General features: G+C 53.0%; 1 protein-coding gene and 1 long non-coding RNA gene across 4 annotated transcripts; one reads left to right on the forward strand and one right to left on the reverse strand.

Annotated features, from left to right (window-relative positions):
- The first annotated feature begins 18,538 nt into the window (after positions 1-18,538).
- On the forward strand, positions 18,539-37,570 carry LOC140708665 (uncharacterized). The gene is made up of 3 exons (XR_012088834.1): positions 18,539-18,853; positions 23,535-23,785; positions 37,486-37,570. It is a non-coding gene; the product is annotated as an uncharacterized lncRNA (long non-coding RNA).
- A 95-nt stretch (positions 37,571-37,665) lies between these two features.
- MGAT5B (alpha-1,6-mannosylglycoprotein 6-beta-N-acetylglucosaminyltransferase B) lies at positions 37,666-118,398 on the reverse strand. 3 transcript variants are annotated; one of them, XM_008011610.3, is made up of 17 exons: positions 117,713-118,398; positions 113,791-113,903; positions 104,107-104,254; positions 83,092-83,207; positions 82,386-82,459; positions 81,347-81,517; positions 80,436-80,600; positions 79,591-79,760; positions 62,721-62,852; positions 60,814-60,947; positions 55,012-55,142; positions 49,797-49,952; positions 47,411-47,557; positions 47,111-47,227; positions 41,537-41,611; positions 39,935-40,191; positions 37,666-39,388 (listed from the first exon to the last, which is right to left on the reverse strand). In XM_008011610.3, the coding sequence occupies exons 1-17, from the start codon at positions 117,778-117,780 to the stop codon at positions 39,190-39,192; spliced, it is 2,373 nt and encodes a 790-aa protein (XP_008009801.3). In that variant the 5' UTR covers positions 117,781-118,398; the 3' UTR covers positions 37,666-39,189. The 3 variants fall into 3 exon arrangements, with proteins under 3 accessions (XP_008009801.3, XP_008009799.3, XP_072861092.1); XM_008011608.3 differs by lacking the exon at positions 117,713-118,398 and having other exon boundaries at positions 113,791-114,359; XM_073004991.1 differs by lacking the exons at positions 81,347-81,517; positions 117,713-118,398 and having other exon boundaries at positions 113,791-114,378.
- Between the last annotated feature and the right edge of the window lie 3,498 nt (positions 118,399-121,896).

Consider the following 121,896-nt stretch of genomic DNA (forward strand, 5'->3'; position numbering starts at 1 on the left):
AGACCAACCAGCTGTGTACAGCCAGCCCTGCCTGCCTCCTCCCTGCCCACCTGCACTGACGCAGGGCTGTGGTTACAGAATGCGAAAAGCGCTTGTATTCATCTGTTCTCACATTGCTATTAAAAAACGCCTGGAGACGGTGTAATTCATAAAGAAAGGTTTAATTGGCTCATGGTTCTGCAGGCTGCACAGGAAGCATGGTGCTGGCCTCTGCTCGGCTTCCGGAGAGGCCTCAGGAGATAATCATGGCAGAAGGCAAAGGAGGAGTCGACACCTCACATAGGGAGAGCAGGAGCTGGGCAGGGAATGTGCTACACACTTTTATTATTATTTATTTATTTATTTTGAGATAGAGTCTCACTCTGTTGCCCAGGCTGGAGTGCAATGGCGTGATCCTGGCTTACTGCAACCTCCACCTCCTGAGTTCAAGAGATTCTCCTGCCTCAGCCTCCCAAGTAGCTGGGATTACAGGCGTGCACCACCACGCCTGGCTAATTTTTTGTATTTCTAGTAGAGATGGGGTTTCACCATGTTGGCCAGGCTGGTCTCGAACTCCTGACCTCAGGTGATCTACCTGCCTCGGCCTCCCAAAGTACTGGGATTACAGGTGTGAGCCACTGTGCCCAGCCTGCTACACAGTTTTAAAAAAGCAGATCTCAGGAGAACTCACTCTCACTGTCCTGAGGACAGCATCCAGGCGATGGTGCTAAACCATTCATGAGAAGCTGCCCTCATGATCCAGTCACCTCCCACCAGGCCCCACCTCCAACACTGGGGATTACAATTGAACATGAGATTTGGGTGGGGACACAGAGGCAAACCGTGTCAGCTCTCAACCTCCCACTTCGTGGTATGTAGTCCCACCCAGGCCAAGTCCTGGGGCTTGGGGCTCAGCCTTCCAGCGTGCCATATGCATGGCCATGCCCTCCACAGACCCCCAAAAACTGGAATCAAATTCCCTCCAAAGTCAGGAAAGTCCTGGGCGCCAGTCACAGGGTGTGGCTGCAGAATCATGGTCCCCAAAGGTGCTCATGTCTAGGCTCTGGAACCTGTGACCGTATTACTTAAATGGCAAAAGGGACTTGGCAGATGGGGCTAAGTTGCGACGCTGAGATGTGGAGAGTGTCCTGGACCATCCAGGTGGCCTCATCTCAGCATGTGGCAGCTCAAAGGGGAAGGGGGAGGAGAAATGATGGCGATGTTCGACGTCTTGTCACACATCCGTGTGGCGGGAGGTCACGGGTCCTGAGCACGATGGAAGCTTTGCAGGTGGGACCCTCCAAGACCCCGCCCCACGCGCTTCTCCTTGTGGCTGGTTGATTTGTATCCTTTGTTAAAATAAAACTGAAATCCTAAATTGAGTAGTTTCCTGAGTTCTGTGAGTCATTCTAGTGGGGTGAAACTTAGGGGGTAAGAGAAACCCCTGAGTGTACAGCCAGATGATCAGAAGTGAGGTGACTGGAGACCCTGACCTTGCAGCACAGTCTCCTGTTCTTCATCTGTGACATATGGCCCAAATCATGGTGACTCCCTGCCCTGGGGGAGGGGTGGCCCAGGGGTGGCCAGAGCATGGCCTTCTGCAGCCTGGGGCTCAGGGCAGGAGTCCCACCTGCTTGGGTGGAAGGGTGGTTCCCAGCTTGAAGGGACAGCTGTATTTTAGGGTAACAGGCTCCGGGACAGTGCAGGGGAGGAACTGGCAGGAGCAAGCTGGTCCAGGTGGCACATAAGGGTCTCAAGAACAGTGAGGATAGGAAGAGGGGAGTCCCTAGGCTCTGCTAAACCTCACACAGGTAACCTGGGGTCACACCACAAGCTTCTACCAAGTAGCCAGTGATTCCCCTGACCTGAGAGCTTAAGGGATAGCAAAGCCCCGCAGAAATGCAAATAGGGCCGAATGCTCCAAAGTCCCCTGCGGTACTGTCTGGAACTCTGGAGCATTCGGCTGGGCCATAGCTTACTGGAACTTCCCAGTGATTTTTCTCGTGCTTGGATTCCACTGTTCCCAGCCCCAAGCACAGAGAAATATTGAAAATCAAATTTACCAAGAAGGAATAGAAGAGAAAGCTGATTTGCATTATAATAATTTCTTTTTCTTTCTTTTTTATTTTTTATTTTTTGCCACAGCTAAAATTTTCTTTTTAAATAGCGAGCACTCCTGGGGCAGTGGAAATGGAATTCAGCTTACAAAATCAGGGTTCACGCTCCGATTTTAGGGACTCTCTACTGCACTGGGTAAAGCCAACCTGGCCTCTGGAGATCATATTTTGGAGGGTGGAGGAGGAAGCCGTTAGCGTGTTACCGATCAGAGACAGCGGCTCTGAGGCAGCGCCCACAGCAAAACAGACATCATTCTTCCCAGTTTCCTAAACCCTGGTGATTTCGGCTTTATATTAACAGATAAATATTTTTGCAGGAGATTCTATTTGAGCTCATGCGATTTTATTCTTTTTAATAAAGGAGAGCTGTTCAATGTGTAACAGAAAGTGACTTAATGTTTATGGCTGTTTCAGTGACGCTCCCGGGATGCGCTGTGGTTGCCTCAGTCATGGCAGCGGGAGGGGAATTCTTGTTATTAAGAGGAATCTTGTGCCTGCCGAGGAACCAGGAATAGCTGAAGACCCAGGCTGGGATGAGCTGCAATGAGGCAGGTCACGTGGTGCAGACCTGGCTCTTGTCATCTTTTCTTTTTCTTTTTTTTGAGATGGAGTCTTGCTCTGTTGCCTAGGCTGGAGTGCAATGGCGTGATCCTGGCTCACTGCTACCTCCACCTCCTGGGTTCAAGCGATTCTCCTGCCTCAGCCTCCCGAGTAGCTGAGATTATAGGCACGTGCCCCCAAGTCTGACTAATTTTTGTATTTTTAGTAGAGACGGGGGTTTGCCAGGTTGGCCAGGCTGGTCTCGAACTCCTGACCTCAAGTGATCCTCCCGCCTCAGCCTCCCAGAGTGCTCGGCCTCCCAGAGTACAGACGTGAGCGACCGCGTCCAGCCTCTTGTCATCTTTTTTACCTAAATGCATTCTCAAGTTGAAGGAGGGAATCCAGGGCCATCATTTTTGGATCAGAAAATATAGTTTTCCCCTTAGTTTTCTTTTCCCCTGCCTTCCCCAAGATGAACTTGACTTCTCTGTACAGCTGCTCCAGCAGGAATTAAATCATTCCTCTGCATCCGGGGATCCCAGCTGCTATTGCCCCTCAGGTACTTGGACACTGTTCTCCAGCTACCTGGTCACTGCAGAGGCCCTCTCTCCCCGTTACTACCTCCCCCACCGACTGTGGCCAGGTGGGCTGTAGTCCTCTTTCTTTGCCTCAGTGGGAAAGTCTTGGCTGTTTGCAAAAGCTTTGCCTGCGGCTTCTTTAACAAGAGGTGGGGGCAGATGCTTGAGCCCAGGAGTTCCAAGTTCGAGGCTACAGTGAACCCTGATGGCCGCACTGCCCTCCAGCCTGGGTGACGGAGTGAGACCCTATCTTAAAAAACAAAACAAAACAACAACAACAAAAAGACAAGAACTATTCAAGAATCACTTGAGCCTAGGAGGTTGAGGCTACCGTAAGCCAGGATGGTGCTACTGCACTCCAGCCTGGGTGACAGAGCAAAACTGTCTCAAAAAAAAAATAAAAAATAAAAATCCCAGGCTGGGTGTGGTGGCTCACATTTGTAATCTCAGCACTTTGGGAGGCTGAGGCGGGCAGATCACCTGAGGTCAGGAGTTCAAGACTAACCTGGCCAACGTGGCGAACCCTCCACTAAAAATACAAAAATTAGCTGGGCATGGTGACACGTGCTGTGATCCCAGCTGCCTGGGAGACTGAAGCAGGAGAATTGCTTGAACCTGGGAGGCAGAGGGAGGCTGTAGTGAGCTAAGATCATGCAGCTGCACTCTAGCCTGGGCAACAGAGTGAGACTCTGCCTCAAAAAAAAAAAAAAAAAAAAAATTCCTTCTTTTGTAAGGCTGAATAAGCAATTCTCCTGCCTCAGCCTCCTGAGTAGCTGGGATTACAGGCGTGCACTACCACACCTGGGTAATTTTTGTATTTTTTCAAGTAGAGATGGGGTTTTGCCATGTTGGTCAGGCTGGTCTCCAACTCCTGACCGCAAGTGATCTGCCTGCCTCGGCCTCCCAAAGTGCTGAGATTACAGACATGAGCCACTGCACCCATCCAGGAACTTTAATTTGGAAATATTTTCAAACTTATTTTAAAAAGTTGGAAGAACAATACCACAAAACTCCTGTGTATCATTTACCCAGACTCATCAGTTTTTAAAAAATAAATTTTTATTTTTGAGTAATTTTAGATTTTCTGAAAATGCAAAGTAATTACCATTCCCATCTCCATTTCACCCAGCCTCCCCTGATTTTAACATCCTACCTAACCAGGGTGCATACATCTGTCAAAACTAACAAACGGGCACTGGTATCAGACTAGTAACTAAACTACAGACTTTATTAGACTCTCACCAGTTTCTCCTCTAAAATCTTTTTTTCTGTCGCAGGATCTAATCCAGGGTTCCACGTTGCCTCTAGTCAGACACCAGTCAGAATTGGTAAGAGATGATACAAACCAGCTGAGACTGAAATATCATTAAATGTCAAGATCAAGACGAAATGTCTCCCAGGTTGCGAGGAGGTGTGAGCAGGGCTCTAAGGAGGATTAGAGATTGGAAAGGAAGCTGCTGTCTCTGCCTGTCTATGGAGAGGTGATGTGAGCACCTTGACCGCCTAAGGGGAAGACTTGGCTCAGGGCCTCTACAAACCCCACAGCCAGGGGCGGGAGGTGCATGCGTCAAGGGTCCAGGCGGGGGGCTACGCCTCAGCAGCCTCTTCCAGGCTGGAGGAGAAGGGAGGAAGGCAGCAGTGCAGGGCTGGGGCGACGCGCAGGAAGACAAGGGAAGCAAGCCTGGAAGCCTCTGCTCTTCCCCAGGAACCAGGGTCCTTGGGTCATCTGCTAAGTGGAAGGGGAGAGGAGTGGCGTTTGGGAGCCTTGCTGTGGCCAAGTAGAGCCAAGGATGCCCCAGAGTGTGGGCATGGGCTGCCTCCAAGGAGCTGCGCTCTAGGGGCTGTGCAGACCAAGGTGACACGAGGAGGCGGCCACAGGCTGAGGCAGGGCTGGGTGGACTGGCAGCTAGGACTGAGGGTACAAGGCGGGGCAGTTAGGTGAGCAGCTTTGTTGTCGAAAAAACAGAGTGCTGTTCCTGTTCCACCTCAGACACGCAAAAGCAGCCGTTGGCAAAGGCCTCCACCCCCTGGGTGGGGTTATGTGAGGAAGGCGATGCCCCTTCCCCGGTAAGCTGGACAGCTCCTTTCATAGCAATGGGTTTGTCTGACTCCCCAAGGTTTTACGTCTGTCCCCGGGGAGATGCTCATCTACCCGCAAGTATTCTCTGAGCAGAACCTCCCAGGATGCTTGGATGAGAACAGGCGGGGTTTAAACAAAGGAAGCCCCCAAAAGCCAAGCCTGGGCGCTCATGGTGGGATTCTGGCTGTGAGAGTCTGGGTGGGTGGGTAGGGGGACGGCTGCCTCCTCTCAGAGTCTGTGACTTTCCTGTGTCTTGCCTCTGCACAAGACAAGCATGCTTCTGGGTCCCATGTCAGCCTGGAAATGGGTGGATGGGGCTCTGTGGGTGCCTGTGACCTGCCTTTGAAGATGGTGCTGCATTGCAAACCCCTGCTTCTCTGATCACCAGTATCCGGGGCTGCTTGTTTCTTTTTCCATAGCATCTTTCACACTATTTATCATGCATGTACTATGTCTACTGTCTACTCTTTGCTTCCCCTGCCAGAATGTAAGCTCCTTGAGGGCAGGATCCTTCTCAGATGTGTCCACTTCTGCATCTCCAGAATAGCGCCTGGCAGAGGAGCAGCTGTTCATGGATGCTGATCCAAGGAGCCTGTGTACCTTGGCCTGGTGATCCCAGGGAGTCAGCCTCGGGCCTCTCCCTGCAGATGCGGGATCTCACAGGACAGGGGACAGATGCTGAAATGACACCAAGCTGCCCTTCTCCATCCTCTGTCCCACCCTTTGACTGCCTCTCTGTCAAGCATGAGCCACAGTTCCCCAAATTGGCTAGCAAATGGTGGATTATTCCCTCTAGTACCTCCCTACTGAGCCCAGGAGAGACTGTGAGGTCTCAAGCTGTTTCTATGGCAACAGGATCAGGGATCAGGGATTTGATGCTACAGTAACTGGTTAGGAGGTGGCTGCCTCCCTGCTCCTGGCGAGGGTCTTGTCTGAACTGGGTGTGGGTGGGGCAGTATTGTCATGGGACTGCGTCATGAGATGGAAAATATCCAGACATTGATGGACCTTTATCCCAAATTCATCACCTTCCTTACTTCTCTAAGCCTCAGTTTCCACATCCCTAAAATGGGGATTAAAAGGCTGTTTTAGGAGTCACTGAGAAAGCTGCTATAAGGTACCAAGCATGGCCTGGGCAGAGCAGGGCTCGTGGATGTGAAACTGCCTGGCACCGAGAAGAGCCTTGCCATGGTAGGGGCAGGGGTGGGCGACACGTGGGCAGGCAGTGGGCTGACACCACTCAGGGCTGGGGGAGCTCAGGACTGGTGGGAAAGCAGCCTCTGGTTGTAGGCAGTTTCCTCATTTCCCTTTCTGAATTCTCTCCCCAGTCTGCCAGCTGGCAAGCCCCGCTCTCGGCTCCAGGACACTTTCTTTTCCCAATCTCATCCCCGCAGCTAAATTTCAAGGAGACACTTCATGCTCTTTCAAATGATCCTCCCCACCCCCAGCCTCCCAAAGTGCTAGGATTACAGGCGTGAGTCACTGCACCTGGCCAGGGATCCATTCTTTTAGGAACCAGCTTTCAACTGGAGAAAATGTATGTGGGGCTGGTCAAGGCACCTCACTGCCTGCCAGAGTATTCCCTAAATGGCATTTTGCCTTTCCCAGGAGACATAACTTTAATCCATTCGAGGGGCATGTGTCCCCAGATGGCTCCAAAGAGTGACTCTTAGGGATGGGGTTCCAGGCTCCTGGACAGGCCCCAGCAGAGACCTCTACACAGCTGGAAGTCTAGACCATAGGCCCAGCTGACCAGATTTACAAATGTGAATAAGATGAGCCTAATAGGGCTGTCTTCCCATCCCTCTCAAGTGCTGTGATTATCCACAGAAAAGGTGAGTACTTGGTCGGGCACTTTGGGAGGCTGAGGTGGTTGGATCACCTGAGATCAGGAGTTCGAGACCAGCCTGGCCAAATGGTGAAACCCTGTCTCTACCAAAAATACAAAAATTAGCCAGGCATGGTGGTGGGCGCCTGTAATCCCAGCTACTCAGGAGACTGAGGCAGGAGAATTGCTTGAACCCAGGAGGCGGAGGTTGCAGTGCACCAAGATGGCACTACTGCACTCCAACTTGGATGATAGAACAAAAACTCCATCTCAAAAAACAAAAGAAAAGAAAAGAAAGAAAGAAAGAAAGAAAGAAAGAAAGAAAGAAAGAAAGGAAGGAAGGAAGGAGAAAGAAAAAGAAAGAAAGAAAGAAAGAAAGAAAGAAAGAAAGAAAGAAAGAAAGAAAGAAAGAAAGAAAGAGGAGAAAGAAAGAGAAAGAAAGAAAGAAAGAAAAGAAAGAAAAAAGAAAAGATGAATACTGGAAAGGCCTGGAGAACCCACTAAACCCTGGCTGACACACCCAGCTACAGGGCCATGTGGGTGATGGAAGTGGGTGGGGAGAACCACAGGGCATGGTGGGGCCTGTGGCAAACTGGAGAGCATGTGACCCTTCTCTAGGGGGCAGCCACTACCCAGCTCCTGTGGGCTGTTACCACGTGGGCATGTGACCCTTGTGGATGGATGATCTGCTCGAAATTTTTCTTCCCTCCCCACCCTGGCCATGGCTTCCCACAAGCATCATGAACTTCCCCATCCTAAAGATGTCGGCCAATGTGATATGCGTGTCTAGGGTGTGTGCAGAGGTATTCGATGCCCACATGGTAAGCCTCCTGCACATTTTTCATCACAATGAGACACACCTGTCCTAGGCAGCCACTGCCCCTCCGGCCTGCTGCCCCCTTACCCAGAAGTTCTGTCCACTTCTGTCCACCTGAAAGAGGGGGAAATTGGATGGTTCAGGGTGCCCAGATTTGGAGTCTGGCTGCAGCCCCCTGTCCTAGCTGGGCAATCCTGGGCAAGTTCCTTAACCTTTCTGAGCCCCAGTATCCTAATCTGTAAAATGGGGCGGGTGAGAGAACTTACTGTGTTTCAGGGGATCCAATGGAAAAATTGGTGCCAACTGACCATCAGGTATCAACAACGTAACTTCTCTGGGTGCCCTGTCCCGTCCTTACTCCTTCTTTGGTACCCTCCTGTGATCCACTCAGTTCTTTGACAAACATTTATTGAGCGTCTGTGTGCTGGGTGTCATAGCCACCCAAATTCCTGTTCAGGACTGAAGGGCTTAGAACTCCAGCTGCTGAAAGTGTCATTGACACTCGCCATCAGGTACCAGCCCCGTTGGAGACTGCTTCAGCTGAGACAGCTGCCTTCCTGGACAATGTCCCCTTCCCAGCGTGGCTCCTCGCCAAGCACCGCCCAAAGCAGGGATACGGAGTCCTGACCCTCTTCTCCCGGCTCGGGACGGCCCTGAAGGGCCATGTCTTCAGAACTCCCTGCACGGTCCACCAAGGCTTCTGTTGAGGCTGCATCACAGCTCAGCTTCTCCTTTGGCCCCATGTGCTCTTTTGCACCCCTCCCACAGGCAGGACCCCCAAGAATGCTCCCCAATCAACCTTGTGACACGAATCTCCCAATCAGTTGATGGGCATTTGAGTTGTTTCCAGCTTTGGGGTGATTATGAACAAAAGCCGCTATAAACATTCTCCTACAGGTCTCCGTGTGAACACAGGTTTTCATTGTTCATGGATAAATAATGAAGGGAGGTGTATTAGTCAGTTCTCGCGCTACTATAAGGAAATACTGGAGACTGGGTAACTTCTAAAGAAAAGATGTTTAATTGGCTCACAGTTTCACAGGCTGTACAGGAAGCATAGCGTCATCTGCTTCTGGGGAGGCCTCAGGGAGCTTTTATTCATGGCGACGGAGGGCAGGGGGGAGCAGGCGTCTTACATGGCAGGAGCAGGACCAAGAGAGAGAATGGGGAGGTGCCACACACTTTTAAACAACCAGATCTCATGGGAACGCACTATCACAAGAATGGCACCCAGGGGGATGGTGCTAACCCACTCATGAGAATCCACCCCCATGATCCAACCACCTCCAACACAGGGGATTACAATTTGACAGATTTGAGTGGGGACAGAGATCCAAACCATATCAGGTGGGACTGCTAGATTGGATGGTAAACGTAGGCTTAACTTCATAAGAAACTCAGCTGGGCACGATGGCTTATGCCTGTAATCCCAGCACTTTGGGAGGCCAAGGTGAGTGGATCAGGAAGTCAGGAGATCGAGACCATCCTGGCCAACATGGTGAAAACTCATCTTTACTGAAAATACAAAAATTAGCCAGGTGTGGTGGTGGGTACCTGTAATCCCAGCTACTCGGGAGGCTGAGGCAGGAGAATTACTTGAACCCGGGAGGTGGAGGTTGCAGTGAGCCAAGATCATGCCACTGCACTCCAGCCTGGCAACAGAGTGAGACTCTGTCTCAAAAAAAAAAAAAAAATTGAAGTCCAATTTTTTCTGTTATGGTTTATGCTTTTTATACCTTATCTAAGTAATCTTTGCCTAACCTAAGGCCACTAAAATTTTCTCCTGTTTTCTTCTAAAAGTTTCATAGTTTTAGGTTTTCCATGTAGGTCTATGATCCAGCTTCAGTTATTTTTGTATATGGCAGAAGATATGGCCCTAGGCTCATCCTTTGGCATATTAATGCACAATTAGTTGTCCAACCATTTGTTGATGTAATGACTTTTTTTTTTTTTTTTAAGAGACAGTGTCTTGCTCTGTTGCCCAGGCTGGAGTACAATGGTGCAATCATAGCTCACTCCATCCTTGACCTCTCAGGCTCAAGCAATCCTCCCATCCCAGCCTCCTAAATAGCTGGAACTACAGGCATGAGCCATTGTGCCCAACTGATACAATAACTTTTTATTTATTTTTATTTTTATATTATATTTATTTTTATTTTTATATTGACTTTTGTTTCTTTTTCTCCCCACATTACTCATGGGGTCTTCGCCTGTAGTCAGAAAGATCATTCAATTATTAATTCATTCGACACCTACTTATTGACACATTTTCCCAGACTAGGTGCTGCTGATGTCAGGCTCCTGCCTTGGAGGAAGTAATGGAGTAAAGGAGGGAATGAACCATGGCATGGGAAAGGCCCAGCCTGGGGAAGCTACATTGGCCATGCCTGCTGCTCTGCCAGCCCCCAGGGAGCAGGCTGGAGATGCAACTAGAGGCCACCCAGGCCACCTTGGCCAGCTGTGGCCGACTGCCACGGTTACTACTTGAGACCGTCATTAGAGCAGTTACTACTGTTATTGCTTGAGACCGTCATTATGAGACTGAACGAAGGGACGAATGTAGAAATGGTAACAACAACAACAAAAAAAGAAGCTGTTTTAAAGGAAGGGTCCAGGGGAAGAAGAGGAGAGCTCCCTGCTTCTCGTAAGCAAAGGCAGCCCCGAGCTTCCACAGTCCTTCGTATTTATTGGGTAGAAAGAGCAGAGGAGGAGGTAACCACTGAGCAGCTGCTTAATTGATCACAGGTTCATATTATGACTAACAGGCTTCAGATGTACCTAATCCCAAAAAACACTGCGCTCGCGGAATGACTGCCCGCAGCGTTCCTTCTGGGTGGCAGATGCAGTTTGTCAGTTTTGCCAACATTCTGCATTTGTGAGAAACAGTTTGCTATTTACTCATGTAGCCTCCAGGGGTATACTGAGTTGATCATGACCCTCACTCTTTCGGCCTCCCACGGCCAGCTCTTCATTTTTTCTACAACAGCGGTGTCCGATCTTTTGGCTTCCCTGAGCCACAGTGGAAGAAGAATTGTCTTGGGTCACACATAAAATACACTAACACTAATGATAGCTAATGAGCTAAAACAAAACAAAACAAAAAAAACAAAAAAAAAATTGAGGCCAGGTGCAGTGGCTCAGGCCTGTAATCCCAGCACTTTGAAGGGCGAGGTGGGTGGATCACCTGAAGTCAGGAGTTTGAGACCAGCCCGGCCAACATGGTGAAACCCTGTCTCTACTAAAAATACAAAAAATTAGCGGGCGTGGTGGCAGGCGCCTATAATCCCAGCTATTCAGGAGGCTGAGGCAGGAGGATTGCTTGAACCCGGGAGGCAGAGGTTGAGGTGAGCCAAGATTGTGCCACTGCACTCTAGCCTGGGTGACAGAGTGAGACTCCATCTCAAAAAAAAAAAAAAAAAATTGCAAAATAATCTCACAATATGTCAGGTGTGGTGGGTCATGCCTGTAATCCTAGCACTTTGAGAGGCTGAGGAGGGAAGATTGCTTGATCCCTGGAGTTCGAGACCAGCCTGGGCACCATAGTGAGACTCTGTTTCTATTTTAAAATTTCATTTATTAAAAAGTATGTTTTAAAAAAAAAATCTCATGTCTTAAGAAAGTTTATAGATTTGTGTTGGGCTGCATTCAAGGCCATCCTGGGCTATGTGTGTCCCATGGGCCACAGGTTGGACAAGCTTGTTCCACAGGTTGATTTTCACATTGCCCATCTTCCTTTGAGTGTAGGAGTCTGAGATGGAGGTTAGCATGTAAGAGGCTTGTAGGGAGTGCTCTTGGACCAATAGCTGTGGAAGGGAAAGGAAAGAAGCAGGATTAAGCAAAAAGAGAAGCTGAACTGGCACTGCAGTCTCAACAGAGGCCTCAGCCTACCCTACGGACGTTCTGAAAAATCAGACGACCCTTCTGAACTGCTTGGGTTGGGGTGAGAAGGCCAGGCCTCTGTACCCTGCATCAATCAGTCGGTCCAGTCTGAGCAGAGCCAATGACAGTAGCAAAGGACTAACAAAGTTCCAGGTTCTGCAGAGTATGAGGGAGAAGCCCAGGAGAAGCCTCAGCCTCTTCCCAAGAGGATTCTCCTACTTGTGTTCAAGGTCACACAATCTATGGACTCCAGACAACTGGCAGGACGTATTTGCATCCTAGCAAATCTGAAACCACAAATGTTTTCTCTCTTCTATGCTTACTTTCTGGCCCCTTCCTACAGGTGATACGGCTGGCAAGGCCCATGTGGGGATGCTGCTTTTCTCAGGATAAATTTTGGGAAGGGGGAACAGCTGTTTCAGGATGATGAGTTATCCTGAAAACCCTCCCTCTCAACCACACCTAAAACTTCAGGTAAAACATTTTAAACACTCTTTGGCATATAAAGGTGAACTCAGAAGAAAGTGAGGGAAGTCCTCAGAGGTCCCAAATGAAGCAGGAGCACAAAACAATGGGGTTGTCTCAGGGACTCATTAGAAATTCGGGGAAGGGTTAAGTTGGAGACATTTGAAATTGGTTTATCATGCAAACCAAATCTTGTTCTAGTGAAAGGCAGCTTGGGCTCTAATGGCTAAAGAAGGAACATAGGTGTTTGGAACTTGTTGCTTTGGGAATTTAATTTCCATAAGGAGAGGACGATTTTGTTTGGCATTCTAATTCTTGGTGGAAACTTGGTCAGGGAAAAGTGTTTGTATCCACACTTTGGACACTGGGTATCTGGGCTTTCTGATCTCATGCTGTGCAGGATAAACCCCTCCTTAATGACCTAGGTGTCTGTATTAGTCTGTTCTCATGCTGATAAAGACATACCCAAGACTGGGCAATTTACAAAAGAAAGAGGTTTAATGGAGTTACAGTTCCACGTGGCTTTGTTCCAAGATCGGAGCAGGCACCAACAGCAGAAACAAGCCAGACAGCCGGGTGCGGTGGCTCAAGCCTGTAATCCCAGCACTTTGGGAGGCCGAGACGGGCAGATCACAAGGTCAGGAGATCAAGACCATCCTGGCTAACACGGTGAAACCCTGTCTCTACTAAAAAATACAAAAAAACTAGCCGGGCGAGGTGGCGGGCACCTGTAGTCCCAGCTACTCGGGAGGCTGAGGCAGGAGAATGGCCTAAACCCGGGAGGCAGAGCTTGCAGTGAGCCGAGATCCGACCACTGCACTCCAGCCTGGGTGACAGAGCAAGACTCCGTCTCAAAAAAAAAAAAAAAACAAAAACAAAAACAAAAAAAGCCAGACAGGCACTTCTGAGCCTGCGAGGGTAGGGGTGCCTTCCTGGGACCCCAAGAGTGCAGGGATGCCTGAGTCTGCTGCCACAGTTTGGGTAGCTGCAGTGGCACCCGGGAGGGCAGGGCTCTTTCCTGCTCCTGGCCCCCCAAGAGCACAAGGAAGCTCAGATCTGCAACCACAATTTGGGTGGCTGCAGCCCCACCAGGAGGGCAGGACTCCTGCCTGCTCCATAGAGCGTGCAGCCCAGCCATGCCTCCCTGCTGCAGCTGGTGTGACGGCGGCACCAGGCCATCTGGAGCAGCTGCTACCATCATTAGAGTCACCCATCACCTCGGTTTGCCCAGGACTGCAAGATTCCCCAGGAGACAAGACTTCAGTACTGAAACTAAAAAGTCCCAGGATGAGTTGGTCACCCTGTCTAGGCCTGAGATCAAACCTCAGAACTTCCCTTGAGTCTCTTCTAGGTTGGATTCAGTTTCCTGGATCTTCCTCTTTCTTCGTTTACTCCCTGATTTCTCTGGAGAACATTATCAAGCAACTTTTAAAGAAACGCTGTGTTCGTATATGTATACCAAATCATCACGTTATATACCTTAAATATACACAATTTCTATTTATCAATGGTACTTTGATAAAGCTGAGGAAAAAATGTTTAAGTGGGTGTGTTGAAGATAATCTGTGTCCTTATATGTTTGAAATGTCTTTATTCTGCCATGAGGTTTTTGATAGATAATGTAGCTAGATACATAATTCCAGGTTGAAAATAATTTTCCCTTCTAATATGCAGCCATCCTTCACCCATTGCCTTCTAGTACCCAGTGTTACTGGTAGGCAATGTGGTCCTAGTCTGCCCTCCTTTCTGTACAGAGCGTGCTTCTCTTTTTCCTAGGTTCCCCAGCTCTGTTTTCTTTAGTTTTTGCATTTTGAGATTGTGTATTTTCCAGTCCTTCTATTGAACTTTTCATTTTAGCAAGCATATTTGTTCATCTCAGGAGCTCTTTGATGGTTCTCTGGGGTTTTCTTATCCCAAGAAAACTGAGCTCTCTAATAGATGGAATATATTCTGCAGTCTCCCTGAGTATATTCATTAGAGGGCTTAAATGCTATTTTCTGTTCCGTGAATTATTTCTGCTTCCTCTGGGCCAGCATTTTTGTTGCTTTCCTGCTTTTTCTCCTTCGCATGGATGGTCTTCTTCAAATGCCTGGGGATCCTTCATGGCTCATTCACATGCAAGAGGGAAGGACTGGGTTGTAGGCTGGTGTTTCCTCTGCTATGGAGTAAATTGGCCTTCCCATCCCCTCCTGTGTAGGCTGGGGTGGGGGCCTACATGCGGGATGGGCAGGGATTTTCTCTGGAGCATCAGTATCTTCACAGGGACACACTCATATTTGGCAGCCTTGCAGTTCAGAGGCCTTAGCTTTCCCCAGCAGTTGTCTTCTTTAGCGAGGAGCCTTCCAGGATGTCATTGAGTGAAATGCACAGAGGGTGGGAGAGGGTGAACTGCTACGTGTGCAGTTGTTTCATAAACAGACCGTCAATGACTCCCCTGTCCTCAGCAAGCACATTTTGCTCTACAGAATCTCTTGCCTCTGAGCCCTGAGTCTTGGGGGCTCTGTCTGGTCACTGCCCCCTCTCTCTGCAGTTCTGTCCTGAGCTGCAGCACTCTCTACCTGTGTAGCAAGCAACACCTCCCATCCACTGTCTCCCAGGGATTGGTGACCCCCCACCCCTGTCTTGGTGTTGTGGACTTACTCTTTTTAGTTTATTACATTTGCATTTTGAGGCCAGGGGCGGAGGGGAGCTTGGAAGATACACATATGCACAGCCTTCAAAATGGAAGCTTTGCCTCAAGATTGAATTGGGGCTTGCCATGAAATAGAGGCTCCCATAACACAAATAAAATTGGACATTTATGGATGCTTGTAACACGTGAGGTTCTGTAGTTCACATGCTTTGTCTTTTTTATTTCTCATTGTTTTTATCCCCATATTACAATTTAAAACTGAGATGTATAAAAATGAAGTAACTTGCTCCAAATCACACGGCAGGTAAAAAGTGGAGGCAGAATTCTAACCCCCACCCACTCAAAGTGAAATTAGCCAAATACCTGCCAAGCAGCAGGGGAGATGTACCCGTGGGGCTGCTTCCAAAATCCCCAGCCACATTTGTGTTCCAGGAAAATTGCACGCACCAGGCTTCCTCCAGGAGCCTCCCCTGAGAGAGGCAGCCTCGGGAGCCATCTGACCCAGCCCCGGGACAGGCTTGGGGCTGCATCCCGCCCCTTCCTGTCTTCCATGCCATTAATGGGCCTCAGCTAGAGCCTCGCCTGGGGCCACCTCTTGCTCTGACAGCTGTAGGAGGAGGAGGGAGCTGAGACTTCCTTCAAGTTGAGCCTACGGCAGAGCTCTTCCTGCATTCCCTCCCCTGGGCTGCAGGTAACACCACCCGAATGAGACAGGAATAAATACGGGGGGGTCACAGGATAATTAAAACATTCCAGGAGCTGTTTTGTCAGAAGCGTTGGAACCAGAGCAACTCCATCTTGAATAGGGGCTGGGTAAAAACAGGCTGAGGCCTAATGGGCTAGTCACAGGATGAGATAAGAGGTCAGCACAAGATACAGGTCATAAAGACCTTGCTGATAAAACAGGTTGCAGTAAAGAAGCTGGTCCAAACCAAAACCAAGATGGCAACGAGAGTGACCTCTGGTCGTCCTCACTGCTACACTCCTACCAGCACCGTGACAGTTTACAAATGCCATGGCAACATCAGGAGGTTACCCTGTATGGTCTAAAAACGGGAGGCATGAATAATCCACCCCTTGTTTAACATATAGTCAAGAAATAACCATAAAAATGGGCAACCAGCAGCCCCGTCTACAGAGCAGCCATTCTATTATTCCTTTACTTTCGCAATAAACTTGCATTCACTTTATTCTACAGACTCACCCTGAATTCTTTCTTGCACAAGATCCAAGAACCCTCTCTTGGGGTCCGAATTGAGACCACTTTCCTATAACAGTTTCACATGACTAGAGGGTATGGGCTGATAAAACCCTGGAAACCAGGGTGTGTGGACCCACCATGGTGCTGGATTTGACCCGGGTTCCTCCTAGGATCTCATTTATAAGCTCATTAACATCCTAAATCACACACCTGCCAGCGCCAGGACAGTTCCAAGACCACCTGTATTTAGTGTAAAAATGAGTGGCACCATAATTCTGAGAAATATCCACCTTTTTCCAGGAACTTTCATGAATGTCCCATCCCTGGGCTGAAGAAACCCATAAAGACGAAACCCCATACCCACTGCGCAATCCTCTCTTGAGAACGCTGCACTCCCCTTTTTGTGTACTTTTCGTTTTGCAATAAATCTCCATACTTCCACTGTTTTCTGACTCATCCTTGAATTCCTTCTCGAAATGGTGTCGAGAGCTGGGGTTGAGGTCCCACCGGCATTCGGGGACCTCCTCAGGCCCATCGGTATCATGAAGAGTATTTGAAGTGACAGCCACTGTGTACTGAAGGACTACCATGGTCAAATACACCAACTCCAATTCTCCATAACCCTTAAAGATAGGCACTTGCGTCCCCATTCTTCTGATAAGAAAACTGAGGCTCGACGGTGAAGGAACTTGCCCAAACCACCGAGCTGGTCAGCGACAGAGCCAGACTTTAACTGGGTCTGAAATGTGCTCATGCCAGCGTGAGCTATAGACAGCGACAGGACTTCCACCTCTGCCACACCCTGGCATGGCCCTGTGTAAGTTTCAGTGCTGTAGAAGGAATAGCACTCGAATATAAAATTTTCTTTTTTAATTCTCAGCAAGGTAAGTTACTTCCATAGAAGGGTGCGCCCTTACAGATGGAGCAATGGTGAGCGCACCCTTGGACAAGGGAGGGGAAGGGGCTCTTATCCCTGACGCACGTGGCCCCTGCTGCTGTGTGGTTCCCCTATTGGCTAGGGTTAGACTGCACAGGCTAAACTCATTCCAACTGGCTAATTTAAAGAGAATGATGGGGTGAGTGCTTTGGCAGGAGTCAGGGCAGAGCAGGTAATCTGAATGAGTTAGGGTGGAGCAAGTGATTAAATGAGTTAGGGTGGAGCAGGTGATCAGAAGGAGTCAGGGTGGAGCAGGTGATCAGAAGGAGTCAGGGTGGAGCAGGCAATCAAAAAAGGTTGCTTTACGAGACAGTTAAGTTTAAAAGTAGAAGGCAAAGAATTAAACACACTGATGTATTAATTCTTGGAAAAGAAATGTAGAAACTCATATCTAATAACCCTAAGGGGCAACCAGGCGCCAAAGCCTGGGTTCAGGCTCAAGAGGCCCCTAGCCAAGGCGCTCCCAATGCCACTGGGTTACAACCCCTGGGAGTTTTCAAGGGTGAACCTTGGGCACTGCCCCCTTCAGACCCATTGTCTGGGAAAAACAGCCACCTGATTGTTGGTCAAGATTCTGGATTAATCCTTCACCTGCCTGGCCCCAGCTGGCCACTTGACCCAGCGCTGTGCCCCAGCCAGGGATGCGTCCTTGCAGCCAGCAGCGCTTCCTTCAGCATTAATCACATTTACAACTGGCTCACAGAGCTGGCAGCCTGGCAGATGCAGCTGCAGAGAACGTGGGTTGGGAGGTGGTGGTAAAAAAAAAAAAAAAAAAAATTGGGGGAGTCCAGGGAAGGGGGAGGGGGTGTGGGTGACAGGAAAGGAAATGGATGTAAGGTCTAACTTTTAAGGGTGATTGTCACAAAGATTGGATATTGTAGAGAAAATATTTGCAAAAGCATCTAGCCCACTGTCTCCCCTTTCCTAGAGGAAGTCAGAGCCAGAGACCAAGGAGGTAGGGAGGGGGTCTTGGTGCAGAGGTGGCACCAGGAGGGGCTGGAAGGGGGTGCTAGGTTCTCCGGGCAGGAAGCGCTGCACAGAGCCACTGGGCGGAGAGGCTGGAACCCCAGGGGAGCTCCCGCTGCCTGCCAGGCTCTCAGCAGGCTGAGCTCATGCAGTTGCCCTGAAGACCCCGGATGGAGATCGCACAGTCCCCCTCCTCACCGATGAGTCTCACTCCACTTTATGGCAGCCTTGCTTCAAGAAATTTCTGTTTTCATCACCAAGGTTTGGTCTTGGGCTTCAGCCTCGGATCCTGCCCTCTGGGGACCCCTCTCCTCCTTCCCGACTTGCGAGGAGGAGAAGGCAGAGCCGGGGCGGGTGAGCAGCCGAGGGTCTCCAGGCAGAGGTCCTTATGCATAAAACAGGAGGGCTTTTCCTGCGCAGCTAATCAGAGCCTCTGGGCAGAAAGACTGCAAATGAAGGGCCTCTTCAAGTCATTTCCCTTGCAAATGAAGCTGCCGCTCCGGCACTTTTTCCTCTTTCATACCTCATCAACACCGCAGGTGACCCGGAGCCCGCTGCTGGGCTCGAACCCGCGCCGGGGAGCTATTTGGCACATTTCAATTAGCGTGACGGGTGCCTGGTAAACAACCGAGGCCGGCTGCGGGCACCTGCAATCCCTGACCCCCGACGCCCTCCCCGAGACCCTGGAGACGCGGTTCCGCCCCCACCGGTAATTAGCAGATTTTTAAGGCCGAGGTCCCCAAAGCCCAGCCCAGCTGGAGACATCAGCGCTGCGGTCCTGCCGCGCGCTCCACCGCCAGCCTCTCGGGAGTCAAGGGATCCGCCTTCAGGGGTGTAAGTGCGGCTGGGGGGCCTCGGGAGGGGAAGGGTGGTGTTTGGGGAGTCCAGGCCAGTTCTTAGGGCAGACGGCTACGGGCCACGTCCGTCGGCAGAGTTCAGCTTCAGATAAACCCAGAGAGGAAGAAAACCTCAAGCCGCTCACCCTCTGGGTGCCTCAAAGCCTTTCTATCTGTAACATAGGCCAATGAAATTACCTACCTTGTAGGGACTTAGGAGTAAATGAGATGATCTGGGTATAGACTTTCCCGCAGTATCTGGAACTTAGGAAATACCCAGTAGGGGCCAGGAGCGGTGGCTCACGCCTGTAATCCCAACACTTTGGGAGGCCAAGGCGGGAGGATCGCCTGAGGTCAGGAGTTCAAGACCAGCCTGGCCAACATGGTGAAATCTTGTCTCTACCAAAAATACAAAACATTAGCCGGGCGTGGTGGCACACGCCTGTAGTCCCAGTTACTCAGGAGGCTGAGGCAAAAGAATCGCTTGAACCTGGGAGGCGGAGGTGGCAGTGAGCCGAGATGGCACCATTGCACTCCAGCCTGGGCGACCAGCGAAACTACTTCCTAAAAAAAAAAAAAAAAAAAAAAAAAGAAAGTGCTCAATAGATGCTAGTCACGATTTTTGTTAATATTCTATCAGCGCTTTCCCTCAGTGCAGATATCAAATCCACCACACAGTGTACAGTGATCCTACTATAGAAACAACCACTTACCGTGAGAGAGAGGATGAATTACTTGACCTCTGTGCTGCCGTTCTTGAGCAAAAATAATGTACCTATTTTGCCTGGCGGAGTGGCTCATGCCTGTAGTCCCAGCACTTTGGGAGGCTGAGGCAGGAGGGTTGCTTGAGGTCAGGAGTTCGAGATCAGCCTGGGCAACATAGCAAGATCCCGACTCTACAAAAAGTAAAAAGATTAGTTGGGCCTCGTAGCGTGCACCTGTAGTCCCAGCTACTGAGGAGGCTGAAGTGGGAGGGCCACTTGAGCTCCTCAACCTCCTGGTTGAGGCTGCAGTGAGCTGTGATCGGACCACTGTACTCTAGCCAGGGCAATGGAGTGAGATCTGTCTCTAAAAATAAAGTACCTATTTTGTGGGGTTACTTGGGGGACTGACAGATAACGGAGCTCAAGTGCTCTTTAAGAACTTTGAACCAGATTGCTGCATCCAAATCCTGGCCCCACCCCACCTCGCTGTGTGACCTTGGGCAAGCTACTTCAAGTGTCTGTGCCTTTGTTCTTCCTCTTAGCGTGGGGGCCTGTAGTAGTTCTCACTACTAGGACTATAAGGCGTTGCTAGAGAATACTTTTTATAAAGGAATATCATGGCTCCATCAAATAGAACAAACAAATGCCCATGATTTTATTTAACTCATTAATTCATGAGGGAGCCCGCAAGGTGCCACAACCAAGTTCAAAGGAGAATTCAAAGAGCATACCTAAGTAGACAGTCAGGAACGCGGAAATGAATTGACAAATAGATGCAAAACCGGCCACGAGGCAGGAATCAATTGCATTCCATCCAAAGCTTCCTCCTTGGCACTGAGCTTGGGTGTGGGGGGACCCCTTGCCAGGGCTTCTGAGGCCAGAGCTCCTGGGATCATCACGGCCTTTTCAGCCATCCCTTTTCAGGACCTGTCACCTTGTAGGGAGACTGCTAGAACTGGGACACAGGTTCCCCCATCCTCCGAATCATCTGCCCTCAAAGCTCCAATCCTCTTCCTTTCTGGGGAAGTGACATTTAGTGAAACTATCTCCCATTCTCCAAGGCTCAGAGCCGTCCCACCCTCAGACTTTTATCTTCCACCCTCCTAGCCCTTAGGGGTGGATGAGAGAGAGAGAGAGAGAGAGAGAGAGAGAGAGAGAGAGAGAGAGAGAGGACAAATGACACATTATCATGCTGGGAAGAGAGAGAGATAGAGAGAGAGAGAGGACAAATGACACATTATCATGCTGGGAAATTATCCTGCTCCAAATGGTCACCAGTACTTTAAAATGTTACCTTGCCTCTGTTCAGAGGGCGGCTTCTCAGTTCACCCAGGAGGGAGAGACCCTCAGAACTCTGCCAGTCATCTTCTCAGGAGAGCCTTTCCTGTCCTCACCTCCCACCTCGTCCCAGCAGCCTGGTTTGGCATTTCCAGAACTCCAGGGCTTAGCTCAGAGCCTACAGGTGTGGTCTGTCTCCCTGCAATGACCCAGGAACTCCCTGAGGGCAGGGCTGGGTCTTCATCTCTCCACTGTCTGGCATCACCCTGGCAGGGATGGAACTCAACACATACCCCAGCCCCAGTCTCCCAAATGAATGAGCAAACCCTGAGTCTTGGTTCGAGGCTTGGTTCCTGCAGCAGACTCGTCCCTTCGCCCTGGGAAAGCTCCCAGATGAGCAGCATTGGGCAGAGGTGCAGGGTCCTCAGCCTCTGGCTTACCCCACTCTCTTCCACTCTACTCTCCACTCTCCTCTCCTCGATCCACCCCACCTCTGCTAGTTAGAGAAGCTCCTTGGAGATTCCTCTTGAATTTTCATTAATTTCTATTGAATAATTAAAACCAGGAAATTAATACTTTCATCCTAAACCTGAATTGCAGTGTGTGGTTTTTCGTAATTATAATTCCACTGTAGCATTAAACTTTCAAGTGAGCCACCCCTCTCGAGGGGCAGAGGGGACAAAGAGCTATGTCCTGGGAGCTGAAACAGTATTTGGCTCAGGATATGCTGCAGTAATTACTTTTTAATGGATGGATGGATACATGGGTGGGGGGAAACAAAGACCTTTTCAGGACCCAGAAACTGATACCCCAAGACATGGCCCTTTGACATGAGATGGCCTCAAGGTCTCCCTGGCTGCCCCCGCAGTCCTCTCTCTGTCTCAGAGCACAGGATGAAGCTGTTCTCTGAAGTTTCCTTATCTACCCAGAAACCAGACCTGCTAAAGAAGGATGCAATTGCCTTCCCTGAGGTGTTTGTTGTTGTTGTTGTTGTTTTTGAGACAGAGTCTCACTCTGTTGCCCAGGCTGAAGTGCAGTGACGCCATCTCAGCCACCGCAACCTCCGCCTCCCAGGTTCAAGCAATTCTGCCTCAGCCTCCCAAGTAGCTGGGCCTACAGGCACACACCACCACACCTGGCTAATTTTTGTATTTTTAGTAGAGACAGGGTTTCACTATGTTGGTCAGGCTGGTCTCAAACACCTGACCTCAAATGATCTTGCCTGCCTTGGCCTCCCAAAGTACTGGGATTATAAGGGTGAGCCACCACGCCCAGCCACTTGCCTGAGTTTTCATTACTAACTCATTGCAGGAAGAAAGACTGTAGTCTGTCAACACATCTAGGCAGACTTGTCACACTGCTCTGTGGGCCCAACAGACTCTGACCCAGGCCATTATATGTTCTCCAAGCCCACAGAATCCCCCTGAAAATCATTTACCCTCTTAAAACATCCCTCTTGAAATCATCCCCATTTTCCCACCTTCCTTTCCCCTATGACGAAAAGTCCGTAAGTATCTGTACTGGACGCGGTAGCTCACGCCTATAATCCCAGCACTTTGGGAGGCCGAGGTGGGCAGATCACCTGAGGTCAGGAGTTCGAGACCAGCCTGGCCAACATGGTGAAACCCCGTCTCTACTAAAAATACAAAAAAATTAGCCAGGCATGGTACCAGGTGCCTGTAATCCCAGCTACTTGGGAGGCTGAGGCAGAAGAATTGCTTGAACCCAGGAGGCAGAGGTTGCAGTGAGCCGAGATCGCACCATTGCAGTCCAGCCTGGGGGACAGGAGTGAAACTCTGTCTCAAAATTAAAAAAAAAAAAAAGGTATATAAGTATCTGTAAGCCACCAAGTTACTGGGTGATCATTCTACAATTCCCCCTTGCTATGCACATTACAACAAATTGTGAACGCCGTTTCTCCTATTAATTAATCTGCCTTTGGTCAACTGATTTTCAGAGAAGCTTCACCCCTACAAGCCCAACAGCCAAGACAGCAGTTTGAAAGCTTCTGAAATTAGGGCTGACATCACTACTTCCTGGGCTTTGTTTCTTTCATCAGGGAAATTGCAGGATACCAAGAGGCAGGAACCTGGTAAAAGAGGCTTTGCTTTTCCTGTATTCTTTATTATTTATTCTTTATCTAATTATTATTATTTTTTGAGAACGAGTCTTGCTCTGTTGCCCAGGCTGGAGTGCAGTGGTACAATCTTGGCTCACTGCAACCTCTGCCTCCCAGGTTCAAGTGATTCTCCTGCCTCAGCCTCCTAAGTAGCTGGGACTACAGGCCTGCACCACCACGCCTGGCTAATAGTTGTTTTCAGTAGAGATGGGATTTCACCATGTTGACCAGGCTGGTTTCAAACTTCTGACCTCAGGTGATCCACCCACCTTGGCCTCCCAAGTGTCGGGATTACAGGCGTGAGCCACCATGCCTGGTCTTTGCTTTTCCTGTATTCCTATCCAGTGCCAGGCCACCTCACGTCCAGGTGTTCCCTGCCCTGCATCCAGCCTTGCCCGAAAGTGGGATTCCTCAAACATGGCATCTGTTCTGGGCCCTGGAACAGGCTGACTGATGAGAAGAGCAGAAAGGTTTGGTCTGCAGCCCACAGCCTGGACTCTCAGGGACAGCCAGGAGATTGCTCTTGCAGGTATGGACACCCGTCTAATCCCGATTACTACCTCTCTCGATCCTGGCAGGAATTGGGGTTCCACCATGTCACCCTCGTGGAGCTTTCATTAGCCTTATTTGGGATACCAAGGGATAAGTGTCCCCTGATTTTACAGAAAGATCAAGAGCCAGTGAATAGGGTTTCCCAGCAAGGGACATGGAGCAGCGCACCTGCAGACAGTCCACGTGCTCGTGGCTGAAGACAGCTCGCCTCCGCGAGGGGCCCACGCACATTTCCCCCAGGAGGAGGGAAGGACCCAATCATTATCCGGAGTCAATGGTGAGTCCCAGACTCATGTTGTGGGTTGGGGGCAGCAGTGGTTTCTAAGGGGGTCTCCACAGGAAGAGGGGGTCTCCACAGCCAGGGCAGCAGGGAGAGAAGCCGGTGGGAAAGAGATGGGAAGTGAGTGGGATACAGCTTCTAAGGTGAGGCTGCTTCCCAGGCCCACCCTGGGGCTCCTGAGAGGTGAGAGATGTGGAGGGAGGGCTCTCCAGGCTCCACCTGCCCTTGTGTAAGTCGGGATGCCCAGGCTTTTGTTTGTTTGTTTGTTTTTGAGGTGGAGTTTTGCTCTTATTGCCCAGGCTGGAGTGCAATGGCACAATTTCGGCTCACTGCAACCTCTGCCTCCTGGGTCAAGTGATTCTCCTGCCTCAGCCTCTCAAGTAGCTGGGATTACAGGCTTGTGCCACCAAGCCAGCTATTTTTGTATTTTCAGTAGAGACAGGGTTTCTCCATGTTGGTCAGGCTGGTCTCAACCTCCTGACCTTAGGTGATCCACCCGCCTCAGCCTCCCAAAGTGCTGGGGTTATAGGCGTGAGCCACCACGCCTGGCCAGGCTTTTCAGGTCAGTGCTCCCACCTGGCCAATCAGAAGCCCCCAGGAGCCGCATACCTCACCACCACCCATCTAAGCGCCTCTCCATGGTGGGGCCCTCCCTATAGACGCTGAGCTTTTTGAGGATGAGGATGGCTATGTTTACCACTATATCTCGAGGGTCAAGTCCAGGGCCACCCACAGGGCTGGAGTTCAGCAACTCTTACAGAGAATGGGTCTGATCCTCACTCTACCCTCCCTGCTCTGCTCCACCCACGCTAGCCTCTTTCCTCCATCTTGCACCTGCCTCGGGGCCTTTGCACAGGCTGTTCCTGCTACCTGGATGCTCGTCCCTTTAGCTCACTCCCTCACTTCCTGCCCAAATGTCATGTCCTTGAGATCTCCCTAGAAACCCAGGACTACCTTCCCACCTTCCACACTCCCTCACCATCTTGCTAGGAGTTTCTCTATGACATGTATTAAATATTTGTTTATTGTCTGTCTTCTGCCAACTGCATTATAAGCTCCCCAAGAGCAGGTACCTTCTTTCATGCACAGCTGTATCTCCAGAGTGGGGCTTGCAGGCAACAGGTTCTCAGTAAACTCTTGATGAATGAATGAATGAATGAATGAATCACCATCCCTGGCCAGGGAAGGCACACAGGGCACTGGGCCTAATAGGGGAAACCTGTTCCCTTTAGACTCAGCTGGCATGCAGGGGCCAAGTGGCCTGAGTTTGGCACCGGGGATTTCATCCTCTCCCTCTGTAGCAAATGGTCACCTGCTTCCAGGCCACCCTGTTCCCTCCCTGCTGGTGGCCATGGCTGCACCAGCCCTCTCAGACTGAAGACCCACTCTGATCTTTGGGACCACACTCCTCCAGGTCCTCCCCACGGTTTCTGGCTGTACCCTCACTCTCAGGACCAACCTCCCCTCCTCCTCCCATCATCTCAGGCTCCATCTGCAAAGGTGGAATCAGAGAGAGGCCCAGACTGTACTGGGCAACCAAGCCAGTGTTCCATTTCAAATTGACGTTTAAAAGATGCCACTTTTAATTATGCTTGAGTGCAGTGTACCCTGAGGCCTTTTGTGGTAAATGGCTCTCAATAAACCCAGTTTATTCATTAATTATTATGAATTATTTTCTTAAGTAGTGGCAAGGGGAGGCAGGGCCACTCTCAGACCACAAGTCGCACGTTGACTGTCAAATCCTCGATGAGCAGGCTCTGAGGAGCTGCCTGTGCTGGCTTCAACCAGCTCGCCTGGCCCCGGGCTGAGGTGCAGGAGACTCTGGACTGAGGCGGGGCTTCCAGAGTGTGGGGCAGGGCTGAGGGAAAGGAGGGCCTGGAGGAGCCATGGGCCACACCAGACAAAAATACCTTCCACCAGGGTAGCACTTCACCTTTGGGAAGCTCCTTCACTGGATAATGAAGACTTCTGTCTTCAGCAAAGTGGGGAAGAGAAGAGAATTACCATTACCACCAGCCAAGGCACCTGACACGTCTGGTCAGTGGTGAACTGGTAAGTTCGCTCTCCAGAAACAAAACAATCATCCAACATTTCTTTCTTTTTCTTTTTTTTGAGACAGGGTCTCGCTCTGTTACCCAGGCTGGAGTGCAGGGGCGCGATCTCGGCTCACTGCAGCCTCAACCTCCCAGGCTTAAGTGATCTTCCCACCTCAGCCTCCTAAGTACCTGGGACTACAGGCGCAGCACCACCACACCTGCCTAATTTTTGTAATTTTTTTTGTAGAGATGGGGTTTCGCCATGTTGCCCAAGCTGGTCTCGAACTCCTGAGCTCAAGTGATCCTCCCACCTCGATCTCCCAAAGTGCTGGGATTACAGGCCACTGCACCTGGCCTACCAATTCACTATCCATGGTTCTGTAATATTCCACTGTAGGGGCGTACAGGTCCCTTCACTTACCAGCTCCTCACTACTGGGCCATTCCCCACTTTTCATTATTCTAAACAAATCTGATGAACAGGCTTTTGCATAAATATCTACCCATACCCTCATTCACTTACTTCGGTGACATTTCTTTTTTCTTTTTTTTTTTTTTATTTGAGACAGAGTCTTGCTCTGTCGCCCAGGCTGGAGTGCAGTGGCCAGATCTCAGCTCATTGCAAGCTCCGCCTTCCAGGTTTACACCATTCTCCTGCCTCAGCCTCCCGAGTAGCTGGGACTACAGGCGCCCGCCACCTCGCCTGACTAGTTTTTTGTATTTTTTTAGTAGAGACGGGGTTTCACCGTGTTAGCCAGGATGGTCTCGATCTCCTGACCTCGAGATCCGCCTGCCTCGGCCTCCCAAAGTGCTCGGATTACAGATTTGAGCCACCACGCCCGGCCCCTCAGTGACATTTCTAAAGGTGAAATTACCTGATCATAGGACATGTGTTTTTAAGGCTTTGATGCACATTACTTAACTAACCTCGGGAAGAATGGTGATAAATTATACCCCAAAGTCAGCACTTTGGGAGGCCGAGATGGGCGGATCACTTGAGGTCAGGAGTTGGAGACCAGCCTGGCCAACATGGTGAAACCCCGTCTCCACTAAAAATACAAAAATTAGCGGGTGTGGTGGCAGGTGCCTGTAATCCCAGCTACTAGGGAGGCTGAGGCAAGAGAATCGCTTGAACCCAGAAGGCGGAGGCTGCAGTGAGCCAAGATCACACCACTGCACTCCAGCCTGGGCAAAAGAGTAAGACTCGGTCTCAAAAAAATATATATATATATAGATAGATAGATAGATGGATATAGGTATATATATAGATATATAGGTGTATATATATAGATATAGGTGTGTGTATATATATAGGGGTGTGTGTGTGTGTGTGTGTATATATATATGCCCCAAGGATAGCTGTATATAAGGGATCACAATGATCTTTATATACAAAATCTAGAACAAGGCAGAATGCAAATAAGAAATAAAAAGTCCTGATTTCTAGTACTTGCCAGTTTCCATGGTGTAATACTCCCACCCTGGCCAGTCTGGAGATACTAACAACTTAACAACTGGCTTGCCAAATTCCTGAAAATCTAACAACCATCTCTGGAAGCTCAGGGGAGCTGACCCCAGCACCTTTGTGTGTGTGATGAGATTTACTCCTTCCCTGAAAGGAGGTCATGGTGAGTAATTTTATCTGTCAACTTGACTGGGCCATGGGGTACTCAGGTACTGGTCAAACATTCTGGGTGTTTCTCTGAGAGTGTTTCTGGATGAGATTAACATTTGAAGGCCTGGTGCAGTGGCTTATGACTGTAATCCCAGCACTTTGGGAGGCCAAGGTGGCCAGATCGCTTGAGCTCAGGAGTTCGAGACCAGTCTGGGCAACACAACAAAACCCCATTTCTACTAAAAATATAACAATTAGCTGGGCATGGAGGCACATACCTGTAGTCCCAGCTACCTGGGAGGCTAAGGTGGGAGGATCACTTGAGCCTAGGAAGTTGAGGCTGCAGTAAGCTGTGCTCATACCAATGCACTCCAACCTGGGCAACAGAATGAGACCCTGTCTCAAAAAGAAAAAAAAAAGAAAGAGGGAGGCAGGAGAGTCAGCATCAGAGGGATGAGATATGCAGGAAGGACTTGACTGGTCATTGTTGGCTCTAAAGATGCAGGAAGGAATCAAGAACCAGGGAGTGCAGGCAGCCTCTAGAAAACAGAAGAGGAAGAAAATGGATTCTGCCCTACAGCCTCCAAGAGGGATGCAGGCAGCCCTGCTGACACATTGATTTTAGCCCAGTGAGGGCCGTTCCAGACTTCTGATGTTCAGGACTGTAAGATATATTGTGTTATTTTATGCCACTAAATTTGTGGCCATTTGCTTCCAACACAGTGGTATTTAACCAAGTGATGGAACAAAATTTCAGAGACGTAAACTCTGTGGGTCACAGCTAGTGATGGGGGCCCAAAACAGGGTTTGACCTCGGGGCTGTCTGACTCCATGGCCTATGTTGTTTATTATATCCCAGGAGAGAAGTCACTCTTTACATGAAAGCACCTCTGGGAAGGTTGACAACTTCGTCCTATGTCAGGCACGGGAACTGCATAGCCTTTCTTTATGAAACACCAGAAAATAAAAGAAACCTGCTGGGCGCGGTGGCTCTGTCACCCTAGCACTTTGGGAGGCCAAGGCCAAGATCACTTGAGGTCAGGAGTGCGAGATCAGCCTGGCCAGCATGGCGAAACCCTATCTCTACTAAAAATACAAAAAAATAGCCAGGAGTGGTGGGCGCCTGTAACTCCAGCTACGTGAGAGGCTGAGGCGGGTGGAGGTTGTAGTGATCCAGGATCGCGCCACTGCACTCCAGCCTGGGTGACAGAGCACGAGACTCAGTCAAGAGAAGAGAAGAAAAGCAGAGGGGAGAGAAGGGGAGAAGATAAAGGAAAAGAAAGAAGAGAAAGGAAAGGAAAATGCAAAGAAAAGGAAAGGAACCACCACAAGCAACCACATCCAGCTTAAGGCAGAGATGAGCTTGCAGGAAGGAGGGGAAGCCCAAGGGCCAGAGTGAACCAGGAGCTGAAAACCAGATGGTGGCCGTGTGAGTGTGGCCTGCGCGGGCCGAGGCTTCCCAATCCTGGGGTCCAGGGCTTGGACTCTGACTCCTCCATGGAGATGAGAGGTGTGGCCTTGGGGATGGACATGCAGAATCGAGACCCCTGCAGAAAGCCAGGCCCCTTCAGGACTGCGGCCTCTGTGGAAGGACAGAGAAAAAACACCCATCCCCAGCACCGGCAGATGGGGAGGGGGGTCTGTCATTGGGAAAAGGAAGATTGGAGATATTGGCAGAGCGGTCTCCAGAACTGATGAAAACCAGGCACCAGCAGATTCAGGAAGCCCGCTTGAGTCCCCAGCAGGTCCCAGCCCTGTTCACAGGGGCTCAGGACTCAGCCACTAGACAGGAGACTGTACCCTCCAGGCCTAGTGCCTTACCAAGCACTGCTCCTGGGAGAATGTTTGCTGAACGGATGGTGATGGGGGGAGGGAAAAGAGAGGGGAAAGTGAGGGTGTCTAAATCTGGCTCGAGACAAGGCTGAGGGATTCATAGTCTCTACCCACCCTCCACCTTCAGAGGTCCAAGGATCGGGTGGGCACCAGCATGGGGCTGGGGGAGCCATGGGGGCCAGGGGTATCTTCTGTGGGCCCAAGGAGCCCTCCCAGGGCTGAGACCCCAGCCTGAAACTCTCCCAGCACTCCAAAAGCCAAATCCCACCCAGCTCTGGGCTACTCCATGGGGCCCCAGGCTGGAGAAGACCCCTGGCAAAGGTTCTCTAAGGAAGAGGCGGCTGGTGGTCAGGCCTGGGCAGCTGTGAGAGCTGAGAGTTGAATGGGGAGAACGTGCTCTATTGGCTTCACGCCCCAACATCAGGGGGAACCAGCTGCACCGTTTCCCCAGAATCATGGTCTCTTGAGCCCAATATTCAAATATATGCAGACATCGGAGCCTGGACTATTTTTAGCTGAGACTCGGAGATGATCTCAGGCTGACTCGAGTGAGAGGGGCCAGTCCCAGAGGAGCGCAGAATCAACCTGAAAAGTCCAGCTTGAGGACCACCTCCGTCTCCTGCTGTAAGCGCCTGGATTTTGCACCCCGGGTGCCCTCAAGGTCTGTGTTGTGGGTGTTTATTTGGGGCGGGGGGACTGGTCTGGATCCCTGGGGGGCTGCATTCTTTTTCCTTCGAGGCTTTTCTTCAGCAAACACTTTGCTTTTCTGCGAAAAGATAAAGCGGGCTGCACACTGGAGCCAGCAGCCTGACCCGGGGGCCGTTTAACTCCTGAGTCAGGACGCGTGGCTCAGCCTCTGTTATTATCTTCAAAGGCAAAAGTCTGACCCTTCTGTATGTGCCTCCCTGGGCTGTTATAATAACAGCTGTGGCTTAAAACCACAGGAGCCTATTTCCTCACAGTTCTGGAGGCCCGAAGTCCAGCATCAGGGTGCCAGCAGGGCCATGTTCCCTCTGAAGGCACTAGAGAAGGGTCCTTCTTTGCCCTTCCAGCTTCCGGCGGTCACCAGCAGTCCTTAGTATTTGCTGGGGCAGCTGCATGGCTCTGATCTCTGCCTCTGTCTTCACAGGGATTTCTTCCTGTGTGTCCCTGGGTCCTCTTCTGATAAGGACACCAGTCATCGGACTTAGGCCCGTGCTAATCCAGTCTGGCCGCCTCTCACATTGATGAACATCCGGAAACACCCTGTTTCCAAGTAAGATCCTGTTCACAGGCACCACGGGTGCCTTCAATGCATCTTTTGCGGGGGATCATAATTCAACCCACAGCATCTTCTGTGTTGTTCTGCCCAAGGCCAGCCACCCCTCCAGCAGCTGCGGTGAGGAGAAGGCCCCCCAGGTTTGGGGTTTCTAATCTTGGGTGGCAGCAGGCTGGGAACCGGGGACCTCTTGAGCCTTACTGTGCTCTCCTGCCAGGAGGGGCGGCAGCTCCTTGCCCCGGAGACAGTGCGGCTCCCGAGAGCAGCTGAGTGCCTTGCAGTCATCAACAGCCACCTCATCTCAGAGGCAGCACCTGGAATCTTACCTGCCTTACCTCCTTTAGTCCTCAAAACACTTGTGTCCCAGGACGATGTCCCTTATTCTACAGAGGAGGAAGCTGAAGTGCAAACTAAGAGGAAGTTCTGTAGCAGCAGGTTGGGTGCCGGGTGCCAGCCCAGCGAGGAGCTCGGTGCTGTTGTGAGGACTGTGACAGGGCTTTCACCCCATCTTCCCTTCTGAGCCGGGCTTGTCAGGATGGGGTGGCAGGGTCTGCACCTGCACAGCCAAGGAGGAGCAGGGCAGCCTCTCCCTAGCACAGTCCTGAAAAGAGGACCCCGCCCCCATTAAGGGAATGCATTGATCCCTTTTAGAGAGTGCTAGGCCAATACATGGAGGAGCCAGTGTGGCCAGGCAGAAAGGGGTGGATAAACCTAAACCCTGCGGACCTCTTTTTTGAGACCCCAAACTGCTCTTGACCCCCAGAGGTCAGATCTTCCCCAGGGGAGGGCGTGGGAAGGTGGGGTTAGGGAACATACGGAGTCTTTGGGAGCCTTCCAAGTCAGCCAAGGGAGTTGGGGCAGCCGCAGGGCCAGAGCACAGGGAAGGCAGGTCCACCAGGTCTAGCTGCTCGGCCTCCAGCCCCGCCAGGCCCAGTTAAGAGGGTGCCTTGGCTGCCAAGAAAAGAACTCAGGGTAGGGACTGCCTCCTGGACCTCCACAGGCAGCTGGCCTCCTACAGGCCTGCTGGGAGCTGGGACCCTGTCCCCTCTGCTGCCCTCCAGCTTTCCTGGCTCTGGGGGATGGAACTTGTTACCAGCCTCCCACTCATATTATTTCTCCTGCCCTTGAACTTCAGGACTGTCTTGGAGCCAGCTGAGACCTGTCTGCATCCTTTGCCCCCAGGTCCAGCTGGACCCCCCGCCTTTTCCTCCACTGGGCTCAGCCTAGTGGACCCTGGGCTGCAAGAGAAGTTGCGTCAGCCCACGTGCTGGGGCTGGAGGCCAAGGCTTCAAATGAGGCCTCCCCGAGTTGATACTCAACCTCCTCTCTCTCCTTGGAGGGCAAAGCCACGAGGGCTGCAGAGGAGCTAGCCAGGTATGATGGGTGAGTGCAGCGGTTCACAGCAGAACCACATTAGACACACAGAGGAGTGCTTTGTGAAACTCAGATGCCTAGCTGGGTGCGGTGGCTCACGCCTGTCATCCCAGCACTCGGGGAGGCCGAGGTGGGAGGATCGCTTGAGCCTAGGAATTTGACACAAGTCTATGCAACATAGTGAGACCCCCCCCCTCACCACCCATCTCTATAAAAAAAAATTAGCCAGGTTTGGTGACACACGCCTGTGGCCCCAGCTACTCAGGAAGCTGAAGTGGGAAGATTGCTTGAGCCCAGAAGTTTGAGAGCTCCAGCCTGGGTGACAGAGTGAGACCCTGACTCTAAGAAATTTTTTTTTTTTTTTGAGATGGAGTCTCAACCTCCACCTCCTAGGCTCAAGTGATTCTCCTGCCTCAGCCTCCCAAGTAGCTGGGATTACAGGCGTGCACCACCATGCCCAGCTAATTTTTGTATTTTTAGTAGAGACGGGGTTTCACCATGTTGGTCAGGCTGGTCTCGAACTCCTGACCTCAAGTGATCTGCCCGCCTCGGCCTCCTAAAGTGCTGGGATTGCGGGCGTGAGCCACCATGCCTGGCCCTGCCTAGATATTTTGGTTTTTGGCTTAATTGGCTCCTCAGGTGAGTCCACAGGCTGAGGGACTTCATCACACCTGTTTCCTCACCTGTGCGTGCGGAGGGGTGGTCACCTGGCAGGGTGGTGCTGAGGCCAGCTCGTGCCTGCCCTTCCCTCCACTGTTCAGAGTTGGGCCAGGGCTGAAGGAGGCGTGGCCAACTTCAGAGGCAGGCATGGGAGCCGCAGCTCTGCCTGGCACTGACATCCGGGCTGCAAATTTGTTCTAATTCTCAACTTCTCTCCCTCTACTGCCAGCCAGCCCCTCCAGCTTCATTTAAAAGTTCAGACAGGATTCAAAAGTAGGCTGATATATAAAGACCTATTAAAACTCAGCAATAAGAAAACAACTCAATTAAAAAATAGGCAAAAGACCTGAACAGACACCTCGCCAAAGACGATACACAGATGGCAAATAAATATATATGTCACATCATATGTCATCAGGGAAATGCAAATTAAAACAGCAATGCGATACCACTGCACATCTATCAGAATGACCCAAATCCAAAACACTGACAACCCCAAATGGTGAGGCTGTGGAACAACAGGAATTCTCATTCAGGGCTGGTAATACAAAATGCTGCACCCATTTTGGAAGACAGCTTGGCAGTTTCTTACAAAGCTAAACGTACTTTTACCGTATGATCCAGCAATCGTGTTCCTTGGCATTTACCTGGATTAGTTGGAAATTGTGTCCAGGAGCTTCTGGACAGCTGCACATGTGGAGGTTCCTGGAAGGTGGCCATCTAGGGAGGGCATGGAAGTTCCATGTCCTCCGCCCCCCCATACCTCACCCTACACATCTCTTCATCTGTATCCTCTGCAAAATCCTTTACAATAAACCGGTAAACCCAGGTATGGCCATGTGACTAAGCTCTGGCCAATGCAGCACAATCAGAAGTGGCATGAGCTGACTCCCCCCCTCTCCTTTTTCTCTTTCATTGGATGGAATGAGGCCTTAGAAGGGAGCCATCTTGGACCAGATGAGGGCAAGAGTCCAGAAATGCTGGAAGACCAAGATGCATCTTTGGCAGATGATATTTTCCAAAGATAGAGGCAACACTATATCCCATTCCACGAGCGCTTCTTCTACTGTGACTTTGACACCCCTCCCATTGAGAGGTGGCATCTATGTTTCCTCCTCACGAACTGTAGCAGGAGGTGTTTGTGACTCCCTCCACCAATAGAGTATGCCAGCATCGACAGCGTGTGGCTTCCAAGGCTAGTTAAAAGAAAAGAAAATGCCTTTCACTTCCACCTTGTTCTCCTGGGATGTTCACTCTGGGAACCCAGCCACCATGCTGCAAGGAAGCACAAGAGTCCCGGGAAAGGCCCACATGGATGGGAACCATGGGCCCCAGCCCAAATCCCCTGCTGAGCTCCCCAGCTGACAGCACCAACTTGTCAGCCACGAGTGAGCTGTCCTGGAAGTGATTCTCCAGCCTCCGGGCGAGCCACCTCAGCTGATGCCACGTGAAGCAGAGACAAATTACCTCCACCAAGCCCTGCCCAAATTGCAGATCTGTGAGCAAAACAAATGACTATGATTGTTATAAGCAAAAAAGAAAATAGAAAAGAAAATGGATTCCACTCAAAAACTTGGACGTGACCGTTTATAGCAGCTTTATTCAGAACTGCCAAAGCTTGGAGGCAACCAAGATGTCCTGCAGTAGGTGAATCTGTAAACAAACTGTGATGCATCCAGACAATGGAATATTATTCACGGCTAAATGGAAATGAGGCATCAAGCCATGAGAAGATGCGGAGGAATCTTAGATGCATGTTACTAGGGGAAAGGAGCCAATCTGAGAAGGCAGTAATCTAAGAAGACTGTAAGGGCTCCAACTACCTGATGATCTGGAAAAGGTAAAACTGTGGAAATGGTCGTAAGATCAGTGGTTTTCCAGGGTTAGAAGGAGGGAGGGATGTATAGGGGAGCACAGAGGATTTTTAGGGGCAATGGAACCACTCTCTATGGTGCCATAATAGTGGATACATCTCATTCAAGATTTGTCAAAACACGTAGAATACACAGCACCAGGAGTGAGCTGCAATGTGAACTGTGTTCGGTTGATGATGTCAGTGTGGGCTCATAGATTGGAATGCATGGACCACTCTGGTAGGGGATGTGGATGGTGGGGGTGGCCTGTGTATGTGGGGGAGGTGGCATATGGGAAATCTCTGTACTTTCCACCCAACTTTGCTGTGAACATAAAACTGCTCAAAAAAATAAAGTCTTTTTTTTTTTTTTAATTTTTTGGAGACAGGGTCTCACTCTGTCACTCAGGCTAGAGTGCAGTGGTGCAGCACAATCACAGTTCACTGTAGCCTGGACCTCCTGGGCTCAAGTGATCCTCCCACTTCAGCCTCCCGAGTAGCTGGGACCACAGGCACTTGCCACCACACTAGCTAATTTTTAAATAACTTTTGTAGGCTGGGTGCAGTGGGTCACGCCTGTAATTCCAGCACTTTGGGAGGCCGAGGCGGGTGGATCACCTAAGGTCAGTAGTTCAAAACCAGTCTGGTTAACATGGCAAAACCCTGTCTACTAAAAATACAAAAAATTAGCTGGGCGTGGTGGCAGGTGCCTGTAATCCTAGCAATCTCAGCTATTCGGGAGGCTGAGGCAGGAGAATTGCTGAAACCTGGGAGGCGGAGTTTGCAGTAAGCCAAGATCACACCACTGTACTCCAGCCTGGGTGACAGAGTGAGACTCCATCTCAAAAAATAAAAATAATAACAATTTTTGTAGAGATGGGTTCATGCCATGTTGCTTGAACTCCTGGGCTTAAGTGATCCTTCTACCTCAGATTCTCCCACTTTGGCCTCCCAAAATGCTGAGAAAACAGGCGTGAGTCACCGCACCTGGCTTTTTTTTTTTTTTCTTCTAACTAAGCTCAGTTCCTAAAAGAAGGCCTTGGCCAGGTTTCTGAGCCCTACCCGCCTCCTGCTGGACAAGACCATGGAAAACGCCTGGCTTAGCTATTTTTTTCTCAGCCTCTTTAAAGCAGCATAGCAGAGAGGGACAGAAGCAGAGACAGAGAGGGACCGAGGTCTGGGCTTTTCCTCCAGCTGTATGATATGGACCAGGCCTCTGGTCTCTTTGGGCCTCCATCTGTAAAATGAGGGGGCAGGAGGAATTCTGATGGCCTGTGGCTTTGATCACTGAGCAGATTTGGTTGTATGAGGACTCTCACCTGGCATTACATGCTGGAACAAGAAAATGGCCATAGTCACTGTTAATTAAAAACTGGCATCGAGTTATTGGTACTCTCATGTTTGAAATACCTTCTAGAACCTGCTTGGTCTACACCAGCTGTTCTCAAAGTGTGGGCCCTGGCCTCCTGTAGCAGCAGCACCCAGAGTTTTTTTTGTTTGTTTTTGTTTTTGTTTAGGCAGATGAGGTCTGTGTTACCCAGGCTGGTCTCCAACTCAAGCATCAGCCTCCCAAGTGCTGGGATTACAGGCATGAGCCACCATGCCTGGCATTTTTTTTTTTTTTTTTTGAGACAAGGTCTTGCTCTGTTGCCCAGGCTACAGTGCAGTGGCACAATCATGGCTCACTGCAGCCTCAAACTCCTAGGCTCAAGCCATCCTCCCACCTCAGCCTCCTGAGTAGCTGGGAACACAGGTGCATGCCACCAACCTTGGCTTTCTTTTCTTTCTTCTTCTTTTTTTTTTTTTTTTTGGTAGAAACAAGGTCTCATTATGTTGCCCAGGCTGGTCTCAAACTCCTGGGCTCAAGCAATCCTCCCACCCACCTGGAGCTTATTAAAGACTCAAATCCCAGGGTCCAACCCCAGACCTGCTGAATCAGAAACTCTGCGGGTGGGGCCCAGCAACCTGTGTTTCAGTAAGCTCAGGAATCAGGTGACTCTGACGCATGCCAAAGTTTGAGAACCACTGGCCTGGAACAGGGTGTGTGAAGCTTGGCACTGCTGACGCTCCAGGCCAGAGCTTCCTGTGTCGTGGGGCTGTCCTGTGCACTGGAGGATGCTGCCAGCATCCTTGGACTCTACCCCACTGGAGGCTAATAGCATGCTACCCCTGCCTCAAGTCACAACAATCCAAAACAGTGCCAGCTGTCCTCCAGGGAACAAAACTGCCCCAGTGGAGAACTCTTGGCTGGAAGGAAGGCCCTGATTGTGCAGCGACTCAAATATAGGATCACATGAAACCTGGAGTGAAGGCTGGGCGCAGTAGTTCATGCCTGTAATCCCAGAACTTTGGGAGGCCGAGGAGGGTGGATCACCTGAGGTCAGGAGTTTGAGACCAGCCTGATGAACATGGTGAAACCCTGTCTCTATTAAACACAAAAATTAGCCGGGTGTGGTAGTGGGCACCAGCTACTCAGGAGGCTGAGGCAGGAGAATTGCTTGAACCCAGGAGGCGGAGGTTGCAGTGAGGCGTGATCATGCCACTGCACTCCAGCCTGGGTGACAGAGCGAGACTCCATCTCCAAAAAACAAAAAGCCTGGAGCAAAGACCATGCATGCAGGGTCACCATGCCAGGCTGTCACTCTATCCAGCCATTTGCTCCTCACCACGACTTGAAAATGATCCCCATTTTATAGCAAATCCCACCCCTCTGCTTACAAGCTGTGTGCCCTTGGGCAAGTTACTTGAACTCTCTGTGCCTCTTGCTGTAAAGTGGAAATATTAATACAACAGCACTTACCTGCTAGGGTAGCATGACATGACAACTCAAGCATGGGACAAACTCTCAGCCCAGTGCCTGAGGCAGTAAACACTGGCTCATATTCTCATGATGTGACTCAGGCTCTTACCAAAATGGATTTGTGTTCTCTGACCTCACGCTGCCACTGTCACAGCCAGCTGGAGGTAGGCGGAGGCCAGCCTGAGGTGAACATGAGTTCGCCACTGCTTGTCAGGGTGCCTGCAGTCACAGCTCTGGGGCAGCTAAGAGACCCTGGGTCTCTGCCATCAGCAGGGACTTCCTTTGGGCGGCTTGAAGCAGACAGCACCCAGCTCTGCAGGCCTAGCGCCCCATGTGCCCCAACTGACACGGAGCAGAGCCCGGGGACCCCGGCCATCTGCCCTCCACCCTGGGCGAGCTCTGGATGTCGCAGGAAGATGAGAATCAGCACAGTTCCTCTTCTGCATCTCACATCCCAATAAAATATTTATTATTTCAAGAAATAAATCTTTAAAAAAAGAGAGAAAAAGAGTGTCTCTATTGCTTTCCCCCACAGGTTAGTCCTTGGGAACCAATGAGTTTTTTTTGCCATCGTGGTTTTTGCGGCTGCAGGGGCCAGCCATGTCTGGAGGGGACTCCCGTGGGAAGTGTCCGGCCTGGCCCCTCCACCAACTCTCAGCATCCCGGGGCTGCCTCCTGGGAAGGGCGGAGGAGCAGGCCTAGGTTGGTGGGTGGGAGCAGGATTATAAAACTGGGTGGGTGGCAGTGTTCTGAAGGCCTGACCCGCTGAGGCAGGCGGGGCTCAGCATGGGCGGAGGGGGAGGGGGCATCCTGGGGCAGGCATGCCACTCGGAGAAGGACGGCTAGATCTGGAGGCCGTTTGAGGCCGGAGGAAGCTGGAGGTAGGGATGAGGACTCAGCACTGATGGGCTGGGAGGTCATCTGGGGTAAGCACACAGGGCAACTGGAAACTGGGCAGGGCGTACCATGGGGCTAAGGCTCCATCCCAAGCCCTCGTCTGCAAAAGATGCTGGGGAGTTGGGGAGTCAGCACCTGTGGAAGTGCCTGGTGCATGAAGGCCACCCCCGGGCGGGGGTCCCAGAGCCCATTCTCTGAGGCTGGGGTGGAAACCTGCCCCTTGGAGGGGGTAGGGATTGAGGCTTTGGAACAAATCCACCGTCTGGAGTCAGTCACAGGTCATGCCAGGATGGGTTTTGGGAGAAGCCCAGAGTGAAAAGGGTTGGAACAAGCAGGAGAGAGAAACAATTCAACTAGGGTTTGGGTGGTTCCTGCACCCCCAACTGTGGTCCTCAAGTGTAGAAGGAGGGTGGGGGAATCGGGAAATCAGGAGGGAAGGGGCTAAGGGGAGGCACAAACAGGACTCCTTAGCTTAGCCTTCTCCCAGCCCCCTGCCCCTCTGTCCACATCCCAAACACCAGTGGGCCCTGTGTGCCTGGTTTCCCTCATAAAGGAGGGCGAGCCCCCAGTTTCCCTGCCTGGAGCAGGTACCACCCAGGCCTGCTCTCCAGGGCCATGGGGAGGGCCCCTCCTTGGTCCTCCTTCAAGGACCACTGGGCAGTCTGGTCCCTGCTCCTCTCCCTTGCAAGTCTAGAGGCCCCATCCTGGGCCCAAGAATGACTGGGCCCCTTTCACCACATGGCCCAGATCTGGCCTTGCACAAAGCCAGGGGCCTCCGACCACCTGCTCCTGGGCCATGAGGACTCTGAGTAGTCCGACATCTTCTTGGCCATGATGCTGCCGTGAGTCCCCAGGAGAGAACCAGGAGCCTGCCTGGGAGGTCCCAGGGGCTCAACGTGCTGCCTCCTCCTATTCCTGTGCACAGCTCTCCTCTGCCAGCTTCCTGGCTAAGGAAGGAAGCTCTGGCCTGGAGGGGTTGCAAGAAGGACAAGCAGCCGGAGCTCAGAACCTGCTGGTGCTTTCTCCTGTGGCAGGAGAGAGCCAGCATGGGTGCCAGGCAGGGCGGCAGAGGTGGACTCACAGACAGCCCTGGCACAAGGCCACCTGGCCTTTGCGGAAGTCACGGCACGGGCAGAGCCGGCGGTACTTGGTGTTGGAGCCAGCACAGCTGAAGAGCAGAGGCTCCTTCTGCAGGTAGCACTCCTGGCCGGGCTGGGCGAAGGCCGGGTACAGGTGGTTCATCTCCGATTCGGTGCTGTCACAGGGCACCTGCAGCCTGGCAGGCACCGCACAGCACCGTCACTCAGCGTTGGTCACTTGGGCAGAAGGGCTGGGGCAGGGTAAGGGCTGCCCCCAGCCTAGACCCGCCTGCCCCACTTCTCTGGCCCATCCCCATCCCAGACTGGGTAAGGAGATGTGTTACGGCTCCTTTATCCCACGTGCTACCCAGGGACCCCTGGAGAAGAGAGGGGCCTGGCCTGGAGGGGCTGGGGACCCAGGCAGCCCCAGTAGGAGGAGCACCCGGGACAGTTTTCATGGTCTGGGATAGGACAATGCCCAAATAGGCTGTGTAGGCGGCTGAGTGGGTGGAAGACGGCAGGCACTGGAAGGAGCTTTCCCTGGTAGTTTAGGGCTTGGCCAAGAGTAGGGCAGCAGTGACCTGGATAATGGCCTGGAGGATCCCTTCTGGATCCTTCCTGACTCATTGGAAAGCATTAAATCCCCCCGACTGGCAGGGCTGAGGGCCGGTTCTGGGTGTGAGAGCTCTCAGTGAGCCCAGCTAGGCCAGTGAGGATAGGGGCTGGGTGAGGGGCACACTCACTTGAGGAAGGCGTCCTGGCTGTTGAGGAAGGGGAAGAAGGAGGGCTCACAGATCAACCCGTGGTCCAGGCAGGTGTCGGTGCAGGCCCTCCCAGGTGTGGCCAGCCAGGCCCGCAGGGAGTGTGCAGGGGGCCAGGCCGCAGGGGCCAAGCTGGCGTTCTGAGCCCACTCGAGGTGGGTGGCATTGGGGGCCAGGACAAAGGGGCTCTGCGGGGTGTGGGCCCCTGGTAGGGCAGGGCCTGGAGCTACGCAGAAGTCCTGCAAGAAGGAGAGCAGTGTTAGGGCAGGGAAATGTGACCCAGGTGTGCCTGGGAGACACCTGAAGGTGTGGCCCTGCCGTGCCAGTATGAGCCACCACTATTGGGCGCTTACTGAATACCGGGTAGCTTTACCTGCATTATTTCATTTACTTCTCAGGGACACTCGTGTCTCCAGATCGCTTACAGGAATTATAGAGGTTCAGAGGTCACAGCACCTGCCCAGGGCCTTGGGGTTGGATGGCAGAACAGGACTTGGATTCAGGGCCCTCTGCATCCTGTCTGCCCTGGAGCAGCCTCGACGCTCAGGTCAGGCTGGGGTTTCTACTCTGGGGCCCACGAGCCCTGCCCTCCATGGGGACACGGCCCCAGGCTGGCCGTGAGGCTCTCCCTGCAGGGTTCAACTCCAGGGGTCGGAGGGCCCCGCGAATGCCTTCCTGTGAGTTTCCTGTCTGGGTTCAGTCCTGGGTTCTGGCCACGGCCCTGACCCTCACCCTGTCACCTGAACACGCTCTCCCTCCTGGGGGCCTCGGTATTCCCATCTGTAAAGGGACAGGGGAGAACCAGACTCTCCCGGCCCCTAACACTGGTGGGGCCAACAAGATGGAAAGGGAGGCCACGCACTATCCGTGGAAGTTTCTCACAGCCATACAGCCACCTGCCCCAGGGCCCCCGAGCCCAAGGCCCACCCCGGGCATCACCCTCGCTCCATCTGGGCCACCTGCAGCCCTCACGGTGGCTTAGACCCACCAGGACGCAGTGGGGGGCCAGGACTCCTCAGGAATAGGGTACATCCTCCTTCTCACCCACTACTTCCGGGCACTCTGAGCACCCGTGGGAGGAGAAAGGAGTGTACTCCTGGGACAGCTGCCTGCCCGGGTGCTCCCTTGCGGGGCTGGGGTGGCCGAGCTTTCGAAACCGTGGGGCTGTCCTTGGTTTCTCAGGGCAGAGATCCCAATCTCCTGTTCCAGTCTCACTGCCATCCTTAGCGGGTGGGTGGGGAGTCCGGGGATCTTCACTTCCCAGTTACCAAATCCCAATCAGTTACCAGACTTTCCAACCACTGCTTTCTAAGAATGAAAGTCTTTGTGTTTCTGTTAGTGTCGTGGAGTTCAGCTCTAAAGTTGGGCCTCGGGCAGGGGTGCCCCGAGCAGTGCTGCTTTCTACACCCGCAGTCAGGCCTGCCTGTCTCCAGCCCTGAGGGAACTCTGGGAAAACAGACTGGACAGGCTGGAGGAGGGAACAGGGAGCTGGATGACTTCACGGGTGCAGGTCCCTGGGCAGCTGGCTCAGCCCCCTCCTCTGGTCTGACGGGATCTGGGGCAGAGACCAGAGAGTTCACTGACCTGGTGCTGGATATAGGCGTGGATCCGCTCCAGCATCCCCTCGCAGGTGTACTCGTAGGGTAGGTAGGGGTCTACCTGTGGGAGGGACGGGAAGACACATAGCGTGGGAGGAGGCCCAGCTGTTGGGGGCCCTGCCATGCTCAGCCTTGGGAGTGGAGGTCTGGTGGGCTCTCATATCCTGTGCCATGCCCAGGGAGGTGACCACCCCATCCACCTGGCCCTTCTGCCCAGCTCAGAGTCCCTGTTCCCTGCATACCCTCCAGTGGTCCTCCGGGACTCAGGCTCAGGACCCACGAGGCCCAGCCTCATCCCTCCCCGCCCCTCCCAGGTCCTGGTCCCAACTGCACTGGGGATAAAGCTCATACTCTGTCCTTTCCTGGGCTTTGACACCTCCTCTTCCCACAGCCCACCCACCCTCTTAGGCATCACCTGCTCCAGGGAGCTTTCCCTGAACCCCACCCCCACTCCTGTTACAGGAACACTTTCCAGTGGTGGCTCCCAGCACCCCAGACTTCCCCAGCACAGAATGAGCCCCTGTGTTGTCTCCTGTTTATTCCTCATGTCTCTCGTGAACTTATGGACCCCTTGAGGGTGGGGACTACGGCTTGTTCACGTTGAATCCCTGGTGCCTGGCACAGTACCTGGCATACAGTGGGTGCTCAGGAAATAGCCATGGAATGAAAAGGCATCCCCAGCTCTGCCTGTATCCTGCCCAAGACATGGGACGTTCATGCAGAGGAACACAGGGACATCTCCCAGCCGGCGGGAATGAGAGGACATTTGCAAAGTACCCTGCCCCCACAGGCACAAACCCCCAAACAGAGACCATGGGCTGTCTGTCTAAATATCTAATAGTCATCCAGCGTGGTGGCTCACACCTGTAATCCCAGCACTTTGGGAGGCTGAGGCAGGCGGATTGCCTGAGGTCAGGAGTTCGAGACCAGCCTGGCCAACATGGTGAAACCTGGCTCCACTAAAACTACAAAAAAATTAGCTGGGCATGGTGGCAGGTGCCTGTAATCCCAGCTACTTAGGAGTCTGAGGCAGGAGAATCGCTTGAACCTGGGAGGCGGAGGTTGCAGTGAGCTGAGACTGTACTAGTGAAACCCCAGCCTGGGTGACAACGAGACTCTGTCTCAAAAATAAATAAATAAATATCTAATAGTCACACAGCAACCTATCATGTGGGCAGATGCACGGAGTAACTGGGGTCCAAGAAGCCAGGGAAATGGAGGGAAGAGGTGACAGAGGAGTAAGGGGGTACTCTTGCCTCCCCCCACTTCTTAATCAACCAACCCCTTCCTGTTCCATTAACCTTCTCAGGCCCAGCGCGGAGCCACCATGGAGGAAATCCCTGACCTGGAAGGGCAGGGGCAGCGGTCAGGACCCGGGAAGGAGCCATCCCAGACTCAGAGAAAGGTCTGTTTTAGCCTTCGACCTCCCCACCGCAACATGTCTGGTGGCACCTGACCTGGCCCAGCCCATCTCTTAATGAGGCCACTTTCCTGTCTTTAGCCAGTGGGTGAAATCTAACTGTTTGATTCAAGCCTGCAACCACCTCCTTTCTTCCTCATTGGCGTTGGGTGGTGCTAGAAAGTTCAATTGTGCCAAGCTCGGTCTTGCTTCCTGTGTTTCTTAGGAGACCCATCCTGGGGCCTGTGGCCAAGGGGACATTCCTGACACTCAAGGGTCCCAGGGAAGCAGCAGTCACCGATGTCCTTAAAGCCGGACATTGCCCCAGCACTGACTTTCCCCGGCACTGTGCACGGGTATTCTTAACACTGGGGCAACTTCGAAGTCCTGGAGAATCTGCAGGTCCCATCCTCAGTCCAGCCTTGAAGCCCCACGCTCTGCACAGCCCTGTCCCAACCTGCTCTCGTTCCCAAGCTGATGGCCCAAGAAGACCCTGGCAGCCAGTTGCTGCCCCAGCTGGTTCCCTAAATACCCATAACAAAGTCCTGGGAGCCTCTGAGCCCCACACACTTCTGGGGGTCTTGTAGGGACAAGGCTTCACTCCCAGGTTATAAATAAAACTCCCCAGAGAAGAGCTTTCCCCTCCAAATGCCGCTCCCCCTCTCCGTGACAGCAGATCTCTGAGTTACTCTCGCTCCTGTGTCTGAAGCTCTTGTCATAAGGTAACTCAAAGGTCCCTGTGTGAAGCGAACACTCACAGCCAGGGGTGACGTTCCGCCTACCACGAATCTCCTGCCGGAGGAGCCAGCCTGCCTGGCCTGGAAATTACCCTCCTTAGGTCTAATTACAGCTGTGCACCCTCATCAGTCTTGACAGAGTGACAGGTGCTGGTCCTGCCTGGGAACTGCTGGCCTGCGGGAATGACAGCAGGGAGGGGTGCGGCGGAGGCCGGTGTTGGCATCACCTTGAATGGTCTTGCTCTGGACACAGAGACGCCCACAGGCAAAGCCGGGGAGGTGCAGAGACACAGAAGGGGTGCCGGGCCCTGGTTTTCCATGGCTGTCAGGCCAGGGGCCGGCTGGGCTGTGTGTTAGATCTCCCTCTTCTCACCTCCTCTTCTCACCTCTTTCTCCCCATCCTGGCCGCTCCTCCCTCCCTTTCCCTGTAAAAGGCCACAGGACTTGCTGAACAAGCCGCTCCCACTGATGGCGGCCCTCATTTGCTCTCAGCCTCCACCAGCTGGCCCTAAACCTGTTTTCTAAAACAGAATTATTAGGCCAGGCATGGTGGCTCACGCCTGTAATCCTTGCACTTTTGGAGGCCGAGGTGGGCGGATCGCTTGTGCCCAGGAGTTCGAGACTGGCCTGGGCAACAAAGTGAGACCCACCCCCCCACCCTGTCTCTATTCAAATAATATAAAAATAATATTTTAAAAAAATAATAAAATGGGATTATTAGAATTACCCAGAGTTCTTATTTAAAATGCAGATTCCCACGCAAAGCTGGGTCCTATTAAATGGGAAGGTGCGGGATGGATCGAGAATCTGCATTTAAGCCCCTCCCCCGGGTGACTCTTGGGCACATGAACGTTTTTGAGTTGCTGTGAGCTAAGACGGGGTGAACTGTTATGCGGAGGGGTGGGGCCCACAGAAAGGAGGGGCCTGAAGGCAGAGGGGCCTCAGCTGGTTTGGGGCCCGGCACAAGACTCAGCTGGTCGGATTTGCAATACCTTGCTTCCTTAATCCCTTTGTAATTGTTATTTTTTAATTAATTAACAAAATTAAACAGATGTTCATGTAAAAAAAAAAAAAAATCAAATGGGAAAGCAATGAAAGGGAAGTTTCCTCTCACCCCAGACACTCAGTCCTTCCCCTAGTTATCAATTTCTTATGTGTCCAACCAGAAATACCTGCGACTATCCCAGCACCTTCATGCACGCAGCCCTCCCCTGACCCTGCTTTCTGGGCCTCCAGGGGGCAAGTTATCCACAGGGTGGAGTGTCTTCCTCATTCAGTTCAACAATGTGTCTTGGAGGTTGGGCCAACCCTGCTCCCCACATTGGAAAAGTCTATGTAGTCCCCCTCCCCAGCCTTGCTGAAGCCCCTCTGTAGGAGAAGCCTTGGAAGATTGGTTTGTAATGGGAGGGGAGAGGGAGGAGAGCAGAGGCAGGTGGGTGGAGAAGTGGGGAGAAGGAGCAGGAGGAGACTGTGGGGTGGGAGGAGCCCCCTTCCCTACCTGTGCACCTTGCTGCCAGCTTCCCCATGCAGTGGGCTGGGGTTGGTCAGTTTCCAGCAGTGAAATTAATCCGTTAACCCCCTTCAATCTTCTTTCCTATGCACTGAGGTCCCTACCTAAGGCCTCCTTCCTCGTACTGGTACTTCTAGCCCCATTTAAGCCTATAAACTGGTACCAGTCAAATACCTGGCCCTAGGGCATGGCCAAGGGGCCAAGTTCCTATTTGTCTTTTTAAAAATTTTTTGAGACGGAGTCTTGCTCTGACACCCAAGCTGGAGTGCAGTGGCATGATCTTGGCTCACTGTAACCTGTACCTCCCAGGTTCAAGCGATTCTCCTGCCTCAGCCTCCTGAGTGGCTGGGATCACAATTGTGTGCCACCACGCCTGTCTAAATTTTTTTTTTGTATTTTTAGTAGAGATGGGGTTTCACCATGTTGGCCAGGCTGGTCTCGAACTCCTGGCCTCAAGTGATCCGCCCACTTCAGCCTCCCAAAGTGCAGAGATTACAGGTGTGAGACCCTGTACCTGGCCTCTATTTATTTGTGCTCTATAAGGCCTTGCCAGAACTTAAGCCACCAGCCCAGGACAGGGGACAACACTGGGTTGAGAGCTAGCAAGGGAGCTTTTTATCCCTTCCACTCTGTCTAGGCCGGTGCTTTGCTAGGACCCAGCATTACAAGGTCACACAACCTCTCCCTGCAGCAGGGCCATCAGCACCCCACCCTCAGTCACCTGTGACTCCGCCTCAGGGCTGTCTCTGGCCTGCTGAGCCCATCCATGTGCAGGTCAAAAGTGTCAGGAACTGGCATCCCAGGCGCCACCCTCAGCCACAGATGGATGGGAAGAGGAGGATACCAACTCCAGCCTCCTTCTCCTCGGGCAGGACAGTTCTGGGATGTGACCTACCCCATCTCACAGAGGCCCCCGTGGTGATGAGCTCCAGGTGCCACCTGCTGATACCCACCCTGCCTCACCTGGCACCTCTGTCCCTGCTTCCTGGGGTTGCCTCCCAAATAAGCTACTGCTGAAGTCCCTGTTTTCATGTTACTTCCTGGAGGAATCCAATCTCAGACAGCCCCTGACTTTGAGAAACCTGCCATGCTGGCCAGGCTGCTCTCAAACTCCTGGCCTCAAGTGATCCGCCCGCCTCAGCCTCACAAAGTGCTGAATTACAGGCATGAGCCACCATGCCTGGCCTAGAGCGATTGTTTTTGCTCAGTCTGTTATTTGAGCTATAGCAAGAAGGGGATCCAGGAGGACCATAGTGAGAGGAGGCTCTCTCCTTCACCAGGTCTGAGCCTCCCCAGAATGAAGGAACCAGCCAAGCACAAGGCATGCTCAAAAGCCACAAACATGCCCACTGTGGAGATGAGCATCAGGCACAAGCCCCTCCTCACTCTCACCCAGCCCACACATGTGAACCTACACACACCAGCACCCACGTTCGCTGGAGACCCAGGGTGTTCTACCCCCTTGCTACTCAAAGCGTTGCCCTGCATTTAACAGATGGTCTGTGTGCACATTATATTTTGAAATGTGCTGGGTAAAGGCTGCAAACCCACACCTGCAGCAGTTTAAAGAACCTCCACTCATTCATCGTGAAAACACTCACTTAGCACCTGGCCCTCAAAAGTGCTCCATAAACAATTCGAGATCCAGGGCTGCCACGTAAGGTTGTGCAGGTTGCTCACTGTACAAAGGCATTTCCCCACACATCACACCTGGGCAGATGAATGGGGGCCCCCATTCCACTCTCCAATCCACATGCCCGGGCTCAGAGCTGTGTCTGACCAGGGGAGGGATGGACACCTTTGCCAACCCAGGCCTGCAAGTCTGAACTCACCAGAGGGGCACCGTTTTCTAATCAGAGTAAAGACCAACAGTGTGGACTAGTGGTGGTCTGGACGGCATGTAGCTGCTCTCACCTGAGTGCTCATGATGGCCTTGATGGCTGCTTCAAACTCCTCTGAGTTGTTGTAGTCGACTGTCCACACGTGGGGCTTGCCGATGAAGTTCTCCGCGTAGGGATGCTGGGAGAACACCTGGCAAGGGTACAGAGATCACAGCTGCCCCCTGTGCCTGCCAGTGGGGCAGGGACAACGGAAGGTACCCCATCCACTTGTCCTATCTCCTTTTGCCCCACATCTCAGTCTGCCTCTTCCAGGACCTGCAGGGGTCTCTGTCCTGGCCCCTCCTGATTGGGGACCAGGATGCTTTTCACTCACCTCTCTGGAGGTGGGCTTGCCTCGGAAGAACTCGTGGTTGAGGGAGCTGTGGGGTGGGCTGAAGCGGGACTGCAGGAAGATGCAGCCATTGGCGATGGCCTCCAGGGGGGCGGGGCCCTCGTAGGGGAAGCCAAACCCGATGAAGAGCTGCAGAGTCAAGAGGCACACGGTAGTCAGGAAGCGCTGCACCGCACAGCCCGGTCAGCCCCAGGATGCCGGGGACAAGGTTAGGCTTTAGGATATTCACAGGAGGCAGCTGGGCCAGAAAAGCCAGCCCAGAACATCTTGTGCCACGGGCAAGCACTTCCCCTCTCTGGGCCTCAGTTTCCCCATTTGTGAAATAAGGGATCTAATTAGCTATTATCAATAGTCTCTTCTTGCTCTATCAGGCTATGATTTATGATTCTGGAGGGAGGAAGAGAAGAGCAAGGGTTTCAAGCCGAGAAAGGTGCAGGCCCGCACCTACAAGAGACCTCCAGGAACCTCACTCACTCACCCCAAAAACATTTATTCAGCACCTAACTTGTGCGAGGCTATTCACAATAGCAAAGACATGGAACCAACACAGGTGCCCATCAACGGTGGCTTGCATAAAGAAAATATGGTATATAAACACCATAAAGTACTATGCAGACATTTAAAAAAAGAACAAAATCATGTCCTTTTCAGCAATATGGATACAGCAGGAAGCCAATATTCTAAGTGAATTAAAGCAGGAACAGGAACCAAATACCGCATATTCTCACTTGTAAGTGGGAGCTAAATATTGGGTACTCATGGGCATAAAGATGGCAGCAACAGACACTGGGGACTCCTGGAGTAGGGAGGAGGAAGGGGGTAAAGACTGAAGAATTAACTGCTGGGTACTACGCTCACTACCTGGGTGACAAGATCCTTCATATCCCAAACCTCAGCATTATGCAATATACCCAGGTAACAAGCCTGCATATGAACCCCTTAAACCTAAACTAAAAGTTGAATTTTTTTTTTTTTGAGATGGAGTCTTGCTCTGTCACTAGGCTGGAGTATGGTGGCATGATCTCAGCTCACTGTAACCTCTGCCTCCTGGGTTCAAGCAATTCCCCTGCCTCACCCTCCTGAGTAGCTGGGACTATAGGCACATGCCACCACGCCCAGCTAACTTTTTTTTTTTTTTCTGGATTTTAGTAGAGACAGGGTTTCACCGTGTTGGCCAGGATGGTCTCAATCTCTTAACCTTGTGATCCTCCCACCTTGGCCTCCCAAAGTGCTGGGATTACAGGCATGAACCACCGTGCCTGGCCAAAATTATTATTTTTTAAGTAACCTGTGCTAGGAGGGCACAGGGCTGGCCTGGAAGGCACTTAATAAATGATTCTGAATCCAGGGCTGTTCTGTGAGGTTGTTCAGGTTATTCACTGCACACGAGAATCTCCACTGCCCCCAACACACACATACACACACACACACACACACACACATACACACACACACACACACATCCAAGATGCCTTGGGAAAGAAGCTATGGTGAGATCAAGAGAGGGCCTGGGGTCAGGTGCAGTGGCTCATGTCTGTAATCCCAACACTTCGAGAGGCCGAGGTGGTAGGGTCGCTTGAGCCCAGAAGTTTGACACCAGCCTGGGTAACATAGGAAGACACCATCTCTACAAAAAATTTAAAAATTAGCCAGGTGTGGTGGTGCATGCCAATAGTCCCAGCTACTCAGGAGGTGGAGGTGAGGGGATTGTGTGAGCCTAGGAGTATAAGGTTTCAGTGAGCCCTGATTGCACCACTGCACTCCAGCATGGGTGACAGAGCAAGACCCTGTCTCATGAAAAAGAGGGTGGGGGGCGCCTAGAAGCTGGCTGGACTCTCCAGCCTCAGCTGATACTCCAGGGTCCAGCCAGGGTTTTGCTCACTGTGTCAACTGCTGCTCCAAGAGTACAGCTCAGGGACCCCAGAAGCAGTCACTCAGGACTCGTGGCTCAATGGCACTCTAGCCAGGACCCCTCTCTCCACCCACCCAACCACCCCAGCTCAGTGTCTCCAAAAGTTAGACCTGACCCAGGAGTCCATTTGGCTGGCCTGGTACTGCAAGGGGGCGGATGGGCAGCACAACTCTACTTCCCCATCACTGAGCCACAGCTCTGCTGCTCTGCTGCTCTGCTGGCCCTGCTCAGGTCCCTTTCTCTATAGGGCCTCTCCTGCCTCTCCTGCCTGGTGGGCACCCATATCTCTGCCCCCGGGCTCTGGCCAGATGTGGGGCTCAGGACAGTAGAGCATGCTGGGTTATGTCCACATGTGGAAGGGGGCTGAGTGATGGTGGCAGGCCTGGCAGGCATGGGTAGTGACCTCAGTGTCTGCAGCTGGCATGTGTGAAAATGGTGTGGGGGATGGGTGCTCACTTTGGCCTTGCGCAGCAGCTGCTGAAACTCAGGTTGTGGTAAAAGGCCGTGGTTCTTCACAAAGGCTGGCACCTCCGGGGGCCGCTGGCTCTCGTAGTACACAGTGCCATGGATTTCCATGTATTTGTTCAGGATGCCCAGGAACTTCTCCTTCCCCTGGAAAAAGAAGAGGAGGAGATGGGAACCTCATGCAAACCACAGAAGGCAAAGTCGGTGGAGGAAATCCCCTTGGTCTGGAAGTCAGAAGATGTGGACCCAGTCTCAGGTTGGCCATTAACTGGCTGTGGGACACTGGGAAAGGCCCCTCCCCTGTCTGGCCCTCAAAATCTATGAGTTGCAGAGACTGGACTAGAGCAGAGGCTTCAGGATTACTTTTAGCCATGAAACTGTTTTCTTTCCAAAGGAACCCTATGGGGACCAACATTTAAATAGATTCACATGGTGCCACTTGGCCTCCACTGAACCCCTAATGACCTCTAAGCTCCTCTGAGGAGCTGTAGAGCTCTCTGTAGTCCATTCATCCATCTCTCTCTCTCACTCATCCCATCCATCCTATCCATCCATCTACCCAACCACCATCCATCCATCCATCCATCCATTTGTCCATCCGCCTACCACTCTATGCGTCCACCCACCCATCCATCCAGTCACCCATCCATCCCTCTCACCCATCTACTCATCCACCCACCCATTCATCCACCCATCCCTCTCACACATCCCTCCACTCATCCATCCACCCATCCACTCATCCATCTACCCATTCATCCTCTCATCCATCCATCTTATCTGTCCATCCCTTCTTTCATCGAAGGAGGGGGACCTCTGATGGAAGCTCCATATTTGGAATTCGAACTAGCGGAATTACACCCTAGAAAAAAGGATGAAACACAGCTAAACCAGTCCTTGCAGGGGCTGAATCCATTTTGTCTCAATCAGTATATTGATTAAGGTGATCCGAGATTGCTAGGGCCTCCAGCTACAAGCCAAGAGTAAAAGTAAATTCTCTCTGGAATAAAATAGAGTCATCCTTGATCTTAAATTATCTCTATAACTCTTCATATTCATTTTCCAGAACTCAAAAAAAATAAATAACCATTGAAATCCTAATCAAACCTCCAGTACTTTTTTTGTAGAAATTGACAAGCTGATTCTAAAACTCATTTGGAAATGCAAAGGACCTAGAACAGACAAAACAACTTTGAGAAAGAACACAGTTAGCAGGCTTATATTACCGATGTCAAGACTTATAAAGCTACAGTAATCCAGACAGTGTGGTATTGGTATCAAGACAGACAAATAGATCAATGGAACAGAATAGACTCCAGAAATAGACCCACACACAGTATGGTCAATTGATTTTCAACAAAGGTGCAAAACATTTCAGTGAAGGAAGGATGGTTTTATCAATAAATGATCATGAAACATGATATCTATATGCAAAAAACTGAAAGAACTTTATACTTATATGTAAAAGTTCATGCAAAATGGATTACAGACTTAAATGCAAAACCTAAAACTACAAAACTTATAAAAAAAATAGGAAAAAATCTTTGTAACCTTGTGTTTGACAAAGATTTCTTAAATACAACACCAAAAGCACAATCCATAAAAGAAAACACTGGACTTCATTAAAATTAAGAACTTTTGTTCTTTGAAAGACATTGTTTTTTGTTTGTTTTTGAGACGGAGTCTCCCTCTATTGCCCAGGCTGGAGTGCAGTGGTACAATCTCGGCTCACTGTATCCTCCACTTCCTGGGTTCAAGCAGTTCTCCTGCCTCAGACTCCTGAGTAGCTGGGATTACAGGTATGCACCACCACACCGGGCTAATTTTTTGTATTTTTAGTAGAGATGGGGTTTCACCTTGTTAGTCAGGCTGGTCTCAATCTCCTGAGACCACCCACCTCAGCCTCCCAAAGTGCTGGGATTACAGGTGTGAGCCACCACACCCGGCCAAAAGACACTGTTAAGAGAAAGACAAGGCCAGGCACAGTGGCTCATGCCTGTAATACCAGGACTTTCAGAGGCTGAGGCAGGAGGATCACTTGAGCCCAGGAGTTTGTGACCAGAATGGGCAACATAGCCAGACCCTGTCTCTCTGTCTCTACACACACACACACACACACACACAAACACACACACACATATATATGTTTAAAGAGAGAGAGAGAGACAAGTCACAGACGGGAAAAAATATTTATAAAGCACGTATTTGATATAAGACTTGGATCCAGAATATACAAAGAACTCTAACAACTCCATAGTAAGAAAATAAACAACCTAATACAAACAACCTAATATTTTCAATGAGTAAAACTTTTTAAAAAGACACATCACCAAAAAAAAAAAAAAAAAAGAAAAAGATATATGGAAGACTAATAAACACACAAAAATATCTTCATCATTAGTCATTAGGAAAATGCCAATTTAAACCACAAGAAGACACCATTCCATGCCTGTTAAAATGGCTGAAATTTACAACACTGACCATCCCAAGCATTGATGAATTTGTTAAAGAATTGAAAGCCTCTTACGTTGCTGGTAGGACTATAACATGGCATGACCACCTTTTTTTAAAAAGTTAAACACACTTCTACAGTATTAACCAGCCATTATATTCTTAGGCATTTACCCAGGAGAAATGAAAGCATATGTTTCTACAAAAAATTGTACACGAACCAAAAAGGCTAGTCAAGACTCCCTGAGTTGGTTTTGCAATGTATTCATGGGTTGCCACCTACGGATTGAAGAGTTCCACCCAAGCTCACCCAGATGACTCTCTGAGGGCCTGGAATGTTTCCTCCAGGGATGAGGGTGGGTTTGCCCTGGGCCTGAACCAGCTGCCTTTCCCTCTTCCCTGCTTCATTCCCTCAGTCCCTCACCCTCGCTTCCTGGGACTACACTCTACTAAAATAGCACCTAAGCCTTAGCCTCAGGCTCCACTTTCTGGGGAATGCAGAATAAGACAGACCCGCTTAGCACAAAAATCACCCAACGCCTTGCCCTGGGTCCCCAGCTCCTGCTCCCCATAAGGATGATAAATGACCTTCCATCTCCCCTCCTTCCTCCTCTGCTTCCCGGCCACCTGGTCCCCTGAACTCTGGAAGGCATCTCTCCCAGGATGCTGTTTTCATTTTTCTCTTCATCCAGCCACCTCTGACTTCCTTTGGTTACAAATACCAGAGCAAGGATGTCTTTTTTTGGAAGCAGCTTCTTTGAGGTCTCTAGTTGAACAGGATTGCCTCAGGCTATCACAGAAGTTCCAGCGCTAGAGATAAAACCTTTCTCTTTCCAGACTTCATAACCTCTCATTCTCTTGGGCCAGTTTCTTAATAGCATTTTCTGATAAAGGTAGATCCCGTGTGTTCCACGACCCTCCGACTCTGCCCTCTTCAGCGCCCAGTACCCACAGCTTCCCGGGCTTTCCTCCCTGCAGCTGTGGCAATCAGCATGGGGAGCCTCACCTGCCAGCACCCCCCTCCGCACCCCACAGTGACCTCTGACATCTCAGCAGAGGTCTTGGACCTTGATTCCTGCTTCCAAGCCTTCTCTCTGCCATTCTCCAAGGCTTCATAATGCTGAACAGACTGTGGAGTCAGGGCCAAGCACCCCCGGCTCTGGACTTAGATCGATGTAGGCTGGAACATGAGCTCGGTGCTTACTAGCTATGGGTCACCTTCTAACCCACTGTGCCCTGGTGTCCTCATTTGTGGAGTGGGCAGGATCACACACAGTACCTACCTCATGGTGTGAAGGTGAAATAAGAGATGCACATGAGCCCTCAGCACAATGCCTGGCACACAGCAAGCTCTCAGTGGACAGTAGCCTCTTGGGTGGATGCCACCCAGATGGTGAGATCCCCCCCGAGTCCTCCTTCTCTCCTCCTTCCTCAGTCATAGAACCCAGAACTGGGCTGGGCACATTGAGCTGAGCTGTCTGGAAATAAAGTCACCCAGCGTCCCCTGGAAGTGGGCATGGCCCTGTGGCCAAGATGGAGCTGATGAGCAGTGCGGGAAACGTGGTGTCCCCCTCTGCTCCTTCCTTCTCCTTGCGGGCTGGGATGCAGATGTAATGACTCGAATGGCTGTAGTCATCTTGAACCATGAGACAAGGCCAGGGTGGAAACTCAACACGGTGGGTCAAGGTAAGAAGACCCCTGGGAACGCCACACCAGCCCTCCCGACCTCTGAAATTTGCAAGCAGGAAAGAAAACATACTTCTATCTTGTTTAAATCATGATTATTTTGGGGTTTTCCTGGGACAGCTGGACAGCTGGATCTAATACAGCTGTGAGAGTGATTAAATCCAACGATCATGTAACAGGCCTGATGTAGGGTGCAGGGGCTTCCCCTGATTGGTATCTTCATTATTAACCTTGACCTCATGCCACCTGCCTGATGCAATAACCCATCGAACGCTGGTCCCTCTCACTCCCAGGAGCTGCCCTGTGGCCATGCCAAGCAGGACCTTGACCTCCAGGGACCTGCCTCCCTGTCACAGAGGAGCCAGGAAAGATGGCTCCTAGGACCCTGCTGTCCCCATCACCCTCCTCCCCACCTTGGTCCATCCACAGGAACCACAAGCCCCAGAGAGCCTGAGTCAGGGGAACATCACGAGGAGAGACCCCTGGAGTGGCTGCTGGAGCGGGGAAGGGAGCAGAGGGCAGAAGGGGCAGGCGGCAAGCGGTTTCCATACCTGGAGCTGCCTCGTGGCCAGGGGGAGTGCAGGGAACAGAGAGAGAGACAGCAGGTTAGTGCTGATTCACAGACAACACCCCATGCAGGCAGCTCCTCTCTGGGGACCCCCAACCCTGAAGATGGGGTTCTAATCTCTACGCCTCTCTTGCTTCTCTCTGCCTTTCATCCCACAGAACCCCCAAGTCTAGCCTGACCACCCCCCACCCACCGACGACGCCCTTGCTGGGCTTACATTGTCTATTGATCTGTTCCTTGGGAGGGTGGAAGATGTAGTCACAGTCCTCAATTAAGGAATCATTTATTACGAGAGTCCGGGGGACAAGCTGTCAGCTTCCAGACTGGGTGTCTTTAAATAGCAGTTAGGAACTTTCTGTCCTGAACTGTTCATGGGAGACATTTCCAGCATGCAGGGCTTGGGCGGGAGGTGGGCGCCGCATCCTGGAAGGAGGAGATGCGGGACCCAGGCGGGGGCCTGTGCTGGGCAGGCTGGTGCTTCCCGCGCGCAGGGGTTGCGCTCACCTTCCAGATGCTCGCCTCCTTGCCGTACACCACGGCCATGTTGCTGGCCTTGCCGCCTTTGATGAGCTGCTTCTCCGTCTCGTTGAGCTCCTCGGACACGAAGCCCATGAAGGAGTTGTCGGGGGTGTGAGCTGCAGCCGGAGCATGCAAAAGGAACGGGGTCACCAAACAACCAATGGCAGCTCCAGGCCTCCCTGGACTGCTCCGCCCAAGAGGTCCTCTTTTGGCAGGGGTGGGAAAGGGGGCGGGGCGTAGGAGTGCGGTCCGGAGAGCCCTGGCCTGGGAACCCCCTTCCCAGAGACTGCCACAAAGCTCAGAGCAGAAGGAAACCTAGGCCTGGCATAGTGGCTCACGCCTATAATCCCAGCACTTTGGGAGGCCGAGGCGGGAGGATCCCTTGAGCCCAGGAGTTTGAAATCACCCTCGGCAACGAAGTGAGACCCTGTCTCTATTTAAAAATAGAAAAATTAGCCAGGCATGGTGGCAGGCGCCTGTAGTTCCAGACACTCGAGAGGCTGAGGTGGGAGAATCGCTTGGGCCCACTAGTTCAAGGCTGCAGTGAGCTTTGATCGCACCGCTGCACTCCAGCCCGGGCAACAGAGTGAGACCCTGCGCAAGAAGGAGAAAGAAGGAGACGACGACGAAGACAAAGATGGAGACGGAGGAGGAGGAAAAAAGAAGCAGGAGGAGAAAGAAGAGGAGGAGGAGGAAAAAAGGAAGAGGAGAAAGAGGAGGAGGAAGGGGAGGAGGAGGAAGAAGGAAGAAGCACCAGCAGTAGTAGCAGCAGCAGCCTAAGAGGTCATCAAGTCCCCCTGTTTGTTTTCAGATAGGGAAACTGAGGCTGAGGCCCCGGGTGACCCAGCGGGGACTCTGCCCTCCTCACAGTCCCTGGAGCACCAAGCTTCGGCTGCACCTCTGACTCATCTTTCCGCCCTCCACCTGAGCCCGTAGGCAGCGTCTGTCATCCCAGGTGGAACTTTCTCCACCTTCTCCATGACTGCACCCCGGCCTAGGCCCTATCAGCTCTCAGTGGGACCACCCTGACAGCTGCCTCCCCATTCCTGTGGCTGTCTTGGTAGAGTCTTTTCTCCGAAATGACACTTTTGAATCTAGGCCATATCAGGTTCCTCCTCTGCATAAAACCCCATATGCCAAAGTCCACCTCACAATCACCAGGCTCTGCCTCCATTCCCCTCCCACCACACCTCTGACCATCCAGCCCACCCGGAGCCCTGCTGGACGCAACCCCTCTCCATACAGAACTGTGCTCACAGGCCCGTGAGAGGTCTCTCCTGACCCCGGTCACCCATTGTCCCCTTAACAGCTTTATTTTTCATCACAGCACTTACTGACCAGACATTAGACTATATATTTATTTGTTCATGTATAATTGTCAGAATAGGCCGGGTGTGGTGGCTCACGCCTGTAATCCCAGCACTTTGGGAGGCCGAGGCGGGTGGATCACCTGAGGTCAGGAGTTCAAGACCAGCCTGGCCAACATGGCAAAACCCCATCTCTACTAAAAATATAAAAATTAGCCAGGTGTGGTGGCACACTCCTGTCATCCCAGCTACTCAGAAGGCTGAGGCACGAGAATCACTTGAACCTGGGACGCGGAGGTTTTAGTGAGCCGAGATCATGCCACTACACTCCTGCCTAGGAAACAGAGCAAGACTCCATCTCCAAAAACAATAATAATAATTGTTAAAATAGAAGCCCCTTGTGGGCCATGGTTCTGTTTTGTTCACTTCTGTGCCCCCAGCACCTGAAACAGAGCCTGGGCTGGCTGAATGAATGCTGGACAAAGATGGATGAGACAGGGGAGACAGCCTCCCATTCCCACCTCCAAGCATTGTCCCTGCTGCTGTCCCCTCGGCCTGCACTGCCCTCCTCCCTTTGTCTTGGATGAGGAAATTCTACTCAGCCTTCGGGGCCCCTCTCACACAACACCTCTTCCTGGAAGCCTTCTCGGGGGTGGACTGTGCCTCCCTTTGTGGCCCCATCTGCAGCAGTTAGGTCTCTGTCAAAGCAGGGATCGCCCCGAGACTTCCTCGCCATTTGACTTATTTATTCCCAGGAACCCACACACCAGGGCCAGGGAACGTGTTTGATCTCGTGCTCCGATTCCATGGCCATGTGTGGAGCACAGTGACTGCTAAAGCTCTGTCTGCCAGGGAGGGGTTAAGAGGAACATGAGAGCTGCGAATCTGCAAGACACACAAGCCCTGCTTTCTGCGCACTAGGATCCCGAATAAACCATTTATTGAATCCAGTGATATTGAATCTACCTTCCTGCATGGAAGGGGCTATGGTGAGCGAGGAGTCTGGGAGAAGCCACTCAGCCTTGATTTCCCACAACAGCCTTGATTCTAAATACCCTAGTTCTTCATTTTGAATGCACATTCCCACATTTTAATGTTTCTCCAATTGGGATGCATGTTTTAATCAAATGCGTAGATCTACTGTAGTATTTCCACCCACCCCTCAAGGCCCACAAGATGTAGTAATCGACATCTGGTACAGCTTAGAAGAGATGACGGTTTCCTGTGTAAGTGCCCGCAAAGCTCACAGATTCTTGGGCCTGAAAATCCAACTACAGAACCAACCAATCTCTCCTCTAGAGCTTCAGGAGGGTCAGGAGGAGCCCTGGAGGCCTGGAGTTCTTTCTGTGGGTGGTCAGGGTCAGGACAGCTCTCCGTCTGAGGAGGCTCTGTCCACGCCAGGCAAAGCAGCCCCTGCCCGCCCCTGTTTACCTGTCCAGCACCCATCTTCTGCCTCCCCTCTGGCTCCTCCAAAGCTGCCACCCAGCCCTCTCTCCCGTTTCCACCACTCTCTAAAGCTGAAGAATCCTGCACTAAACTGCCTTCATTCCACCAACTCCACCAGAAGGGACACATTTAGAACACGATTAGCTAAGCCAGTCGGAGGAGAACAGGGAAGTATGGCAACCAATTAAAATAACAGGGACCATTAAGCCAAGAGCTCCTGGGGGCAGAGCAAGGGTATAGCCAGGAAAGGCAGCAGCTCCCCCAGTTAGCTCTCTGGGGAAATTAGTCAGCTAGATGGGAACAGGCCTGCTCCTGATTTCCTTCCTGGACTCTGAGCCATTAAAACTGGCCAGCCTCCCTCTTCCCTTTTGTCCCCATTTTCTTCGATTTATTCAATCAATTAATGTTCTCTGAGGACCTAGGTTGGCTCCAGAGAGATTAAGATAAACCAATTAGTGGCGCCTTTTTGAGTGGTTCATGATCTATCAGGGAAAAGCAATGTATAAGGAAATAACTCTAGCATACTTCAATATATGCTTTAACAGAGTTAAGTTTAAGAATTATAAAAATAGAGGTAAAGAGGCAGTACATTCTGCCTGGAGTAGATGAGGGGATCAGTGAAAGTGATGGTAAAAAGAGGAGACATTTGACTTGAGGTTTTGAAGGATGAGTAGGAGTTTGCCAGGTCTGGAAATCCACATCCAGTGGGCTCCACCCTGAGACAAGTCCTCATTTTCTCACTGCAGGATATTGCAGAAGCCTCTTAACCCATTTCTGCTTCCCCCTCCTACCTGCTCCATCGTCTTTGGCCACCTGCAGTCCGACAGGATAATATGCCTCAATAAAGATGTTTCTCCGGCTAGGCACAGTGGCTCACGCCTGTAATCCCAGCACTTTGGGAGACCGAGGCAGGTGGATCACCTGAGCTCAGGAGTTCCAGACCAGCCTGGGCAACAAGGTAAAACCCCATCTCTACTAAAAATACAAAAATTAGCCGGGCAAGGTGACGTGTGCCTGTGGTCTCAGCTACTCCAAAGGCTATGCACAAGAATCGCTTGAACCCAGGAGGCGGAAGTTGCAGGGAGCCGAGATCGCACCACTTCACTCCTTACAGAGTAAGACTCTGTCTCAGAAAGAAAAAAAAAAAAAAAAAAGGCCAGGTGCGGTGGCTCACGCCTGTAATCCCAGCACTTTGGGAGACTGAGGCGGGCGGATCATGAGGTCACGAGATTGAGACCATCCTGGCTAACATGGTGAAACCCCATCTCTACTAAAAATACAAAAAATTAGCCAGGCAAGGTGGCGGGCACCTGTAGTCCCAGCTACTTGGGAGGCTGAGGCAGGAGAATCGCTTGAACCTGAGAGGCGGAGGTTGCAGTGAGCCAAGATCATGCCACTGCACTCCAGCCTGGGGGACAGAGTGAGACTCTGTCTCCAAAAAAAAAAAAAGTTTCTTCATGACATTCTCTAGTTGAAGAACCTTCAATGGTCCTCCAACGTGAACTCGGGAACCTTGGCTAAAAGACCCTACTCCTTAGTGCCCTGATCCTCCATGCTCCTCTTACCAGCCTCCAATCTGACTGCTTCCCTTCTTTTTTTCTTTTTCTCTCTCTCTCTTTTTTTTCTTTTTTCCCCCGAGACAGAATCTTGCTCTGTTGCCCAGGCTGGAGTGCAGTGGTGCCATCTCAGCTCACTGCAACCTCCACCTTCAATGATGCCATTACTTAATTATTCAAAAATCACATCTGCCCCAGTACAGCCTCGAGTCTAGAGAATCAGAAAAAAAAAAGAATAGTCCAAGCACCCACAAGAGATGCCATGAATTTGACAGGCTAAATACAAATCATATACTTTACTCACAAGCAAGTCCCTGACGACTCCGCTCAGAGTCTGTGGTGCTCTTAATTTAATAGATGCAATCCTAACAAGGGTGCTTATCTAGCTTTCTGGCCCAGAGCCTTCAAAGAGCCACACGCAAGATGCTGCTGGAGGCAGATGTACTGACAACAATTAAAAGTGACAGCCAAGAGCCTCCCAATAAGGTGGAAGAGCGCAGCGCGAAGCAGACACGAGGAGGGGACACAGCTCCGCACCTCTGCCGTCCAGAAGAGCAGGCCCATGCACCTGGGAGGCAGAGAACCGACCCTGAGTTGTCAAGAAAAGGTGAAATTGTTTTCAGTGAGCTGCGTTTAACAGGATAGGTCAGTGTGTATATACATTTTAGAGTATCATTAAAAACAACTGAAACCCAGGCACGGTGGCTTGTGCCTGTAATCCCAGCAGTTTGGGAGGCCTACGTGGGCCGATCGCTTGAGCCCAGGAATTCAAAACCAGCCCGGGCAACCTGGTGAAACCCTTTCTCTACAAAAAATATAAAAATTAGCTGGGCATGGTGGCGGATGCCTGTAATGCCAGCTACTTGGGAGGCTGAGGCAGGAGGATCACTTGAGCCCAGGAGGTCGAGGCTGCAGTGAGCCTAGGAGATCACACCACTGCACTCCAACCTGGGCAATAGAGCGAGATCCTGTCTCAAAAAACAAACAAACAAATAGCTGAAGCCCAGCTCCACTCACGTTCCTTGCCTGGAGCCCTGGCAGCCAAGTCCACTCCTGCATTTCTGGAACCTTCCAGTTCTTCCCACATCCCTCTTTACTGCAGCTGTTCCCTCTGCCTGCCTGCTCCTTTCCACCCAGGGAAGTTCTCCAACCTACTCTGGAATGCCCTGTGTTCTGGAACTGTGTGCCCAGCCACCCTCCTGGAGGGTGAAGGCTACGTCTGCTGGAGTCAGGGAGGTCACCCCGCCCTGGACATCCCCTCCATGCTTCCTGTTCCCCAAATAGCACCAGAGGCTTCCTTCCCGGTTCACACACTTATGGAGAAGGAGAAGGCGATGCTTGCTGGGTCCCACCACCCCACTGGCTGGAGAAGGAAAGAGAGGGAGGAGCGAGACCCTGGCCGCCTCTCGTGCCACCTCTGAGAACCGTGAGGAGGACCTCCTGACCCTGACCCCACCCCCGCCCTGTGGGGCACTCACGAAACATGGTCATGAACTGCTTGGGGTTGAGGTTCCAGTAGCCCCAGTTGGTCCGGTAGCCATGCAGCGTGGCGTACTCCTCATGGTTGTATGCAGGTTCCGTCCCGAAGGTGTCGATGACCCTGATTCGGCACCTGCCCCCCCAGGGACCGGGAACCAGGGTGAGTAACCTCCCTGCGTGTCCCTGGGCTGGAGTTGCCCCAGCCACAAGCACTGTCACCAGCCAGTGGCGGGGTCAGAGTAGCACAGTGTGTGTTAGCACTTGGACTAGGACACTGCCTCGCTGTGTGACCACAGGCAAGTGCCTTCACTTCTCTGTGCTGTCTCATCTGTCAAGTGGGAAAAACAACAGCCCAATTGTCTCAGGGTTGTAGGGAAGCTCCTGGCCCACGGTCCGTGGTTAGCACTCAGGAACTGTAGCCATTACTGCCACCCAGAAGGGAGGCACTGTTTGGAGAGGGGGTCCCTCTCTGTTGTCCCTGGGGTCCTCTATACAATCTGCACCTGCCTGGGTTGGGAGTCCATAGCCCCTCTGCTCAGGAGCCTGACACCCCTGGATGTACCTGGTCTATAGGGCCAGGATGCAACAGGCAGGGTCCCAGGCACTGCCCACGGGCTGTCTTTGGGAGGCAGCACTTCTGAGCCTCCTCTGCAAGGCTGGTCCCAGCCGGGGTGGACCCTGCAGCTGGGCAGAGGCTCTGCTCCACAGGGCTCTTCTCCCTCTGCTGCCTCCAGCGGTGGAGGCCCAAGTTCAAAACAGAGGGGCCTTGTTCCTATAGATCTGCCAACCGCAGGGCCAGACGAACTCTGAGGCCACTCTCAATGGGCCACAGCCCCAGAGCCATGCCCTCTGCCCACCCTGCCCCCTGGAAGGGGCACCTGAAAAAAAGCACCAAGACTCAGAGGCCCTGCAAGGAGCTCCTCACCCCAGCGTCCTTCCTGGTGACCCAGAATTGTCTGCGGAGTGCTGAGGTCGGCACTTTTCCCCCAGGGAAGGGGCCTGGGGTGGGAGGAGAGAGCGCCCAGTGCATAGAGAACACGCATTAATAATAAAAGCAATAACACTGCCTGTCACTTTTTTCCCTAATAAAATCATGTGGGATCGTCAATGGGACTGGAGCACATGTAATAAATAGCAGGGCTCTCTGTGCTAAATTAAGCCCCACATCCCGCTGGCTGCAGTGAGACAGGGAGCGATGGTCTTGGCCTTCCTCCAGACGGAGAGAGGGTGGGGTGGAGGAAGAGAGGGGAGTGCTGAGCAACTCTCCCCACCCCAAGGTCCCCACAGCAGGGTCACAGCCCTGGTTACTGTCCCATTCCCTTGTACCCCTCTCCACTTCCTCAGCCCCACTCCATGTAGATTACCCTGGTCCCCTGCCCCCAGCCTCAAAGCAGCAGAGGGTGATGGAGCAACTCCCTGGGTGGTTTATTAATTATCATTGTGTTAGCCGGGAGGCAGACAGGGAAGTGGCAGGGGAGGGAAGGGGAGGGGAGGGGAGAGAAGGGGAGGGGGAAGGGGGGAGGGAAGGGGAAAGAGGAGGGGGAATGGGGGGAGAGTGGAATGGGGGAAGGGGAGGGAGGGGGTGGGGAGAGAAGGGGGAGGGGCAAGGGACAGGGAAGGGGAGAGGAGGGTGGAATGGGGGAAGGGGAGGGGAGGGTGGAATGGAGGAAGGGGAATGGGGAAAGGGGAGGGAAAGGGGAGGGGGAGATGAGGGGGAGGGGGAGGGGAGGGGACATGGGGGAGGAGAGGGGGGAAGGGGAGGGGAGGGCGGAGGGCAGGATGCAGGACAGTATGTTCTCCCACTTGGGACCAGCTGGCCGAGTGGGGACATGGGGGCAGGGTGTGAAGGAGGAGCTTTCTCCCCTGGCATGCAGGTCACGTGCCCACCCTCTGGCCGCCCTCTCACCGGTACTTCTTGAAGGAGAGTCCCATGTGCTGCTTCATCTGCTGCAAGCCGTGGTAGTCGGTGTAGATGAGGTCAAAGGGCAGGGGCATGGTGAGCGGGCAGCTCCCCCGGCCTGGCGGCACCCCTAAGTTACTGAGAGAAGAGCCCTTCAGAGTCTGGGCCCCAAGAAACCCACCTGCCCAACCAGCCAACCCAGTTCCTTAGAGCCCAGGATGAACGGTAAAAGTGCAGACAGCTTAGCACAGACTCTCAGACAGGAAGTGAGCAGGATGGCCCTGTACGGTAACGTAGGTTTTTCACTGCACAAGGCAATCCAGCGAGGGGCAGGTGGGACTGAGGTCAGTGTGGGCTCCCGTGCGCCCAGCCTGGGCTACCTGCCGGGAAGAAGGGGCACTTTTTGTCATTGCCACAAATGTGCTCCCGCAGGGCTGTGGCTACCCAGAGAGGGAGCCTTTCTCTAACTCTCACAAATCCCATGGATGCTGGCTGCAGTCCTCAACCTCAGCTATATGTTTGTCTGGATGAGGGCCCCAAACCTCCTGCCTCAGAAGAGTGCAGTCTTGCAGGACTGACTGAGCTCCTGGTGCCCAGGGCTGGCTGAGGCCACAAGCTCCTGCAGGCCACTGGTCACCTGTTTCCCACTCCGGGCACTGCACGGGACCTGCCTGCCCTCACTTGCCAGGTCATTTACACACAGGTTTTCATCTGGGACAAGGTTGCCTCTGGTGACCTGGAAGACGCAGCTTGGCCAGAGAAGGGGTGGTGCCCCTCTGCCATCTGGCATCCCATCTGGCTGGAGCTGCTGGGTCATCTCCTCCTGCTGGTCCCCCCAGGTCCCCGGCTCCAGGAGCACGGACAGGAGGACATGGAAGGACATGACCACACCCCATGGCTTCCTCTAGAATCCCCACATCTGCTCAGTCCGCCTCCCTGGGGAAGGGTTCAAAGCCCCTGTCCCGGCAGCCACAGCTGCCATTTTAAACTCCTCTGCCCACAACCCCCCTGCCAGCATCCGTACAAACCAGCTCCTCCCTCCAGGAGCCCCTGCTTATTCCAACTCCACAGCCTCGGTGTCTCCCCTGCAGGGAATGATGAGGCATCCAGTCCCTTGTTCATTCAGTTAAGTCTATGCTGAGCCCGAGTCAGGTGGGATGCGCCGTCCTCCACAGAGACGGTCCTTCCACAGTCCCCTCCCCACCCCACCAGAGGAGGGCGCCCGGGAGCTCAGAATGCATGCAGAACCCGGTCAGGCACCTGCTTCCCCAAACGCCCGCTCCCCACCGGGTCCTCAAGATAATTCTCTTTAACAAATGTTTCTTGAGTGCACGTGGGGTGCCAGGCCCTGTGCCCACATCATGAACTCAGAGACACGTGGGATGTGGCCCCAGCCCCAGGAGCACGAGCCATGTGAGGTGTGTATGCCTAGGGGTGCTGGAGCAGAGATCTGAATAGCGTGTGCTGAGGCACAGTGGAGGTGTCCTGAGGAGGGGCCCATTGGTGGAGGGATGGGCAGGGGGGTTGCCCAAGCAGAGAAGGCCACGTGCCCTGTCTTCATCTTCCTCTCTCAACAGCTCTTGGTGGACATGTCACCTCATGGAGCTGGATGTGACTGTCCTTTGCTCCCAACCCAGATTGGGAAGCAGCCAGGCCATCGGGCACCATCTCCCGGGGATGCCCACCTCCCCAGGATTCGGGGTTCAGGTGCCAGCTCTGCAAGAGACCCAGGATACCTCCTACTAGGGAGGCCCTTCAGGGACCCATATGATAAACAGAGTCAGGCTGGGGAGGTGATGAGCTTTGACAAGGTCACCTGCTCATTAACAGCAAGGGGCCAGGATTGATCAGTTTCCTGGGCTGTGTCTGGGCTCTTTGAAACCATTCAGGCCAGGTGGAAAAGTACCGGCCCGAAAGGTGCATGCTCGCTTTGCGCATGCTCAGAAGCTCGGGGAGGGGACTGTGCACAGCATCCGTTAGCACACCGTCCAAAGTGGCGCCATGTCAGTGATGTTTCTGGTCACCTGCCGACAGCGCTGTGATGGAGAGAGGTGGGGAGAAGCTGCCAGCAGAGGGACTAAGCCATCAGAGGTCAGCCTTACCCTGCAGAGAAGGGCAGCAAGAGGGGAGGCGCTTTCTCTGGGCCTTGCCCCCCACCTCCAGCTGGTACCCCCACCAGCCTCTTGCGCTGTCCCCACACTGGCTTCCCTGCCATGTCAGAACCTTTGCTGCTAAGTGTGAGAGGGGAATGTGAAAAACCTAATAACCGTTTCCTCCTCATTTCTTGTCCATAAACTTAAAAATGGCCAAGGGCTCCTCCCCCATCCCTCCAACCTTCCTGTCTTCCCCTCTTTCCAACCCAGACCGCCTGCCACACGGGATTCTCTGATCCAGGGCTTCTAAGGCAGTGCCTGCCTCTTCAGCTTTTTGGTTGAAATACCCAGACAGCAAAGGAGAAGGAGCACAGGCCCCAGGGGTCTGGAGCCATCACAAGCAGCAGCTCCCACAACCTGGAGACTTCATGAAATATTTGGTGGTACGTTTAAGTGTCGAACAAATTCTGCATTCACTCTGCAAGATACCCCTGTTGTTTTCTGTGAAGCATGGACTTTCTCACTCCCAAAACTCCTCCAGTAAAACTGATGCCCCAGAAGGAAGCTTCATTTTCTTTGCCCTGGGGCTCCAGAAGTCCCCTCTTCCTCACCTCCCCAACCCAATTGAGAACCACACACAAAAGGACACAAAGATGCTCCCTCTATCCCCTTCCTTGCAGAAACCAGGAAGGGGGTGGCTGCTCCTCCCACATGGAATCTGGGTCTAGTAAAATTAAGACAATCCTGAAAATACAAACCGTAGGTGGGTCTAGGAGCTGCTACCTGCACCAGGAACATGACTGGTTTCCCTACAGATCTCTGGTTGGTTTCCAGGCAACATGTTATCTCTCTGTCCTGGGAGCTTCCTTTTGTTGCCCCATCACTGACCACACCCCTGACCCTAGTCCCAGACACCAGGGCCACTGAGAGGACAGAGGGGTTGTAGCACGTCACAGCCCTCTCCTGGGAGACCGCCACGCTGTGGTTCTAAGGCGAGTCCATCATCCTCGCCATCTTCAAGGCTAACATTTTGGACACAGGCATCATTCTATGTGCTTTCAACTTACTGATGCATCAACTCCTTTCATCTTAGCAACTACCCTACCAGATCAGACCCATTCTCATCCTGTTCCCATCTTTACAGATTGGGAGAGAGTCTGAGTAACTTACCTAAGGATACACAGCCAGGAAGGAGCAGAGCTGGGATCAGAGTCTTTCCACAATGGAAACTTGGTCACATCTCCCCAGGGTCCTGACCCTGTCTGAGGCTTCCCACTGCCTCTGAGCCAGGACTTCCAGGATGCTTCCCCACCTAACCCCTGTGGAAGCAACAGCTGCAGCCCCTGCACCACAGCCTGTGCCCCCCAGGGTCTGCAGCAGCCTCTCCAGCACAGGCCCACTGGGTGTGCATGGAGGGAGCAAGGGAGTGGGCAGAAGGTGGACCCCCACTGAGCCCCACCTTATGCAGGACCCACTTGGGCAGTCAGTCCTCACCCCACGAAGCCTCAGCCCTAAACCTTCGCACCCAGGTCCAGAGCCGGGCAGGAGCAGGGACACCTTGCTGAGCAATTGCTTCCCCCATGCACACCCCGCTCAGTGTGAAGTCAAAGTCTTGACTAAACCAGAAAAAAAGGGAGGAATATTAACGGATGGGGGTGAAGGAATCTACAATAAGACAGCAGCTGTCACCAGCATGCAACTAAGATAAGTGAGAGCGAACCCTTCCTGTCTCTGTCACACGTGAGGCCAGGGGTTGCAGAAATTTCAAGGTGGACCCGGCCAAACCCTCCCCTCTGATCCTACCAAGGTTCTCCTGTGACGGTGCTCTGCTTTCACAGAAACCGTTCCCTGGGTCTAGAATACTCTTCTCACCTCCACGTGCTTAACTCAAACATCGCCTCCTCCTCCAGGAAGCCTTACCTGAGACACCCCTCCCACTATGCTCCCTCCATACCTGGGACACACCTCTTCCCACCTGGAGGCCCCTTTGAGGGCAGGGTCAGGCCATCTTTAAAACTCAAGACCAAGGACAGGACCTGACCCACTAAACATCTGCTGTATTCATGAAGCAATAACAAAGTGGTAGACGAGATGGCCCTCAGGAATAACTGGTTTCAATGTTTAACAGTTGGCCAAGAAAAGCCTCCCTGGAGAGAGAATGTGGGTGAGTGAGGGGCCCGGGGCGAAGGTGCCTTGGCCACTGGCCTTCGGGTCTGGACCTGAGCCCAGTGGCCCTCCACGTGGCTCAAAGGACATCACAGCAGAGGAGGGAGACCAGTCGGCCTGGAGACAGCAGCATCCCCTTCCCAGGAGGAGTTAAGGAGAAGCCCACATGTCCTCAGCCCCGGAAAACAAGGATTTTCAATTGAAGAGGAGGACGTCCCTGGAGGTGTCCGCAGCGGCCTCACTGCTCTTGTCAGAAGAAACGTGAGCCTCGCCCCCTGGAGAGCAGAAAGGTCAGCTGCGGGGATACTAGTTTTATCACTTGTATTTTAAGTTTACTTTTACGGGCAATTTTACCCTAAGTGATTGGCTGGAGCAGTGACATGAATTGAAAATGCCATCACCCGACAACCTTCAGCCAAAGGTTCCTGGGAGGCGCGGCTGTGCATTTCCACCAATCCTGCTGAATCTGCAAAACGCTCCTGTCCAGACCTTTCTGCACCTCCAAGGCCAAGTCCTCATTTCTCTTGAACTCTCAGTCCAGGGCTGGGTCAAGAGGACGGTTCAACAGCCCCCACAGACAGGGATGGGCGGAGGGAGGACCTCAGGGACAGAAGGAACATGAAATGCATCTGCTGCGTACCCCACCGTCTGCCCACTGCCAATAGCCAGTGCTTGGGGAGGACAGGGAAGTTTGCGTGGAATTGCCAAACTGGCTGATTAGAATCTATTTCTGAGTGTCCCCAGGCAAGAATAGGGGTCTAAATCCCAAGATGAAAGGGGTAGGGGTAGGGTGGCCAGGGGAATGGAGCATTTCTGCAGGTCACCTGGTTAGAGTTGGCCCTGCACTGTGCCCAAATTAATCCACCCGGAAAAGCTACCCTCTCAGGGGAGGAAGGAATAGGAAATTATTGTTTAACGGGCGTGGAGTTTCAGTTTTGCAGGAAGAGAACTGGAGATGGATGGTGGCAATGGCTGCACCACAATGTGAATGTGCTTTACCACTGAACTGTGCCCTTCGAAGTGGTTATGGCAGCACATTTTATGTTATGTGCATCTTACTACAATTTTTTAAAAAGCCGGCCCAGCACAGTGGCTCACGCCTATAATCCCAGCATTTTAGGTGGCCTAGGTGGGAGGATCGCTTGAGTCCAGCAGTTTGAGACCAGCCCAGACGACATGGCGAAACCCCATCTCTACCAAAAATACAAAAAATTAGCCAGGCATGGTGGCATGCACCTGTCATTCTAGCTACTCAGGAGGCTGAGGTGGGAGAATCGTTTGAACCCAGGATGTTAAGGCTGCAGTGAGCTGTGATGACATCATTGCACTCTAGCCTCGGCAAGAGAGTGAGACCCAGTCTTAAAAATATGAATGATTTAAAAATAATTTTTAAGTCAACCCATTCACATTCCCGGCTCCCATGCCAAGCACTCTGCCTCCCAGAGGGGCTGAGGCCCCATCTTCTCCAGCTGTCACTTTCCCCACCTGCCTGAGACTCCCAGCTGGCCACAAACAACACAGGGGCTTAGTAAATATCCAGGGAAGGACTGGCTCAGGCACTCTTTGCTAAAAGATCAAAGAGGAAGATGGGGAGATGGGATGAGGGAGGAGAAAAATAAACCTTCACTTAATAGAAGAAACCCTCGGCTAGGAATTCAAATGCTGAATTCTGGCAATGAAAAACATGCCTGGCTAGGAGCTCCAGCAGGCGTTTGCTGGGTAGCCTTCCGCAAGCCACAGCATCGCTCTGTTGCCGCCTCCACATGTGGGACACGTGCTCAGGCGAATCTCCACAGTCTCTTTTAGGCTAAAAATTCTCTGGTTTTATTTCTCTCTGTGCCTTTGGTCTGTGGCTAGAAATAATCTCCAGGTAGTGCTCAAACTGTGGAACAAACTATTCTCTCTCTCTTTCTCTTGTGTGGGAGAGACCTAATTAAAAAGAATCCTTGCAAAGGGCTCAGAGATCTTTGGCTCCAGGGGCTGAAGTGCAGGCAGGATCCACAACTTCACTGGGTGCCTCTCAAGGGGAACACACAGCTGGTGCAGCCTGAGACGTTCCGCCTCCCCAGGGCCCTGAAATCCTCCAAACCTGACTAGTGCCCGTTTCCCAAGCATCATGGGCAGCCCCTGACCCTACCATGGCCCATTACCAGAGCAGGTCACTGTCTGGTCCCTGACAGATCAGATGGGGGCAGAAAGAAGAAACTCAGAGGTTGAACTGGGCATCTAATGAGCTGCTTTAGGAAGCAGGGGTTAGGATGACTAACGAGGAAAGAGTTACACCGTCGTGCAGCATTGTCTTCCTGCCCAGGATGGACTGACCTCCCTGTAGCCAACAGAAGCAGCCCAGAGTTGCTTTATGGAGACATTGGGATGGCCCTGCCCTCAGCTCCCATCTCCCAAAAAGGCAGATGACCTTGAACATCTCCAGCACATACCCCATGCCCTCGAGGGTTCAGGGCCACAGCTGAGAGCTGCCAGGCCCCCTCGGGGTCCGTGGCTCAGAGGAAAAGGGAGTCCAAAGGCAGACGGGGGCACAGTCCAGGTGCTCCTTATAGCCGAAGCCACCACAAAGCATGGGTGCGGGGGCAGGTGGGGTGCAAGGTGTGTGGTTGGCGGGGGGAGCCTCCAAAAGGGAAACTGAGGGAGCAGCGTATCCTCAACACTGCAGACCCAAAGTGGGGCTGGCATCCAAAGCTGGCACTTTCTTCCCCAGTGTTCTTTCCTAGTAAGCAAACTCAGGGCTAAGAATAGGGCCGTGCTCCCAGGAGAGCTGGAGGAAACGGCACACTCATCCCCCTGGCTGCCAGCACGGCTGCAGGAAGAGGATCGGGAACTCGGCCCTCCGGCTGTTCCCAGTCCTCTTCCTTACAGACAGGCCTCAATTTCTAGAACAAATGCCTGTAAACGCTGAGCCCGAACCCAGGTTATCTCATCCAGGCTTTAGCTCCTGGTGCCCAGGCCACCCCGAGGGTTCCTCTATTTGTTCTGGGTTAGGGCCTGGGTGTCGGGGATTATTTTTAGTTCCTCGGGTGATTCCTGTGTGCCAGGGGCTCTTGCTATTCTATCCAGTTCCACCAACCTTTGCTGAGAACCAACCTGTGCAGGGGCCTTGGGGTAAGACTCTCCTCAAGCAGTCTCGGTGGGAGATGAGGGCCAAAAGCTAAGACACAGCCCCTGCATCCTGGATTCGGATGTTGAAGACCCCTGGCTCCACGCTAGAGCTGCCGAGGAAAAAGCAGTCTGGCTCCCAGGAAAATGCATTCCTTTTACCAAAGCTACTCTGACTTGAGGGGCAGGTGGTGATATAGGAGAGTGTTTTGTGATCCTAAATAATCTCAAAATGGAGTCACTTATGACAAGCGACTCAGCCCACAGTGAAACTGCTGATCCTTCAAAGTGATAAATGTATGCTGGACTGGGGTGATGAGATGACACCTGCGGTGGGAAGGCACCCCCGAGACCCAACAAGAAAGCGAAGCCAGAGGCAGCTGAGAAATGACCACAGACGGCCCTGCGGAGGCCGGAGACACAGCAAAGAAACTGACTTCGAGAGACATTCGGACCCGCCTGGCTTGTTAGTCAGTGCACACGTATCCCGAGCCACTGGCCTGTGGGTGCTGAATATATTTGCAGTGAAGGTTGGTGTGCAAATCCTCACACTAAACCCGGACTTGAAAGCATTTAATTGGCCACTGAGTCATAGTGAAACCTCCCACCTGGCGTTGGACTAGCACAACTAGGCTGACTCAAACCTGACAGCGTAGTCGGGAGGAGTGCTAGGGGGTTACTCGTACCATCCTGTGCTTCTGCCAGCTTCACCCAGAATAAAAAGGGCCCCAGACCAGCCCTGGCCCCAGTTTCCAAGAGGCAGGAACCCTTGAGTTTGACCCTTCCCGTGGGGCTCCTTCCAGTCTCCCTGACAGATGGTTCCTGAAGCTCGTCCGCTGCCACCTTCCTCCTCTCCAGCCACCATCTGACAAGACACTCTCTTGGTCTGTGCTTGGCAGAGGAAGAACACTGGTCCCCCCATCCCTTCTCGAGAACCCACGACCCCTGAGATTCACAGAGGCCCCGATGCCTCCTCCACAGGGACGAATCCTGCCCCCCTTAGGAGCATCCAGAAGCCAGTCCTTTCTCTTTTGAGTTTTTTCTTGTAGAGATTAGGTTTCACTTGCTCAGGCTGGTCTTGAATTCCTAGACTCAAGGGATCCGCCTGTAATCATAGCTCCCAAAGTGCTGAGGTTACGGGTATGAGCTGAAGGCCTGGTCTGTCCTCATTTCTTATCTATCTCCCCAAGTTCTCCTCACTCCACTCGGGGTGCATGGATCTCTCATGAGGGCCAGTGACATCATTTCCATGAGTTTTCCCTTGCAGCCCTCCCCAACACAGGCCAGGCCAGACCTGGGACAGGCGACATGGCACGGCCTCCATCGGTCTTGCTTTTTGGTCAATGTTCAGACTTGACCGGGGGCCTTGACTTGCAAGAAACAGACTCCCTGAGACGTCAGTGCAGCACATGGAGCATGAGGGGAGACGAGGCCCTTGCGAGGAAGGTCGCTCCTGGATCCCGAGGAAGGATGAAGGGCAGGGGCCAGGGCAGCCCCAGGCCCCAGCAGCAGAAGCCCACAACCTTCCACGACATTTGGCTACACTGAACGAGATCCCACCACACTCGGCATGCCGGCGCCTGCTCCCTCTCTGTCCCCTTGCCCGCCATCTAGGTCTTCTGCCCATCCAGGTCTGAATTTCCCGGGGAAAGGTCTGACCGCCAGCCAACTTGGGTCGGGTGTCCGGCTGCCAGGCGTGGCTGGGATGCGTGCCTCCTGCCCTCGCTCCCCACTCAGCCAGGAGGATAAAATGCCTCCTTGAAACTGAAGGAAGGGGAAGGAAAAAGGAGACAGGAGAGGGGCTGGGGATTTTTAGTGTAACATAATCATCAGCCTCTCGTGCCTCCTCTTGGAACAGGGAGGGTGATACAGGAGAGCCGCCGTTCACAAGTCTAGGTGCCAAGACGCGGTTCTTCTCCACCTTTTCCTAATCTGTGTGCTTATAAGTTATAAAATAGTTCAAGCATCCAGAAAATTATAGAAAATCATATAATGCTCCAATGCTTCCACTTCCCGGCCTTGTCAAGCCTTAACATTTTGCCATATTTGGTTCGAATCCTTTCTCCCGCTGCCTCCACCTGGCTCATGGGAAATGCCCTCCCCTCCCGCATCAAAGATAAAACAGAAACCATCAGAGGGGAGTGCCCGATCCCCGCGTCCCAGCCCGGGCCCCCCATCCCGCTGCATTTACGTCATACCCTGGTCTTTGCTCCTTCTCTCACCTCAGGGCAGAAGAGCTGTCCCTGTCCCTCCTCCTGGGACCCTCCCCTGAAGCCACTGCCAGCGATACTCTCTCCCTCCTGTGTCCACAACCTCCCTACTGTTCTGGCTCCTTCACATCCACATTTAAACATGAGTGCACTCTCTTATCTTGAAAAATAAACAAGCACACCTTCCATCATGGTGTGCTTTGAACCTTTGTTCCCCACGACTGCACCACAATGCTCTTTCCAAGGTGAGCAATGACATCTATATGGCCAAATTCTCTTTCTTTCTTTCCTTCCCTCCTTCTTTCCTTCTTTATTTCTTCTTCTTCTTCTTCTTCTTTTTTTTTTGGAGACAGAGTCTTGCTTTGTCACCCAAGCTGGAGTGCAGTAGCACGATCATGGCTGACTGTAGCCTCGACCTCCCAGGCTCAAGTGATCCTCCTGCCTCAGTCGCCTGAGTAGCTGGGACCACTGGTGCACTTGGCTAATTTTTTTGTTTTTGGTAAAGACCAGGTCTCACTATCTTGCCAAGGCTGGTCTCGAACTCCTGGTATCAAGCAATCCTCCCGCCATGACCTCCCAAAGTGCTGGGATTACAGGAGTGAGCTGCCCCACCCAGCCCCATGTGACCAAATTCTTCGGACATTTTTCAGTCTCCTTCTTACTTGGTTTCTCAATGAGCAATATGTTGCTGGCCACATCATCCTTCTAGAAGCATCTTCTCATGGGCACCCATGACCACATCTCACTTGCTCTTGGCTACTCCTCAGTCTCCTTTGCCTGTAAGAGGCCTTTCTGTGTTTATATTTCCCAAGTCTGTGCCCCTCAAGCCTGTTTTCCCATCCCTTGGCAACTTCATCCATACTGTGTTCAACAACTCTCAATGGCCAAGACTCCATCTCCATGCCACACCTCCCCTGGGTCCATCGCCCAGTGGCCTCCATGGGGCACCTCTGTTTCAACATGTGTGCCCCAAACCCAGTGCTCTTCTCCTCTCCCCTCAGAGAAGGGCAGCATCCTCTGCCCTGGAGCTGGTTTGAGCTGCCCAGTTCAGCCTGGTTCTGGTCAGCTCAAGGTGGTTTCCAGCAGCTGGGCCCAGTTTGCATTGGCTCAGACCAGTCTGTGCCAGTCATATCCAGATCTATCTCTGGGTTCCAACCCTAAGACCTGCCTCAGCTGGTCACAGTGAACTGTGCCGGAGGAAGCAGATGGAGTCTCCACCTTCGTCATTCTCTGGGGATCCTCCCCAGCCTTTCCTTTGGGCACCGGGCCCCAGGCAGGAGGCAGATTTCCAGCCTGGCTGCATGCTTGACAGCCAGGAGTTGTCTCTCCTAGTCCTCCTTATTTAAACATTCTTCTCTTAAGCTTTCATCATTTGCCAGTTAAGTCAACTAATCTTCTACTAAACCCAATTTCACTCATGGATGGAGGAAGAGCTCGGTAATTTCTCCTCATGCCATGTACTATTAATGATGCTTGAAATTATGCAAATAAAATTGATGAGCACAGCTGATTCTAGGAAAGCAAGAAGGGAAAGGCTTAACTTTAAAATGCCCACCCTGGACCTGCGCATGCACGAGGCCGTCTCAGGATGCAGCGGCCGGGCAGACGCTCGGGTTTGACTTCTCCTTCCCTCCATGCATGGCGGGGCGCGGGCGGGGACTGGCTGACATCACCTCACTGCAATCTCATCACAGAGCGCATGGCTCCCTCATGCCAACTCCCTCACCCCGGAAGCATCTTGCAGCAGCAAAGGCAGATGTGGATCCTGCACATTGCCCCAAATGTCACTCCAGTGAGCAGGTTAATTGAAACACCGAAATCCGAGGAGCGGAGCAGGGCCGGCTCATCCGTCCAGCCTTGTTGCTCTGTCAGTGGCCACGACATCTGCCATGAACATCTGTGAATAAACTACAACAAATGTACAAGCTGCGTCTTTGTCCTGCTGCCTCCCATGCGGGTCATTTCGCCAGCCAAGGGAGACGTTTCTGTCGCAGTAGCCAAGCCAAGACACTCGGAATTCAGATTACCTTCACATCCAGTTGACCTGTTTTCAAATTAAACTGGTGCTGCTCCCACAGAACGGCTCCCAGGGCTGAGAGGTGAGGCCCCGCGTGCTTCTGCCTCTTCCTGAAGGGCTCGCGGTTACTCGGTGAGAACTCTGCCCAGCGCCCCATCCAGGCTACAATGGTTGCCATCTTACTATGGGTTGACATTGTGTTCCCTGCCCCCGACATTGATATATTGAAGTCCTAACCCCCAATTCTTCAGGCTATGACTTTATTTGGAGTTGGGGTCCTTATGGAGGTAATGGAGTTAACATGAGGGCATGAGGGTGGGCCCTAATGCAATAGGTCCTTATAGGGAGGGGACATCTGGACACAGACACGCTCACAGGGAGGCCACCAGGCAAAGGCAGAGATGATTGTAGAGATGTAGCTGCAGGACAAGGGTCACCAAGTTCCTCACCAGGAAACCACCAGAAGCCCAGAGAGGGGCCTGGGGCAGAGACTCCCTCGCAGCCTCAGGAGGCCCCAGCTCTGCCAAAACCCTGCTCTTGGACCTGCAGCACGCTCCAGCGCCAGGATTCATTTTGTTCACTCCTGCTGTGTGAGCCCTGCAGCACGTGCTCCGTTGTTACGGCAGCTCTAGGAGGCTCATCCACATCTCAAGCTGCACTGACATCTCCGCTGTGAGGAAAGGCCTCCGTTTATGTATCAGAGAGGCCCCGGCAGGGAATGTGCCTGGGAGCTCACAGCTGTACCTCCACCCTGGCCTTACATCTGTCACTGACCTCGCCAACTGTGGGGACCAATGCAATGCCCCCACTTTACAAAGGAAGAAGGAAGAAAGTACATCCAAGAAAAGGCGTGGCACAAAGTGCATTTCAGGCCAGCAGGTGCCCACCTGATGCCCTGGGCAGGATGCCAGAGGCCCCACCATCTGGGCCACCTCCATGGGGTGCCTCTGTGGCCCAACCCCCCGACTAGGCCACACTCCAGCAACCAAGGGTATCCTGGGTGTTCTCAGGAGTGCAGAGGAGGACTCAGGATGAATCCTCCCATTCTTTCTACAGCTCTTCTAGAGCTCTGAGCCTGGGGCCCCAATCCCGTCCTCCAGGACTGCACTGGGGACACAGACGAGGCCTTCTGAAGAAGCCATGCATTCTACAATGTCCCAGCCCCACCGCCACCCAGACTGTGTACTGGGCTGAGGGGCTTAGAAAAGCCACAGCCTCAAGCTTTTCCAATTCACAACCTTTGGTGCCCATTAGAATCACTGGGAGCTTAAACTTGTTACCTGGGCCCCACCCCAGATGAATGAAGTCAGAGATGCCTAGATGGGGGCCCAAACACTGGTAAGTTTCTAAAGTGCTTCAGGTGGTTTTGCTGCAGCCAGGGTTAAGAACCCCCACCCTGAATGTATTCCAACCATAGCTGATGCTGTAAATTTTGTAGGCATAACTGGGGAATTCTCCTGGGGAGGGTGGTTTGGTTTTTATTTTTATTCTTTTAGTTGTTTTTAAATTGCATTTGGTAGCAGATTTAGAAATCACCTTCCTAAGAAGATCCCCTGAGGTAGCTGAGCTGTTTACACCATTCTGCCCTGTCTGAGCAAGATCGTTCATTCACCCCACAGGGGACCAAGGGCCAGGGCATCTAAGCACAGTCCTGGTCCTGCCCATTTAACAAACTGCAAACCAGGGATGGGGCAACTTCTCCCTGGAGCTCCTTCAGACCTGCAAGAGCCTGAGAGGAAATGGAGCCTTGCTTGGTAAAAAACACTGATTCCTGTGGGTTGTGGATGTGCATGTGTGTGCAAGAGAGTGTGCATGTGTGTCTGTATAGGTGCATCATGTCTGCACATGCAGGAGCGTGCATTTGCACGTATGTGGAGTGTGTGCATATTCAGGTGTGTGAGTGGGTGTGCATGTGTGGGTGTGCACGTGTGGGTGCAGAGGCCATGAGTATGTGTCCATGAGTGTGCATGTGAGTGGGTGAGTATGCATGTATGTGCACACATGTGGTGGATACGCATGTGTATGCATGGGTGCATGCAGAGGCTGCATGAGTATATACACACATGTGCATGCATGTGAATGGGTGTTCACGTGTGTGTGCATGTGGGTCTCTATGTGTGCATGTCTGAGGGCATATGAATAGTAAAGAACAAGGCGGTAGAGTACAATCAATAGTAAAGTAAAAGGCATTTCCTGATCTTGTCACTTTTTACCAGGGCCTCACTTTCAGGGCCTCCCAAGTGCAGCCACCCCCGTTGTCCCTGCTCTGGCCCTGAGATGGGTGTTGGCAACTGTCCTGACCACAGGCTCAGTGCTGGGCCCAGGGGAGAGACCAGAAGAGGATGCAGAGGTCTGGGAAAGTAAGAGCTCAGGGTAAGGCGAGAAAGCAGAAACCCAGCATGGGCTGAGATGCAGAACAATTGAGTTCCATTCCCACCTCTCAAGGAGACTCGTCAGATATCTGTCTTTCTTACAGAACGATGATACGGGTGGCGTTGGGCTGTCATGAATGCAGAGGAGACACCTTCTCATTCCTTGAGAATTCTTCCCATTCCCCAGAATTCTTCCCACTACGTCCTGGGGTCTCTGGTGACCCAGGCATCAAGGGCCACTAGACCCTTGTTTGTTGCTCTGCTGAGGAAGGTCTGACTCATGGTCAGCCACAGTCACTGACTGTGCCACTCACAAGTTGCTCAAGACCTTTTTAGCTTCCCCTAACCCAGGTCCCTTCTCTTCTCCCTCCTCCTCAGCCCTGCCCCTTCTGACTTCCCTGTAGGAAGCTTCCAGGCCAGGGAAAAATCACCTCTTTCCATAATCTGCAAACGTTAACTGCCTCTGCAGTGTTCTGCTCCACAGACAGCCTCGATGCCTCTTCCAGGCCCTCTGTTCAGAGGGAGCCAGGGGTGGACATAGTTTAGTGTGCAGCAGTGGGTGCAGGCAAGCGAGGGGGCCCCACACCTTGGCTCTAAAGTGGCCTGCACAGTGCGAACAGCTGGATCTGACAACAAGGTGTCACCAGGGTGACAGCCAGAGTGAGGGATGTGCTGTTTCCCTCTCCGAGCACTGGGAGTCCCTCTGTGGGTTCAGCACTAGCACTCGGGGACAGCTCCTAGTCGGGTTCCTTGCAGCTCCTGGGCCTGCTATTTCAAGGTAGGGGTTTCCTCCCCTAGAGCCCACCCTGGACCTGGACGGTGCTTCTTAACACAGCCACAAGCGTGCAGCTGCCTCTTTAGTCTCTGGCATCAACCTGCTTCTGCCCCATAGCCTCACTTACATGTGCTGTTCCTCTCTGGAGACACTTTTTCATCTTTACTGAGCCTATCCATTGAATGCATTCACTTAAAAGGATGACTCCAGCGCTGTGAATTTCAGGCGATGGGGATGAAACCCTTCAAAGCACTGGGTCATTTAGCAGACTCCTAAGCAACACAACCCAGACCCAGCCTCCTTCTCCCACTACTCAAAACAACTGGCCCAGACTCCTCCCTCTGATCAGAGTCACGGACGTTCTTCCTGAGTTACTGGCAAACTCTGAGGTGCAGGGAAGAAGTGTCGAAACTAAGGAGCTGCCCAAGACTGGTGCTTTGCTGGGCCCTCGTGACCTAAGACTGCCATGGCTCTGCCCTCATCAGCATCCTCTGCTCTCCAACACTACTGTACTACAGAGCATCAGCATTAGTGGAGAGAAAGCCAATTAGACCAGCAAGAGGCTCTGGGGAGGCTCTGAGGAGACACACAAGGAAACCACTTGAAAACCACCTGAGTAGAAGTTAATGGGCTAACGAAGAAAAGTTGATTCACATGCAAACAATTCTGGGGTCTTTAAGGAAGACCCTGAGGAATAATCTCATCAAATGTGGTGAGGAGGGGGGATAAAGAGAGGTTGGTTTGGTTAATGGGTACAAACATATAGATAGATAGAAGGAATAAGTTCTATGTTAGATAGCAGAATAGGCCGGGCACGTGGCTCGTGCCTGTAATCCCAGCACTTTGGGAGGCTGAGGCAGGCAGATCACGTGAGCCCAGGAGTTTGAGAGCAGCCTGGGCAACATGGTGAAAACCCATCTCTATTTTAAAATAAATAAGATTTAAAAATATATGTATAGCAGAAGCTGGGCGCAGTAGCTCACACCTATAATTCCAGCACTTTCGGAGGCCAAAGCAGGTGGATCATCTGAGGTCAGGAGTTGGAGACCAGCCCTGGCCAACACGGCAAAACCCCGTCGCTACTAAAAATACAAAAATTAGCCCGGCGTGGTGGCACGCGCCTGTAATCCCAGCTAACTCAAGAGGCTGAGGCAGGAGAATCTCTTGAACCTGGGAGGTGGAAGTTGCAGTGAGCCGAGACTGCGCCACTGCACTCCAGCCTGGGTGACAAGAGAGAAACTCCATTAAAAAAAAAAAAAAAAAAAGCAAAGGAATAATATACACAAAGTTCAAGTTAAGGTTTCGTCTGGGGAGGAGGCAGAGAGATCGGCGGACACCAGACACAGAGTCATTGGTGACATAATGATCTTAAGTGGATGGTCACACATGGGAGGTGATTTGACTCTCGTGTTTCACAACGTACTTTAAATAGACTTTGTATACATCAAATATCATATAATAAATATTAATAAAGAGAGAAAAATCTTCTGTATTCCTATATCCCACAGAAACAGTGGTTAAAAATAAACCCAATCACACACTCTTACCCCCTTGGTATCCCCACACTCTCAGCCTCACCCCATCCTACCCTCAAGCACCCAAGGGAGCCTCCAATCACTGCCCTTCCACCTCCCACAGCATCTGAGGGACCCTGAAAAGCCCAGCACTGGGTAAGGGATAGGCACCACCCACCCACTTCCTTCACCCTCCACATCTTACTGGTCTGCAGACCCTAAAGTAGACCCAAGAAGGAGCCCAGTTCCAGAAGAGACACCAAGCCTTCCAGGATGGCAGGCAGAGGGGGTCACTTGGCATGCAGACGTGGCTCAACTCCACAAGCCAATACGTGTCAGTCCCCGAGCAGAAACACCAGAGAAGGAGCCAGGCCCTGGCCAGACAGAGCTATGCAAACACACTTCCCTGCTACATCCCCCAAGACCGGGCAGAAGGAAGGGAATTGGGGTGGCGATGTCCCGCAGAACACCAGGACGCCTCCCAGGGTCTCAGGGCCTCAGGGCCGTGGGACCTGCAGGCAGAGCAGGGGCTCCCACGGCCCCTGGGAGGGAGGGGAGGGGTTCCCCTTCATCTCCTCCCTGCCCCACTCGATGCCAGTGGCTTTCCCCAGCACTCACCTCTGCAGCTCCTTCAGGGAGACTGTGACCCGCAGGCCATGGCCCAGGACATAGAGTGCAGCCAGAATGTCCGCCCACTGCACCATCTCCCCCAGGGGCCCACCCTTCAGGACCCGAGGGCTGAACACGTCCCCGGACTCCTCCGTCAGGAAGCCGATGTGGACCAGGATCTGGGTTGGTGCAACACAGAGGGTTAGCAGGGAGGAGCAGCAGCTCTCAGCCCCGCCCCCCAGGGCACCGGCCAGGAGACCAGCTGGCAGCAGACACTGTCTCCAGGCCGGGCCCCAGCAGGTGCTTTCTGGCACCAGAGTGACCAGATCGGGCACTGGGGACACGGGCGAACAAGATAGTCACGTGCTTGCCCTCATGGAGCTTATGTTCCAGATGGAAGAGGTAGACAACAGTGAACACAGACAAGAGATAATTTAATGAAATGAAAAGGGCTCTGAAAGAAATAAAAGGGCAATGTGACAGTCATGTAAATATCTACTGGGTAGAGGGAGGAAGACAGGGAGGGAAGGAAGAAGGGAGGGATGAGCTAACAAAGCTCCCCAGAACATTCCCAAATTTCCAGGCCAATACCATGACTTTTCTGCCTGACATGAACCAGATGTACACAGAATGCAGGACCCCTTAGGGGCTTGTCATTCGGTCCCAACCTTGAAAAGGGCCAGGGACCACCACCACAGACATCTATCCTGACTCTGCCATTTCCACCCCTTGCTCCCTCTGATCAAATTCAGAAGCCCACTACAGTTTGTTTGAAGACCTATTCCATGCCCACTTGGAAGTGGGGGCCCTGAGCTTTCTCAGCTCCCGCACATGAGGGGGCAGGGGCCACGCACCTGCTTCTGGTCCCTCCGGGTGGCCCCCAGCTTCTGCGCCAGGCGCTGGGCAGCCAGCGCCCACTGGGCTGTGAGCCTCTTGGTCCGCTTCTTCATGAAGATCAGGGACTCCTTCCCGCTGCCCATCAGGTCCAGGAGGTGAGACAGATTGCTTCGGAAAACTGCCTGGAGGGGTCCAGACCTCAGTTCTCTCTGCCCCTTGACCTGTAGCCACCATCATTCCTGCTGGCCTGGGGACAGGGGCTGGCACCCTCCCATGAGGCTAGGGCCTGCTCCAGCTTCTCCCACACTTTGTAAGGGGCTCATCAGCCCCCAAAACTAGGGAGTCCTGCCCTCCCCATCAACACACCCTCCCCAGCCCAGCTCTAACCACCGGCACCCAGCCCTTCCAGGGAGGTAGCCAACCACAGCAGTTCCTGGGATCCCAGTCACAGCAGGGAGGCAGTGGGTGGTGATCACAGCCAGAACTCTGATGGCAGGGGACAGATGTGGCCACCACAGCAACTGTGCGCCTCAAGCCCATTAATTCAACAGTAAACCTCAGATGCATCATCTGTCAAATATGATCGCACGAGGATGGCTGGGAACTTTAAGTGCAAATAAAGCGTCTGGACACAGAAAGCCCTCAATAAGTGACAGCTGCTATTACTACTATTCTAGTCCATTAAGGGGGCACCTCCAGGCCCCCCACCTGCTCTGCAAAGAGGCCCAGCTTGGTGGCATCTCAAAGAAGGCAGACAGGCCCTGTCAGGCTGGCCTCCTGTCTGCCTGGCAGGGTGGGCTGGGACTCGCCCGCACACCTGGCACAGCCGCTCAGTCTCATTCCCCCAGGGCAGAGGTTTCTGCCCACTGTCCCTGAGGATGTCCAGCCATGCCGGCCCCTCACCAACCCACCCACCTCCCAGGCCCACCTGGACTTTGGGGAGGGGCTTGGGTGCCCTCTGGGCAGCCGTCTGGTTCCTCCAGGGCAGCGGGGGGCAGAACCACTCGACCTCACTGAGGTAGATGAGGAAGGAGCATTCGGTGCCGTCCACCCCGAAGAAGGCGTAGCAGGGGTCGGAGGTCCAGCGGGCACGCATCCACTGCAGAGAGGGCCAGGCTGGGCAGGGGGCTGCGCCAGCCCCACCAACCCTCAGGGGCTCCCCTGCACGTGCACCCAGGGGCCCTGAGGTCAAGGATGGGGCCCATGCGGCCCACCCTACTGATGCAACAGGGGACAGGGCAGAGAAGAGAATGAACAAGGACCTGCCTGAAGGACCCCAGAGATGGCAGGGGCAGGATCACCAGCCCTCATGTCTGGAAAGAGGAGGGACTGGGAAAGAACGTTGGCTCAAAGGTCTGGGGCAAAGAGCCAGGAGTCCTGGCTGTCTCACTCTCCCTTTGGTCCCTGTCTCCCCACTACCAGAGCACTATTGGGCTAGAGGCCAAGGTCCTGGCCTCCAAGGCGGCCAGGGCTGGAGCCCAGGCAGGATCCACCTGCAGTGATCCCAGATGGTCACTGAGGAAGGGGTCTGCGGCACCACTGCCCACCCCTTAGGGCATTCAGAACCAGCAGGGGGCTGGTTTCATGGCTGTGGACAGCTCCTACAGGGGCAGACTTTATGCAGCCAGCGGTGGCCCCAGAGATGGGGCAGGAAGACTCCGTGTCCAGCTCTTGGCTGGGCCAGGAAGAGCGGGGACAGGGTGGCCAGGGCCACTCCTCTGAGTCTCTGGGGGACTCTGGCTGCTGGCGGTGACACTCAGAGATTTAATTATTTGCTGTGAGAAAGCACCGACACCTGAGGGCGACTCCTCCTGGGGGATTTGGGGTTGATGGGTGGCGTGGATGCACTGAGCAGAGAAGCCGTTTCCTTGAGGTTGGCCTCTGCCAGCTTGTGCCTAGGTTAGGGGCGGGGCTGGACAGAGAGGCCCTAGCTAGTGGACATCCCCGCCCGCAGCCCCAGGCCTCACCTCCACCTTCCCTGAGCAGTCAGGGAACTTGGGGTCACTGGGCGCCTCACACTGGTCCCGCCGGCCTTCTGACACTGTAGAGAGAGGTCACCTTGCTGAAGTCCTGAGTCCAAGGAGGAGCCCAGGGAGGGAGGCCTGGGTACAGGAGGCAGCTTCCCACACAATCTGCTGCCAGACTTTCCCACCTTAAAGCTCACCAGCAGCGCAACCCACGCACAAGGTCATCCCGGGCCTGGGCTGCCCACAGTCTCCTCAGGGGGTTCAGGAGCAGTGAGGAGCTGGTGCGAACAGCTACCCAGCAGCCGCCTGGATGGGCAGACCTCATGCACCCACCGAAAGCGTCCCCAGCATTTTCTAAGGAGGCAGAAATGAGGTTTGCAGCCCCCAGCTCGCTGCTCCTCACATCACAGGGACTGGAGGGGGCCGCCCGGGGACCCTTCCCCAGGTGGCCTCACTCCTGGAACTGTGGACCCCAGAGGCTGGGATTCCAAGGATCCCCTCTGTCCTCAGCGCCCTCCTGCCGGGTAGGGGGGAGTGAACCCCCAGTCCTCCTCCTGAAAGCCTAAACTGGGGCCCCGAAGACCCAGGAGAGCTGCTGTGAAGAGAAGTCAGCCACACCTCAGGTGTCCCACCCTTCCAGGGCCTGCCCAGCGTCCAGTTCATTGGCTCCCTGGGGTAGAGGGCACCCCCGCCCCCTGGCACCCACCCTTGCTGTGCAGGAGCAGGCTGTGGCGCAGGATCTGGTCCACCTTCACAGCGATGTCGGAGACGTTCTGGGCAATAGCCTGGATCCGCTCCATGAGGCCAGCCCCAGGGGGCATCCTAAGTGGAAGAAGCCGGAGGTGAGCCACAGAACCGGCCAAGATGACCTTCCCAGGAGGGCCCTGCCAGTAGGCTCATGGGCAAAGATGGCAGGCTCTGCAATACCCCAGGCTCCCAAACCCTAACCCCAAGCAGACCAAATGGTGGGGAGTGGATCGGGTGAGAAGATGGAGCTGGCAGCCTATCCCAGCCAGTACACACGTTACAGACATCTAGGAAAGCCCCTATCTGCACATGTTGGTCATGACTTCATGTGTGCCCACAACTGCACATGTGCCCACAACTGCATGTGTTATGATATCTGCAGAGAGGCCCTTACTAGTGGACATCCCCGCCCCTTGGCCCCAGGCCTCACATCCACCTTCCCTGAGCAGTCAGGGAACATATCTTCATGTGCCCACAACTGTACAGGTGCCACATCTGCGCATGTCCCCACATCTGCGCATGTCCCCACATCTGCGCATGTCCCCACATCTGCACATGTCCCCACATATGCACATGTGCCCACAACAGCACACATACCCACAACTGCACATGTGATCACATTTGCATGTGTGCCCACGACTGCACATGTGACCTTATCTGCACATGTGACCCTATCTGCATGTGGCAGGCATGTCTGTGCATTACTGCATATGTGCTGAAGGGCAACACATGGGGCTGAAACAGGCAGACGAATTCCATTGAAGAGCCTGGCTAGGTTCTGTCCAGGGACCACACAAGCGACAGAGGCCTTTTCCCAGGCACAGCCAGGCCTCTCCCAGTCTGTCTCTCTATTTCCTCCCAAGAGGCCGTATTGTGCCAAAATGAATTCCACCCACAGAAGCCTGGGAACTTGCCAGGTATTAAAACTCCGGTAAATTATCACTGGCTTCCTGAGAACAAATCCTTCCCAGGATCTTAAAGGAGGTGACTGCCACCACCACAGCCCTCCACCTCACCATCGACACCAGTGTTGCTTCTATTTTTGGAGAATTTATTTCCTGTGTTGATTACTACTCAGCTCTCAGGGACATTTATTAGCCGTCATATGTCGTACTTATCTCATTGCAAACTTCTATTGAGATGGATTCCCCTCGGCTGGCAGATCTTCTCGCACAAAAATAGCCCTGGGGGTCTTTCTCCAGGAAGCTGCTTGCCTTTTTAAAAACATATTAATTCGGTTTCCTTTGATTCTCACCTCACCCCGTGGCTTTGCTGGCCCTGTTTAAGCTCCGTTTATCCCTATACAAGGTACTGGTCTTTACGGTTGCACACAACAGGAATTCAATGAAGGATTTTTCCAACCTGGGTTCCGCTCGGGTCTGCAAACCCCACCTCTCCTCATCTTCTGAGCCTGGTGAGCTGCCCACTAGAGAAGGCATAACAGAAACCCTCAATGGCCACCCACCCTCTGCAGCCATCCTCCTCTCCCACCTCCACCTTTTCTAAGGAAAGAAAGGGCAGTAGCCCCATACACGTCAGGGGACTAGTCAGGATGACAGGTGGGGGCAAAGCAGATACAGAAGTGGAGGGGACAAAAGGCAGATGACAGGAATGGGGAATGAGCCCCCTATGTACACACATGCATACACACACATGCACACACACACACACATATGCACACACGCACACACTCACATATACACACATGCACACAGGCACTCACACATGCACACATGCGTGCACACATGCATGCACACACATACACACACATGCACGCACACACGTGCACACGTATACACATCCCAGTAGACACATGCACACACACACATGCACACACATGCACGCACACACGTGCACACGTATACACACCCCAGTAGACACATGCACACACACATGCACACACGCACACATGCGTGCGCACATGCATGCACACACGTGCACACATGCATGCACACGCATACACACATGCACGCACACACGTGCACACTTATACACACCCCAGTAGACACATGTGTGCACACACATGCACGCACACACGTGCACACGTATACACACCCCAGTAGACACATGCGCACACACATGCACACACGCACACATGCGTGCACACATGCATGCACACACGTGCACACATGCATGCACACGCATACACACACATGCACACGTATACACACCCCAGTAGACACATGCGCGCACACACATGCACGCACACACGTGCACATGTATACACACCCCAGTAGACACATGTGCACACACACATGCACACACGCACACATGGACACACACACACACGCACATGCATGCACACATGCACAGACGCACACTCTTGCACACATGCATGTACACACGCACACACACATGCACACACGTATACACAATCCAGTCCGTCCTCTCACTCTTTAGTTCAGTGTCCAAGGCAAACTTTGACAAAAACAAACAAACATAAAACTCTTAAAATAAAAAATGCCACCACTTTTGTGTTAGTTTCCTTAGGCAACTGAAATAATCTCCACAAACCAGGTGGCCTAAAACCACACCCTTTCTCCTCTGGCAGCTCTGGACGCTGGAAGTCAGACAGCAAGGCAGCAGCAGGGCCAGTGCCTTCTGACTCTGGAGGAGTCTCCCCCAGGCCTCCCTCCCAACTTCCGGAGGTAGCAGCAGCCCTCAGTGTTCCTCAGCCTGTGGCTACTTCACTCCGACCTCCACCTCCACCTTCACACGGCCTTCTCCCCTGTGTGTGTCTGTGTCCACCTTCCTCTCTTTATAAGAACACCCACAACCATGAAACCATAACCACAGCCATGAAACCAGGGCCCATCCAAATCCAGTAGCACCTCCTCTTAATTTGACTACATCTGCAAAGACCTTATATCCAAATAAGGTTACAGTCACAGGTCCTGGGGACCAGGGCTTGGACACGGCTTTTTGGAGCACAAAGTTGAATGCATGACAGCCTTCTGTGAGATTGCAAAGAAGAAAGAGATGAGACTTAAAAGCCACCTGCTTCGTTTGCTCAAAAAGTCCTCGGGCAGAAGGAAGTAGGAGTATTTTTCATCCGTCCAAAACACATCAAGGTTCATTACCATTACCAGTACCACACAAGGAGACGAGAGAAGCTCAGCCCCCTATGAGCTGTGTGACCCTGGGCAGGTCACTGAGCCTCTCTGTGTTCACCAGTCTCGTCTTTTAAGAAATAAGGGCAGCTACCATCGTGAGGCCTGAATGAAGAGAGAGCTGTGAAGTGCGTGGCCAGCGGCACCTGTGCGACATCGGCACTGTTTGCATTCGTGATCAGCACCGATATTGATGCGGCTGAAGCAGCAGCCACAGGGATATGGGTTAGACCAGGGCACATCAACCTTTTCTCATTATGGCCCATCTAGGAAATTTCTTACACGTTCTTACCGCTATATGCTTGTTTCAAGAACCAGTGTTCGCCCTTTTGGCAGTGATGTGCCCCCACCGAGAATGCCTGGGTTCACCCCAAGAAGAAACAGGCTGATGTGATGTCTGCTGGGCTCTGAAATCAGTCCAGATGAAGATCGTGGAGCTGCTTTCCATGCTGACCTACAGGGGCAGGATGGACGCTCCTTTGACAGGAATGAATATTTTTTTATATACAGAGAGAGAGAGGGAGAGAGAGAAGGGCTCTCACTCTGCCACCCTGGACAGAAGCTGGAGTGCAGTGGCGAGATCACCTGCAGCCTCAACCTCCCGGGCTCAAGCGATCATCCAAAGTCAGTTTCCCAAGTTGTTGGGACCATATGGATGAGCCACCACGTCCAGCTAATTTTTAAAAAAATTTTCTGTAGAAAATATGTTGCCCAGGCTGTTCTCCAACTCCTGGGCTCAAGTGATCCTCCCGCCTCGTTCTCTGAAAGTGCTGGGATTACAGGTGTGAGCCACCATACCCAGCCTGGAATGAATATTTCAAGGACAGAGTGCAGAGGCAGGGAAACCTCCACTGTTGCAGGGTCAGGGTTGGAGACCAGCAAGGGCAGCTAAGGCCGGGCTCTAGGGCTCCCATCATGACAGGAGGCACGCAAGGTGGAGAAAAACTGGGCGCCTGTCCTACCTTCTAACCAGAGACCCCAGGGCACAAACAACCTATGTCAAGACAAGCCAGGGGTCCTGCCAGGTCAACTAGAGACTTTGGAATGGACCTCAACCCATTTCAGCCCCTCCTGGAGGCACCTCTCCTTGGAGCAAGGCTCCTCTCCATCTGTGCTGCAAGAGCCAGATCACTTTCTGAATCTCCTGCCCCGCTGTGGGTGTGGTTGTGAGTGGCCAGCCTGAAACCCCGAACGGAGTCCTGAGTCCTCGAGGACAGAGACTCAATTTTCCTATGTGGAGCCGGGCACTGCCCAGTGTGGGCCCCGTGCTCGGGGCTCCATCACTGTAGGCTGAAGAGTGTCTCCAAAATTCATGCTCAGCTAGAACTTCAGAATGTGGCCTTATGTGAGGGATAAAAGACTACACATAGTGTGCAGTGTATACTGCTCAGGTGATGGGTGCAAATCACCACTAAAGAACTTACTCATGTAACCAAATACCACCTGTTCCCCAATAACCTATGGACATAAAAAAATTTTTGTAAAAATGAAGTTACTGCTATGTGCAATGACATAGATGAATCTCAGAGTCACAATGCTGAGCATGATAAGCCAAACAAAAAAGATTATGGGCTGGGCACAGTGGCTCACGCCTGTAATCCCACTCGGAGGCTGAGGCAGGCAGATCACCTGAGGTCAGGAGTTCGAGACCAGCCTGGCCAACATGGTGAAACCCCGTCTCTACTAAAAATACAAAAACAAAAAATTAGCCGGGTGTGATGGCGTGTCCCTGTAATCCCAGCTACTCAAGAGGCTGAGGCAGGAGAATCACTTGAACCCAGGAGGCAGAGGTTGCAGTGAGCCGAGATCGTGTCACTGCACTCCAGCCTGGTGACAGAGCAAGACTTTGTCTCAAAAAAAAAAAAAAAAAAAAAAAAAGATAATGTACTCTGTGACTCTATTTATATGATGTTCAAGAACAGGCAAAAGTAATGCTGATAGAAGCCAGGGTAGAAATTAGGTTTAGGGGCTAAGAATGACTTCCGTTGAAGGAACACAGGAAATATTGTGTACTAGAAATATTCTATGTAACCTAATCTCGGTAGGTGAATCTGTCTATATGTAAAACTCCATCAAGTTCTACCTTTAATATTAGTGTACTTGGCCGAGCGTGATGGCTCAAGCCTGTAATCCCAGCACTTTGGGAGGCCGAGACGGGTGGATCACGAGGTCAGGAGATCGAGACCATCCTGGCTAACACGGTGAAACCCCGTCTCTACTAAAAAATACAAAAAACTAGCCGGGCGAGGTGGCGGGAGCCTGTAGTCCCAGCTACTCGGGAGGCTGAGGCAGGAGAATGGTGTGAACCCGGGAGGCGGAGCTTGCAGTGAGCCCAGATGGCGCCACTGCACTCCAGCCTAGGCGACAGAGCGAGACTCCGTCTCAAAAAAAAAAAAAAAAAAAAAAGCAAGCAAGCAAGCAAGAGGCCTTACTTGGGAATAGGGTCTTTGCAGATGTAATTAGTTCAGGTGAGTTCATATTGGATCAGGCTGGCCCTAAGTCCAATGACTGGGGTCTTTCTAAGAAGGCCACGTGCAGACACCCAGGGGAGAAGGCCATGTGACGAAGGAGGCAGAGAGTGGAGCGATGCATCTGCAGGACAAAGAAGGCCAGGCACTGCCAGCGTCCACCAGGAGCAGCCAGGAAGGGGCAGGGAGGGGTCTCCCCTTGAGCTTTGGAAGGAACACAGCCCTGCCGACACCCTAATTTCAGACTTCTGTCTCCAGAACTGGGAAAGAGTAAATTTCTGTTGGTTTAAGGCATCTGGTTTGTGGTCATTTTTTATGGCAACCCTAGGAAACTACGATAATCACCATCCGCAGAATTGAGGGGAAATGGTTTTTAATCCATCACAAAAGAGAGTCCAGGCCCAGGCCCAGAGGCTCACGCCTGTAGTCCCAGTACTTTGGGAGGGCAAGGCAGGAGGATCACTTAAACCCAGGAGTTCGAGACCAGCCTGAGCAACCGAGTGATACACTATCTCTAAAAATAATTTTAAAAATTAGCTGGGCATGGTGGTGTGCACCTGTGGTCCCAGCTACTCAGATTTTGGCAGGAGGATCGTTTGAGCCCATGAGGTCAAGGCTGCAGTGAGCTGTGATCGCACCGCTACACACCAGCCTGGGTGACAGAACAAGATTTTGTTAAAATAAAATAAAAGAGAGAGAGCGAGCCTAGGTTCTCCTGGATGCTCCTGCTGTCAGGAAGTTCTTTTTGCCAACCATGTCCCTATTGCTGAAGGCCAAGCTTTAATTCACCTGCCGCTCTCATAGGAAAGAAAGAAATCAAGGGATGCCCTTGAGTTTCAAGCCCTGGGTCAGTGACTCTCCACATTATCCAGAGATGTACTGGAAAGAGTGAAACCCCAGAAGTCAGAGGTCCTGGGTTCAAACCCTCGCTGCATTTCACATTTGTGTGGCCTTAGGCAAGTTACCTAACCTCTCTGAACTCAGGCTTTAATTCCTGTGAAATCTGAGTAACAGAGTTATTGTGAGGATTAGCTGTGAGGCCAGATGTAAAGTACTCAGCATACAGGAGATGCTCAATACATGCTTGAAATGCTTTTGCTCCCCAGGGACAGCAGTCATCCCATTCCTGAGAGGAAGCATCATACGCCCAAATACAAAGCAAAGCACTTTACTTTCTGGGGGATTCAGCAATTTTCCTACGACAAGCATGTCTGCGTAAAACCTATCGCCAGCACAGGCTTTAAATAGTGCAGATGGCATCTGTCTGATTTAACAAGTTCAACTTGTTCAAAACAGAATTACTTGGCATCACTATTATTATACTGGACTTAGCATTTGCACAGCCCTTTCTTTTTTCAAATCATACACGATGAGGCTTCTCTCCCTGAGAGGTTTTTCTAAAAGTGACAACAAAAGTAGATGTCATAAAGCCTCAAACCGCAACAGATCTATGGCCTGGGAAATGCCTGGTTGGAAAAGAAAAAGAGGGGCTGGACTGGGAGGACGGTGGCCAATGGCCTTCAGCCAATGTGGTCTGGGGAACCCAGGGCTTTGGTGTTATCACCATGTAGGGAACCCAGGGCCTTGGTGTTGTCACCATGTGGGGAACCCAGGGCCTTGGTGTTGTCACTGTGTGGGGAACCCAGGGCCTTGGTGTTGTCACCGTGGGGTAGGCAGCACAAGCACTGACTTCTCCACCAGGGCCAGAAGGTACAGGCCAGGGCCCATGTTGATTTTAGGGACCCTCGAAATGTTTGAATTTCTTTAAAAATCAGGGGTCAAAAAAACCCTTGTAGATCAAAGAAAACATTTTAATATGTGATTTTCATATATTATAAAATATAATTTTTGCACTGGGTTAAATGATGTTACCCCTCCTTCAAATTCATATGTTGCAGCCCTATCCCCCAATAGGTAAGAATGTGACTTTACTTGAAAACAGGGTCACTGCAGATGTAATGAGTGATTATATGAGGTCATATTGGAGTGACCAATATGACTGGTGTTTTTATCAAAAGGGGAAATTTGGTCTGAAACTCACATACAGAGAGAACACTATGTGAAGACTCGAATTGTGCTCCCATCAGTCAAGGAACAACCAGAAGCCAGGAGCGGGGCCTGGAACAGATCCTTCCCTAGCACTGCCTGCTGACGCCTTGATCTCAGACTTCCGGCCTCCAGAACAGTGAGACAATCAATTTCTATTGTTTAATCCAGTGGTCTCTAACATTTTTAGTACCCAGGACCAGTTTCTTGGAAGACAATTTTTCCATAGACCCAGGGAGAGGGGCAGTGGGGGTGGTTTCAGGATGATTCAAGTGCATTACATTGATTGTGCATTTTATTTCTATTATTATGAAATAATTATACAACTCACCACCATGTAGAATCAGTGGGAGCCCTGAGCTCATTTTCCTGCAACTAGATGGTCCCATTTGGGGGTGATGGGAGACTATGACAGATCATCAGGCATTAGATTTTCATCAGAAGCAGGCAACCTAGATCCCTCACATGGATGGTTCACAATAGGGTTTTCAAGCCTATGAGAATCTAATCTCACCACTGATCTGACAGGAGGCGGAGCTCAAGCGGTAATGGGAGCGATGAGGAGCGGCTGTAAATATGGATGAAGCCTCACTTGCTTGCCTGCTGCCCACTTCCTGCTGTGCAGCCAGGTTCCTAACAGGCCATGGAGCAGTACCAGTCTATGCCAGGGTATTAGGGACAGGTGGTTTAATACAATCAGTTTGTGCTTCTTTGTTACAGCAGCCCTAGGAAACCAATGCCATTTAAAATCTTTTTTTTTTTTTTTTTTTTTTTTTGAGACAGAGTCTTACTTTGTCGCCCAGGCTGGAGTGCACTATCACAATATCAGCTGACTGCAATCTCCACCTCCCCAGTTCAAGGAATTCTCTGTCTCAGTCTCCTGAGTAGCTGGGATTACAGGTGCCCACCACCACCGTGCCCAGCTAATTTTTGTATTTTTAGTAGAGATGGGGTTTCACCTTCTTGGCCAGGCTGATCTTGAACTCCTGACCTCATGATCCACCTGCCTCGGCCTCCCAAAGTGCTGGGATTACAGGCATGAGCCACCGTGCCCAGCCTAAAATCTTTTCTATGGACGTCATAAGGCCGCCCAGGGAGGCAAGACTTCTTTTAGACTTTTAGGAGGACACGAAAAAACCGTTCCACTAATAATAATGACAGTTACATAGCCAACAGGTATTGAGCACTCACTTGTCCAGCTCTTTCTATACTCTGATCTCGTTTAATGCCCATGACAACATCCTGGTCCCTCTTAATGCCCCCATTGGACAGATCAGGAAGGAAACCAAGGCACAGCAAGGCTCAGTGATTTGCTTAGGGTCACACAGTTATTAAATGAGAAAATCAGTCCAACCAGGCAACCTAGCCCCCAAGCTCATGCTGCCCAGCACAGAAGGCTGCTGAACAGGCAACATGGCTGGAGAGGGACAGCTGGAGACAACGTTCCTGGTGGAGAACAGGGAGCCAGGTGGCCCTAATGAATGCCTGGACACAACTGCAGCGCCTACAAGCTTACAAGGGGCCTCCAGGCCTTGGTCTTCAGCAAAGGAAGCAGCCTAGAGCTACAAATGGAACACTGTCTTCAATCAATCGGAAAAGGCTGCCCTGAGACATGCTGGGTTGCCAGAAGAAAATCCATTTTCCACCTCTTACACCCCAGGAAGGTGGTGCCAACAGCGGGGCTCTGAGACAGGCAGGAATGCACCATTTCACCTGGAAGGGGTCCATGCACAGGGTGGGGGCAGGACATCAGGATCAAGCCCAAAACTGAGCAAAAGGCCCCGCAGGAGGTGAGGCCAGAGCTGCTCTGGCAGAAGGAGTTTCCCAGGCAACAACCACCCTAACCCTGTAGAATCCATTACCAGGGTACGAACCTTGAATTCTACCTACCCCAGCAGGGGGGACAGGGGACAATCCACTGGGCCTTACTGCCACCACCAAGTGCACCCAGTCTTTCTCCAGCTGGTGCAGATGCCCCTGAGCCCTTTGGTCCTGCTTGTAGTACATTTTCCTTTCTTTTCTTTTATGCCTTCGTTACATGCATTTTAAGAGAGGAAGGCTGTTAACCCAGGTGAGCTTGAACCGGCGGCTTCCGGCAGAGCAGCATGAATATGAACAGTGAAGACCTGGCCCGTGAGAGTCAGGGAGAGGGGAGGCTGGAGAGCTCAGGAGGGGTGTCCCCAGAGGAGGTCCCATCATCCATGTGCATACACACATATTTACCATGTGCCTGCTCGGTGCTGGGCTCTAGGCACAGAGGAACCAAACACAGATGAACCAAACGCAGGCCCAGCCTCAAGGACACCCTGAGGGGGGTTATCAGGCAGAGGGGGCAGAGGGGAGAGCAATCTAGGGTGTGTCTGTGTGGGGTGACCCTGGGGCGCCATCACAGGGTATCACTGAGCCACTCAAGGGCAAGAGGGAAGAACACGCAGGTACCCAGGAGCCCATACTGTGCGTGCAGTAACAGGTGAGCTGGGCAGCTCCAGGATGTCCACACCCACACATCCGAAAGAAGGGCCGGCCCTGGACCTGCTCCCGGGAGCTCACCCCTCAGCCCTTGGAGTGTCCCCCTGATAAGAGTGTCCCTGTTTACGTGGGGCCTTGGGCCACCCCCGACAGTCTGTGCTTCCTTGTGACTGATGGTGGGGGCCTTGGGCCACGCCGCCTCAGCTTGACCTCTGGAAGGGCCAGAGACTGAGATCAGCCCCTGAGTGGTCAGTCATGCCTCTGAGACTGAGCCCCCATAACATCGCTGGACACCAAGGCTGGCAACACCCACACGTGTTGTCCCACATCATAGCTGGGAGAGCAAGCGTTGCCATAGCTCCACCGGGAGAGGGACACCGGGGCTCCATGCAGATCTCCAGGGCCCTGCCCCGCCCGTGCGCCGCTCCCCTTGGCTGATTTTTATCCATATCCTTTCACAGGAATAAGCTGTCACTGTGAGGATCGTGGCTGTGCTGAGTTCTGAGTCCTCCTAGCAAATCACTGGACCTCAGGGTGGCCTTGGGGACCCCAGATGTTCTGTGCCAGTGCCCTGCATCTGGAGCCCTAGGACCAGCCTAAGGTCACCTTCTCCTCTCCACACAGGGTCTGCCAGTTTCCTTCTTGCCCGGCACTTGGGGCTTCACTGGGGGGCAAAGGCCACTGGCCCATCACAGTCCTGGAGCTTCCTTCTAAAGACCTGGTCAAGCATGGTGGCTCATACCTGTAATCCCAGCACTTTGGGAGGCTGGGGCAGGTGGATCACCTGAGGTCCGGTGTTCGAGACCAGCCTGGCCAACATGGTGAAACCCCATCTCCCCTAAAAATGCAGAAATTAGCCAGGTGTGGTGGCAGATGCCTGTGGTCCCAGCTACTCTGGAGGCTGAGGTGGGAGGATTGCTTGAGCCCAGAAGGTTGAGACTTCAGTGAGCCATGATTGAGCCACCACACTCCAGGCTGGGCAACAGAGCGAGACACTGTCTCAAAAAGAGACTTCCCACCTCCTGGCCCTGATACCACACCTGCCTTGCTGTGCTGGCTTTTTCTTATTCAGTGGGGTCAGGGGACACACTCCAGGAAGCCTCCTGCCCTCCTCAAGGCCTGTTAGGGCCACGGAGGGCTTAGAAGAGGAACAACCTGTGTTCGAAGCATCGAGAACTTTGGAGCCAGCCAGGCCACCAGGCTGGCCCTGTGCTGCATGTCCTGGACCCATGAGCCTCTCTGAGCCTCGGCTCCCTTGTCTGTCAAAGGAGGCAGCCCTGGGATTGCTGTGCGAAGGAGTAAGTAATAGAAGGCGCTTGTCTTGCCTGCTGCTATGAACCATGTCTGTGTCCCCACAAAATTTCTATGTTGAAATCCTAATCCGCAGGGCCAGGTGCAGTGGCTCACGCCTGTAATCTCAGCACTTTGGGAGGCTGAGGTGGGCAGATTGCCTGAGCTCAGGAATTTGAGACCACCCTAGGAAACATGGTAAAACACCGATTCTACTAAAAATACAAAAAGTTAGCTAGGGGTGGTGGTGGGTGCCTGTAATCCTAGCTACTCTGGAGGCTAAGGCAGGAGCATCGCTTGAACCCAGAAGGCGGAGGTTGCAGTGAGCTGAGATTTACCACTGCACTCCAGCCTGGGTGACAGAGGGAGACCCTGTCTCCAGAAAAGAAAGGAAGGAAGGAAGGAAGGAAGAAGGAAGGAAGGAAGGAAGGAAGGAAGGAAGGAAGGAAGGAAGGAGGGAGGGAGGGAGGGAGGGAGGGAGGGAGGGAAGCAAGCAAGAAAGGAAGGAAGGAAGGAAGGAAGGAAGGAAGGAAGGAAGGAAGGAGGCAGGGAGGGAGGGAAGGAGTGAGGGAGAGAGGGAGGGAGGGACAGAAGGAAGCAAGGAAAGAAGGAAGGAAGGAAGGAAGGAAGGAAGGAAGGAAGGAAGGAAGGAAGGAAGGAAGGAAGGAAGGAAGGAATCCTAACCCGCAATGTAATGGTATTAGGAGGTGGGGCCTTTGAGGGGTGATTAGGTCATGAGGGTGGAGCCCTCATGAATGGTATTAGTGCCCTTATAACAGGCCCCTGGCTGGGCGCGGTGGCTCACACCTGTAATCCCAGCACTTTGGAAGGCCAAGGCAGGTGGATCACCTGAGGTCAGGAGTTTGAGACCAGCCTGTCCAACATGGTGAAACCCCATCTCTACCAAAAATACAAAAATTAGCTGTGTGTGGTGGTGTGCACCTGTAATCCCAGCTACTCAGGAGGCTGAGGCAGGAGAACTGCTTGAATCTGGGAGGCAGAGGTTGCAGTGAGCCAAGACTGTGCCACTGCACTCCAGCCTGGGTGACAGTGGGAGACTCGGTCTCCAAAAAAAGGTCCCAGAGAGCTCTCTTAGCCTCTTCCCACTGTGTGAAGACACAGCAAGAAGTTGACCATCCCCCAAAGTTTGGCCCTCCCCCAAAGTTGACCATGCTGGCACCCTGGTCTCAGACCTCCAGCCTCCAAAACTGTGAGAAATGAATGCTTGAGGCCAGGCATGGTGACTCACGCCTGTAATCCAAGTACTTTGGGAGGCTGAGGTGGCCCAATTGCTTGAGCTCAGGAGTTCAAGACCAGCCTGAGCAACACGGCAAAACCCTATCTCTACAAAAATATAAAAATTAGCCAGGGATGGTGGCATGCATCTGTAGTCTCAGCTACTCAGGAGGCCAGGGCAGGAGGATTGCTTGAGCCTGAGAGGCAGAGGCTGCAGGGAGCTGTGATTGTGCCACTGCACTCTAGCCTGGGCAACAGAGGGAGACCCTGTCTCAAGAAAAGGAAGAAAGAAAGAAATGTCTGTTGTCTATGAGCCCCCTAGGCCATTGAATTTTGCTATTGCAGCCTGAACTCCTAAGACACCTATACATAGTTATAGGTATAACTATACTTACGTATATCTAGCGCTCATACCTAGCTTTAATGATTATTGGTGGTGTTATTACTATCATTATTATCACTACTCATAATGGACATTCAGTCAAAGTTAGGTCTCACCCCCTTCTGGATGAAGTCCCAGTTAGATCTGCCCAACGACAGAATGGACCACGTCAGAAAACAGTGAGTCTCTCAGCCCTGAAATTGCCCCACCCGAGGTTTCAACAGCTCAGAGGGACCGAGGACAGGACTACCGCCCCTGCTGAGGGGGTGACCCTGAGATCCACCACTCACTGTCCCTCTTCAGACCGAGGACTCAGTGAGGCCTGGGTTCCTGGTGGCGGTGAGTCTGGCCCAGGCCTTGGCACACGATCCTGTAGTGACAGGTTATTCCCCAAGCCAGGCCAGGAGAGCACCCACAGCACGGCCAATAGGAGGGGAGGGAAGGTCTCTGGTCCCACCCTGCCTTCAACAGAAAAGCTGGAGACATTCATCATGATCAGGAAGCCCTCAGGGCCAACAGGACATACTTGCAGCCTGAAGGATCCCACCTCCCTCCCAGCCCGGCAGGGACTGCACTGGGAACTTGGGACTTTTTCACATCCCATCCCCAATAAACGTGGCTGTCACGTGGTTGGTCCGGCTCTCAGCACTGCGGGGCTGTGCCAACAGCACAAGCCTGGCTCAGACCTAGACGGGATCCTCCTTACCAAGCTGCTGGTGACATTCAAAGTTCAGAAGTGCCCAATAGAGGGTGGCTGCTATTATTTACTATTGTCATTAATTATCATCATTAATTATTATGATGATTAATAATTATTACTTCAGCCAGCTCTGCAGCAAAGTCCGTTGGAATCCAGAACATGCCCCTGGGGGTGGAGGGCTGCCCTTGGGTGGCACTGGCTGAAAGAGGCCCCCGACCTGCCAACCACACGCCTCTATCCCAGTGAAGGTACTCACGGTGGCCCGAGACAGCTTCTGACACCAGAGGGGTTTGCAGACAGCTCTGGGCGGGGATGGGGAGAGGGAACAGTGACTTCCCAGGCTATCAGGTGTGTTCCCTGAGAGCTCTCCCCTCCCTGCCTGCTGGAGCCGCCCCTTGGTGGGCCCAAACCCATCACAGTGACCTCCCGTGGGTTCAGCCACCTCCCATGGGCACTGTGACCTCAAGAGCCTGCCTGGGTCCCAAGGTCCCGGGACATCTGATAGATACAGCGGCTTTCCCAAGGTCAGACGGCCAACTCCCAGGACTGACACTGCCCTGCACCAGCCTTGCACCTCCTCACTGCATCTGCAAAACAGCTCAATGCACCTGGCACGGGAGACCTGGGCCTCAGTGTATTTTCTGCACACCCACTAAGCCCCAGGCATTCCACCAAAACCATCGTTTCTTACTCGGAAAGTGAAAGAATGCCAAGCGAGGCCTCTGGTCACTGTCCACCCTTCTTCCCAAGGCCAACCTCGTGCAGCCAGCCTCCAGGCACTGCCCCAGGGAACCAAAGAGACAGCCAACACTGCAGGCCACATGCCAGACCCAGATGCTCTGTTCCCTCCACCACCTGAGGCCTATGGCAACAGGCTGGGGCCAGCGGGGAACTCTGGCTCCGCAGGTGGCCGATGGCAGGTCACTACTTCCTCGCAGGCCCCAATCTTCAACTCCCTTCAGGGTGGTTCCCCAAAGAGGCCCCTGAGACTCAGCCCCTTCCTCCTGGCCCCACGAGGTTACCACTGATTCTGGTCCAGTCTGCTTACCCTGAGAACGAGCTCTCCAGGCCACCTCCGGAAAGAGGTTTAATTCTGACTTCCTCTCCTGATTTATGAGAGTTGCATTCAATTAACGGGGGTATTGATCTCCCCGCCGCTGGCTAGGGTGCTTGCTGGGGCGGTTATTTTATTGTGAAACTGATCACTTTCCTTTTTAAAACACAGAGACTCACGTATACAAGTGCCTACAGACACGCATACCCGGACACCTGAGTGCACATGGCTGGAAACATGAGCGCCAGAGCCAGGGAGACAGATCCTCTCTGTCGCCGTGTCTCTGTGTCCGCCTCTGTCTCTCACACACACCACACGGGACACGGAGCCCCCACCCCAGCATCCAGCCTGGCTTGCATTTGCACTGCTTTCTTCTGCTTCAGCTCCTCCTTGGCCCCATCCAGAGCCCCCCCCCCCCGAGGCTGGGGAGGCCCCTCCCCAAGTGACAGCAGAGAGGACTCTGCTCTCCCAAACAAAAAATAAATACATAAATACACCCATGCACACATGCACTCCCCGTTAAAAGGACAGAGCTGGGGTTGGGCTGTGTGGTGTCATTACCACCTGCCGGGGGAAGCGAAGCCTGAGATCACTGTGTTCCAGGGACAGTGGCAGAACCAGCACGAACAGCCACAGGGACATGGGGCCAGGCACGGTGGGGCCACTGGAAGGACCTGAGCTCTTACCTGAGTGAGCTGGGGGCCATGAGGGAGCTGGGAGTAGAGGAGGGACCTGGTCTTATTGATGACTTAGAAAGACCCCACTGGGCCAGACATGGTGGCTCACACCTGTAATCCCAGCACTTTGGGAGGCCAAGGTGGGCAGATCACATGAGATCAGGAGTTCGAGACCAGCCTGGGCAATATGGCAAAATCCCATTTCTACTACAAATACAAAAAAATTAGCCAGGCGTGGTGGTGCACACCTGTCATCCCAGCTACTTGGGAGGCTGAGGCGGGAGAATTGCTTGAACCCTGGAGGCGGAGGGTGCAGTGAGTCTAGATCGTGCCACTGCACTCCAGCCTGGGCAACAGAGCAAGATTCTGTAAAAAAAAAAAAAAGAAAAGAAAAAAGAAAGAAAGGAAGTAAGGGAGGGAGGGAGGGAAAGAAAGATCCCAGTGGCTACTGAGTTGGGAATAGCTGGTTGGGGTCAGTTGCTGGGGTGAGAAGAGGTGGGCTTCTACGGTGTATTCTGAAGGTGGGAGAATTTGCTGAGGGACAGGGTGAGTGTATGAGAGAGAAGAGTCAGGAGTGACTGTAAGGTCGGCATCCAAGCCATGGCAATAATGGCGCTGATACAGCCTGAGATGGAGGCTGGGGGAGAAGGGGGTCCTGGGTGTAACCAGGAGACCCCAAGTCTGAGCATTCCCAGGACACCCAGGTGGGTCGGCAGGTGCCTATTCTGAGAGCAGCGGCATCCAGGGCTACAGCCCCAGCTTAAGATACAAACTGAGGAGTCTAGAGGACAAAGGTGGTTTTTTTATTTTTTGGTTTTTTTGTTTTGCGAGACAGACTCTCACTCTGTCACCCAGGCTGGAGTGCAATGGTGTGATCTTGGCTCACTGCAGCCTCTGCCTCTCGGCTTCAAGCAATTCTCCCGCCTCAGCCTCCTGAGTAGCTGAGATTACAGGCATGTGCCACCATGCCTGGCTAATTTTTGTATTTTTAGTAGAGACAGGGTTTCTCCATGTTGTTCAGGCTGGTCTTGAACTCCCGACCTCAGGTGATCCGACCACCTCGGCCTCCCAAAGTGCTGGGATTACAGGCATGAGCCACCACACCTCGCCTGAAGGTGGTTTTTAGAGCCATCAAAGTTCAGGGTTGAAGCCCACCACTGCCCCTCACTCACCAGGTCCTCCAGCCACAGTGCTCCCAGGTAGCCCTCCTCCCTGGTCTGCCTCCCTCGGGCTCAGCCACGTCTGGGTCTGCAGGGTCATCTGCTCCTTCCCTCTGTCCAGAGCGCTGGCTGTCTCCCCAGTCAAAATGTCCCTCCTTCAAGGCTATCCCAAACTCCCCCTGTGCTATGGGGACTTGGTGATTCTAAGCCTCCCACAGCATGGCTGGGTCACCCCCTTCTCTAGACCCTAACAGTACAAGGAAAGGAAAGGAGACAAGCTATTCTTCTGAGTGCCGAGCACAGGGCCCAGGCCTCCCATCAGCATCATCTCTAACACACTTGAAGAACCTGAGGCTTGCAGAGCCCAAGGCCGCCCAGGTCTGCCCCACTCCCAGCGGCCACCGGCCAGGCTGGGCCCCGGGCATGCAGTGGAATTCCATCTCTTTTGTGCCCTCCACTTGCTCTCAAATCTCCAGCCCAGACTCTGCACACACTAGGCATTCAACAAATACAGACTGATCTCCTCAATCCAGACAGCCTCAAATTTCGGTGGTTTTATGGCCTTATGGAAAATTCAAAGATCATTACTATTTGGCTTTAGGATACATAATACGATGCCATTTGCAGGAAATCTGCCTCCCTAATTATGTTTTCCTAGGCTAAAATCACAAATTTACTTTCCCTGAGGACACACCAGCCACGAGTAGAAGGCGGCAGCCCAGAAGCTTCCAAAAGGGCTGAGGAAGAACAGTGGAGGTGTTTTTTTAAGCCACAGGAAATTTCTAAGTGGGGAATCCAAGTGCAGGCACCTGAGAGTTTTCTGGAAGCGCAGCAGCAGGCACTCCTGCAGGATTCTTGCCGGTCTAGCTGCAGGTTGGTTAATCTGGAGTCAGGTTGTGGGGGGGGAGGGAGCAGGAGTGTTTGTGCACAGGGGCGTGTGAGCAGGTGGCTTTCACAGGCCCTCGACACACCCACCATTTCTCTCCCTGAAACCAGCAACCACAGTGTCCCTGAAATTGATGGCTCTGCCTGTGGGTGTGATGGGGTCTGCCCACATGGACGGTTGCGATTTCCCAGGAGGGAGCTGGGAGATGGCACGTGTTTCCCCTTCCCCAACAAGTTCCCTCCTTCCCCAGGAGGAGACAAAGGGCAGGGCAGGGGAGGGAGGCACAGGCCAGGACCGGAAAAAATCAGAGTGTGTCAGCAGTACCACCTCCAGCCAAAGAAGGCAGATCTGGAGTCCAGGTCCACTGGACCCTCAGCTCTGCTGCCCGCAGCAATATCCTCAACAGAGATCAACAAGGCCTGCTCCTGACCTGGCGAACAGGCCTGCGGACAAAGGCTGCGTCAGAGGCACAGCTGGGGACAGACAGGAAAGCAGAAAGAATGAAAGAGGGGCAAAGGACTGGATCCGAGGGAGAAAGATGGAGCCGGGGGGCAGGGGCTGGATCCGAGGGCACAGTGTCAGAGAAGAAGGATGTATGCACACAGAGAGGAACAGAAGATGGCCTCATGCCTCAGGGGGATTTCCAAGGAAGCTGAGATCCCTTTGCCAGCACTCCTCATCTCTACCACAGCCTCGCTGCCTCCCCTCCTGCCACCCTGTTAATCCAGTTTTCACTCAGCAGTCAGAGTGATCTTTTTAAAAAATAAATCCAGTAGGCCAGGCGTGGTGGCTCACACCTATAATTCCAGAACTTTGGGAGGCCGAGAGGGTGGATCACCTGAGTTCAGGAGTTCAAGACCAACCTAGGCAATAGGGCAAAACCCCGTCTCTACTAAAAATACAAAAATTAGGCTGGGCGCAGTGGCTCACACTTGTAATCTCAGCACTTTCGGAAGCCGAGGCAGGTGGATCACGAGGTCAGGAGATCAAGACCATCCTGGCCAACATGGTGATACCCGTCTCTACTAAAGATACAAAAATCAGCTGGGCATGGTGTCACGTGCCTGTAATCCCAGCTACTCAGGAGGCTGAGGCAAGAGAATCGCTTGAACCCGGGAGGCAGAGTTTGCAGTGAGCCAAGATCGTGCCACTGCACTCCAGCCTGGGCAACAGAGTGAGACTCCATCTCAAAAAACAAAAAACAAAAAACAAAAAGTAGCTGGGCGTGGTGGCACACACACCTGTAATCCCAGCTACTTGGGAGGCTGAGGCAGAAGAATTGCTTGAACCCCGGAGGCAGAGGTTGCAGTGACTTGAGACTGTGCCACTGCTGGACTCCAGCCTGGGCAACAGAGCAAGACTCCATCTCAAAAAATAAATAAATAAATAAAACCTCTTAGAAAGGGACAAAAACCAAACCACACATAACCACATATTTAACGAATCATCAAGAGCACAATGCTTAGAAATGTGGGCTGTGGAGCCAGTCAGCCTGAACCCAAAGCCAGGTCCAGCCTCTTACAGCTGTGCAACTTTGGGTGAGTTACCGAACTTCTCTGTGCCTCAGTTTCTTCCTCTGGGAGAAAAAGTTTCCTCCTCTGCGAGAGTAACAATTTAATTAAATCTTTAAAGATTAAACTATAAGATGGTTTGTGAGATAGGTAAGATCACGGCACTTATGCATTAAGAACCATGCCAGGTGCTTAGCGCACTTTGAGTAAATGTCAGCTAATATGAGGGTAATGATGCTCACACCAGGTTGGCCTCCCAGGCATCCAGGACATCCACTCAATCGGCAAGGCCAGTTAGAGGTTAGCCCTATGGCCAACAGCCCAGCACCAGCAGGCTACATGGCACAGGATCCCACACCAGTCCACACAGGCGCACTGTGTTTCAGGCCTGACTCAGGCAGGCGTCCCTCCAACCCTCCTGTGGGCACAGTGACCTCCTGTGGGTCAGCATTTCCTTCTGTTTCACCCAACTCCGTACTTTAGAAATGCCTAGAGCTTTGGCTTTTCCATCACACACACTGGCTGAGAAACAGCTTTTCTGCAAATTGTCTAAAAGTGTGTTTCAAGTTTAATTTTTAGCAGCTAGAATACATTTAGCAAATCCATTTCATAAAGAACCTCAATATATAAAAGAGGGAAAGTGGAGCTTGTCTCCCTGGAATAGGGTGAGGTCAAAGTCCCTCCTTCCACATCCACTTCTAGGGGCCAATCAGGACGGCCTGACCTCCCGCACTCCTGTTCTCTGAGGTCCAGGAGATGCCTTATATACCTAGGACACGTGATTTGGATGTCACACCACATGTGCCCCTGGAGATGCTGCTGGGGCATGTAGGATAGCAGCACAGACTCTGGGGCTCTCAGACATCCTGGCCAAAGTAGGAGAATATTTAGAATAAATAAACCAGAAAGTTCTACTTGGCAAAAATGGTCAGGGGTACATTAGTAACATGCCCTCAACACAGAGTTCAAAATCATCACGAAAAAGATTTTTTAAAAAAGGCTGGGTGGCTCATGCCTGTAATCCCAGCACTTTGGGAGGCTGAGACGGGTGGAACACCCGAGGTCAGGAATTTGGAGACCAGCCTGGCCAACATGGTGAAACCCCGTCTCTACTAAAAAGAATAGAAAAACTAACTGGTGTGGTGGTGTACTCCTGTAATCCCAGCTACTCAGGAGGCTGAGTCACGAGAATCACTTGAACCTGGGAGGCAGAGGTTGCAGTAAGCCAAGATCATGTCACTTAACTCCAGCCCAGAGTAAGACTGTCTCAAAAAAAAATTTTTTTTTTAATATTTAAAAGGCAGTAGATGTACTCCCAACTTTAGAAGGCCAAAGTGGGTGGATCACGAGGTTAGGAGTTCGAGACGCGCCTGGCCAACATAGTAAAATACTGTCTCTACTAAAAACACAAAAATTAGTCAGGTGTGGTGGCATGCACCTGTAGTCCCAGCTACTTGGGAGGCTGAGGCGGGAGAACTGCTTGAACCTGGGAGACGGAGGTTGGAGTGAGCTGAGACTATGCCATTGCACTCTCCAGCCTGGGTGACAGAATGAGACTCCATCTCAAAAAAAAAAAAAGGCAGTGGAATATGTACTGTGAGATGCCACTTACATGGAATTTGTTAAAATCACACACTATGCATTTATAACGTGTGTGTGTATTAAACATATGTGCAAATGTGCTTGGAATGGACTGGAAAAACTTACAGCAAATTCAGGGAGGCACTTGTCTCTAGGGAGAAGTTGTTAAAAGGCCCTTCAGTTTTCATCTGTGATGTTTTATTTAAAGAGGAAAACAGGCCACAAATGCAACAAAATGTTAACAGTTGTTAAATTTGGGTGGTAGAAATGCGCTCTGGGCTGTATTACCATATAGTCAAAATCTTCTCCAGATTCACAAAAGGAGATGATGGACAGCATGCCAGGCAGAGTGGCAGGTGCCACCGCTCCCCTGCTCCACGTGCCTTCTCCCCACGTCCCCTCACCTGTCTGCGGGAAAGTGCAGGTCGCCGCCAGCCCGGTGCAGCTCACTGACATTCTCCAGCCTGGCCAGTGCGTCCATGCGCTTCACCATCAGCTCCAGCAGGTCGCTCATCTTTCGCAGGATGCCACGGGACTCGGGGCCCCCCATCACTGTGGGCAGAGTGTGGGTATGGTTAGGGGAGGCCTGAGCAGCCTGGAGGCCACCTGAGGCCACCTGGTGTCCAGGCTGGGGCAGCTCAGACAAAGCTGGCCCCAAAGCCCCCCAGCACCAACACCAGACCCCAGTCTCAGCCCTATCTTCCCAGGCACTCCTGACCCCTTTGCTGCATTGTTTTGAGTTGCAGAGAACAGCATCGTGGTGGAGTGAGAGCCCTGGGCAGCCCTGTCCCCACCAACCATGTGACATTGGGATCATTTCCTAAGCCCTCTGGGCCTCAATTTTGTCAACTGTAAAATGGAGCTTTAGATGTAATCTTTGAGGTGTCCTGGGGCCCAACAACCCTCATATCTGTGAGATGGCAGAAAAGGCCCAGCACTGGGACAGAAGCCCCAGAGCCCCTAAACAGCAAGCTCCAGGCAGGACTTCTAGATCAGGGTTCCTAGAAGTGTGGCCAATCACCCAGCAGCATCTGAATCTTCTAGCCAGGCTGTTAAAATTCAGATTTCTGGGCCTTGGTCTAGATTTGCCAATTCAACTGTCTAGGGTCCAGGGCCCGGGAATCTGCACTTTCCTTGCTCCCCATGGATCCGGACACGCAGGGAAGTTGGGAGCCTGCGTTCAGGGGCCCAGGGCCCTGTTACTTCCCCAGCCCTCCTTCTCCTGCCTGGCCTCTGGGCCCTAACCCCATCTCTCCCCCATCCCTCTTCCCTGGACCCTCACCCCATCTCTTCCCCATCCCTCTTCCCTGGACCCTCACCCCATCTCTTCCCCATCCCTCTTCCCTGGACCCTCCTGTAGGAAACCATAATGCATGTGTTCTGAATCTCAAGCTGGTCTTTGGGTTCCCAAAGATCAACAGACAAGGGCAGGTTCCCTGGGGCTGAGGCGCCTGGTCTTCCCTCTGCTCCCAGCCTGGGCAGGGGAGACCTTGTGAAGAAGAAAATTAAATGAAAATGAGGCACTTCGACCAAGATCCCATCAGCCAGCCTGCAACCCTCCACGGCTTCCTTTCTAATCATTCCCGATCATTAGCACTGCACGTGCCAGTGTGCAGGAGCGAGCTCTCGCCTTCCTTTTTAATTAAATCTGAAGGCTTCACATTGCCCCTCCACACAGTCCATAGGGTGCTGGGCTCCAGGCACTAAAATCCCCAACTCAGCTCCTCCCAAATCCCTATGGGTTGGGCTTGAAATCACTCCCCAAAAATGAGCCAAGTCACCTGGGGACACGAACCTTTGATGCTCAGGCTGCCAGTCCAGGGGCCCAGTGGAGGATGCCATGGGTTGGGCTCCCCAGAAGCAGAGCCTGGGACAAGGGTTTGAGGGTGAGTAGTTTAAACGGGAGCTAATGGAAACCTCGGCAGGAGAGTGAGGAAGAGAGACGGGGAAGCTGGGGAAGCTGGGAAAGCTGCATTGCCGAGAATGTTACCACCAGGGCGCCCAAGCTCGGCCCTGCCAGGGAGCCCCGAGACCAAGTAGAGCACACTGCAGTCACCCCACCTGGGGAGGGCAAGGGGACTGGGACCTCTGCCCGCTGACCCCCGTGTGACTGGGGCAGTCACTGAATGGCTCTGAGCTTCAGCATCCCCGTCTCAAGGCAAGAATAACAGGCCCCATCTGCAGACCAACATCACAGCACCAGGAAGGTGACAAGAGAGAGGCCACTGAGAAGAGGCAGAGCAGGGAGAGGAGAGAAGGAACTAGAGGCTGTGGGCTGAGCAGGGGCAGCTGGCAGCCTCCGCATCACTGGGGCTGCTGTCACATTTCTGCTTTGCTTCTGCCCTTCTTCCCTGGCTCCGGCCGGCCCAGCCACTGCTGCCGCGTTCCCACCCTGATATATGTCACCCCCTGGTGGGGCTCCCCTGCCAGGTGACCCCGCCTGAGGTCAGAAGGGAGGTCACAGGAGCTGGGGAGGGGCCAGTCACACACCGTGGAAATGCCAGCCAGGCTAGGGCTGCAAAACAGGAGAAGCTGCGATTTCCTTAAAGACACAGGGCTCCTGGCTCCGAAGAACAGGCATGAATGGGAGCAGGGGCGATGTGGGGGGCAGAAGAAAAGGAGAAGAGAGAGGCAGAGATGCCCAGGAAGGCTCACGGATGGGGTCGGGCATTGGAGAAAATGGGCATATTTCCTCCCCACCCCAAGAGCTGAAGCAGCAAAGGACCCCCGCACAAGTCCCTCTACGGAAAACAGAGTGGATTTTCAAACACTCAGCTGGGCCCGGGAAATTTCACACTGGCATGAAATGACACTAACTCAGGTCCCTCCAGCCTCTCAGGCCCTCCCCCACGCACTCACACACTCAGTCGGTTAATCTGGGCAGCTCTGGTGAGCCATGGCTCATAGCTTGGGCTAGAGTAGTCCTTCTCCAAAGTAGTGGGATAAAAACAGGATATAGATGGCTTGCACTCTCTTTGAGCTTCCCAGAGTTGGGGGCAGTGGTTTACTTTTTCAGATCACTCTCATTTCAGAGATGCCTGCCCAAGCCCACCCTCCAAATTCAATACCGAGCTTGCAACCAGTGCTTGTAGCACAGAGTAAATGAAGAGATTGCCATCATTTCAGCTACAAAAACTGGAGGACTCAGATGACCTGCCTGGCCACTGCTTTCCACAGGTCCACGGGGCACCACTGGTACTGTGACCGCTTGAAGGGTATCATGGAGTCGTGCAGTACACAGCCTGCCTGGCCTCACTGGGCAGCCCTGGTGGGTGGTCGCTTACAGCTCAGGCTGGAGTGGCCTTTCCCCAAAGGACTAAGATGAAAAAAGGAATAGCAGACCACAGCCGGGACACCGTAGCGGTGCTGTGGCCAGAGCACTCAGGCCTGACTGACCACAGAGCCTGGTCAGCAGCTCGCTCCTGCAGATGCAGCACCCCACTAGTGCTGAGCCCACAGCATGGCTTTTGGGGTGATGCTGTGTTCCCGGAGTGCCTCAGGCCTGGCACCCTGTCTGCTGCTCTACCGGTCCCACTCTCCAAGCCCACCCCAAGCTTCCTCTGCTCCTGCCCATCGCCTGAGCCCCTCCCAGAAACTTCATGGTCACAGCTCCCCACCCACAACCCACGCTCCCAGCCCCATTGCACGGGCTGAAAAACAGCTGATGGGCCAAAAACTATGAGGTCTGGCCTAGAGCTGCAGGGGCCCCTGAGAGTCGACAAAGCAGAGGCTGCAGCAGCAGCATGGTGGCGTGGGCCCAGTCAAGAGGGGTGCGGCAGAAGCCTGGACTCCAGGCCTGCTCTGCCACGCACCAGACAGGTGGGCAGGTCACCGTCCTTCTCTTGGAGTCAATTTACTCTCATGTAAAATGAGGGGGCTGGGCTCATTGAGCTCTGAGTCTCTATCACCCTGACTTCCGTTTCTGACTTCCCCTAATTGCCTCCAGAGATTCGAGAAACGGGAAAAGAAAGAATCACTCCTATAAAAGCTGGCAGCAGGCCAGGCGCAGTGGCTCATGCCTATAATCTCAGCACTTGGGGAGGTCAAGGTGGATGGATCGCTTGAGCTTGGGAGTTCAAGACCAGCCTGGGCAACATGGCAAAACCCCTTTTCAATAAAAAATACAAAGATTAGCCAGGCATGGTGGCATGTGCCTGTAATCCCTGCTACTTTCAGGGCTGAGGTGGGAGGATTGCTGGAGTCCATGAGATTGAGGCTGCCGTGAGCCGTGATTGCACCACTGCACTCCCACCTGGGCAACAGAGCGAGACGCTCTCTCAAACAAACGAAAACCCTGAGGACATACAGAGGCGTGGGTCATTGCAGCCTGGGTTTCACAATGACCATGTCCACAGAGCCAGATCCCCCATCTGTAGTTCTTCAAGCCCCATCTCATCAGACTGGACCAAGACAGCAAGAGTCCCACCCCCCAGTTCCAGGGGCTCAGGAGCTGCTCCCATCTTCTGCAGATGGCATGGAACTCCAGAAAGCCCTGAGACCTGGGGACACAGCCCCACCCCTTCCCAATGAACCCTTGGGGTACCAGGCACATTTTCTACTCTAAAAATGCCCAAAGACAAGGCAGGGGGTGGGTACCCAGGAGGGAAGCAGGTTAGGCCGACCTTCCCCCAGTGACCCACTCCCCTAAAAGCCACCACTGGCCCTGGGACTGTCAGCAGAGCCAGCTGACATCGCTTCCCCCGAGTCACTTCACCACTCTTGGCGTCAGCTAAATTGAAATATATTTAATGTGAGGCCCCAGTGATACATCTCAGAACAGGCACATGTTCCCTCCATATTTCCATATAAATAAGGAAAGCTGGGACGCTGGGAGATACAAATAGATCCTCTCATCTACAGACGGGGTGTGTTTATTACCCATGGAGGCCCCATCCCCTCCCCAGACGCTCTGTGTCTCTCTCTGTCTCTCTCATCCTCCTTCATCCCCCTTTTCTTGTCCCCATCCCCACCCTTTACCATTGGAAATTGAATGAGCCCCCATCTCTCCAGAAAGCAGAGACCTCCCTGGCACTGAGAAGGGAGCTGTGACTGGGTGTTTGTGCAACTGGAGAAATGTGCACATTTGTCTCTCTGTCCTTGCTCACCGCAGAAACCAGCTGAGGCCATGGGCGCTCTGGGCTCCGGGCAGCAGAGAAGACAAGGACAGGCCGTGGGAGGCCACATCAGGCTCTCCCCCAGACCTCCGGGCCCTGGCCCCCCATCCATTGAGCCTGAGAGAAGAGCCTCAGGGCCCCTTAGCACCAAGGGCCAGAGCCAGAACCACCCACGGAGCCAGGGAGCCTTCCCCAGGTTCAATTCCTGGAGGAGGCCTGGGAGGTCTGGCAGGGTGCAGTAGACACATGCAGCTGTGCCATGGACTTCCAACCTACAGACCCCTCCCAAAACACAGCCTCCTACCACTACTTTTTGTTGTTGTTGTTGTTTTTTAAACCCAAGACGGAGTCTTGCTCTGTCACGTAGGCTGCAGTGCAGTGGTGCAATCTCGGTTCACTGCAGCCTCCTCCTCCCAGGTTCAAGCAATTCTCCTGCCTCAGCCTCCTAAGGAGCTGGGATTACAGCATGTGCCACCACAGCCTGCTAATTTTTGTATTTTTAGTAGAAACAGGTTTCACCATGTTGGCCAGGCTGGTCTCGAACTCCTGACCTCAGGTGATCCACCTGCCTCAGCCTCCCAAAGTGTTGGGCTTACAGGCATGAGCCACCACGCCCAGACTCCTACCACTACTTCTTCAAGACAAGTCAGAGGGCAGGAAACAGCCCCACAGCCCTATCTGCAGCCACATGGGGAAGGAGGCCTAGGAGAGAAGGGCTGGAAGGGCAGGAGACAGGAGGAGGGCCTGGGGTGGGAAGTGGGGCAGAGCTGCCTCGGAGGGGGCAATGCCGGAAAGCCCTCCCCAGGGTCCAGGCCTGGCCCAAATGCAGCAAGAGGGAATGAAGTCAGATCTCCTCTGGGTCATGATTCCCCCATGCAGCCTCCTCTCTTGAATCTTTCAGATGAGTGTGCAGAATACAGAATGAGATGTCAGTCACATTTCATCCCCCAAAGTACGCAGAGTTTATCATGAAGTATAAACAGGCACAGAGGAGAATTTGGAGGCCCCGCACATAGACCACAGTCCACAAGAGGCTGAATGACGCCCTGCTCTTCTTTTCGAGAAAAGCCTTCTCCTCCCTCCCCCTTCGCAGCCACAGTCCATGTGGGACCCCACTTCTGTCACTTCTGTCACTTGTCACTGGTTTGACAGGGGAGGAGAGATGGTTTTTCCCATTTGTACACAGACTGTTTTGTTGACCAATGCAATGATTTTTTTTTTTTTTTCTAAATAGCAGGGCCTTAGAGGGTTTCCTTCTCCTGATTCTGCTCTGGGGTTGTCTAGACTCCACAGATTTCTTTTGTGTAACAAAATGTGCATTATCCAACAACCCAACCCTGGCCCAGAACTTCCAAGATCCCTTCCCAGGCCTGATTCAGCCAAGCAATCTGCCAAGCACCTCCCTTGAAGCCCTGATCCTTCCCTCAGGCATCTCCTAGGTGGAAATGCTGGCACCTCCTTGGTTCTCGGCAGGGCTGTCCCAGGCACTGTGTGGGGATGTAGTTTGAGGGGCATCTCTTGCAGGATCAGGATGTTAAACCCACATTGCAAACTCCTTTCCCCACCTGAGTCCCTGCCTTGGGTCTGCCCAAGCAAATTAGCTTGATCCAAGGGTATGAAAGAAATCACGGGGAACAATGCAAATCGGGATCTAAAGTGAATCAGGGTCAGCTCTCCCAGGTTCTCAGCAGCCCCTTTTTCTCCTCCTTCTCCCAGACTTTAGTTCTGTATTCCAGGCACTCAGCTTCTGAGGCCTGGGAAATGTGAAAAGACTGGCTTGGATAAACTTGGTCTGAGAACTAACGTTACAACATGTAGAATCTCCACTCCTAGGTATACCCAACAGAAATGCCTACATGTGTTTACCAAAAGACGTGCACTAAAATATTCATAGCAGCACTGTTCGCAAAAGCCCAAAACTGGAAACAACCAAATGCCCGCCAATGGTCGGATGGATAAAAATATGGTGGTGTATGCATGTTCTCATTCATAGGTGGGAATTGAACAATGAGATCACTTGGACACAGGAAGGGGAACATCATACACCGGGGCCTATTGTGGGGAGGGGGGAGGAGGGAGGGATAGCATTAGGAGATACACCTAATGTAAATGATGAGTTAATGAGTGCAGCACACCAACATGGCACATGTATATATATGTAAAAAACCTGCATATTGTGCACATGTATTCTAGAACTTAAAGTATAAAAAAAAAAATGGTGGTGTACTTACACAATGGAAGGCTACACAGCAAAAAAATAAAAATAAAAAAACAGTGCAAAAGTGCAAGTGACATACAAGATATGTATGCAATCACATACAAGATAGTGAGTCTCACACATGTGCTATTGAGAGAAAAGCCACACACAAAAGACTACTCCTGTATTAGTTCATTCTCAACGTTGCTACTAAAGACAGACCCAAGACTGGGTAATTTATAGAGGAAAAAGGTTTAATTGACTCAGAGTCCAGCATGGCTGGGGAGGCCTCAGGAAACTTACAATCATGGCGGAAGGGGAAGCAAACATGTCCTTCTTCACATGGCAGCAGGAAGGGGAAGTACCAAGCAAAAGGGAAAAAGCCCCTTATAAAACCATCAGATCTTGTGAGAACTCACTCACTATCACAAGAACAGCATGGAGGTAAACCACCCCCATGATTCAATTACCTCCCACAGGGTCCACTCCACAAGAAGTGGAGATTATGGGAACTACAATTCAAGATGCGATTTGGGTGGGGACACAGCCAAACCGTATCAACTCCCAAAACGATTCCATGCTCACAAAGCCCAAAAAACAGGCAAAACTCTTCTATGCAATCAGAGTCAGGTCATGACTATCTTTGGGTGAGTAATGACTGTGAAGTGGCATGGGGACACTTGGGGGCTGATCATGTTCTGTTCCTTGATCTGGGTTGTTAGTTGCATAGATTGTTCATTTGTGTATCTTATACCCCATTAAAAAGTTTAAGCCCATGCACATGCACACACATGCACATGTACACACATATACACACACAGCTCTAGTCCAATTGCATGACCTTGGGCAAGTGCTCTCCCCTATGTGGTTCCATTCATCTTTAGACCCAGACCTGCAGTTAGGGTTGGACTCCCACCCCCATACCCAAGCAAAACTGCACAGCATGGAGCACAGCAGGGCTCCCACACCCCTTGTACTCCAGACCACTGAGCCTGATCCTGCTCAGATGGGGCAAGAGCCATGGGGTAGGTGAGTTACCTTGAATCTCCAACTCCCTTAGGGAGATAGGCATAAAAACCAGAGCCCAGCCAAAAACCCCTCTTCTCCCCGACCCCCAATTCCCACCTCTTAGACCCCTGACCTTTCTGGAGGTTCAGCTTCCTCAAGGCCTCTGTAGCAGCCCACCCAGATAGGCACACCCCCTTTCCAGGGGTGGCAGCCAGGTACTTTATGAATCTCTGTCTATACTCCATCTTCCCATGCACCACTTTTCCCACCAGCCCTCCCTCAAGCCACCCTTCCGGTGCACCTTCACGACTGCCTCCTCCCACCCCTGCCCACCTCAATCCTCAGCCTCTCCTACATAGACATTCCAGCACCTCCTTGGTCCTCTTCCATAAACACGCTTTGCTGCAGTGCCCCCATTTCCAACTCAACACATCCATTAAGTATTGATGGAGTGCTTGCTGTTGGACAGATGCTGCTGAGGCCCCTTCCCATGCTTTATCTTAGCACAGCCTCGCGACGAGCCTGGGAAATGGGGATTACCATCCCCATTTACCAGAGGAAAGTTTGGAGGCTCAGAGACTGAGGAATCTCTGTGAGTCAGAGACGGGATAAATTAACTTACACTCGGGCTTGAATGACTAATAAGTGTGAGATTCCTTCTGAGAGCTTTTGCAAGTTTAAAGAAGTGCATGTGAAACCAGAGGAATGAATCTAATGATGAGATGACAGATGGCATAATAAGAGCCCCTCAGCACCCACCCAGATGACAACCTATTCAACTTGGGATGTCTACAATATTCATCGCTGAGAGCAGGGGAGCCAGATACCCAAGCCCTGCAAGTTCAAGAAGGTGGACTTCAAGGAGAGACTTCCCCAGAGGGGCAGGGAAATCTCACAGAGTCAGCCTTCAAACAGTTCCAGAAACCCACTTGCCTCAGTTTCCCCACTACCGCATGTCCCTCCTTTTGATCAGTGACCAAAAGAACCCCCATGATACAGTGGGCAGGACTCAGTTCTGACCCCCACCCCTCCTTAGGTGAGATGAGGTGGGGCTGGGCCCAGTTTCAGGAGGAGGGCTCCCAGTTGGTCACTCTTGTGCCATGTGGCACCAACCATGCTGGGTAATGTTCACGTGTGAGCCCCTTCAATCCAACCCCTGCAGAAGGTCACTGCTGTCCTTCTCTGTAGAGAAGCCAGGTGACTCGGCCAACGGCACACAGCTGGTAGATGATGACCAGGATGCAAGCCCAGACCCGCCAGACCTCCAAAGCCCATGCTCTGATCTCCATTCCACTGCCTTGCAAATATCCTGTGGGCAAGGAGTGACGGGGCCTGGGAGGGAGCTGTGTCCCAAGAGCTCAGAGATAAGACATTTAAGCCTATGGCCAGACCCGTCCCCACATAGCCACAGCCTGGGCCAAAGACAAGGATATGTGTGCCTCAAGGGTTCAGGTGTAATATCCAGAGACCGCTCACCCCGACACCCAACTAAAGAAGCAACAGCGGCAGCCTCTTCTGAGACCCGGGAGACCCTGGCTTAAAGGCCCTAGCCTGGCCTGAGAACCCAGGCCAGAGGAAGCCTGATGACCGCTGCCAGACCAGAGCCAAAGCGCATGGAGGGTCACACAGAGCAAGTCCAGGCCCCCTCCACTCACATCCACCTACAGGGCGGCCAGAAAGCCAGGTACAGGGCTAGGCTCAGAGGCAGTTCCTCTTTGACCCACAAACACTCTCATTCATCTCACACTTCCCTTGCCCCACAAAGGTACCTTCTGTGCGGATGGTGAATGGCGAGTCCCCCAGGCGCCGGGCTGAGAACTGGCCTCCCAGAGACGTCATCAGGAAGCAGAGAGTGAAGAAGCCGATGCCCAGGACAAAAAGCCTGCGGAGAGGAAGGAGGCGGGTCAGGAGGGCAGGAAGGGCCATCATGCTCCGGCGCTCCACCAAGTACCGGCTGCACAAATGCTTTAAGAATGAGTGCATGAGTGAAGGAAGCAAAGGAGAATGAAAGGATGGGGGCTGAGTTCCAGGCCCAGGAGGGCTCCCCCACTATAGGATAAAGAGAGCTCGACTACAAGATGCTGGCCCTGAGCCACACGAAAAACCACAAGGCAGAATGACGCACACTTAGGCATGAGGCGGGCGGGCTCTAGCCTCCAAGCGGAGCTGGTTCATTAACAGCTGCAGTCCTCAAAGTGTGGTCCCCAGACCAGCAGTCGGCATCACCTGAGACTCCTTAGAAATGCCAATGCTGGGCCCAGACCCCAAATTACTGAATCTGAGGCTCTGGGGTGGAGCGAGCAAGCTGTTTTAGCAAAGTCTCCTGAAGATTCCACCGCATGCGAAAGTTTGAGAACCAGTGATGGACACAGCAGGGCCCGAGGCCAGCCAGAGGGCAAGGAATTGGTCCAGACAAAGCCCACCTGGACCCTATCAGTCACTCAGGCCACCCTCAGTGCTGTATGCAGAGGCCTTGCTGCAGCAGTCATGAGCTTGTTTGAACACCCCCAACCACTTCCACTACTAGATGGTAAGATCTCCAGGGCAGGGCCACACAGCCCATGCCCAGGCTCCCCCCAACACACATCTCCCCTAGGCAGGCACACCCAGGGTCATCAGCCTGCACCACGGACTGGCCAGGGTGTCCTCATACCTGTGCAAGGGATGTCATATAGGTGTGTGTGCTGTCACACTAGGTGGGAGGGAGAGCTGGCCAGGACAGGACTCCTGTTCCTGCCTTCAACACGTAGTTATTCATTATCCACCAGGAACCAGGTTCTGGGGTAACCCCAGGGGGACAGCAGGGAAGAAGGCACAGAACCCTTCCTCCCTCAAGTCCAGACCCAGGGTCCTGCTGCTTCCCTCATCAATCCTAGGCCCCAAACAGGAGAGCTGAGCTCACAGCACAGCCTTGGGGCTTTTCTGGGACCTTGAACCTATCAGGGGACTTGATGAACTGGCAGAGCTAAGAGGGGCGCCCTCCCACCAACCCCAGATCAGGGTGAGGAACCCTCTCTTGTGTGAAGTCAGGATCCCTGGAGAGAGCCCCACAAGTCATGCCAGAGACCTCCGGGTTTTGCCCCTCCACTCCCCACCCTCAAGTTCCACACTTGTTTGTGTCTATGCAAGACTTGCTTTATGCATTTTAATCTTCATTATTTGAAACTGGCAGAGCAGTATTTAATTAAAATTTGGTCCATTAAAGAAAACACATAATTGCAGAAGAAAATAAAAGGCACAACAAAATTCCCAGCCCATATTTAAAGGAAGCTGTTAGAGATTTGGGCAGAGAGGAGGAGAACCCCAAAGCAGAGAGGTGCTTGGGAGCTTCCCGAAGGAGAGACTCAAAGGCCACACCCTCAACAGGAAGGACAGGAGACATGATTTAGTAGGCGAGACCGCACAAGGGACACTTCCCTCAGCACAGAAGGATACCTCACTTAATTCCACCAAGCCTGGGGGTGGGGCTCAGATCTTGGGGTCCCTCAGGGGAAATCAGGAGACTCTAGAGACAACAGCCACAGCCATGGCACAGGAAAGGTGCTGTCCCATGCTCAGGAGATCCCAGGGGAAATCAGCTATTTGTCCTCCCAATCTGAGGACAAGGACGGACTTCCCCCACTCATGTCTCTAGTCCCTAGGAAAGAGGCCAGGGGAGTGAGGGAGTTGTACTTAAAGCTGGGGACCTGGGCTGCCCACCAGGGTCCAACAACCCTGCTATGAGAACAGTGTCTACCCCCTTTAACCCCGAACCTGAAGTCCCCCAACACACCTCATCTGCATCTCCCTCTGCCAGCCCCCGATCCTGAGATTCAACGTCCCCCAAGGCAGCTGGGGGGCATTTGGAGTGGGCTCAAGTTAAAATGGTTTCAGCCATCCATGTATCCACTCAAGCAACATTCCAGGGGCACCTATGGAATAAAGACCCTGCCAGCAGCCCTGGGAAAACCAGAGAGAACAGGACCCCAGCCTGCCTTTGAGGATGAACAAGCTGGGGTGCTGTGATTGGAGCCTGCCCCCCACCTCAACTGAAGGGACTCACTGATGATGGCTGCGGGTCTCCAGGAAGCCCAGGGAGACCCTGGGGTGAAGTTACACAACTTTGGGGACCCATGCAGCTCCACCCCCAGTCCTGCCTTCAGATAAGGGCCTGAAAAAAAACCAGGGCAGGATGAGACAGGGAAGCAGCCCTGGGGCGCGAGCGCTGTCCATGGTACTGGGGTCCCGCGGCTGTTTCCAATCGCGCCAGGAAACATCCAGACGCCCGGAGGGCGGGACCTGAATGGGGTCGGAAGAGAAGGGGTGAGGACCCTCCAGCCTTCCCAGTCAGCTCAGGGATTCAAGGGCTTCCCTGGAGGAGCAAGGCCCTTTTCAGAGACGCCCGCTTCCCGCCCTGCTTCTCATGGGCTCCCGAGGCCCCTATCACCGCCCAGGGCCTGCACCAGCTCTCCGGGCCTCCCGGAGCCCTGAACCGCAGCGGTCCAGCCTGACCCCTGCCGTCCCCTGGGGCTGCCTCCTCGGCCCAGCAGGCAGGCCCGGTGTGCTGGGAGGCGGGCGCCAGGTGAGCCACCGTCTCCCCACCCCCATCCCCGTCTGGAGCCGGCAGGGAGACCACAGTGGGGCTGGGCGGGACCGGGACTCTGGCCGAGACCTGGAGGGCAAGGATTCAGGGCCCCTGCCAGCTCCGCCTTCGTGGGCTCCCTCCCGCGCCCGGAGCCCACCTGTGGCCGCGTCCCGAGTCCGGCCCCTGCACCGGGGCTGTCACTCCCCCAGCTTCTTCACTGACTCACCCAGGGGGTGACACTCTGGCCCCGCCGGGCGTCCACCAGGCAGCGCCCCCTCCCCACCCCACTGCGGGCCGGCTGCGCGGGTGCCTGGGAGGAGAGGGGGCTGCCCCGGCACCGCTGGGCCCTGGGGGCCCCTGGCTGGGTCCAGTGAGTCCTGTGCGGCCCCAACCCTGCCTGGCCTGGGCCCCCAGGTGCTGGCCGCCCGAAGCATGTCGCCTTCGCCACCGCCCGCCCGCCACGCTCCACCACAGCCCCGGCTCCAGCCGCCCCATAGCCCCGCAGCGCCGCCCCTACCCCCGCCTCTCCGACGCCTGCGATCGGGGGCGAATCCCGGGATGAGCGGGTCCTCGGTCTAATCTCGGGACCCTCTCGTCGGAGCCAGGCCCGAGCCCCGTGGGGAGGAGAGCAGTGCCACCAAAGGCGGGGAAAAGGGTGGCACAGGCAGAGGGGTTGGGGGTAGCCGACCTAGGGGCAGACAGGAGGGACGGGAGGGACCAGAGGGGGAGCTCCTGGGCGCCGCACACTAACTTTGCCGCCCGGATGGGACCGTCCGCGGGGTGAGGAAGGACCCCGAGGGGCTAGGAAGGGGCGGGCAGGCTGGAGCGACTTTCTGGGCCCAGGACCACCACCTGGGGGTTTTCTGCCCCCATTCTTACCTCTGCATCCCAAGTCCTCTCCAACCCTGCCCAACTCGGGACAGGTCCCCGAATAACACACCCCTCCCCACCCGCACCCCAAACCCCAACCCCATCCGTTTCCCCAGCCCAGCCCCACTGGTCATCACCAGGGGTTGAAGCACGAACCTCCCCTTCTGCCGCCGGGATTTGCACGCTCGCAGGAACCGACCTCGCCCACCTCCATCCCGCGCCCCCCGGGGTAAAGACCAGCCAGGAGGGAACTTTACCGAAAGGGTCTCAGGGTGACCAGGCATCTTCTGACCATTATCTTCCCATCGGGGTTGACGGTGATCATTGTTCAAACTTGTTGGTGCGAGCAGCCGCGGGTGAGGCCGGACGCACCGTCCTGGGCCCAGTTCTCGCCGCTTCCGGGCCACGAACCCTCTGCGGGCCGAAGCAGCGTCCGAGCGAAGCTGGGAGCGCGCGGCTCGGTGGCCTCGCTGCTCGGGCCTGGGAGGGCAGCGGAGGGAGCGGCGCGGCTGCCGGAGGGCGGCGAGGGCGCCCGGCCGGGCAGTCTCTGCGTCTCCGCCCTCCCCGCTTCACATTTTGGGGGCCGGGAGGCGGCGCGCCCCCAGACCGCCGGCCGCGCGTCTGCCTGCTCGGGCTCGCTCGCTGGGCGGGACAGTGCCGCGGCGCGCAGACAGGCTCCCCGCGGCGGGCGCCCTCATCCCCGGCTCCGCGCCCTCGGTGCCGGCTAGAGGCGGCCCCGGGCCCGCGCCCGGGTCCCCAGCGCCTCCGGGCCGCGCCGATCCTCGGCCCCGCGCCACACCGCGCCCATGGCTCTCGACTAGGGCAACCCGCGCCCGCCACCCGTCCGCTCGCTCCGCCGCCCGCGCTCTGGTGTCCGGCGTCCGGCCCCGCGCCGCGCTACGCCCGGAGGCGCCGCATTGTTCCTCGGAGGAGGCGGCCGAGCGGCGCTGGGGCGGCCCGGGAGCGGCCGCTGCGCTTCCAAGGCGCGCCGGCGCCACCTCGTGGCCGCAGCCCCGCTGTGCGCCCTGCCCGGGACCGTGCGGGGCTGGGACGCCGAGGACCCGCTTCGGGGACCGGCGGGCGGGGGTCCCTGCTCCTTCCCCTGAGCCAAGCTACTTCCCAGGGCGCCACCAGCCCCGAGGGCCGAAAGCTGCTTTGGTTCCCGCAGAGCACAGAAGAGATGCGCACCCAGCGGAGACCCTTCTCTTCCGCCAGGTGCCTCCACGGGCTTCCTCACCAGCCGCTTCCCACCGATCGGATTTCGCTTGGCAACACACGCCCATCTTCTGCCCCTCCCTGATCAGAAACCCCCGTGGCTCCTCTTTGCTTACTGATCTGAGTATAAACTCAGCCTGTGGTGTGGGGCCCGCTCACAGAGCCAGGCGCAGGGACGTACTGAGTTCTAGCCCCAGATCCTCCACTAGTCAGTGGGCGATCAAGTGTGCACGTCTCAGAGTCTCCACTATGATAGTGACCAGAAGCTCACCAAGGCCCCTTGCAACCCTAAAGCATGTAGGAGCTCATGTCATCTCTTAGCATCTAGGCGTCCTCCCCTCCTCCTCCTCGCACTTCCTGGCTTTGGAGATGTGTTTACAGTTTTGCAGTTGCAGAGATAGACAGAGGCTCCTGGGAGCTCGCAGAGCCAGCCTGAAGAAAGCTCTCCGGCTTCAAAAGCACTTCCCGAGGTCAGACCTGACCACTCCACCCTGGGAAGTGCCCAAAGCCTCGTTCATATGTCAAATGACTCTGAGGGTCTTCCCAGCAGCCTGGCTTATGGGAGGAGGAGACTTGATTTTCCTCCAGCTGCGCCTGGTCCCCTCCAATCCGCTACACCCAGACCCCTTGCTGCCTGCCCCGCCCACCTCCCGGCCCCCTTCCTGGGCCATTTCTCACTGGCCGTGACACGCTCTCAGCTTTTCCTCCTCCTTCATCAAAATTTACCTGTCCCGAGTTCCATTATCTCACTGCCTTACTCTCTGCTAATGTGAAAATGGGTGATAAATTGGTGTTAGCAGATATACTGTGCTACACGGGTTAGGTAACAAATTTGCATTGAACAAGGACATGCTGACCGTGCCTTTGTGCAGAAGAGTGATGAATAGTGGCAGGAAATGTGGGCATCGTGGCAGGCTGGCTAAGGAGATATTGGAGGGCAGAGGTCTCTGCCAGGCCTCTAAATCACACCTCATGCCTGGGTGCCTACATCTGCCACAAACTGGCAATAAGCCATATGTACACTAAGGAACGAAATGGTCCTTCTGATTAGGTGTCTCTCTCATGTAAGCTCAGGGGGTGGCATTTATATCTGGTTGCCATTTTAGGCCAAAGGGGAAGCCTCTTGCTGAGTGGTGGAGATGGGGTTCCCTAGAAGACGTGACACCTCTGGTGTGGGTGATCTGGGGAGGTGGCCTACCCTCCACAGAAGCCAGAATTTAGAAGGTAGGGGAGGGTACTCCTCTCTTCCTCTGGGCCACACTCCCTTAGATATAGACTTTGAGGTTGGAGTGGGAGAGCCTGTCTGCCATTTGATGGCTGGCTTGGGCCAGGGAGGGAAGCAAGCAGAGGACAGCCAGTGACTTTTTTTTTTTTTTTTTTTTTGAGATGGAGTCTCGCTCTGTTGCCCAGGCTGAAGTGCAGTGGTGCGATCTCAGCTCACTGCAACCTCTGCCTCCTGGGTTCAAGCGATTCTTCTGCCTCAGCCTCCTGAGTAGCTAAGATTACAAGCACGTGCCAGATACCTGTAATAAAGGCCTATAAAAATGCACAATTTTTGTATTTTTTAGTAGAGACGGGTTTCGCCATGTTGGCCAGGCTGCTCTCAAACTCCTGACCTCAAGTGACCCGCCTGCCTCGGCCTCCCAAAGTGCTGGTATTACAGGCATGGGCCACTGTGCCAGGCCAGCCAGTGACATTTTGCAAGCCAGATTGTCCAGCTGCCTGTCCCTTTTGAAGTCTGTCCCCTTTTTTTTTTTTGGCCTCTTGTCTGCAGTACAGTTCAGTGTAAACAGTCCTGCTTGCTCTCCACTGTGCTGTAGGCATTAGGAGAAAAACTGTGGATCCCGCATCGTGCAGTCTTGGATCCAACCTCTTCATACCTTGGTTTCCTCAGCTATAAATCGGGCTCCTTGTAACCTGCTGCATAGAGCTGTTCTGAGGATTGAGCCGCTTAATGCAGGTAAGTAGCCCATTGCCAGGACCTCCTGAGCCCTTAAGCATGGTAGTTCTGATTGTTGTTACTGTCCATCAGGAACAGATGCTGTTTGTGCCCCACCCTGGTTCCTGCTATAGTCACCTCTGCAAGCAAAGAGGCAGATTACTGAGAACACCTTCAACTCTCTGCCTGAGGACTTTTTTTAATGGCTGTGGAAATATTCTAGAACATAAAAGGGCAAGAACAAAGGACCCTGGACAAAGGATCAACACCTGGGAAGCAGCCCTGAAGCAGTGGATAGACACCCCCACTCCCTCTCCCTCAGGGGGATAATCCACGGTGTGTTACCCCGTGGCTCCACGGGTTCCCAGCAAGTTTGAGCTCCAGTTGCCCATGATGTGACCAGCCTTGTGATGCCCCTGTGCTCACTCCCTTCCCTCCTGTCTCATTCCACTCCCTGGTCAATGTTCCTGGGGTCACCGTCCAAATAAACCACTTACAGAATCCTATTCTCAGCATCTGTTTCTGGGGGACTCATACCAAGATCCGAACATGCTGCCTCATCGACTGGTGGTTCTCAGCCCGGATTCCAGCAGAATCACCTGCAGAATTTAGCAAAATTGTCCTTATTCTGATCCAGTATTTGAGGTGTGGCCTGGGCACGCTAGTGCTTTAATGCCACAGGTTATGCCGACACAGGCCCGGGTGGGAAAGCGCTGTTCTGTACAAATCCTTGTGGCCTCCTGAGGAGGAAGGAGAGTCTCTGGAAGCAAGCCAGGGGAGAACAGGGGAGTAGGAACCGCGGCACCTGCTTCAAGGCCTGGCCAAGGACTGATGGTGGGCCAGGCGCCGTGGCTCACACCTGTAATCCCAGCACTTTGGGAGGCTAAGGCAGGAGGAATGCTTAAGCCAAGAGCTTGAGACAACCAGCCTGAGCAACATAGTGAGACCCCATCTCTACCAAAACCTTTAAAACTTACCCAGGTGTGGTGGCGTGCACCTGGAGTCCCAGCTACTCGGGAAGCTGAGGCAGGAGGATTGCTTGAGCCCAGGAGATCGAGGCTGCAGTGAGCTATGAGTGCACCACTGCACTCCAGCCTGTGTGACAGTGCGATGCCCTCTTATAAAATAAAAAATAAATAAGGACTGACATCAGATGTACCCGTTTCCAAACCCCATCCCTCTTCATTGTTTCTCTCCCGAAGCTATCAACAGACCCACCACCAGCCAGTGCAGGGCTAGGAGGCACATTCGCCCAGGTGCCCTAAATAGAGCACTTCCTAGCCGGGT

This window comes from Chlorocebus sabaeus, chromosome 16 (assembly GCF_047675955.1).
Source record: "Chlorocebus sabaeus isolate Y175 chromosome 16, mChlSab1.0.hap1, whole genome shotgun sequence".
NCBI lineage: Eukaryota > Metazoa > Chordata > Mammalia > Primates > Cercopithecidae > Chlorocebus > Chlorocebus sabaeus.

Excerpts from the sequence above, each read along its gene's own strand:
- MGAT5B (XM_008011608.3), bottom strand. The coding sequence starts at position 114,004 with ATGCACTCATTCTTAAAGCATTTGTGCAGCCGGTACTTGGTGGAGCGC. Across the intron at positions 104,255-113,790 it reads ATTCACCATCCGCACAGAAG|TGATGGGGGGCCCCGAGTCC; the intron begins GTACCTTTGTGG and ends CTCTGCCCACAG. Across the intron at positions 60,948-62,720 it reads CTCTCCTTCAAGAAGTACCG|GTGCCGAATCAGGGTCATCG; the intron begins GTGAGAGGGCGG and ends CTGGGGGGGCAG.